The sequence below is a fragment of the Pantherophis guttatus genome, chromosome 6 (genome assembly GCF_059756535.1).
Source record: "Pantherophis guttatus breed Tessera chromosome 6, ASM5975653v1, whole genome shotgun sequence".
Classification (NCBI taxonomy): domain Eukaryota; kingdom Metazoa; phylum Chordata; class Lepidosauria; order Squamata; family Colubridae; genus Pantherophis; species Pantherophis guttatus.
The window spans coordinates 26,437,851-26,582,029 of record NC_142068.1 but is presented as its reverse complement, the minus strand read 5'-3'; the positions used below and the strand labels follow the sequence as shown (position 1 = coordinate 26,582,029).

Below are 144,179 nucleotides of genomic sequence, written 5' to 3'. Positions count from 1 at the left end.
GCCATTATAGACGCTGAAAATATTGGTTGTAAATTTGAATGGTGTGATAAAATCCTTCTGGAAGACATCAACTAGACAAGTCTCTAGCCTCATGATAACTTTGATGTTTAGATCAGTCACTACCAGTATCTCACTCACCCAACAGAATGGACTTCAATTCCTTTCAAGCAGAGTCAATATGGCCAGTGGAAAAGACTACATTAGGAAAGTAACATTTTGCATCAACTCATAATGTTAGGAAAATAGAGGGTGACATATTGAATGGGTTATTTAATTCAATTGTGCCTCCCTGTCGTCCTAATCCTAACTCCAGCTCACAATTTGGCAATTTCCCCAAAATTGTGGTTTCATTAAAATTCCCTCCAATTGCTACATACTTATTATTTTAATATGACATAAATACTTGGGAAAAAAACATTTTAATTATATCATTGTTACCCAAAAGGAAGACAATGCTGATTTTAAGATGGCTGAGAAAGGAAGTATAGATAGAAAAAGAATTGTAAACATCAATAAAAATTCTATGCAGTGCCCAGGTTTTTATCTTGTATCTTAGTTTTCCCAATTGGCTCCCATTGAAGTCAATCCCAGAAATTTTCCCCAATAAATGTATACATGTGATAAAAGTGGATATCTGTATATGGCAGAACAAATAAATAGATATTGTTTGCATTAGTACCTTTTGATTAATTACTAGCTATAAAATAAAACATTTATAAAATGCATTGATTGCCCTGTCTGCAGTTACCAAGTATTTCTTCCTTCACACAAAAACGCACCTTCGCCCAATACACAAGGACATATTACACACATATTTCCTTCCTTCTTTCCAGCAGAATTAGCTAAAATATATTAGGAAAGGAAAATCAGGTGAAGATTTTTTTGAGACTCTTCATGAAGGTAAAGAAAAAAGTAGCTGTTTTAGGGAGGGAAGAAAAAGGGAAGAAGCCAGAAGCTCTTCCAGTGATGATCAAAAAATCAAGAGCATGATTGCAACCACATGACTGAAATGCTGCCTTTTTATATGCGTCATATCCACAATGCAGGTAGAATTTAATCATATGGTTGTGACCATCACTTTGAGGGATTTTTTTGCACACCACTGCCAGTGCCCAAAGAGAAGGTCTCTTTTGGACGAGTCTGTGACAATTTGCCAGAGCATGGCAAATGCTAACTCATCACAGCCAACTTGCTGCAGAACAACTTGCCATGGCCATCTTGCCACAGGACAACTTGTTACAGGACATGAATTACACTAATTAAAAGAAATGGTTGAATAGAATCATTAAAGAAAGGATGCAAAAGGAGGAACAGAATAAAATGTGAATGGCAAAAATTAAAATACTTTTTATTTATTTTAAATAATTAAATAGAATTGTTACATTGTCCTGCAGCAAGTTGTCCCATGGTGAGTTGGCCATGGTGAGTTGTCCCGCAAAGAGTTGGTCATGATGAGTTGGCTATGGTGAGTTGGCCATGGTGAGTTGGCCATGGTGAGTTGGCCACAGCAAGTTGGCTGTGGCAAGTTGTCCCATTCCCCTCTTGGAGTTGCTAGAAGGATTAGAATTCATAAAACAAGCAAGGTCCAACAAAACAATCTTCAAGCTAATCTTCAGAGCAAGCCATACTTTTGGCAGCTCTAATTACTTGAACTTCCCATACTTCCTTCTCTTCCAGTAGAGAAATGACTGTACATTGAAAGGCAGGACATTTACAAACATCCCATGAATATATTGTAGTAATAGAATAAATAATCCCACCACCACCATTCAACCAAGACAATTTTATTGAAATTCTGCCCTTCTTTGAGAGATATTTTGAAAGCAAAAGATATTGATGTGAATGGGAAATACTAGGGGGAAATGCAGAACTTTCTTTTGGGGTGGCATAATAAGCAGCATAACTTAAAAAAAGGATATTTATCCCATCAATTAACAAGCTATTACTAAGCTACATTTGATGTTGCCATTCACACAGCTGGAATTCAATATCAGATACATTGTAATGAGTTAGATATGTTGGTCTTTGCATTCTTCTGTGGACAGAAGAATAATGTGAAGCCAAGAACTATATGAAAAGAGCCCGACAGACACTTTTCACTTATGGTACCATAAAGTAAGTTGCAGTGTGGGCAGTTCCTACTCAAATTATACAGTATATCTTGGTTGATATCCTATCTGGGTTGAAAATAAAACCTACACTGAGGAAGTTTTAGGTATCTACACTGAGTTTCTAAATCATTGAAAGTATCTTGAATATACTTCTGAACTGTACCAAGTAACCTTTAATAATATTGAAGAATCTCAGTTTGGTTTTAATAGTAGCAGTACACTTTTCCATTTCTAAAAAATAAATCATGCCATCTTTCTTAATGAATACACTTCTGAGCTACTTGTTTCATGCAACATCTACAAAATGGTGCTGTGTTAATTTTTCAGAACTAACATACAACCCTAATTTCTTCATATGTTGGTACCGATTTAAGACATCGTATCAATGTTGTGCTTTTATATAATTTATAGCAGGTTGTAAGAGATGTTATGCTGTTCTAATATCATTTTAATCATTGTTGAAAGCAGAATACGAAGATCCATATGGATTGGATCTCTTTTACTCTACCACAGGGCTGTCGAACTCCCAGCCCGCAGGCCAGATGCATCACGCGCTGGCCACACCCACACCCAGTTTAGTGAAGGGAGGAAAAGTCCCAATACGTCACGTGATGCCTACGTGATGATGTGAGTTTGACACTCATGCTCTAGCAGATTCAAATACAATAACTAGGTATGATGTTGCACATCTGATTTCTTTCAGTGGGATAGTGTGTAGTTACTTTATTAACTGATCTGGAACTGTGGTGGGCCAGTAATTAGAATGCAGTATTGCAGGCTAACTCTGCCCGCAGCCTGGAGTTCAATTCTGACTGGCTCATGATTGACTCAGCCTTCCATCTTTCCAAGGTTGGCAAAAAGACCCAGATTGTTGGGGACAATATGGTGACATTGTAAACTGCTCAGAGAGTACTGTAAAGCACTGTGGAGCAGTATAAGTCTAACTGCTATTGCTATTGCTATCTCTTACAATTCTTTCTTCATAGCAAAAACATTACATACTTTACAAAGACGCTACTGCTTCTTCACAGCAATTCATGGACTGCCTATATGGCAGTAGGATTGTATGTATTTTGTTAACACAAAATTTTATTCTGAGAACCAACAAATGTTAATTAGACCATTATTGATACTTAGCAAAACTATTTTATCTCCAAATGAAAAATAGTATTTGAGACTAAAATCATCTTGCAGTGGTTACTTAGAACTTAATTTTTAATACTGTAGCTATATAAAGGTATAAACAGAGTGAATGAACAAATCCAACTTGATTTAACTTCATTTGCCACCAATCGAGTTCATCATAGCCATGGAAATAATTTATGCAGGTTTTAGGATTCAGTGAGCAGAGCTCCGGAGATGCATGGATTTAATACAAAATTAAAATGGCTTCTATACCAGTTTATACAATATTTTCCTCATGGGTATATACTCTGTTCTTTCAGGATAATATTCCATGCATATGATGAAGTGGACTGTAATTCATGAAAGTTTATACCATAAAAATATCATTACTTTTTAATATGCCATAAGGATTCTTGGACTTCTGGAAGTATCGTTTCATCTTTTTATATTTTTTCTGACAGCAGCTTCCTATTTCTTTTTTCTTTTTTGTGAAACAGCAATGAGTTTTTGGAATATGTCTAGGCTTATAGAGTCATTAAATCTGGTGGAGAGTGGAACTGAGGGTCACATTTGGTCTTTGAGAGATCCACACTACAAAACATCACAGGTTTGACAGGGCAAGAAATTAAACATGATTTGAATTTAGTTTACATTTCTATGTAAATCAGTATCACTTGTCCAGCTAAGGGTGGCGATACATAATTGGGTATCATCAGCATATAGATCATACCAGATCCCATATTGTCTCACCCGGGCATTTCATGTAGATGTTAAAAAGGAAAAGTGAAAACTCAAACCCTGAGACACCCTCATGACTCTCTCCTCCCAACTTCAATTTCTCCTTCAATTTCAGCTGAAACTGACCATGGAGGAAGGAGGAGAACCACTGTAACACAGTGTCTCACATTCTCAATCCCCAAAGCTAGTCCAGAAGAACTGATGGTACCAAAGCCACTGAGAGATGCAGGAAGGTCAGAAGGACTGCAGCACTCCTATCTCAAATCCTCCAAAGGACAACAATGAGTGTGGCCAAGCATTCTGAAACTAGACTGAAAAGGCTCTAGATAATCCATTTTAACCAGGGCCTTTGGTATCTGTGTCCCAACCATCCTCCAAACAACCTTCCCTTAAAAAAGGAAGATTGAAAACTGAATTAAAACTTTCTAATACTCTGTCTAAGAATGGCCTTTTGAGAAAAGGATGTATTTCTACCTCCTTGAGAGCAGGTGGTATCACCAGCTCCTGAAAAAAGCCATTAGTCATCGCTTGGAACCAACCACATGCCACGTCCTAGAAGGATCAGGAGAGGCATGGTCCAGAAACAGGTGGTCCATCATCATCCCAAGGAACCTATCCACATTTTTGAGAGCAACTGGGTCAAACTCATCCCAGAAAACAAGGCTCTGAAGTATCTTCCTTCCAAAGGGTCTGCTCAGCCAGGAGTCCATCTCCAAGCAAAATCAACCAATTTCATCTGACGGATGCTAGGAATATTCTTCACAGTGATTCTGCAAGGTCTTCCTTGGCTCTTTCTTACCCAGGAGGGATCTAGTTACTGGCAATAAGGTCACTGCTCAGCTACCTGCAGATGCAATAAAGGCAGAAAAGTATTTATGCTCCCCCATCCTCACAACCACAAGGTAGATCCTGAAAAAGGTTCTTACCTGTGCTTGGCTAGCCACAGCTTTCCCCCAGAGGTGCTCTATTTATCTCTATAACTGAACTTACTTTTGAACACAGCCAAGAGTAACATTTCTGTTAAAATAGAGGTGTTGGAAAGTTGAATTGGGATAGGCAGACTGAGATGATAACTCAAATGGTGAAGGGAAGAGTTCTTTTTTTTTAATCTTGGGGGAACAAAAATCATATGGAAATATCAATAATGAGACCTTATGACATTCAGTCATAAAAATTGGCTTAATTGCTCGATCAATAGGGAGCCATGCATTAGCTCTATGAAAAAATCCATTTCTTTCTCAGCATTCCATGGAAGACAATCTTTCATTTAAAATAGTCGTTCAAGTGTTTTCATTTTTTTCTCCCTAATGTTAAAATATTTATAACCTCCAATTTCTCTTCTCAGCCTACTAAATTTCTGAGTGTTACCAGGGTGGTGTTTGCTGATTCTAGCCTTGCTGGAATGAATTATCTTCATATCTGGTTCTGAAGAACGTTCCTTCTATAGATCTTACAGTCCATATGATCACTAGCAGGACAGAGCTCTACATGTGTTTCTTTTAATAGTTTCTTCCAGTTCCCCTCTCCATCTACAGGACAATTAATTCAGGTGAAATATAAATTTGAATTACAAGCCTGAAGCTCAAGAAGATTAAAAATTGAAAAAAGGAAAGGGAGAAGCAGAACACCTCACAGATTGCTATAATTCTCATGGTAACATTCCATTCGATTAATATAGTCTTGTTGCTAGGCAAAAAATAAAAACAGATGCTGAAGTTATCTGGGGTCATAGTCAGATGTATAATTAATTTTTCCCCTTGTTCTTCCCTAAACTAAAAATAGAATCTCTTTAATTGTTTTAAAGGGGCTTATTATGAATTAATTATGGCATGTTTTTATCACAAGTAATTGGAAGACTTATACTGGGTTAATGCAATATACCTCACATGTTTGAAATCTAATATTCTCCCAAAAATATAAATCCTTTTTTAAAAAGTTCTGTTGGGAGAACTTTTCATAGTGACTATGCAGTTTAAAACTGAGAAAAGTGTGTTAGGCAAAATGTGCTGTACATGTTTGCAACCTAAACAGTACTTTTACACTTTCCTATCAAAATATTCAAAGCTTCTAGATGAGATTCTAAGTGAAGCTTTTGTCTCATCATTGTGGCCTTGCACAACTTTAAAGGGCCAAACTATGATCGTTGTGACTGCTCAAAGTCGCTTTCATTGAGATGGGTCACTGTACAAATTTGATTAATAAATAATGAATGATGTTTTTATTTTTAACTTTCCCGTGTCTATCATAGTTCTTTTTTCTCTTTTAAGCTATCACTCAATTTGATAAAAAATTATTGCAGGAGAAAAGAAGTGTACAATATATTGCCATGGTAGCACATTAAGTCAAGAGGAACTAACCAGAGAATATCAGCTACTACACAACCAACTCATTGTAATCAGTCTCCAGCTAACTATCGAGACTTCTGAAATTCACATACTCAACCTTCAAGCCATTTAAAATAGGTAAACAATTTCTAAAAGTAATGCTGAGTGAGTTTATGGACCCCATCGCCTATCTGGAGGAGTTGTAGAAATTCTGGTATTTATAAGCACTACATTACCAATCCACACACAAGGACACACAAGCCAAAAATAATCAAAGATTGGAAAATCTATGTATCTTTACCAGATGAATGATCTCATCAAAACTCCATTAACAGTTCTATCAAGACCCCCTGTTTGGCTGGTTTTATTTCTGCTCTAACCTAGAACTACATCTGGATGCTTCAAGAATTGGATTTCAAACTCAACAGAACCGATATACTATGTACAGAATTAGGTTGCAGGCAGTACAAATAGTCGCACTCCCAAAAGGTTATAGGAAGTTCACCAAGAAATTTGAGGGTATAAATAGATTGAGAGGCAGCCTTTGATTTCTCAAACTGTTATATTTGTGTAGATTTCAAAATAAGGCCTGTCATCACAAGGAAGTATGAAACTGTTGATAAGTGTTTTTTTCTGTCTTAACAAAGCAGATGACAAAGTCTTCATCTGTACAGTTATGTGGACAGACTGTTCATCCCTTTTCACATCATTGCATACAGATAGATTCTTCATTTCTTTTTATTCAAGTAGAGGATCAGAATGCTCATCTGCTGCTTCAGTTATGGTGGAAGGTCTAATATGTGTGAGCAGATGTGTGAGTATATAAAGACCAGGCAGAGCAGGAAAATATCTTTTCTCCAAAGAGTTGAAAAGCCTTCTCCAAACAATCCTGGGAGGAGGAAGAAATTGCTGCCTTTGAAAATAGCTTACTGTTTGCCCCAGATTTCATATAAGATTAATATATATCTGTAATTAAAATTGCCCGACATCACTAGCTTCTTCTTCAGGATCGGTAGGTAGCATAACTTAGTTACTGAAGCTGGGAAGTATGTTCTACAATGAATAAGCTTACTTTTTCAGCATGCTCTTACTCAGGATCATTTGATGCATTAGAACAGGGATGTCAAACTCATGTCATCACGGTGGCATCACGTGACATATCGAGACTTTTTTTCCCTTTGCTAAAGTGGGCCTGGGCATGGCCAGCGTGTGACACATCCGGCCCATGGGCCGGGACTTTGACAGCCTTGCATTAGAGTGTTCTCGCAATACAACTGACCAAGTGAAGTTTATGACTGACTATGCCATCAAACATTTTTGCTGAAATGTAGTGATGCTCTTTATAGTTTTATTTCTCTTGAACCATGAGAACTAACGATGGCATAAAGAAGCCTCTAGGTCTCACTAAGACAGTGTTTCTCAACCTTGGAAGCTTGAAGATGGGTGGAATTCAACTCCCAGAATCTGGGAGTTGAAGTCCACCCATTTTCAAGCTACCAAGGTTGAGAAACACTGCACTAAGAGCTACCCCTCTCAAAAGAATTCTATTTTAATTTGAAAATATATAAAAATGCATTAATCCTAGAAAATGCTTCATAGTAACAAAGTGATAATGATTTGTTTATATTCTCCTGTGAAGGATATGGGTGAGGGAAAGAAAATCTGATAGGCCAAAATATTTAAATGCCTATCACAAGTGATGGATTTTGTTTTAATTCAGCAAAGGAGTTTTAATTCTCCAAAGGTGTTAAAAGAAGCATCTATTTCAGTTCTCTCAGCATTAATAGCAAAGAAATGACAATAGTAAGCTAGTCTATATAGCGATGTTTCTCAACTTTATCAAGTTTAAGTTGTGTGGACTTCAACTCCCAGGAATTCCAAGTTAGCATTGCTGGCTAGAGAATCTGGGATTTGATCTTGCACACCTTAAAATTGCTGAGGTTAGGAAACGATGGTATACAGAGTCAAACTAGACAGATGGATACCAAGGAAGGTTGAACAAGAGAGAATTTTTTTTCTTCCCAATTTACATACTGTAAATGTCCAAAAAGCCTGTTCAGTTAGGATTTTTTTCTTTTAAATGGATAGTTTGTGCTTCATTGGATTTTACTTATTATTTTTACCAAAATGGTTACTGGAAGTGTTGCACACAAACAGCATGAGTTATATCTTTCAAGCAGAATCCAGCCTCCAAATTTTCCCGGTTTCTACCAGTTCACCCCGGTTTGGACGAACCGGGAGCGGCGGCAGCAGGAGGCTCCACCCATCCACTCAGACATCATCACAGATGCTCTGCGCATGCACAGAAGGTTCTGCACATGTGCAGAAGCACCACGCACAAGCAAAGCGAGCAAGCGCACACGCACTCTCACAGTTCCGAACTGATAGCAAAGGTAAATGAAACTCACTACTGTTTATTATGTATAATTTATTGGCAAGTTCTCAACATTGTATGACTATCTGGCCATCAGTACTGAAACAGTATTGAATCTGTGCAATTGGTACTGAGGCATAAAACTAACTAGGAATTTTATTTAACATTATGATTCATTTGTCCTCTCAACTCAGCACCAGATTCCACCACATCTACTATAGCTATCCTTAAACAAATGGATAGTGGAGCAGTTGAGTAGGACTTTGAGCACAGATTAAAACATTTTCTCCAAGAACACTCCAGTAATTTGAATTTGGTATTGCCAGAGCTCTGATTTGTATACAAGGCTGTGCTATACCATTGTTTGGGAGTTTCCCCTTTCATCTTTGTATATGGGATAGCTAATGGATTCATATATTTAATAGATTTTTAAAACTGGCACCTCATGAGAAAAGTCTGTTCTTCAGCCCACCAACTGTTGAATAGATTGGGCAACTAATTAATGGAGGTGGTAATGATGGTTTTAAAGGTTGGTTAAGTTTCTGCACTGTCCTTATGCCATTGAGCTTAAGGGTATTAAATCTCCTTTTTGAAATCCTCAGATCTGCCATGATGATGATTGACAGCAGAGTTTCCCATTATTTTGCAATAGAAAATAGATTAGACTTGTTCTGTAGACCCTAAAATAGACATGCTACAGTTTAAAAATATCCAAAGCTTACATATATAATGGGCTCCTAGGATTAGAGGTTGTCCTCCTCAATTTTAAGAAAGTGTTTTAAGAAACACTTTTTGTAAACCAAGGATTTTTCCCTCAGATCTGTTTAATATGTTTATATGGCATGCTGGTATACACAGACTAAAAGTCTTCACCAGACTTTGCACAACATATTATGGATCACACTCCAAAAGTGAGTGAATCTAGGACATGTTAGATGGCATTGTTAGGAGTTTTATATAAAATATGTAATATAAATAGATAATAACAAATAATAAAATAAGAACCTCAATGCACCTAATTTGCCCTTAGTTGCCCAAATATATAAAAAGATCAAAATACTTGACTTCATCAATTTTGGAATCAACAAAATAAATACAGTAATGCCCTAGATGAAAGGACTTATTATTTATTCCAATACATCGCATTAATCATTTGTCATAAAAGTCATGAGTATTGTATTTCCCCCATATTCTTACAATCTGGGCCACTGATGGAATTTAATTCTTTTTTTTTTATTTTAAAAAATGCTGTTTTTTTTAATTCAGCTCCATAACAGTAATGATTATGAATGTTATTATATCCTTGGGTAATAAAGCAGGAAATGCAAACCCCAGCTGACTGCAAAATTAGAAGCTGTTTTGCTTTTATGCTTATTAGACTGTGTGATTTAAAATACGATTTAAACCAAAATCCTTCTATACTTGGCAATAGTTTAAAGTGTGTAGGATGTACAGACTGATTTATCCTATAATAATTGTAAAGAGAATTATTCTTTAATAATTGTAAAGAGGAATGCTTGTAAAGTGCTTGTAATATCAGGTTTTGCTTTGTGTATGGAGTAGAATTATTTCCAGCTTCATTTATACAACTGAACTCAGTTTTTTACTTGTAGAAAAACTGCACTCAAATAGCAATACTTTTCCTGGAGTAATTAGATATGAAAGTGTTCACCAGGTTTGATCTAGGTTTGATCCAGTTTCTAGAAACTGAATGAAATAGTTCAGTAGCCTGGAGCCCTTTATAGAAGGAGAGATTGAAGGGAGATCCTCCCTAAAACTTTGCAGAAATTTTCTAATAATAATACAGTGTGTGCTTTAGTCTGGCAAGATTCCTATCTATAAGTGAGCAATATATAAACAAACCTCTCTGAACAGCCTATTGCCTTGCTTCTGGTTCCTTTCGCTTGACAGTAAAAGACTGCTGTTCCATGCCAATCGGAGGCAGGTTATTTAGCTGAGTGGGCCGTACAAATATACAGCATAGAGACTATTAGAGAATATTCCTCCAACAAGTGGTTTGGTTGGATAGGTAATGTCACTCTTTGGAATAAAGTTTCTATGACAGCCAAGGCCTATTCCCTACACTCTTGGAAATACTGCTAAATATATATAATTGTTATTGAGGCCTTTAAACTATGGTGCTGGAGAAGACTCCTGCGAGTCCCTTGTACTGCAAGGCGATCAAACTGGTCAGTCATATAGGAGATCAACCCTGACTGCTCTTTAGAAGGCCAGATCCTGAAGATGAAACTCAAATACTTTATCCATCTAATGAGAAGGAAGGACTCACTGGAGAAGAGCCTAATGCTGGGAAAGATTGAGGGCAAAAGAAGAAGGGGATGACAGAGAACAAGGTGGCTGGTTGAGTCACTGAAGCAGTCGGTGTGAGTTTAAATGGACTCCAGAGGATGGTAGAGGACAGGAAGGCCTGGAGGAACATTGTCTATGGACGATGGATCGGGCACAATTTTGCAACTAACAACAATGACAAAATATCACTACAAGATATTTCATAGATCATTGTCATCAAGGAACAAGTTAAATTTACTGTTTAATAGTAAGTTACTGTTTTTTAGTTTGTACCCTACCCCGAGTCACTTATTTTGTGAGATGGGTAGCTATGTAAATTTAATAAAAATAAATAAATGTGGCATCAAAGTTGCATAAAATGATCTTCCACCAATTTATACCCTTGATAAGTAATTTCGAAGTTGTGAAAGAAACGATCACCCTGTCTGTATTATGGAAAGGAGCAAATTCTTAAACATCATCTTTATAAGTGCTTGGATAGATATGCAACACTTACAAGAGCCACTATGGGTTTATCACAAAATAACCAATGCATCTTCTTCTTCTTTTCTGACAGTGATTAGTTTAGGTTACTTTCCTGTCATTGCACCTTGTACAATTAAATGCCATCTTCAGTGTACATCATACATAAGAAAACTATTAAAAAATAAAACAAAAACACACATCCTTCACGCTCTACACAATTGAATTGAAACCCCCTGATACTGCATTAATATTGCACTATACATAGAATTCAACATAGTTACTGTTCTGGGATAGAAGCTGTTTTTCAGCCTATTTGTCCTTGTTTTTATTGTCCTGTACCGTCTGCCAGATGGCAATAGTTCAAAAAAAGGGTGCCCAGGATGAGATGGATCTTTAAGAACGTTTTGAACTTTCTTAAGGCAGCGGGAGCTGTAAAGCTCTTCCAAGGAAGGGAGAGGGCAACCAATGATCCTCTGGAATGCTGTCCTATCTGCCACTATGCAATTAGCAAACCATACACAGGTGCAGTAAATTAAAATACTCTCTATGGTGCAGCAGTAGAAGGTCACCAGCAATTTTTCATTCAGTTGTTGTTTCCTGAGAAATCTCAGGTAGTATAATCTCTGATGGGCCCTTTTGACCAGTGCTACAATGTCAATGCCCCAGGTCAGGTCCTCTTTTAGTTTAATAGGTTGAGAAATGCTATGAACATAGAGTACCTGGGCTTGACAAGTAAAGTCTTGACAAATCTCTCATGATAGTGAAATATTAAATAATGATATAGTAAATGATTGAACTGTCAGGTGGATACATAACTGGCTGAATGACTGCACCTAAAGTACTAAAAATGATTCCACATCAACTGGGAGAGTAGTACTGAGTGGAACATTACAAGCTTTCACCTGCTCCCTGTGCTGTTCCACTTTATTTATTTATTTAATTACCTGCATCAAGGGGCTGAAGGGATGGTAGCCAAATCAGCAGAAAATATAAAGCTATGAAGATCAAAATGATAGTAGAAAAGTTCTCAATAGGCTGGAAAAATGAGTAAAATAACTCAGCTAAAATTTAACGAAGAAATATAAAGTCATACATCTGTGGGGGGGGAGAGAAAGGGAAAGTATAGGGTAAAGGAGACATGTGCTAGCATTAGTATATATGAAAAAACATCTAAACATCCTAGTAGGAATATAACTCACTGTTGGTTATGTTCCCTGTGAGTGAATTGAATGGCATACTGTGAGAAGGCATATACTATTTTGGGATGTATTAAGAGAACCTTAGACCCTAGATCCTCGGAAGCAACAATCCCACTCTATTGTTTCTGTTGTCAGGCCCCATTTAGACTAGGATGTCCAGTTTTGGACACTGCAAGTTCAGAGACGGCCTACCAAGATGGTGAGGGGGACTAGAAATCACACTCTATGAGGATCTGGATTTACTGAAATGACAGAATAGAAAATTAAAGGGAAATATGATAGAAGTCTTCAGATAGCTTTTAAGAAATAAGAGAAGTGGCAAATTTGGCTTTCCAAATAAGGCAATTGCTATCTGGGCATGTAGTCCAGATCCCCGGAAGGAAGGGCATGCTTTCCAAAGAAGCAAAGACAGCGAAGTTTAGATAGTTTGTTTGGAGAAAGAGAGTTAAGAGAGCTCCCCACTAAGAAGTTCCCAGAGTATATGTTAAAGTAGTATGTTTTAGTTTGGCAAGATTGATGTCAGGCTCCAAAAACCAAGAAAGACACGGGTTCTTTGAAAACAATCCCTTTATTGTTCCTCACCTACAGACAGAATCTTGCCAATTAAAGCAAGCTACTTGTATCATTAAAAAAAATACTCTGAGAACTCCAAGGGAGGAGTCGTCTTAACTCTTTTTCTCTGACACAAACTATCTAAACTTCATTGTCTTTTGCTCCTCTGGAAAGAACTGTCTCCCTCCTGAGAATCTGGACTATATTCCACCACAGTAGCATTACATATATAGTTTGATGTTATAATTTTTAGGTCTTTAACAGATTTTTAGAAAGTTAAAGATACAAATTGCATATGTAGTTTGATATTATTCATGGGAATGTTTCATGATATTGTTAATAGTAGTATGAAAAAACAATATGTAAATAACATCTAAATGGTTGTCAAGAGAGAAAGGAAGAGAGAAAACCTGGTTGTTCATTAGTACTCCTACAGAAATGATAGGTTGAAACTTCAAGGAAGTAGTTCAGATTAGATATTTTAAAATATTTTCCTGATGCTAAGAATTGTCAATTGAGAAACAGGCTTCATGAAGTATCAATTGAGAAACAATTGACTCATGAAGTGATATATTCCCAACCACAAATGAAAGGAACTGATAGAACAATCAATATGATTAAGCATAATGTTTTTCAACCTTGACAACTTTAAGATACCTGAACTTTAACTCCCAGAATCCCTCAGCTTAGCAAGTACCAGTAGTTCACACATCTTAAAGTCTTCAAGGTTGAGAAACATTCACTTAGCACATCAGGGAGTTGGAGTAGATAACCCTTGAGTTCCAATTCTATGATTCCATGTTCTTTCACCAATTAGTTGGCCTTCCTATACAGGAAAGCATTTGTTTCATTGGTAGTATAAGATATTCTTATAAATATGTTAAAATGGATAATTTTATAAATAAACAAATAAATAAATAATTTTTGCGATTACTAAATATGTGTTGCATTTTTTGCATTCTTTATTATATAGTTTTATCACACAATTTTTTAATTCTGGTTATCCACCTTGACTGGGAAAAATGCATTAAAGACGTGAGCTCTAATGTCAGATTCTGTCTGACATTAGACAGAATCTGTCTAATACATAAGCAAACAAACATAAGCAAACAAACATATTATTTATTTATTCTTTAAGTTGGTTTTGAAAGCCTTCTTTCTCACACTCTGCAACAATATTCTTGGTGGAATGATGGAATAGAATCAGACAGAATCTGACTTATATTGCTGGACTGATCCAGCAAGACTTTTCCAAATCCAAGATTAACACCTTTTTTTAAGGAACAATTCACACTGTCAGTTTATGCATTGCAGAGATGGACTTTTTCCAGCATTAGTAGGGCTCTTAAAAGCAATCAGAAAAAAAGCTATTTTTCCTCATTAAGTGATTTTACCCTAGCCTTGCAAATAAATTCCCACGTAAAATTTTTATTGCTTGTGTAAATGCAGTCACAAAATTTGATGATACTTGGCAGTTGTCAACTCAACTAAGCTTGCGGTATCCTTTGGAGCACCTGGCAAGAACATCATGTTCTAGTGAGGAGGTGTCAATAGCTGTCCAGGCAATATCATTACAAGCATTTAGAGATTATGAAGCTAATGGGCAAAGACTGCAATCTGCACATTTCTGAGCTATCAGAATGGCAGTCTATGTAGCTTAAGTAAGAAAATAATAAAATGCAATGCATCCAATTACAAAATCACCTGATGGGAATCAAATTTTCAATTAGATCTGACAGGCTCTCCCTGGTAAAAGGATGGATGCAATGTAACTTGAGATCTACTCTTTGTTTTTGCATAGGGAATAATAACTTGGGAACCCAGAAAACCATGCAATGAGAAGATAAAATAGGTTATATTTTACTTCACTAACTAACTAACTATGTTGTTAGATGTTGTCTCTACAGCTCTTGTTTCTGATATCTTGGGAGAAGATTTGAAGATAATGGATTAGTTTGCTTGTCTGTAGATGAAATGTATTAGCTGTGATTGAACCATCTTGTGGGTCGTTTGTAAATCCCACAGAGGTGAAAGCAGTAGTAGGATTTGCAGTTTCACTTACCTTTGCTACCGATTCGGAACTGTGAGCGTGCACATGTGTGTTTGCTTCGCTCATGTGCAGCGCTTCTGTGATTGCGCAGAGTGTCTGTGATGACGTCCGGGCAGGTAGGCAGAGCTTCATGCCACCACCGCCGCTACTAGTTTACCCAAACTGGGGTGAACTGGTAGAAACCCACCACTGGGTGAAAGGCTGCAGACTTAGTGTGCCAAACAAATGAGAGCTTAATGCTTGAAAGAAAAGCCGAATAATAAACAGTGCTCAAATGCTGATTAGATGTCACAGCTTGTCTTGATCTAAGTTTCAGCCACTTCATTGGGGAAATGGCCTCAGAATTGCTAATGTAGTTGGCCAAAAGTTCAAGTCAAATATTGCTTTGCTAATTTCATTTGGTGCTTGTTATTTATAGAAGACTTGTTAGCCATTGATTATTAATCAAACTATGGTTAGTCAATAGGAATTTCAGAACCTCTTTTGTGGAAAAATTGGATACTTCCCAACTCCAAGATGAGACACAGAATAATATTTGTGCCCAGCTAATGGGCTAAAGACAATAAAGTGACTGTTGATATATGGAGGCATATGGAAGAAAGATTGTAAGTTTTGTACATGATAACTACTCACCATAATAATGAGAATCACATCTTGGAACTTGGTTATTCACACTGCCTTCCTTTGAAAGAACCTGCAGGTAGACATAACACTCCTAAGCACAGCACAGTCTATACATGAACATTATTGAATACTCCTGTGCAAAAGCAAGTGGGGAATAGAATATATTAACAATTTCATGTATGTGGATTTGTGCTGCAAATATCCAGATTTATTAGATTTACTAATTTGTGCTGCAAATATCCAGATTATCACAAAATGACAACAATGGTCTAGAGTTTTCTTTAGCTTATAGTGCCATGTATACCAGCCCAGATCTTGTAGGTCTGCCTTTCTGAATTACAACAAAATTTGTTGATTCAAATGCTAGTCATAAAAATTCTAGAATGTGAGGACCAATTATCTACAAAGTGCACTTTTCTTTCTTGGAAAAAGCCTTGGAAATGAATTATTTTGAATAGTATTTTCCATTCAAAATAATTGCCTCTTACGCACTATTCTTCTCCCTTGCCCCACTGCCCAAGGAAATCCACATGTGCACATTGCAATTAATACTCAAGCTGGCCTTGCTGCTAGAATTAAAATTTACATAACAAATTACTGATGAAAATTTTATTGTGTCTGTTTTGTGAAGGAAACAATGTCCTTGTAGGAGACACATAACCTGGGTAAGCATTCATCTAATCAGAACAATATTACCTAGGATGTACAGGTTTCCCTTTCTTGTGTATTGCTATTTGTATTTTAGAAAAGTATTTCTTGTTATAATTTAAATGAATTTCTAGCTTTGTTTACATTTTGAGTTCTAGTCCCACTTTAGGCTGAAAGATAGCTTTGGCCAGTTCCTCTCTCTTAGCCCACAGAGTTGTTGTGAAGACAATACTGCAGATAGACAAAGGACTAATATGTTCAATATCTGGAGTTATTTATAAAAAAATAATAAAAAACTGTAGACAAGAATTCACAAAACTTAAGCATGATTTCAGTGTTTGCACTTCATTATACTTCATAAGAGGTCATCTGTTTTTATTTCTAGCAGGAGAAAATGTCATGCTGCATATTATATGCTATAGATATTTTTCTAATTAGCTGGTACTTTTAAAGAACTGAAGTGGAACCAGATTTCAGCAGCAAATTTCCAGAAGATCACTGTGGTTCAAAAAGGTTGAGCTATTCTATATGTGCATGCGTATGTGTCAGTGTATATGTGTGCTGCCATTTAATAATAATCATTTTCGCAGCCAGATCTAGTGGTGGCCAGAAAAAAAGGAAGAATATACAGACCTTTTGAAGTTAGGATTAACCCCAAAATTACGACGCAGATTCAAACTCCTGATTGTTCCACATTCACAACCCATAATTACATGATCGTATTTTGGATGGTCAGCAACTTTACTGCCATTTGCAGCATCCCACTGTCACGTGACCAAGATATTTTTTTGCTGGAAATCTTCTAATTTCCAACAAAAAATGCCCATTGCAGAATATAGATTCACTCAATAACCGTGGTGATTCTCTTAATCCCCGCCTCAGAAAAATGTCATAAAATCAGATTAATCATGTAATGATCTACTTAATGACTGGCACAATTTACAACTATAATTCCAGGCTCAATTATGGTTGTAAGTCGAGGACTATCCTGTTTCCCCCCAAAGAAGACATCCCCTGATAATAAACCCTATTAGGCTTTTGAGCTCATGGCAATAAGGCCAAGCGCTTATTTCAGGGTTCAAAAAAATATAAGACAGGGTCTTATTTTTGGAGAAACATGGTACTTATAATCAGGCTATGTGTTTCCTTTTTCAGTTATCAAATTCGGTGAACGAGGAGCTAGAAAAGCAGGGCTTAGTTTACCAGGCATTACTTGTATCTCTGTCCTAATTTTGCTACATGTTTTAATATATTACTACATTCCTAGAAAGGCCCAAACATATGCAGAACCCCACAACACAGTTTCACCAAAGTATAGCTTAATATTACCTGAGAATGACTCCACCAAGAGATATCACAGAATCCCTTTAATTCTTCTGCATCAAATCAACTATGACCCGGAAGAATTCAAGCTAGATCAGCTACCATTAGCTGAGGACTTTCTGCATAGAATCTGTTCTACGATGTGCTACTGGTGGCTTAATAGAATGTGTTTCATTTTATTTTGAATGTAAATTGTGTTGGTTAATGAACAAAATAAAGAATGTCTATCTGATTTGTAACTACAGTAGTGGCCAAAATTGTGGAAACCTTTTGGGAAAAGTGTATTTTTGAGGTTTGATAGCTAATAGCACCATTTTGTTTTTGGAGTTTCAAAATAATCATATTCCACTGCTGGAATGGCCTGGGAATAGCCCAGACCTTAACCCAATTGAAAATCTATGGAACCAACTAAAGAAACCTGTTATTCAGAAGCAACCCAGCAATAAAACCCAGTTAATAGAAGCAATCGTTCAATCTTGGTTTCACATTATAACAGCTGCAGAACTAAAAAACTTGGTTCACTCCATGGGAAGACATTGTAAGGCTGTAATTCATGCTAAAGGTTACCCAACTGACATGGTGATAATTTTTGTATATCTCATTTTTTTCTATGGTGTATATCTCTTTTTTAAGCCAGACCTTGCTACCAGACCTCTGGAAATTTTCTATGACTTGTACTGGAGATTTTAGAATTTGATCTTAGTATATATACTTATGTTCTTGGTATTCTTAGTCCTGAATTAGAAGAAGGAATTATTTTCAGGACCAAATTGGTAAGTACAATTTGAGTTTGGCTCAAGAAGGAATGCTCACAGTGCTGTCAAAACATATTCTTTTATGTTTTGTTGTAGTGCTAGAAATTGCTGTGTGATTCCATTGTGGTAGTAAGCAGTCCACCATATTTCCTTAAAAATGGATGAGACTGTACATTTCTATAATTTTAAAAATGCTTGCAGGAGTATCACATAAAGCTAATGCAGCAATAGCATGACAGAATATGTGGGATCCAAAGATTTAAGATTTATGGATTCACATTTAATTATCTGTCTGCATATATTTCTCTTATCATTTGAAATTAGTTGTCACTCATGTGAAAAATCTATTCTAAATATTGTTTATAAAGCCATGGTATTAGAATGCATTCCCCTATGTCTCAAATTATATGTTAAAATCCACCTCAGAGCATCAGTAATATAAGTTATAACACAAAGCTTCATTATCTGTGCAACACAGATTAATGTCACATTAACAGTTCTTGTTTAACATAAGAATGGTTATACTTAAAATGTTGGCTTTCCTGTGTTAAGTTTTATCTGGTACGAAAAATTCAAGAAGATTTATTGCATTAAATCGTTAAGGGGATTATCACCTTCTATATTATTCTTAAGTATAGCTCAGTTCCTTTAATAAGAAAAATTCTACAGTCCCAGCACAATTAATAGCCATGTTGAAATTCCTTTATAAGAAGGTCACTAAAGCTTGATTGTCACTTTGTGACTTTTTTTATTTACAAATAAATAAAATATATACCTAGATTTCATCAGTTCTCCAGAGAGAGCACCAAGGGCATAAAATAGCCATAATATGTTAAAACAAAAAAGTATGGAAGAGGCAGTAACTAAAGCACTTTCTGTTCTTCTCCCATATAAAGTTTATTCCTCCCCACATTTTAGAGGAAGAAACTCTCTTTTGAAAATGTCTTGGTTTTTATGAGATATTTGATTCCCATGGCAGCGGGAATCTGTGATAGCTGGGAGCTCTCTACCTTGGATGCAATGTCATTTAGCCAATGCATAAATGTATCAATTCTTGCTGGCAGAAAGCAGACCTTATTGGAAAGACAGAATAGTACAGTTGTGGGGGGCAGGAGGGGCTTATTTCAAGGAGTTACCTCCATTATCCCCCTGCACCGGGGAGAATCATGAGCTGAAGCTTTGGAAGGTTGGGGAGAAAGTCTGTCTTATTCTTTGCTAAAGGTAAAGGGTAAAGGTTCCCCTTGCACATATGTGCTAGTCGTTCCCGACTCTAGGGGTGGTGCTCATCTCAGTTTCAAAGCCGAAGAGCCAGCGTTATCTGAAGATGTCTCTGTGGTCATGAGCCTGGCATGACTAAATGCCAAAGGCACACGGAACGCTGTTACCTTCCTACCAAAGGAGGTCCCTATTTTTCTACTTGCATTTTTTTGCATGCTTTCGAACTGCTAGGTTAGCAGAAGCTGGGACAAGTAACAGAATCTCACCCCATTATGCGGCACTAGAGATTCGAATCGCTGAATTGCTGACCTTTCGATCGACAAGCTTGTTACTCAGAGTTTGTGTTATCTCTGCTGTGGCGAGAAAGGAGTCAATCCTTATCTGATGTTCCAGTATTTTAAAAGGGTTTACTTAGATGCCAACTATGCTGGGTTTTCTGAATAACTTTGCAGCTGGAAAGAAATTAATTAGGAGAAAGCACTGGGGCACTGGTTATAGGGTTTTATTGCTGGGTCGCTTCTGACCAACAAGTTTCTTTAGTTGGCTCCATAGATTTTCAATTGGGTTAAAGTCTGGGCTATTCCCAGGCCATTCCAGCAGTGGGATATGATTATCTTGAAACTCCAAAAAAAAAAAAAAGTGGTGTTATTAGCCATCAAACCTCAAAAATACACTTTTTCCAAAAGGTTTCCACAATTTTGGCCACTACTGTACATAGGACCCAAAGTGCAGATTATACAGAGAGGCTTCAGAGACAGTCCAACAGTTAGCGTCAGGATTTAAGATAAAGGCAGGAACAGCATACACTTAATGGCACAGCCAAGTAGCCTGCATTGTGTACAGAAACAGCTGTATAGAATATGGGCTACATCCCCTGAAGTCTAAATGGGAGATCCCATGGAAGGTTGTGGAAAGTAAGAGGGCTAAGATTCCGTGGGATTTCCAGATCCAGACAGGTACTGGTCAATCAACCAAATATTGTGGTAGTAGACAAAACCAGAAGATAGTGGCAGTGATAGATGTTGCATGACAGCAACATCAGGAAGAAAGGGGATGAGAAACCAGTACTGGTGCCTGAAGGAGGATCTGGAGAGAATGTGAACAGTAAAGGTAAAAGTGATTCCAATAGTGGTAGGAGCACTTGGGGCTGTGACTCCTAAACTGGGAGAGTGGTTCTAAATTGGCTCTAACAGATTCCTAGGAACAACAGCAGAATTCTTTTTTCTAGAAGATTATAGTGCTAGGAACAGCTAAGATACTGCACAGAACCCTCAAACTCCCAGGCCTCTGATAGAGGATTTGAGTTTAAAAAAGACTTATGATTTTTTTAAAAATCAAATTTACTTTATTAAATAAAGACTTCATTGCATTATTAAATTTTAAATTTTTCCATTGGGGAGAAGTGAAAAAAAACTATAGTGGAGCCATTAACTAAAATTAAGCCTTCCAAATCTCAGATATGCATGAGAAATATACGGACATTTTTATCATGCACAAAATAGAACTTGTTTACATTATATTTTAATAAGAAAGTCAAAGTAAAATCCCTTAAGAAACTGTAGAAAACATAAGGAGCCACTTAAGGAACAAGAGTGCATGCTTTGTCAAAATAACATCGCTTTCCAAATGAAAGATCGTAATTAACAGGGAATGTAGCCATCTATATTCCCTTTTTCTGAACATGCTAATCTTGAACCAGATTTTTGGGAGCTGAGATTCAGTAAATCTCTTCGTGAGACAAGTTTTCCTTCAGAACTGTGCAATGGATTAATGCTGAGAAATGTATTGGGGGTATTTTTAAGAATCAGAAGATTTTGGATCTTGCAAATCCAAAGGTTCCTTTGATTTACTCTGCTTATTGTTGTCCTGCCCCCAGTCTCGTTTTCTTTTCTCTTTTGCTGCTAGAACTCCAGAGTCAGAGAGGTGAAGACAACAATGCTGTTTGCAGGAACGGATGGCAGGGAAGGGGCATTGGAGTTTGGTTCTTTCTCTATGAGGGTGAACCTCTTTCTTGATGGACAGTCCTTGAAGAAGAACTGTGGAAAGAAGCAAGTAAAATGCATTTTTGCTAGAGAATGCAGTGAGGTATGACATAGTGGTGGGTTTCACTTATCTTTGCGCGAGCGAAGCAAGCACATGCGCAGCACATGCGCAGCACATGCACAGAGCGTATTTGATGATGTCCAGGCAGGTTGGCAGAGCCTCCCGCCACCACTGCTACCGGTTCACCGGTTAGTAACCCACCACTGGTATGACATGAGATGAAAAGAGAAAGATTCCCCTTGCTACATAGAGCAAAGAGAGACAGCTGTGATCTGAGAGTTAAATTTCTCAAAGAATATCTTTAAAAGAAATATTTCAGTTGTATATGAAGGGGCTACTTCTGTAACTGACAACAGGAACAATTTTCTTTGGGTTACAACTTTACATGAAAATGTAATCTAATTAGTTTGTGTTTGATCTAACTGTAATGGTCAGTGCTACATGAACTATACCTTATTCAAGAAATCCTAGTTTGGTTAATGTAATATGTAAATACAGCAGCCATCCTTTTATGTGTTGTTTTACATATACAGGTAGTCCTTGACTTACAATCATTAGTTTAGCAATCATTTGAAATTACAAGATGCCGACAAAAAAAGTGACTTACCATCATTCCTTTCACTTACAATCATCTCAGCATCCCCGTGTCATGTGATCAAAATTCAGGCCCTTGGCAACTGGTATGTATTTAAGATGGTTGCAGCAATGTGGAGTCATGTGACTACCATTTCCTGGTCAGCTTCAAGCAACAACATTGAGGGAAGACGGATTTGCTTAATGACTGCAGGATTCACTTAACAACTACAGCAGAGGTCTTCAAACTTGGCAGCTTTAAGACTTGTAGACTTCAGCTCCCAGAATTCTCCAGCCAGCTATGCTGTTTTAAAGCTGCCAAGTTTGAAGACCTCTGAACTACAGTGATTTATTTATCTACTGTGGGCAAAAAAAAATAATAATAATCATAAAATCAAACATAACTCATTTAACAACCAACCAGTTTGCTTAGCAATAGAAATTCTTGTTCCAATTATGTTCATAAGTCATTGTTGTACTTGTAGTCATTTTTAAAGAAGAATCAATATATTTTAATCTATCTTCAACAATCTAGAACAGAGGTATCAAACTCACGATGATACGGTGTCATCACATGACCAATCACAACTTTTTCTCCCTTTGCTAAACTAGGAGTGGGCCAGGCCAGCGCATGACACATCTGGCCCGCAGACCACGAGTTTGACACCCCGATCTAGAAGACTACCTAATAAAGTTTAAATGTAACTTTTTATTCATTAACATATTAATTTCTTCCAATGATTCTTCCATTGTATTATTTGATAAGTGAAAATTTCAAGCTTCTCTCCAAGCTGTGCTGAATTGCCTGCAGAGATTCATATATAAATAGGTTTTATTTTTCACAGGAGATGTAGATATCCTTTCTTAACCACAATGATGCCAAACAAACAAAAGAAAGAATACTTGTAGAATATTTGTAGCTCAGGGTTGAACTGTCACTGTCTACTTGGAGTGCAAACTTTGCTCTTTCATGCTTAGATTGCAATGTGACTTGCAATGTAAAAATTTAAGGGAGCGCATTTGTACTGAAGGTTCACAATGCCCATTTTGTTATTTCCCACAGTCTCTCGTTGCAGATACCAATGAAAGGAAAACACGTGATTTGTTAATAAGCATTCCGTTTAAATGATCAAGGACTCTTGTAAAGTTATAGAAACCTTGTTACATCTGAAGTATTGTGCTTTTTAAAGAACAATTCGATTCTGGCAACTATGTAAATAAACTCCGATTGCGCCTAGCTCTTGAATACTTTGCACATGTAATCAACACTCAAAAAACCTTGAATGATGAAATCTCAATTTTCCCTTAGTAACTGAATAAGACAGTAAACAATTAAAATGATACACTCTGAGCTTATAATATCTGAACTTGTATCTAAACATAGTAACAGATAGTTACAGAAAAGCATGATTGACGGCAAATATTAGACAGTGAAAGGAAAGAATTAAAAGTGAGAAATAAGGGAAGGAAATAAAATGATCATACAATAGATACTGTGAACCACTGTCTATTACTAGTTCACTTATTTTGTATTCTAAGATCTGTCCAAGAACTCAAAAGTTAAATGAGAGTTAAAACATAAAGGTGTTAACTTAAAGGTCAATACTGTACATTTCAGTTTATATGCTGATTTGAAATACAATGCCATGAATACCGAGACATGAATCCTATTGTTTTTTACAACTTAATAGACAGAAGCAATTATTATTCTGGAAAGCAGATTCTTTTATGTCAGAGACTTCTACTAGCCCATGTTCAGGAGAAAAACTAGATATTAGGGCTGTGCAGATCAGCTCAGATGGGTATTGTTGATTTGAATTGATTTGGATGTATCTGATTCAACAGTTAAATTTGTTTTCTGATTTGTTAAGTTGATTATGTCAGATCAATTTCCAGATGACTCCCTGAACTAGAGCTTTATGTAGCTATGCTAGGTATGCCACAATTGTCTGAATAATCCTACTAAATCATAAGGATATATAAACAGATGTGCTGTTTAAATATTTACTATAGCCATCCTTCTAATTACACTCTCTAAGAATGGTATTTCTGATAAGTTTTTCAATATTCAGAATTTCCCTTCCCCATCCCTTGTTGCTCTTTTAGCATGTTTCCAAATTTGAAATAACCAAATAAGGTAAAATTCAATGTAATCAATGAAAACTGTGTATTTCTCACATCACTGATCACAATAGTCAGAATACCACATGCTCCTTATGACTTTGTACACCCTAAATAAGCAGAAGCATGCTGCTGTTAATGACAGAAACACATTTTCTTAGCTAAGAGTTGCTTTCATGGGTAATATCAGGCACACTGAAAGTTCCCTTGGGAACATTATGTTCTCAGAGAAGCCATATTTTCAAGCAATAACTTTCAAGCATACTGAAATTTGAGATAGATAACAATGTACTGCTTACTGAGCATATTCAGAGGCCTTCTACCATGGGATTTATCCAAAACAATGCAGACAATCTTGTTATTCTTGAAAGTAGCATTATGGGTTCTTATCAGAGAGACAAATATCTTAAAATATCACCAAGCTTCATAACATAAAGCTGTGAACTTTACAGAAATTGTTCTTTAAAAACTCTTTGGAGTAATGAATTACTTCATGCCTTAAAATATTTACCCATTTTCTATATACCACAAAGATGCAGGTCATCCAGATCCATTCTAAATCAACACAGATATTTCAGGGCTCTAAGTGTATTTTGCTTATTTGGTTCAAATGCAGGACTAAATTATTAGCTATGTTCATTTTAAAGCAGGCTTGAATCTATGTGATTTATTTAATTTTTTTTTCTTCCACTGGATTGTTTCAACATTTCTTAGGATGTAAAGAACATTTATCACAGATTTCTATGGAATAGAATTCCAATAAATTAACCTCTTCTATGACTTGAAAGGTGTTAATTAGCTTTTTTTTTCTCCCCCTGGTAAAACATCCCACCAAATGTTTGTTCATAAAATTACAAAGTTGGAAAGAACCTTAGAGGCTATCTACTTTGTAGGTTACACTGATTTAATTTTTAAAAAATGTCATCCTGGATCTTCTTAGATTCCAGCAAGCATCTGGAGGTTTTTTTTTTTCCCCAGCAATCGATAGGCAACTTTTGAGAATCTGTTGATCCTTGGAAGCTGAACGCATTTGACATAATTGCTCTAGTGCTCGCTCACTCTCTCCAAAGTTCTCCTTGATTTACCAAGAAACTATAGGAAATAAAGGATCAGAAATGTTATCTGCAGTAACAATGGTGGAAAGCAAAATATAAATGTAGCTGGACACAGGTATAAGCCCATATTTAGACCCACTGATAAGGGTAGCACAATATCAGTATATCTTCTTATTTCATCAGAAGATTTTCATCTGGCAGCACAGGATAAAGTGGTTGCACCATGTTGGGACAGGAAGGGGTGATCAATCTTCCTTCAGGTTGTCCTATCAATTTTTTTTGTTGTTAGTTGCGAAGTCGTGTCCGACCCATTGTGACCCCATGGACAACATTCCTCCAGGTCTTCCTGTCCTCTACCATCCCCTAGAGTCCATTTAAGCTCATGCCGACTGCTTCAGTGACTCCATCCAGCCACCTCGTTCTCTGTCATCCCCTTCTTCTTTTGCCCTCAAACTTTCCCAGCATTAGGCTCTTCTTCAGTGAGTCCTTCCTTTTCATTAGGTGGGCAAAAGTATTTCACTTTCATCTTCAGGATCTGGTCTTCTAAAGAGCAGTCAGGGTTGATCTCCTCTAGGGGCTGTCTCTGAAGACTACTAAAAACCGCAGATGGTCCAGAATGTAGTAGCTCTTGTCAGCAGGCAAAAGTCTTAAAATGGTTTGGTGTGTAACTCCCATCCTTTGGAACAAGCTTTGTCCTGAGTTTTAGGTAGCCCACATCCTTGTCATTTTCATAAAAACAATGGAAACATGGTTTTCCCCACCCCCTCAGCAAGCTACTTGTTCAGAGGCCCCACTGGATTTTTAAGAAAATTAATTTTGCTGAATTTTGCTGAGTCCAATCATATTTTGATATTGAAATTATTGACGGTTTTATGCCATACATTATTTCCATGTCTAGTCTAGAATTGGACAAGTAGACAGTGTTGAAGTAAATTAATATAAAATAATATTAAATAGTGTTTCGGAAGCTAACTAGATCAGGAAAGTATGTGTACCAAAACACTGTATGTTGCAACAAATAGATGTCAACTAAAACAAGATCTGTTAAAAAAACAGAAGGTTCGTTGCTCTGCCCTAGTAAAGCATTTTGAATTTAGATTGACCAAACCTTGCTATTCTCAGCTCTCAATCTCAGTCTAAAGGACAGAATTTTTCAATTTCCTGGATTAAAATATGCTGAAAATAATTATACTTCAGGCATAATGAGTATAATAATTTTTGTACTTCAGAGATCTTCAAGCAGTAAAGCTAAATGGGGTAGGAAGGCATGTGAAAAGTATTGTATGTTTGTTCTATATATACAGCAAAGATTGCCTGTGGAGATTTGGATCTCCTGAAGTGCTAAGCACATTTGTTTTAATTAAGCTATATTTTCCTCACTAAACTAATTATCAACCTGGGCTTGAATTAAAGACTTGTTTCAATGTTGCCAAATATGCTTCCCTTGACTGTAACTGACTTTTCTTCAGTGTGAAGGAACAATAGCAATAGCACTTAGACTTATATACCGCTTCACAGTGTTTTTACAGCCCTCTCTAAGCGATTTACAGAGTCAGCATCTTGCCCCCAACAATCTGGGTCCTCATTTTACTGACCTCAGAAGGCTGGAAGGCTGAGTCAACCTTTGAGCCTGGTGAGATTCGAACTGCCAAATTGCAGGCAGCCGGCAGTCAGCAGAAATAACCTGCAGTACTGCCCTCTGCGCCACCGTGGCTCATGTGAATCAACAAGCACCAGATTCATGTGACTGTTTTAAAACCGAAGTGCCAGCACTGTCTGAAGACATCTCCGTGGTCATGTGGCCAGCATGACTAAATGCCAAAGGTGCATGGAACGCTGTTACCTTCCCACCAAAGGTGGTCCTTATTTTTCCACAACCCGTTATGCGGCACTAGGGATTCAAACCACTGAATTGCCGACCTTTCGATCAACAAGCTTAGCATCTTAGCCACTGAGCCAACGCGTCCTTAGAAGAAGATTGGTGATGTCATAAACAGAAGATAGGTGATGTCCTTTCCCTTGCCCTGTGTTGAGGGAGACCTGTTCAGCTGAATCCTCTTTCAAACCAGTTGTCCTCTCTGTCCAGAATATGAACCTAATGACCAACCCTCAAGAGTGCTAATGACTGGATACCTGAAAAAAAAAAATCCTTTCATTCTCTATAAATTAGTTGGAAATGAAGAAGCTTTTTGGGTGAGGAGCAAACCATTTCCAAAGGTAAAAAAACAAAGTCCAGTTGTCTTTTGAAAAAAAGTGCCTTTGGGACAACCAAAGGCACTTTGATTGATTGAGAATCTCCAGGGCTGGATTTTCCTATAGGCTAACTAGATCAAGAGGGGCCTACATTCAAATTGTTAGCAAAATTAAAATTACACTTTCACTATAGGTGAAAGGGCCTCATAAGTGGAATAGCCTAGGGCCTCTTTTCATCTAAATCCGGCCCTGAGAATCTCCATAGTAAAATAGCAGCCCTTCCAAGTCCTCTTTGAAGGGACACTTTATTTACCAATGGCCTCATCTTACATTCTTCATCTTGCAACAATAAAGGAGAAATTGATCTTATTTATTAGATTATCATAGCTAGAAATGGTTTGCCCATCTCCATTTTTTCTTCCACAGATATTGTTAGGATTGCTTTTTGGTTGAAAAGGTAACAGTAGATTCATCCAGGCTGCATTGGGAATTTGGAGGTAATTTGCAGTTTGTGTGTATTTATGAAGGATGAGGGAAAGGATTATGGCTATTTTACTGCTACTGTCTAACAGGATGGAAGCTTTTCTCTCACAGCTCTGTCCATCTGCTCCATATCCAACTCCATAAAATATGTAATCTGAGATAATCTTCGTATGTAACTGATGTAATACCCTGGTCCAAACAAAGATATAGTTTCCCTTTAATTTTGAATTTTCTCTGAATCAACATCCTATGTCTCTGTGATAGACACATCAAAAGGCACAAACTATGCCTGATAATTTTGGGGTGGAAATCTAGAATTCAGTTTGTCAGAATGTGTAAACCCTCCCCCCCCGGGGGGGTGAAATCCAGCAGGTTCTCACAGGTTCTGGAGAACTGGTAGCAGAAATTTTGAGCAGTTCGGAGAACCGGCAAATACCACCTCTGGCTGGTCACAGAGTGGGGAGGGAATGGGGATTTTGCAGTATCGTTCCCCTGCCACATCTACCAAGCCACACCCACCAAGCCATGCCCACCAAGCCACGCCCACAGAACCTGTAGTAAAAAAATTGGATTTCACCACTGCCCACCCCCCCCATGGAATAAGTGTGCCTTTGTATGGAGGTAAGTGAAATAATCTGCACAGTAGTATCATTTCTAGGTCTTTTTTTCTATCCTTTGTCATTTCTTAAGATATTTAAATCCAAAGTTTAAAATTACCTACCTGGTTTATTTTTCTAAAGGACAGTGGTTCATATTAAGAATGCAAGAAGCTGTGAATTTTCCATCAAAAAAAATGAAGCAGCAAAGCTCCAAATGCCTTTTTTCTTTTTCCTTCCTCTCTTTCGTTCCCACACACTGATGTGATTTCTTTGCAAGTCACAATGGTTTGTTCCCACTGAGTCACAACTAATGGCTAAGAGCAAAGAATTTCAGATGGTATTAGAAAGAAAAATTTCCACCCAAGACATCTGGTGCTTAATTTCTGTGTATTGCTTTGAAGAAGGCAAAATTCCAAGGTGGAGATCAATTGGAATCAAGAAATTCCTCTCTTTAACCTCTATGGTTGCATTTTTAAACCATAGCAACTTTAAGATGTGTGGACTTCAACTTGCAGAAGTCCCTGGCCAGCTTGCTGTTGGGATTTATGTTTATATTTTTCATCTCACAATTTTCATTTCAAGGCTGTTACAGGATGCGAAGAGCTTTATTGGAGCATAGAAGTCTGAAAAGTTACAAGATTGGTTCTGATACATACTTTAGAAATGCAGAATAGAGTCTCATAATAAAGTCAGGGACAATCAGGTTCCTTGATTTCAGAAATCCCTTAAGCAACTTTTCCCCCTTACCCCAAAGATGATTTTTAAAGAGGCAACTTTTGGGAGTTGGTAGTATATTTAATTCACTGGAAAGAAATAGCAGTTTCCTAAAGAATTGGATAAACTAAAATGTGCATGCTTCATTTTGAAAGTTCTCACTCTAAATTATTTTCAACCTAATGTAAAATTAGTTGACTAAAAACCTCATCAGAACTGAGATTAAAATAGTATCCCAGAACTGGGATACTATGTGCATTCCACAGGACAATCTCTACAGAATTTAAGAAGCATAGCTAGAATAATCTGTCAGTTATAAAACACAGGCAAAATTCAAAATCCATTTAATACATGATTTCTCTTTTAGAGTTTTGCTTTATTGTGGTTGTTTTGATGCAACCTGCTTCAGGGGTTTATTTTTCTTTAATATTGTCCATTTAACATGGATAATTAAACATAAATAAATGCCAGAATTCCAGAATTTTGCAGTTTGTTGGGTTGTTCTGTGCCATTGTCTCCCTTTTTCTATTTTATGAATTGAGAGATGGGAGTATTTATAGAAATCTTGATGGAGTGTGTGCGCACCTATGTAACTCAGTCATTTGGTAGAAACTAATCTTTGGTAGAAGATGCAGAGCTACAGAGAAAGAGCTGACACCAAATCATAGCCAAACTACTTCAGTTCTTTCAAAGAGCAAAAAGTTGATGTGTCTGAAAGTGTTAACCTGGGGTTCATTTATTGATGAAAACTTAAATATGAATATGAATAGTTCCTATTAACAGGAGCTTTCACCCAAGGTTATATTTTGATTTGATCAACCTGGAGCCCATTTTCTGATGGCTAACAATTAAATTGAACTCATCTGCATTAGTAGGGCCAGTACAGAAAAGTACCATTTCTTTAGTTTAGAAGACAGCAATGCTAGGGCTGATACCTATCCACATTAAAAAAAAAGAGAGAGAGAGATAAGAATTGATACAGTGAATGAAATTTTGCTACTCCAAAAGACCTGTAGTAGGCAAAGAGTTTAATTAAAAAACAGCTATAAACCAAGGGTGGATGGGCAGATAAAAGGAGGGAAGGAGAAATACTTTATTACAGTCACATACCAAAATAGAGGAACAACTGAAGACATAATTTACAAGAAAAGGCACTATGAACAAGCTACCTGGCATAAACACAACCATGATCTACTTAAACATATGTTTGCATTCTGAATTACAAATGAAAGAGGAAAGCTTTGGGTCTTGGTCATCCAGAAGGTATCTAACATTAAAGTTCATTAGGGTGCCAGAAATATTCCTAATCAGAAGCAATATTATACTATTGGTATTCTTATATAGGTGAAAGGGGACACGGTGGCTCAGTGACTAAGATGCTGAGCTTGTCGATCAAAAGGTCGGCAGTTCAGCGGTTCAAATCCCTAATGCCGCGTAACGGGGTGAACTCCCATTACTTGTCCCAGCTTCTGCCAACCTAGCAGTTTGAAAGCATGTAAAAAATGCAAGTAGAAAAATAGGGACCACCTTTGGTGGGAAGGTAATAGTGTTCCATGCGCCTTTGGCATTTAGTCATGCTGGCCACATGACCATGGAGATGTCTTTGGACAGTGCTGGCTCTTTGGCTTTGAAATGGAGATGAGCACCACACCTTAGAGTCAGGAACGACTAGCACATATGCGCGAAGGGAACTTTTACCTTTACCTTATACAGGTTATAGTAAATCAGATTGTGTGCCAATATTTTAATGGCACCCAAATTACTATCAATTTCACATATATTTATGAATTTTCCTTCTACTACCATTGCAAAAAGAATATTAAATTAGATGAGTGGTAAATATCCTGTAGTATTTTTAAAAAAGAGGCAACTGCTCAAAGTAATTGCGTATGACAATATATGTGGGGCACTGGTTATTAACATCTACCTTTTTCTGCTTTAGGGTACTGCAGTTTGGTTTGCTTGTGGTGTAATTTCCTCAACACTCAACAACCTATGCTAAAGCATTTTCTCTTCATTCTTGTGTTTCTAAATGGATGTAAAACTATCAGCAGGTATTAAGGGACTTAGAGAATCTGTGGAAAGAAAAATATCTTCAGTCATAAATTGAAGATATTAATCCACGCCTGGCTTTACCTTTAGCAAACCTATTTCTCTATGAACAGCCACACTGGGGATGTTTAATGAGGTGACAATTGGCCAACTACTCATATCAAAGTCAGAAGTACCAACGTAACATTCAACAATTCCTTCAGTATTCTCCTTATATGGAAGTATGATTGCAACATTGAATATTGCTTGTAAAGGCTACAAAGGAAGCAGGAAATCTACTGAATCTGTAAAGCACTTTTGAAGAACGTAAAGCACTTCAAAACCACCTGATCTTATGAGCTGCATCAAAACAAGTTGCCATTCCAGTGTGAGAATCTGAATTTGAGGTGTTACTCATTTTGAAGGCTCACTGAATGAAAACACTTCTAAGAAACTTTGCACAGTCTTTGCAAGTAACTTTGCAAAGGGAGAAAGTCAGAAAATGAAAAGATAATTGTAAAGTAGGACTGTTAGATATCTAAGTGGTTTGGTCTGGTTTACAAGAACCAGTTATTATTTTTCCCCTAGAAAACTCAGTGGTGCTGGATGATGTTCAGACTCACCCAGCAACTTTATCAAAGTATGGAAGTAACCTGCCACATCACTCGTCCCATGAATTCCAGGACAACTACGTTCAAAAGAAACAACTCTTCAGCAGCTCCATTTCCACTGGTTCCTATCACCTTTGGACACAATGAAAATCGTTATTAGCCCTGGTGTCAAGTCTGGGATCAAATGTGACACTGTTGGTCTTTAGTGTTAAAGTTTCTATCATAAGATTACATTAAGCTCTCATTCAGCCATATGTAAAAAATAATGGAGTTGAGATGTAAACTTGCACAATAACCAGAAAGTTAAATTTAGTACAATTATAATTCTGATAAGAGAAAAATATCAAAAAGGAATGTTTTGAATCTTGTAGCCAAGTGGCAAGAATTAAGTCCAATTTTTCAGCTTGTCAAAAATGTGGGAGAAATAATAGATTTCTGGTCCATGGGCACACCTTTTAATCAAATATGGATGGTGGTGTGCACGCATTGGTAAGTGTGCATGCTATGGTAGAAAGTAAATTTCATTCATCATTTTAAAATAGAGCATCGGAATCTGTTACCTTGGAAGATAACACAGCTTCAGAAGTGCAGCATTGTAAATTGGCAGATGGCACGGCTGAGATTTTGTCTAAAACTCAGGCTCAATGGAACAGCTGTGCTTATGTTTACATGGTAAACTCCAGCCTAACATTTTCATCTTTTTTTCTTTAAATCAATCAATAAATATAAAGCTATGAAAACCTACATTATGCTGATTCACCAGATGATTTTTGATTATCACATACTAGCAATTTCCCTAATTTTTCAGATCTCCAAAGCATTTTTTTACTTTTAACAGATGTTGAACAGATGTTTATTTCTTAGCTAAAGCCAGATGGGAAACGATTCTGTATATGGCTAATTATTCAGCATGCCGAAAGTGCCTCTTCCGTAACTGAAGCAGCATACGGAAAATTTTACTCATATTCAGGAGATACATCTTAATTGCAGCCATGATGCTGGGCCAATTAGGTTCCACAAAGTCCAACATATTATTTAATACCACATCTGTAGGATGGCTGGCTACTACAAACTTATAAAGAAATGTCAGCTTCTTCATTTCAAAGTTTGACTCTCTGCTCATCTTGCCTCTGACCTGGAATTCATGAGCAACAGCTGGAAACTAAACCTCTAAACATCTGTTCCTATTTGATCTCACAGCTGCTCTTGATACTTGTAGTCTTGGCAAAATTTTGGACCACCTCTTGGGCTTGTGAGTGTGGAGAACTCTGTTCCAGAGGTTTTCTTCTCTCCTCCAGAGTTAGTTACTGTTAACATAGTAGAAAGTTGGGTGCTGCTAGCCCCCCTTTTATTTAACAGGACATGAAGCTACTCAAAGAACTCACCTGCATCAAAATGTCAGGTATTATCAGAATCCTGATGATGATCAGTTGTAAATAGCAATCCTGCACTGGGGGCTATGAGGATCTGAATGGGGGAAAAAAAACTTGGGCTGAAACGGGTCAAGGTGGAATTAATTTGGAATTGAAATAAAAGTCAGCTAAGACATGTCATATTTTAACTTTAGTTTTATCTGGGGCAGGGGCGAAATCCAGCAGGTTCTGACAGGTTCTGGAGAACTGGTAGCGGAAATTTTGAGTAGTTCAGAGAACAGGCAAATACCACTTATGGCTGGCACCAGGAGATTTTGCAATATTCTTCCCCCAGGAGTGGGGAGGGAATGGAGATTTTGCAGTATCCTTCCCCTGCCATGCCCACCAAGCCATACCATGCCCACCAAACCATGCCCACAGAACCGGTAATAAAAAAAATTGGATTTCACCACTGAGCTGGGGTTATGATCTCCCAAACTTAACAGGTTCATTGTTTGGAGGTCTTCTTGGACTCACAAATCCACGTCAAGGACCAGTAAGCACTTATGGATAGAAGGGTCTTTATCTTACCTTTATTTTATTTTATTTTATTTTATTGCTTTATATAGCCATCTACTTGGCCCATGACTAAAGACAATGTACACATAACACAATTAAAAACAACACAATAAAACAAATTGTAAAAAAAAAAAAACCCACCCTAAGGCACATAAATGCATAAAATTCCAGGAAAATTCATCAAATAGGTCATACTGCTGCCAGTTCCAACAGGAAAAAAGGGGTATTTAATGACTTTCAGAGGCTCAAAAGAGATGTTACCCTAAAACAGAGGTCTTCAAACTTGGCAGCTTTAAGACTTGTGGACTTCAACTCCCAGAATTCTCCAGCCAGCATAGCTATGCTGTGAGTGGTAACCAAAGACAGTCCCATGTAAACCACATTGTGACAATCAAATTATGAGATGATCAAAGTATGAATGATCATGGGCAGAGCTTCCTGATCCAGAAGTTAGCACATAATAACTGTAGAAAGGCCTTCTAAACTATGGATGTGATTTGTTGTTTGAGCAAAAGCCTAGCCACACACTGCACATTGAGTTCTTTGATTTGGAATTAAAAAAGGGAAATCTCTGGATCCAATGTCTCAACAATCCACAGGTACTTGTTCTTATGAGAGTTAATTATGAGCCTATTCTCCTATTTCCAGATCTCTACAGCTTTCAGATATCAAGTCAGAACCTTGACATATCACCTGGAAAAACCAGGGTGAGATGTAAAATCATTAAACCACCCGTAATGACGATTTATGGATCAGGAGGTCTTGAATAATGTGGATCAACTCTTGTTTTGGTTATTGCCATTTGCTCTACCTAGGGTTCTATTTGAAGATCATCCAGAAGTTACAGTTGATGAAAAATATAGAAATTAAAATAGATAAGAGCATTTCTCAATTTGCCTTTTGAACAGCACTGCCATAAAGGTGTAAGAGACTGAATCTTACAGTTTGAAGCAGTTACTTTTCTTCATTATTAATGGCTTATTCTAGTATCTGCAATACAACCACCTTATAAAAATCTATATTGTTGTCTGCAGTCTTTCTAGTTCAAGTATTGGTCTGGGTGAAACTTGGCAAGAAATGGTATACTCAGAAAGTGAATATAGTAAAACAAGAAGAAATAAAGGTCAAGAATCACTGGAGGGTGGACAAATGTAGAATGAATACAAAGTAAGAGACTGGTACAAGAGATGTACTTTAAACTGATTATACATATGCAGACACTGAATGAAGATGGAACTGCAAATAAAATTAAATACTATGGAAGAATAGTGGATGGCCTAAGAGGAAAGGGAAGACCATGAAAGTCTTACTTGGATGGAGCAGATGAGATACTCTAAAAATGTGATGTGAAAATTACAAAAGAAAAAAGATAATACATGCAACAGTATCAGGAACAGATGTCATCAGAGATGGTTTCAAAGATTTAAAGGTATGAAGAGACATAGTGAAGAGCCTTAAATCAGATCTAGATATATTTCCCTTTTTCATGCTTTTAGCTTCTCTGGCTTACATTTCTTACTTCCAGTTCTTCAGTCATACATTTGGACTACAATAGTTGTGATGATCCCAAATCTGTTGTGGCCCCGCCCTCTGAGCCTATCTCATCAGAGGAAGAAGGCTCCGAACATGAGGGAGAGGAGTCAGCCAGGCCTCCCTCTCCAGGCCCCTCCCCTCTGGCACTGTCTCAGGTGCCGGCCGAGGGAGAGGAGATTAGCCAGGAGCCAGGTGTCTCGGATGAGAGCGAAGAAGGAGACCCGTCGTTCCTGGATGCACGCCAATGAAGGCGTGATAAACGGTTGCAGCAGTTAAGGAGGCGTGCTAGGGATTAGAACTGAGTCACTGGACCACACCCCAGAGACTATATAAGAGAGGGTGGTGGCTGGTAAAACTCCGTCACGAACAAAAACTAACGCTGGCTAGTCACTTGAACAACGTCTGAAGCTGCCGAAGGGATATTGTTTTTACTGGACTATTTACAATGCGTATGTAATTTTATGTTATCTGTTGCAGTAAAGCTCTTGGCAGATGGTGCTTATATTGTTGCCAAGTTTGAGATAACGACCTGTGTGCATGCCAAGTACTTTCTTACCCTTGGCTGGCTGTGTTTGTGTGTGTGTGTAGACGGGGACAGATCAAAATCACAAGTCTCCATGTTTCCTTATTTCCTTCCTTCCTTCCTCCCTTCCTTCCCTAATCATTGCAATTTACTTTGATTCTGCAGAGTGTAACTGAAATGAATAGAATGATTCCAGATTTCTGGTGCACATTTAGTATATGTGGAATCAACATAATAATCCTTTCTTTCCATTTCAACCTTGAATTCTTTGTGGACAAGATATGAACTAGGGCAGTGATGGTTAACCTTTTTTTCCTTGGGTGCCAAAAGCATGCATGCGTGCACTATTGCATGCATGTGTGTGCCCACACCCATAATGCAATGCCCCTCCCACATGCCCCACTCCTGCACATGTGTACGCGATCCCCCGCGCATGCACATGCAACCTCCCCTTTTGGCCTTGCCTCCCAAAACAGCTGGGGGAGGAAAAAAAGCCTGACCTCCCAAAATGGCTGGGAAGGGGGGAAAAGCCTCACCTCCCAAAACAGCGCTGGGAGGGGATTTCCGGAGATCTGGGAAAGATCTGGGAAAGCACGGGCAGCAGAAAGTGAGGAGAAAGGTAACCTCCCCCCCCATGCACAATTGTCTCCCACTTGCCAGGCAGAGACCGGAAAATCAGCTGTCCAGCGGGAAGCTCTGGAGCATGCGCAGTGGAGCTAAGCTGGGTGACGGCTCACGTGCCCGAGAGAGGGCTCTGCATTCCACCTGTGGGATGCGTGCCATAGATTCGCCATCACGGAACTAGAGTCACAGCTAAATTTAAACTCTGTTCAGATATTTTTCCCCAAATAATGTCTAAAGGGTATTTCTGTGGGGGTTGAATGGGTTGAGGACAGGGTTCTGAATCACTAGTGAAATAAAATAGTTTCCATTTTTAAAGCTGGAAATTATAGCTTCCCTATAGAGGCAGAAATAAAAGAAGGAAGGCTTGTATTTCATGAAATGGGTTTTTTTTTTCTCCTTCATTTGGATGACTTTATAAAGTTGGGCAGTATATTCCTCATTTTGGTTCATAAGACTTTAGAAATAATTCTTGTCTTGTAATAAGAAAGGACAAATAGTGATTGATGAAGCATTTCGCTTCATCTCCCAGTGAAAATTGTCTATAACTTTAGGTGAATCATGGCAAGCATTTGATCATTTGAATATACCTTTAAAAGAAAGAGTCAGCATGTTCTTTCTGTTGGGCTTGTTAATAAGGAATCATGTTAAAAATTGCCAGGGATAGCAGGATACTTTCCATTTTATCTTCGTATTTAAAACAAGTCTTAGAAGTTAACATGATGAAGAAAAGCAATATAAATCGTGATCTTAGACATCAGATTTCCAATTACTTCAAACTGCTATTGAAAACCTCTGTTGAACGAAAGAACAGAAAATAAAATTAGATGCTTTCATTGCTGTTCCAAAAGCAGTAAATAAAAAAGCATTAATCACTGGATGTAATATTTTAAAGTCTGGAGTGGGATGGGAGCAAGCAAACATAGAAACATCAAGGACATGAGTTTAATCCATATTAATTGGAATATCTTACTTTATGACCAGTAAAGTAAGACTTTCTGGCAGGACATGGAGTTTAAATAATGGAAAGATATTTGGTAAAAGCATCCAATAATAGCAAGATTTTCAGTGCTCTTCCTTGCACCTGCCTGTAGTTTCTCATTTTTCCCATTGAGCTAACATTTTGTATTCTGAAACCAACATGAATGGAGATTCCCACCCTTCAAGCCTTCCCCTTCTCTGGGCTAGGCTGCAGTATATCCATTTTTGTTGCCAAACAGATGGAGAACTAGCAGGCTTCCATCAGATATTAATCTGGTCCAATCTTATTTAATGTTTAGCATGGTAATAAGTATCCATAGAGATTAATATACTCATTTCCCCCCAAAGCACTTCCTAGTCTTCTCTATTGGGAAAAAATAGACAAAATAATGGTCTTGATTCTTCTAGTATTATTACTGGCAATGGTCTGTAATACCTTCCTAGACAAATAAAAAATAGAAATGCAGCCCAAGAAAGTGAAATGCCTTGTCTATGCCAAGGATAGAATTAGGTAAGGGGAAATCTTTCTTAGGTCATTAGTTTTAACTTAAGAACCACTGTGCAAGTTAAATAATACCATCTAGTGACACAGTGACTAATTTAAATAATAATAAGAAATATTTGAAACAAAGTAAATATACTCAACCATCTCTCCCAATTTCGACCTAAGTATTGCAAAGCAATTCTAATAAGTTCTGGTATTAAAAGCATGTGTGTGCATGCATTTTAAAATGTTTACAGATTTGGACATTTTCAATAGGTTTATATACCTTTAAAGACTGTGAAAATGATATATGTCATGATGACTTTGAAACTGTAGCTGGGATGGAGTATTTCAGCAGTGTGGAAGGGAGCATTGATGTATAAAAGTGTAATGACTTGCTTTTATGGGACACCATCAAATTGTTTATATCAGCTGGTTATGAGTTAGGTGGCCTTATAAATTTAAATTATAAAGAAATTCATGTAAGTAAATAAATCCTAACCTTAATTTCAGACCATAGCATAAAGTCTATCACTAACAATTAAAACTCACTCTAATGCTTACATTTAACGTTACATTTAGCACTACATTTTACAATGGATCTCAAGGAAATCTCACCATACCCCTAGTTTACCCTAACACTAATATAAATATTTACTCTAAAAGTTGTCCTGCCCATTATTATTATTATTATTATTATTATTATTATTATTATTATTATTATTATTATTATTATTATTATTATTATTTCAATTTTTATACCGCCCTTCTCCCGAAGGACTCAGGGCGGTGAACAGCCAAGGTTAAAATACATACAGTATGAAAATTAAGATAATTTAAAAATAATTAAATCAATTTGGCTTCCCAATTTTAAAACTCCTTACCCATAAAATTAATCAATTAAAATCTTAAGCCAGCCCGGCTCACTGAAACAAGAAAGTCTTCAGAGCCTGGCGGAAAGTACGGAGGTCCCGGATCAGTCGTATCCCTGGGGGTAGCTCGTTCCAGAGGGCAGGTGCCCCCTCAGAGAAAGCTTTTCCCTTGGGGGTCGCCAGTCGACATTGCTTGACCGATGGCACCCTGAGGAGACCCTCTCTGTGGGAGCGTATTGGCCGGTGGGAGGTTATTGGTGGCAGAAGGTGGTCTCATAGATATCCAGGCCCTAAGCCATGGAGCGCTTTAAAGGTGAGAACCAAAACCTTGAAGCGCACCCGGAAGACCACCGGAAGCTAGTGCAGCTCACACAGGAGAGGTGTTACATGGGAGCGCTATGTCGCCCCCATAATCACCCGCACCTGCATTCTGGACCAGCTGGAGCCTCTAGGTGCTCCTCAATGAGAGCCCCATGTAGAGAGCATTACAGTAGTCCAGGCGGGAAGTAACGAGGGCATGAGTGACCATGCATATGGAGTCCTGATCCAGAAAGGGGCGCAACTGGCGTATCAGGCAAACCTGATAAAAAGCCCCCCTGGCCACGACTGTCATATGCTCTTCTAAAGACAGCCTTGCATCCAGGAGGACGCCGAAGTTATGGGCCCTCTCCATGGGGGCCAATGACTCGCCCCCAATAGCCAGCGATGGCACCAGCTGGCTATATTGGGACACCGGCAACCACAGCCACTCGGTCTTGGAGGGGTTGAGTCAGAGCCTGTTCCTCCCCATCCAGACCCGCACAGCCTCCAGGCACTGGGACATCACTTCAAGGGCATCATTGGGGTGGTCTGGGGTGGAGATGTACAGCTGAGTGTTGTCAGCGTACAGACAGTACTGCACCCCAAAACCATGGATGATCTCACCCAGCGGCTTCACATAAATGTTGAACAGGAGAGGCGAGAGGACCGACCCTTGTGGCACCCCACAAACAAGGTGCCTTGAGGTCGACCTCTGCCCCCCTGCCAACATGGACTGTGACCGGTCAGAGATATAGGAGGAGAACCACCATAACACGGTGCCTCCCACTCCCAACCCCTCCAGCCGGCGCAGCATGATACCATGGTCGATGGTATCAAAAGCCGCTGAGAGATCTAATAGGACCAGGACAGAGGAGCACCCCCTGTCCCGAGCCCTCCAGAGATCATCGACCAATGCGACCAATGCCGTTTCCATGCTGTACCCAGGCCTGAAGCCGGACTGGAATGGATCTAGATAGTTTCAGTTCCTGAGACAGTTTCATCCAGGTATTGCAGGAGCTGTCGCGCAACCACACTCTCAACAACCTTCGCCACAAAGCGAAGGTTGGAGACTGGATGGTAGTTTGCCAAAACAGCCGGGTCCAGAGAGGGCTTCTTGAGGAGGGGCTTCACCACCGCCTCTTTCAAGGCAGGGGGCAGGAAACCCTCACTCAAAGAAGCATTAATAATCTCTGGAGCCAGCCTCCTGTAACCTCCTGGGTAGCCAGCACCAGCCAGGAGGGACACGGGTCCAATAAACATGTGGTCGCGTTCAACCTCCCCAGCAACCTGTCCACGTCCTCAGGAGTCACAGGGTCAAACTCATCCCAGATAACATTCTCAAGACCCACCTCAGACATCCCACCTGAACCCACCCACTCAGAGTTTAGTTTGAAGGTAAACTAAAACTAATTCTAATCACCAAACTTCATCTTTATGTTAATCCTCTAACTATAGACTTTAAGGAAGACTAACCATAATGCTCATTTCATCTAACTCCAGTATAAACATTGTTTTTTAACTGAGCACTCAGTTCTCAGTGTAATATAAAACTAAGACTATCACTCACAACAGAAACTTAACCTCTCACAAAATTTAAATGTCATTGAGTATAAACCCTATATTTACCATAATGCCAATATAAACATTTACCTTAATTTTCAGCCTGGCACAGAATGCCAATTATAACAAAACCTAAGGACTACAATTAACCATGAAATGTAGTTCAAATTATATTCCTAACTCTAAATTTAACTGTAAACCTCAAGGAAGATTTATGCTGGATCCTAATTTCACCTTGATGCCAATGCAAAGCATCTCCACATCAATGCTGCCACACATGCGTGTAGGAGAAGGGATGGTAGAACCTCTGGGTGGAATGAAAAGGGGGATCAGCCTAGAATCCCTATGTAGCCATAAAAGAACTAATCCCTCTTGAGTGCCATTGACCCTTATCTAACTCTAAGCAGGTGCCATATAGTTAGTTGAAAAGATTACTTGCATAGGCTTTGAGCAATAAATCAGTTTAATCTAACCTTCATGTGTGGAACTAATCTTTCATGCTGACAATGTGTCTGTACTCATACAGGAATGCATCTTTTTGAGAAAGGGGATAACAACTGTAATTCACTAATTCACTACTATCTCTCTGCTTTATATCTCAGTGGAGACATAACAAGTTCGGCTGAAATGGGAAGGCAGTTTTGCTTCAGTGGACAAATGTGAGGATCCAGGGATTTTTATTTTATAATAAAAAGGGCAAGTTCTAGCAGGCACGCAAAGATGCTATACTTAGAACCTGCTATAGTAATTACTACTCCGTCGTGAATAATTATCACAGCAAGGCCACAATTACATGTCACACAGGCATTCATAATGTATCTAAAATTACTAAAGTATAAAAATAACAGCAAGTATCTGAAGTTCACCAAAAGCAAGGAGTAAAGCATGCAAAACCATACTGGACCTGCTGCTATTATCTCCTCTTCATTTCGAAGGCAGGCAAAATGATGACAAAGGTGATGTCTTTAATATAATATTAATACTCTACTTTCTTTTACAGTTCTTCTGTGATGGAGTACTTACTCAACAATGAGCCTCAATGCCTGGCCAATTATATTGTGCAAAACTTCTTCCTTTAATGTCTGCCAGATAATCAGGGATTCTAAAGGTCAATTCTGGCTCCAGGTTTGATGGATTTAAGTGCTGTTTGCTAGATTCATCCCCTGTACTGGTAAATCCTGACAGGCTGATCTGTTTATGGCATAAAGCCAGCCAGAAGCACAGGAAATAATTGAAAAGCTGTTTACAGATCAAGTTCTTATAGACCTCAGATTGTTTATTGATTTATTTTCATTTATTGCAAGGGCTTTTATGCCACTTCAACGAAGTGAACAAGTGGTTTATCACAGCTGTATAACAATAATGTACGTATAATTTACGCATGCAACCCACTCCATATGTACGTAATTCATACATATATACATATATATCAGAGGTGGGTTTCAATAGGTTCTGACCAGTTCTGCAGAACCGGTAGCGGAAATTTTGAATAGTTTGGAGAACCGGTAAATACCACCTCTGACTGCTCCTGCCCCCATCTATTCTTTGCCTCCCAAGTCCCAGATGATCGGGAGGAAATGGGGATTTTGCAGTAACCTTCCCCTGGAGTGGGGAGGGAATTGGGATTTTACAGTATCCTTCCTCTGCCAAGTCCACCAAGCCATGCCCACCAAGCCATGCCACACCCACCAAGCCACACCCACAGAACCAGTAGTAAAAAAATTTGAAACCCGTAATATATAACAATACATCAATGATATAGAGGATGTGTATGTCTGCATGTGCGCTTGTGTGCTTGTATTTCAATTCAATAACAATAACACAAAAATAATAATAAAGCATAAAATAGCATCCCAAGTGTATAGATCATTGACTCCCCAATTCCTAAATGCCAACTGAATCAACTAGATTTTTTAAAGCATTCTTCTCTATGCTAATAAATATTAATAACAAGGACACTTATTTCTGGTGCCAACTGATCCTGCAAAATAGGAGTTCCTATCTCTAAAATCATTAAATAAAGTTTTGAAAAGCTGGGGCATAACAGATCCAATTCATCAAGGCAAGGGATTAGAGCAGAGATATTCAGAAGCATTTTAGCATTTTGGTAAGCAGCCCATAAAATACCATTGGTGTTGATAATGAGGGCCACTAAGAAGTCTAATAGAACCAAGAAGAGCTCAATTCCATCATTCAATTCCAATGTGGTTTGTCTTCCAGAGCAGCAATGTATTTTTCTTTCTCATGATCAAGTTGGAATTCCAACTGAAAAGTACCTGAATTATCTGTCGAATGATGACTCATCACCAAAAAAGTTAAGTTAGAGGCAGGGCTAATGTCTATGGAGATTCTCAATCATGGTTGCCCCACAGGTGCTTTTCAAAACGCAACTGGACATTCTTAGTTTTTCCTTGAAAACATTTCACTTCTCTTCCAAGATATTTCTTCAGTTCTCAAGAAGCTTCTTGAGTGAGAAGCAAAACTCAGAAGATTTTTCAGTTGCCTTTTGAAAAGCACTTTTGGGTTAGGACAATAATTTTCAAGTAAAGCCGGATGAGATATGGCCTCTTTAAGAGAGAGAACACTATTATCTCAGAATAACAGAATAACAGAGTTGGAGGAGACCTAGTTGAACCCCCTGCTCAGGCAGGAAACCCTATACCATTTCAAATAACTGGTTATCCAATTTCTTCTTTAAAACTTCCAGTGTTGGAGCATCCACAATTTCTGGAGGCAAGTCATTCCACTGATAAATTGTTCAGTCTACTGAGCAATCAGTCCACTGATCTCTTTCCAGATTGATGGCACTCTGATCTCTCTTAAAGACACATCTGAAATTCAGCTGCTAAAAGAAATCAGACCTGGGTCCAAAACAAAAATGGCATGTGCATATTGCAAAGAATCATATTTCCTTGGTTTCCACAAGCTGAAATTAATTCTAGGTAACATTGTGAGGCAATCATTACCCTAAGTTCACTCCAAATGATTACATTCAGACGATGCTTTTCCACTGATTATGTGTAACAGTGATTTGCTAGAATTGGAAAAAAATGTTCAAGAAGCAAGAAGTCCAGCATTCAAATGCTTACTTTATGTCACCAGACTATTAATTTAAGAAAATGAAACACAACTGATTGGAATGGGTTTTTTTTAAAAAAATAGACAGCGGCTGCAGGCTACTTAGAACAATAATTGACAATATTCCTATGGCAGCTGAATTGCTTGAGGGGATGTTATCTATAGCCATCAGCAATCAAAAAGAAGAGTGAGGAAAGTAAAGGCCAATTGTCCAAAAATAAATCCAGTGATTTATTACAATTCAGCACTTTTTTTTTCTTATAAAGTTGATGAAGCAGCATGCAGGAAATGAGATGGAACAGAACATCTTGTCTTTTTGTATTGAAGCAGAGTTTTCAGAGTTTTCCAAGACAATGAACGTGTTTGAAGTACCACAGCCACTATCTATAGATTTGTCAAACTACACAATCGTATCCTGAAATTTGGAAGCACCTCTGCAGAGCTGTCTGAATGGGTGACTAACAGATCACCATGGTTTCGATAGTCTTGCTCTTCAGGCAAAAATGCAACAAGCAACTAGGTGGGATTCATTACAAGGACAAGTTTGCATTCCACTGATATCACTCACTGTTTCACTGACTGAACAGTAGACCAAACAATCATTATGTTAAGTGCATGTTTCAGAAACATTATCTCCAGTCTCTTAAATGCAGAGAACTGTCCAGAGTATGTTATTGCAAAGCTATCTAATGTAGGAAACCCTGAACTTAGAATGATCCTGATCTAATCAGTATTATAACAAAAACTGTGTTTGACTACATGATAGTGAAAGATACTGAGTGAATGAGTTGAGTCAAGCAAGGTTCCGCCAATAATTTCCTAGGAAAATTGTCATTGTCACTATCCATATTATCACCAGAAAAATTTCATTTAGGCACAGGGGTGGGGGGGAGACACATCATTCTTATTGTGGAACCTATTTGCTTATTATGGAAACTTTATTGGCATTTTGACCTTAGTGAAACTCTGGAAATAATATTAATATTTACTTCTCAGTCAATGATTGTTCCAACTGAATTGCTGACTTTTTCCTGGACAAATAACCTGTGAAGAATTTAAGAATCATTCCAGACCGGACTCAACTATTGCATTAATTCATTCATTGAGAGTTTTATCCCCGTGAATCCGTGTAACTATTATTTTTAAAGCCACCTAAATTATGTTCCTTGCTTCACCAATATTTTTAAAAAGTATTGAAGAATAAAAGTATTAATGAATGTTCAAAGTTATGATTGACCTCCCCAAAACTACTGACTATTTTCGAACTTATGACAGCGCATGCATCCTTGTGGTCACTTGACTTCATTTTGGGTGTTTGGCAACCAAATCACCCTTTATGGCCATTTGTAGCATCCCACAGCCATATGACTGTGGTTTGTGATGTATTTGTCAGTTTCCAGCATGTTCTGGTTTCTGAGAAAAAATGCCAACTGGGGAAAATGGATTCAATTAAAGACCACCACATTCATTTAACAACTGTCATAAAATTTTTTGTAATTTTGAGTCCAGTCACATAATGCCTTGACTTATATCCATAACCATTTACAATGTAATTCCAAGCTCAATTACAATCATAAGTCAAGGACTACCTGTATTGTATTTATGTCTCACCCTTTCTTCAAGAGAATCAAGGCAGAATGTATAATTTGCCCATTCCCCTTTATTTACCCTCCCAGCAACTCTATAAAGTAAGATGGGATGAGAAATAAGAATTAGCCTACCATAATTCAACCAAGTTCTACATTGGGAGGAAAAACTGATCCCGAATGTTCTCAGATATCAGCATACATCCCACTCACTGATTCTCAAAAAATATATGTGATGAAAAAATTCTGTAAAGTAATTAGGTAGAACAAATATGGTCCTTAAAATAGTTATGATAATTTATAATGTTATAATGTCAACCCTGGTAGTGCTGTGCTTAGAATGCAGTATTGCAGGATAACTCTGCCCACAGCTAGGAGTTCAATCCTGATGGGCTCAAGGTTGACTCAGCCTTCCATCCTTCTGAAATTGGGTAAAATGAGGACCCAGATTGTTGGGAGCAATATGCTGATGTTGTAAATTGCCCAGAGAGTGCTATATAAAGCGCTATAGGATGGTATATAACTCTAACTGCTATTGCTATTGAACACGATTAAAAAAAAACGGTAATATGTAGCCCAGGACAATTTGCCATTCTTGGCCAAATTTCAGGTAGCCCTTAGCCTGATTTCAAAAGCTTCTGGAAGTCACCGGTTCAAATTTCTTCCAATAGTCCACTATCTCTTCCCTGGTAGCCAATTGTGCAGAGAAAAGGAGTAGAGACAAGGACTGATATTAGAAAAGGGAAAATAAAACGGAAAAAAATAAAAAAAGGGAGGAAAATATTTGGAATTGGAGCCTTCACCTACTTCTAGTTCAGACAATGCCTCTTTGCCCAGAGTTCCCTAATCACAGGTTAACTCAGGGAAACATGTTTTTGCCCAGAAACAAGTTGTTTATTCTTAATTTAATTGTCTGCCTGTTAATTATGTGGCACATGTAACTTTAAATACATATAAATCCAATCAACAACCTGAATTAATCAATGAATATTTAGATGGACATTGCAATATGAAAAGCTAAAAGAAACAAGCCATATAATAAAATATATCTGACATTTTATATTTACGCCAAGGAATAAATTTAAAAATCCTTGAAAGCAAGGTGAGCTTCATAACATTGGACACACTGAAATGAAATTGAGAACTTAAAGGTATTAGAACTTTTTTTTAAAACTTTGGGACAAGGATATATTGTGTCTCATTCTAAGGCAATAGGAGAGCTGGCTAGACATCTTGTAAGGCTTTTAATCAAAGTATTCCTCAAGAAATTATCATCTTCCCTTGAAGAATAACATCCTGTCACTACTCAATGAAACTTTGGGGGTTATCTGATATAATACAAGAGAAAAAAAACCACCACCAAACAATTGCTTCTTAGATGTGTGCTTTCTTTATAATTCTATTTGAGCTTTGTGAATTATTCATCATCTCAGGATTTGGAGCATAAACAAAGTTTATCTCCAGCAGAAAAATATCATGCCTTTGCACTGCTAAAATATTCCGCATTGGCTGAGTCATATTTCCCAGTTTCTTTACTATAGTTAGCAGATCAGAAGTGCATTCCAGATTGCTTATACTCCTCTTTCTATTTTACTTTTGGGTGCAAACATCTGCTGCCACTGATGCAAATTATCCCTTCTTAGGGCCAAAGTTGGTAGGATTATAAAGCTGTAAGGGGACATTTAATTAATGGAGTCTAATGCTCTACTTAGAGCAGGAATCAAAATTAAAGCATGTCTGATAGGTCACTATACACCTCAAATTTAATATTCCCAGGTAAGGAGAGCTTATCACCCTGGAATCCTAGGGTGTCAAACTGCCAGGCCTTGGAATGGATGTGTCACCAGCAGGCCATGCCCACCCCAGCTCTGCGAATGGGGAAAACGTTGTGAAATGACATGTGACAGCAACATGACGCAGCGAGTTTGATACCCGTGCTGGAATTCATCAGAAAAGTGGGAGGTCAATGGTAGAATGGCCTGGTTGATGGTAGACCAGGGGGAAAAAACAAGGGGTATTTGCATGAGGGACATCCCCTCATGCAAATCATTTTAACATCATTGCTCTTTGCCCATCACTTCTTGAAGTAGAATATCTGCATTCACCCTTATCGTGAGCAAATTGTTCAAATCCAAACAAATTATTTTGCAAGGTCAGGCAGAAAATCCTGCCATTCCCAATCACTGATAGTAACCATGCAGTAAATAACATCTTACCTCATTCCTCAATTTGTTGTCTTTGCATTTTATCCAAAACAAGAGCAGTCTGATATGGTGACCTTACCTTACCCCATGTCAGGTATGGTCCAGAACAGTGGTGGGTTCCTCCCAGTTCAGCCCGGTTTGGCCGAGCCAGTTGTGGTGACGATATGACATCACCAAACCGGTTCTCTTTGTTCAGGAGCTGGGCCCTCCCCCCCATGTATTCTTACCTTTTATTTGGCCCCGCCCCCAATCTATTCGCTGGCTCCCGAGTCCGAGCTGATCGGCTAGAAGGAAAAAAACTGTTTAAACTCTTGCCGCGGCACTTCAAAGGGCCGCCCTACAGCTGATCAGTGTTAAAAGGCAGTGTGGTGGTAGACCAGTGCACTCGAAAAATAAATGGGTAGACTGGTGCCCAAAAACAAATGGGTAGACCAGTGCCTCCAAAAACAAATGAGTAGACCGGTGCCTCCAAAAACAAATGAGTAGATCGTTGCCTCCAAAAACAAATGAGTAGACTGGTGCCTCCAAAAACAAATGGGTAGACCGGTGCCTCCAAAAACAAATGAATAGATCGATGCCTCCAAAAACAAATGGGTAGACCGGTGCCTCCAAAAACAAATGAGTAGATCGATGCCTCCAAAAACAAATGGGTAGACTGGTGCCTCCAAAAACAAATGGGTAGACCGGAACGCTCCAAGAACAAATGGGTAGACCGGTACAGCTCTGCAAGCAGTTAAAAGCCTGGTAGACCAGTACCTCTGCTAAATCCTAAAGAATTGTCACATGACCATCAAACCATGCCCACAAAGTAAGCCACACCCACAGAACCGGTAGTAAAAAATTTTAGAACCCACCCCTGGTCCAGAACCCTGAGTATGTAAATGAACTGTAGCAACAGGAACACCAGCCACATTTCACTTAAAATAGAATCTGAAAGCCTGTTCACAATTAGGATCCATTTAAATTAGAGAAGTAGAATCGTGCCTATACTTAGTGTTCAGTTCACAAGAACAGAGAGTATTAAAGCTGGAGGAAGTGGGAGAAATAACATCATGAACGCATTCCTTCTTTGTGTAATTTCTCAATGATAATCAATTTAATCCCTTAAAAATAAAGCAGACTTCTGTGAACTTTGTTCTTGTCAGCTACAAGCCCAAATTCCTTAAATTGCTTTTCATTCATCACTCCCACATCAGATGGTTGATACGTTATATGTTCTCTACTTACAAGCACTCTGTGGTATGTATATCCGCAAAATCTCTTTTTTAATTTCTTACACCACAATCTACTTTAAAAGTACTTAGAATAATCCCTCTCCCCGCAAACAAATTCCTATTAAATTTAGCAAGGTTCCCCCTCCACTCATACCAACCTACATAAATTATATTGTTTTCATGCAGGTGCCTTCCCAAATACAGATAAATTCATTTGTATGGTGATAAGAAATAAATTCATTTTGGAAAATAAACCCAAACAACAAAGTTTACTCCTACATAAAAACCTTCCACCTATCTTTCTGAAAACTGTCAAAATTCCATTCTGCAGAAAAGGTAAATATTTTTGCAGTTATATTAACAGGGAAGGTAAACAAAGCTTGTCAATTCCTTGATCTAACCTTAAACTGCTGGAAATTTGGCACCTACTGTGCCTACAAATCTGACAATACTTCTGTCAAAAACAGGCCCTTGTTAATTTTCAGCAATACCCAGTAGGGAGATGGAAACAACTGAATATCTAAAGCACTGTTTCTCAACCTTGGTCACTCTAAGAGCAGGCTGGTTGGGGAATTCTGGGAGTTGAAATCCACACATCTTAGAGTTGCTGAAGTTGAAAAACATTGATTTAAAATGAGGTTTTGATTGGATTCTGAACACAGTTAAGTGTCTTCCATAGCAGTGTTTCTCAACCCCAGCAGCTTTAAGATGTGTGGATTTCAATTCCCACACTGGCTGGGGAATTCTGAAAAGCCAAGCTGAACTAGCTTGTTTTCTACATCTCTAAATCACAAAATTGGCATGGAAGAGTTTAAAAATAGCAATAGCACTTAGACTTATATACCGCTTCACAGTGCTTTTACAGCCCTCTCTAAGCGGTTTACAGAATCAGCTTATTTTTCCCAACAATCTGGGTCCTCATTTTACTGACCTCAGAAGGATGGAAGGCTGAGTCAAACTTGAACCTGGTGAGATTCGAACTGCCAAATTGCAGGCAGCCGGCAGTCAGCAGAAGTAGCCTGCAGTACTGCATTCTAACCACTGCGCCACCACAACAAAACTTCCAATAATTAATGTACTGTTGTCAGTTTGACTTGCATAATTCCAGACCATGAAGTAAGGTTTTCCTGAGTTTCTATAGCTCACCTTTTTACCCCAAAAAGTAGAAGCAACAACAAAAAAATCCTAGGATTTTTAACACTCTGCTAGGAGTCTCTCATTTAATGGGACTCACCCTTCCTAAATGCACTCTAAAGCCCCTGTCAACAGTATGATTCCAATCCAAAGGTGTGATTAATCATGCAGATATTCATGTGAATCTGCTTGGGTCACCTTGGTAGAATTAATAAATTTTACCATTATGCTGATATGTATATGATATCAATGTTTCAGTGTGATCATATCTCTCTGTTTGCGTGCTGCTCACCCACATGTGAAAGTAATAAAAAGTTCTATGTGTATGTAGGAACTTGTGCAAGTTTCTTTGCTGGAGTCACAATGCAGGATATTAAATATGTCACGGAAAAGAAATTGGATTCAGAATTATCAGTCTACTGAAAAAAAATTATCTCAGATTGAACAAATGGGACTTTGTCTCACCCTCGTGATAATTGATTCCAGTTGGTTTTGAATGAGAAATCCTTCAGTGGCATTGATTAAAATATTGTGGCTGCAAGTATTTTATGCTGTGCTTCAGCATTCATTCGAAAACAATGAAGATAGCTTTAGCTGGGTTTATAGAAGATTGCACCATTAAATATGTATGTAAAAAGGTATAGTTTCATATCTTCTGTATAAAAATTAATTTGGCACACAGACTTGTGCAAACAAAGGCATTTAAGTGCCAGTCTGGATTGGATATAATAAAAAATATTGCTAGACGCCATCTGTAGTTCTCTGAAAATATTCTAATACAGCTGTTCTAGGAAAAATCATTTTAAAACCTCACCCTTTTGCTTGCTTGCTTCCTTGCTTTATTAAATGGTTGTTGATTAGCTTTCAGGAGTTTTTTTCCACTGTTCAACCCTTAGGCTTGTGAGCAAATTGTATATTATAAAACACTAAATACAAGGGTCAGGCCATTGGTCTACAGCATAGAAATGGGTCACTGATACCTCATTAAGGTCATTAAGTCAATAATTAGCAACTCAGATTTTGCAAAGAAGTCAATAGCTTGTTGCAATATTCTCTTTAAAATTATACACGTGAAAAAAATTGCTTTAGTGCCACATAGTGGTAAAATGAAGATCTACATAATCTTAGACAAAGGCAAGAATGCTTTTATGATCATCTCTTTTTTTTTTTCCTGGATGACCTACAGGCAGCTATTAATGTAATTTCTGAAATTAAAAAAATGGTAAGAAGTCAACCGGTAAAGAAGTCAGACTTTTAAAAGGAAATCTCTTTCAAATCCCAGATTGTGGAGGTTGGTTGCAGGGAAAGTTTTATTATTAATATTGGTAGTCCTTGACTTACAACAGTTCACTTAGTGACCATTCAAAGTTACAAAGGCACTGAGAACAATAACTTATTATCGTTTTTCACACAACCATTGTAGCATCCCCATGATCACAGAATCACACTTCAGATGCTTGGCAGGCAGCTGACTTAGCATATTTATGATGGTTCCAAGCTCATGTGTCATTGACAAGCAAAGTCAATGGGGAAGCCAGATTCACTTAACAACTGTGTTACTAACTTAACCACTGCAGTGATTTACTTAATTATTAGTGTAAGTTGAAGACTACCTGTAATACAATTGCCAGGTTGTTGGTTAAAATCTAGAAGCTGATTGCAAAAATATGGTGATCCATGAAGATAACCATAGCAGCAACAGTGTTCAAAATGTGTACAGAATGGGGAAATGCTTATCTTCTAATTTATAAAAGGAGAAATGTATAATTTTTGAGAACAACATCTAACTTTGGGAGGAGCAGGGAATCAACAAAATATAAATATATACTGTAAATGCTCATGATGTTCTTTGGCCTTTTCTAAAGCCAGACTGAACATTTCTTTTTTTTTTTTTTAATGGCTCCAACCTTTGTTGAGTGATTTTAAGCATTATTTAGCTTTATAATTAAGGATATTGTACAATATTTTGTACGCCCTGGTGTTTGTGTGTTTTGGGGGGATCTCATTGGAATGTAGATAAACCTCTCCCAATCTGATGGTCGCTATATCATTCTCCAGATTTACTGGTATATCTTGGTAAGAACCATTACTGCTGCTTCTTCTTTTGCTTGCCATATTTCAGGAAATTTTCTATCAGTTGTGTTGCTTTCCTATTTGGTAATATCTAACTATTTAACTATTTGCGATGTATGGCTGTGAAAGTTGGACCATAAGAAAGGCTGAGCACCAAAGAATTGAGGCCTTTGAACTATTGTGCTGGAGAAGACTCCTGAAAGTCCCTTGGACTGCAAGACGATCAAACTGGTCAGTCCTAGAGGAGATCGACCCTGACTGCTCCTTAGAAGGCCAGATCCTAAAGATGAAACTTAAATACTTTGACCACCTAATAAGAAGGAAGGACTCACTGGAGAAAAGCCTAATGCTGGGAAAGATTGAGGGCAAAAGAAGGGGACGACAGAGAACGAGGTGGCTGGATCAGTGGTGGGTTGACCCCAGTTTGGACTGGTTCACAAGAACCGATAGTAAAACTGGTGGGAGGCTCCGCCCACTGACCCGAACGTCATCAAAGTTGATCTGTGCATGAGCAGAAGCAGGTGCTATGCGAACCAGTAGTAAAGGTAAGTAGAACCCACCCCTGGGCTGGATGGAGTCACTGAAGCAGTCAGCATGAGTTTAAATGGTTTCCGGGGGATGGTAGAGGACAGGAAAGCCTGCAGGAACGTTGTCCATGGGCCCACAATGGGTCGGACACAACTTCACAACTAACAACAACAACAACTATTTAACTCAAGTACTCAATTATCTAACTCTAGTACTTGAATTAGTAAATATGGAATATCTTCTAAGGTACTGTGGATATTGACATTTCTATTGTACAATATACTGTATATAAACTACAGTATAGTTTTTTAAATATATTTCTTCCTCTTTCTTTGATCTCCTTTGAATCAGTTACTGTCCATTGGCATCCTTTACCATATCAATCTCATGGTTGGAAACTCTTTCTGAATTCAGAAATCTTTTGAAAGACTGTCCATATTTTTCATTTGTTTTGTTTGTTTGTTGGTAGGAGAAGATGTTGAGGAGCTACACCAACTCCAGTGACATCATAGAAGAACTTACCAAATTTGCTGTGTAGGGCACAAAGAGGAAATGACTCCCAGAGCCTAAAAAATTTGTTCATGTACTTTTTAGAGATTATTTTTTTGAAAGCTGAAAGAGAGAAGTTATTAAACAGCAACATTTCTTGGTTTGTAGATTTGGCATACTGTCCACATTTTACTTTTCTTAGGATGAAACTAGTTTTCAGACCTATTCAGACATCTATTTCAGCTTTCTATTGGGAGCTGCTTATTCCATTCATCTTTTTAACATTGTCTTTTCAGTTACATGCCAACATGTTTCAAAGGAAACAGCTTTAGGATGTGAGTGCTATTTGATCCTGAGGGGTTTTTTTTCAACCATCTGTTCACAAAGCTATTGATAGGGAGACAGAAGGCAAGTGAACTCTACATAGTTTACAAGTTTATGGCTGCATAATTTTGGTTCTTCAGAAGATACAAATTGTATAATACCTGGCAATAAACCTAGTCCATTTTCAAAGACCGATGCAGTGTATAAGCAAACAATATGCATCTTCTTTGAATTTTTAAGGTTCAAAACTTTGTACAACTACAAAGCACACCATGTGTTTTGTGTAACAATTCACTAATCCCTGATGCACCAGAATTATATAATATTTGAGCCGTGGTGGCGCAGTAGTTAGAATACAGTACTGCAGGCTACTTCTGCTGACTGCCAGCTGCCAGCAATTTGGCAGTTCGAATGTCACCGGCTCAAGGTTGACTCAGCTTTCCATCCTTCTGAGGTCTGTAAAATGAGGATTGTTGGGGGCAATAGGCTGACTCTGTAAACCACTCAGAGAGGGCTGCTATGAAGCAGTATATAAGTCTAAATGTTATTGCTATTTGAATGTCTCAGGAAGTCTGAGATTCTGTTAACCTTCTCCTCCTCCTCCTCATCATCATCCTCATCCTCATCCTCATCATCCTTTTTTCCACTTGTTGTCATTAAAATCATAATCAGCATTCTCAGGGATAGACAAGTTTCTGCCTATGGGCCAAATGTGGCCTTCCACCTAAATTGATCCAATCTGTGGTCCACAAAAGAAATATATTTACTTGGCCTGCACAAGAGTAGAAGAAAGTGCTTGCTGACTCCTAAAATGGGGGATGGTTTCACTGGCTGTCCCTTGAAAATGATGTCGCTGGTGGTGTAGTCTCTAGTTTCTACGATCCTTGTTCTGTATTATGTCTTGCTGAACAATAATGCAAGCTATAGAAGTTCTGCCTGCAAAACTTCCTGGCATTACATAAACTTTAGTTTCTTCTAATACTGCTTCTGTCTTCCATTGACAATAGAAAATTAGCAGTCTTTAGCATGACAGTTGGGAGGAGAAAATGAAGGTTATCCTACTATTTTGTTTGAGAAGACTAGTTCATGTAAATTTTGCATCAGTGGTGAAATCTGAACTGGTTTACTACTGGTTCGCTGGCTGTGCATGTGCAGTGTGCACCACACACCAAATGCGAGGTGCACGCATGCAGTGCATGCCAAAAGGAGGCATGCGGTAAGTAGAACAGCGTGCAAGGGGGGTTAATCAGCTGTGGCGTGCAATGTTTTTTTTTACTTTTAAAAGCATTGCTTTTAAAAGTAAAAAAAAGTCTCTGACGATCGTGCTGCTCAGCTGGGATTGTCAGAGGCTTTTTTTCTTTTAAAAGCGTTTTTTTCTGTAGAAAAAAATGCTTTTAAAAGTAAAAAAAAGCCTCTGACGATCGCGCGGCTCAGCTGGGCATTGGGGGGGGGACGCAGGGATTTTTGCTACCGGTTCTCCAAACCACCCGCCGCCATCGCTACTGGATCGGGCAATCCGGTCTGAACCGGGAGCATTTCACCCCTGCTTTGCATACAGTAGGGATAGGAAATTTATCATCTGAGGACCTAATCCAGTGTGCCAGATTCCCATCACATCTTTCCTTGCACCTTGGAAAGCTACATGTTTCTCCATATTTATTCTTTCTCTAGAAAAGAGCCAGGCTAGATGTCCAAGGAAAGGAGAAATCAAGCAGAACTTACCATCTTTTCTCCTCTGATGATAAGAAGACTCGTACATCTTATCAGTTTGGAGCCAGGTGGTTCCGCTCTGACTACATTTGCCTTTTCCTTTTTAGGATATCGCACTTACGGAATTCAGGGTGCACCTTTTCTTTCCTCTTTGAAGGAAAATGACTGGCACAACTAGAAGATTCACATTGTGCGTGTGTTGAATTTGATTTTCAAGCTGGCTTCAATTTCTTGAAAATTTTCTTTTAATGGAAACTCTTTTTTTTTTAAACTGTATTTTAAGTCATTTGAATTTGTTTTAATCTTTAAACGATCACCTTGCAGCTATCCACTTTACATAGTGTTTTTGTTTCACATTTACTGCTTATGTTCTTATTCAGCCTGTATTTTTCAGTGTGTTTTATTGTAAACTGACCAAAACGCTTTGTCTATTGGGTGGGGTTTTTTTTCAAAATAATTAAAAACTAAATAATCACCGGCATATCCAGTTAAGACAGTGAGAAGGTCTTCTACATAAAACTGGAAAGTTACTGAAATAAACAATATTGGGGGGGGGGAGGGAAGTACTGGGTAAGGCAGTCTCTTACATTCCTATGACTTTTGCTTCTTGCAAGCTAGGAAATTTGATAGCGTTCCTCCTTCTGTGATTGTTTTATTTTGTTTCTGTTTCCAACCACTGGACCATTGAGTATGAAGAATCATCTGCCATGTTTGATTTTATAGTTCCTCTTCAACTCGTGCCATTTTGATGGCCTGTGCAGACAGTTAGTTTCCACATGATTAAGAGACCTGCGCTTTAAAAAAAAACCTTAAAAAAGCAATCAGCACCAGACTTATAATACTTCTTTGTCTGCTGATAGAGCTGATGGAATATGAGTGAGAAAAATAAATGAAATGCAGTCAATAACATCCTCACTTATTCCACAGAGTATTTGCTTACTATGGCTTACCCACAAATGTTTGAAATAAGATACAGCATCATTTACTATGGAATGTCCTAATTGTCCTTTGTAGATTTCTTGTTGATGACAAATAAATGCAAGATGTATACCTACCCTAATCCTCCTGATATTTAATGTTTTCTTTTACTAGAGCCCCTCAACACTGGTGTGGCTATTTATTGATGATTTAATTTCAAAAAAAATGTTCAGGAAATCAACTTGTTCTATAAGGACAGAAGGTTTGCAGCATTGGTGGGCTTCAAATTTTTTTTACTATTAGTTCTGTGGGTGTGGCTTGGTGTGTGTGGCTTGGTGGGCATGACAGGGGAAGGCTACTTCTAAATCCCCATTCCCTCCCCACCCTACTAACCTGTTCTGGGAAGGATTCAAACTCTCCCCTCTTCATTTCTCCAAATAAAATATTACTCATAAGAAAAGGCTCCCAGAAAAGCAAGGAAAAAATCAAGCTGCTAACAAAGGAACCTGCCTGAGGCTCATTCCACATTCCTGCCAGCTGCATAACGGAAACTTTGTAAGAAGAAAACAGCTACCGGTGCTTAGAGATAATAGAAAGTGGAAGCTGGAAGTTAGGTTCCATTTACAAGCAGGCAGAAAACTCATTCAAGACAGGATATTTCACAATGGAAATCACCCAAACCTTTTTAAAAACACAAAGCCCATGTTGCACAAACCCCAAAACATCAAAAACATAGAATTGTATAAGAATCCTTCCTCTTATCCAGTTTGTTGTTCAGCTGACCCAGAAACAAACTGCTGAATGTCACTTCGCTTCTGCAAGTAAAAACCTCCTTCCAGCAGCTGCTTCTTGGCTTGTCAATTTAAAGTGACGGCATCTTGTTTTTGTTTTTTGTTTTTCTTCTTCTTCTTTGCCAAGTAATCTCCCGGCTGAAAAGCGAGCCCTGATTTTTTCCTTCTGGCCAATCAGTTGGGAGGCTTCTTGGCTTGTCAATTTAAAGCAATGATGTCTTGTTTTTTTTTCTCTTGTCAAACCGAGCCCTAATTTTTTCCTTCTAGCCAATCAGCTGGGAGACTGGGAGGCAGAGAATAGATTGCGGATGGAGCCAAGCAGAGGTGGTATTTACCGGTTCTTCAAACTACTCAAAATTTCCATCTCCACTGGCAAGAACCAGTCAGAACCAGCTGAAACCCACCTCTGGTTTATACTTAATCTCCAACGCTTCTCTCTAAACCCAGATCATGCTTACTTATTTTATTTAAATTGCCTATTAGACAATAAATACTATTCTGTGTTACAGTATACACTGAGGTGTACAGCATGCCTATTTTCCTATCAATTGTTACTGTTAATACTAGACAATGTTTCACTATAGTAGTCTTTTCCTTTTTGGTCTATAATAGTAATAGAGTCCTCCCCTTCCCTCTGCTCCCCTCTCCAAGCTGTCCTCTCTCTTGCTGCATAATCGCAAGCTGCTTGGACAGCATCACTGTTAAGCTCTTTTTAGCAGGCAGCTCAGTTCGAGCATCAATATCTAGCTGACTTTGGCTGACTTAAAAAAAAATAAAAAATGAAAAACCCACCTTCCAAAACTTAATCAGTTTTGAATCTCTGTGAGAGTTTAGCAAACTGTAGGTGAGACCCTGGGGAAGAAAGCTATGGCAAAGTTAGACAGCATACTAAAAAGCAAAGACATCACCCTGCCAACAAAAGTGCATATAGTCAATGCTATGGTTTTCCCAGTTGCAATGTATAGCTGTGGAAGTTGGACCATAAGGAAGGCTGAGCGCCAAAGAATTGAGGCATTTGAACTATGGTGCTGGAGAAGACTCCTGCAAGTCCCTTGGACTGCAAGGTGATCAAACCGGTCAGTCCTAGAGGAAATCAACCCTGACTGCTCTTTAGAAGGCCAGATCCTGAAGATGAAACTCAAATACTTTGGCCACCTAATGAGAAGGAAGAACTCACTGGAGAAGAGCCTAATGATAGGAACAATTGAGGGAAAAAGAAGAAGAGGATGACAGAGAACAAGATGGTTGGATCAAAGGTGGGTTGCCCCCGGTTCGGACCAGTTCATAAGAACAAGTAGTAAAACCAGTGGGAGGCTCCGCCCACTGACCCGGACGTCATCAAAGTTGATCTGTGCATGCGCAGAAGCAGGTGCAATGCGAACCACTAGTAAAGGTAAGTAGAATCCACCCCTGGGCTGGATGGAGTCACTGAAGCAGTCAGCGTGAGCTTAAATGGTTTCCGGGGGATGGTACAGGACAGGAAGTCTTGGAAGAAAGTTGTCCATGGGGTCGCGATGGGTCAGACATGACTTCGCAACTAACAATAACAAGGTGAGACCTGAAGGTTCAGGGGAAAAGAAATGAAAAGAAAACAATTACAAACACTTCCATTTGCATGTTTTCCCAACTACCCCACTCACAAACAATCCTTGAAGACATCTACATGGATCTCAAGAATCAACTCAAATTGAAGCTTTGAGCAAGCTGCAGATTAAATGTATTGCCAGTAGGTGGAGACAAAACAGTAAAATTTCAGCTCAGGGTTGGAAAACAATCTTACTCAATACAGCTTTCTAGGAATCTTGAATTTGTTCTTTGAATCTAACATGTTTACACACATTTCTTAGTGCAAAATAATTAATTGTTGGACACTATTTCCAACAGCAAGCTTAACTTCAGGGTTTTGAGGAATGAAAGAGATGAACTATATCATAATTCTTAGTTGTTGTTTTTTCTGTACGCTACAAATCGATAGAGTATCTCTGCACATTGATTGTAGATGCTTACTGTTTTATTTTATTTTGCCTTTGGTGGTTTTCCATTTATTTTTATTTCACATGATTTAGAAAGCTTGGAGCTTTCCTAATTATTTTCTCTCTTTACCCTTGCTCTGGCTTTTCTTCTTTTTTTCTCTTTCGTCAGCCCTAACTCATTTTAGTCGCTTTGTGTGTTCTGTGTTGGCATCTCCTTGTGCAAGTGCCTGCCAACTCCTTGAAAATCCTCATGTCTGTTTTTCTACTTGGTATGTTTTTTGGCTGCTGGTCAATATCTAGCCTTTAACGTTTTCCAGTCTCTGTTCTCAATAAGCATTTCTTTCTTCCACATACTCTGATTCTTCAGACATGACGTGGAAGTGGCCTCACTGATTTCACTGGAACCTCTTTTCATAGAAATATGTTTTGGATCCCAACTTAGCCTCCATTCATCAACTTCCTAATTATTACCAATTTTCCCCTTTGTTTTTCTACAGAGCATCTCCTGGGGAAACCGTTTCAGATGTAAGTTGGAGGAAAGAGTGTGTTTTTTTAAGGGTGGGGGAAGGAAACTGGGAAGCTGATGTTAGATAGCCTGCAAAAATAAAACCGTGCATTTTATGATCATGTATTTTTTTGAATTATTTAAATACTGCAGAACAATTGCAGCTTAAAGATCCATTCTTGGTTTAAACAGACAGATTGTGCTTTGCATAAATGCCATACTTTGGTCATGCATAAATCGATGGATAGTACACAGACACAACTTAATCGTTCTTAACAATCATGTCTAAAAATTAAAGAGCAAAAACTAAGGAGGGTTAAATCAATTGCAAACTGATAGTCATCTATTGATTTTAGAGTCATCTATTGAGTTCTTTACATTCCAGTTTACTTTATGTCAATATTTTTCCCCCTCTTTTCTCCTTCCCTGCAATGCAATCCCTCCTACACCTCCAGTCCTGTTCCAGATAATTGATCCTATTGGGAACAGCATGTAGTGTGGTTACAACATGCTCAACTTAGGAGGGGGTATATTTATAAGTACCACAGTGCCAATATGTATGAGAGGAATGAATGTTAAGAATGTTAGCTGAAAAACAGACAATTTTAATAATGATATTTTATATTCTCTAATTAGACATATGCACTTGTATAATATACATCTTGATTAAACTGCATCATACATTGTATGTTGTACTGCATTGTTGAAACTGACAAGAATTACTCCATACAGAATCTGTGAATTGTACTAGAATATACACACACTTGAGAAATAACTACACATATGTCAAAAATGGACTATCACCTCCTTTTTCCAACAGTATCCGTCTATTCCTGCTTAACAATAGACTTTGTTTTTCTTTTAATTTGACTACAAGCAGAATAATTTGTAAAAAGATACGCTTGCACTCCCAAAGTCTTCTAAGGGACTATAGGTTGACGCTGTGTTTTATCTGGATCTGTAGCCTTTGACAAACCACCGAGAGATGAAAGAGCATTGCTTTTGGCGAAGTTATTGGTATTGGCTGGAAGTGTACATTATTTGAGAATATGAAAAATTCTACTTGCTTTGAATGTTCTATGATGGAGATTAGCATTTCTATCAGTTTAATTTACTGCACCAAGGAAAGTTAAATATAAAACAAACACATTAAGGAGAGGGAGGGAGGGGCAGAGAGAGGGGGGAGAGAGGAGAGAGGGAGAGAGAGGGAGAACGATTTTGATTTTTCTGACACATTAGTGGAAATGGAAATATATAATGGAAAACTGTACCAATTACAATTATTTTTCCAGCTATTCATGGTCTGGTAAGTTCCTATTTAGATTACGGCACTCATGTTTTCTAAGATGATCTGGTGATAGACATCAACACAGACAATTTAAAAAAGGGATTGAACAGATTTATGGATGGTCAGATTATGAACAGTTAACTATGTTAAGTATCTTCAGTATCTAAAACAGTTTCAACGTCAGCTGCTGGAGAATGTAAACCAAGCTTTTCATAGGCATGGATTGACCACCATGAAAACTGAATCCTGACCAGATAGGATTAAGAGGAGAGCTTGAGTCTATCCTCAACCAGTGGTGGGTTGCCCCCGGTTCTATAGAACCGGTAGTAAAACCTGCAGGAGACTCCACCCACTTACCCTGACATCATGAAAACACTTCTACACATGTGCAGAAGAGCGTGCGCGGCTCCGTTGCGAACCAGTAGTAAAGTTAAGTAGAATCCACCGCTGTCCTCAACCCGATTCAATGACTTTAGGACAATTACTAATATGCAACCCAGATACCTCAGCAAATTTTGGTGTTATTTTTATATAACTATAAAAACATACCCATATCCTAAAGAAAGGAGATGAAATAATACTAATAGTAATAATTTAAAACGCTGCTGATCTAAGAGACTATTTCTGGTGAGAAAAAGACATCGCTTCTTATTTACAGTTAAAGTCTACAGTGAATCTATAATTGATATGGTTTATATCAGTGATGGCTAACCTTTCTGCCATCGCGTGCCAGGAGGGGGGGAGGTTTGCGCGCAGGTGTGCCCACACCCATAATTCTATGCGGCCTGCCCTACACATGCCTCTCTAGGAGTCTCTGGAGGCTGGGGATAGCAAAAAACGTCATTTCCTGTCCAACTGGGAGTTGGGAAATGAGCTGTTTCAGGCCTCCGGAGGGCCTCCGAGGGGGTGGGGAAGGCTGTTTTTGCCCTCCCCAGATGTATAGAAAGGATCTGGAGCCAGGTGAGAAAGAAAAACAGGCCTTCCCAGCCCCACAGGCCCTCTGGAGGCAGGAAACACCCTGTTTTCTTACTTCTGGTGGGCCCAAAGGCCCAAAAATCAGCTGGCCAGAGCGCACATGCACGCCAGAGCTGAGCTGATGTGCCCACTGATATGGCTATATAGGTTCGCCATCACGGGTTTATATAATGCTTATGGAAGAGAGATTAGACAACTCTTATCATGCATTCATAGCACCTTACAGCTACATGATCTGCATATCAAAGTCAGTTTAAGGTGAAGTTTATAATTTGAATATATTTGTTAGCAAGAAATGGGATAGGGAATCCACTTCCCCCCTCCATCACTTTCTGGCCCTACTGATATAAAAATTATATATAAACCATGATATAATATCTGTGTATTCCATGCATAGTAAGAAAAATATAGGACATAGAAGGTAATTGATTTTCAAGCCAAAAGAAGCAATAATTTTGTTAGTAACTGAATGCAACATGTAAATTGATACAATCTTTCATTTTTGTAGTATTGTATATGAAGAACAATTATGTGAAATTTAAAACCTTGTATACCTTATTAAACTGCATGTGGGATGCCGTGGCTCAGTGGCTAAGACGCTGAGCTTGTCGATCAAAAGGTCGGCAGTTCAGCGGTTTGAATCCCTAGTGCCGCATAATGGGGTGAGCTCCCATTACTTCTCCCAGCTTCTGCCAACCTAGCAGTTTGAAAGCACATAAAAATGCAAGTAGAAAAATAGGGACCATCTTTGGTGGGAAGGTAACAGCGTTCCGTGCGCCTTCAGTGTTTAGTCACATTACCATGGACGTCTTTGGACAGTGCTGGCTCTTCAGCTTTGAAACGGAGATGAGCACCGCCCCCTAGAGTCGGGAACAACTAGCACATATGTGCGAGGGGAACTTTTACCTTTACCTTATTTATTTACTATGGTTAGTTCCAATAAAATTATTATCTACTATGACTTATTTTAATGTAATATAAAATTTATGAATTTACTGACTGCATTATGTCTCTCCTTTCTATTTATAGAAATATTCAAGGTGGCTTACTATGGTTAAAACAAAAATACAAAGCTTAAAACCAAATCAATTAAATTAAACAACATATTTGATCCTCATTCGCTGTAACTACTACAGAGCTATTTTCAAGTGATACCAATGATACATTCAGCATTCTCCCCTTTAAAGATTAGTTTCATGCACCTTACCTGAGCAACCCCAGCCCTCCCCCAATTTAACTTTAATAGTATTACTTTTATAGTATTACTTTGTTCAGTAAAGAACTTTTATTGCTTGATTCTCGGTTATTTTCATTGCTGTTGAGCATCAATCTGAGAGCATCAATTAGCCAAGAATGTTTTCTTTAAACATCTGTTCTAGAATAAAGATGCAAATGTATCACATGCAGATTTATTATGCAAATTATCAATTCCTATAATAAATGTTCAGGAAGACATCATGTCAAGAAGAAACCTTGAAGAGATAATTATCCTTTAGTTGCAGCACTGAATTTCAAGTGGCTTGTGGGGGCATTTCAGGCATATGGAAGTATCTACTGCAGCAGTAGAAAACTTATTTCAGCCCATGATCCAATCTGATTCTAGGCAATTTTCCGGATGGCAGGAACCAGTAGCAATTCCAGGAAGTTGTTGGAAGAAATATCCTTTTGGGTTCAGTTCCAAATGGGGAAAAAGACACTGGAAACATGGTGGCTGCTTGGAAAGATGGTTTTAATGGTGAACAGGATCACCACCCAAGAAGATCTTGGGTGAAGAGAGAAAAAAAGGAAAAAGATGCTGAGAGTGCCTGAGTTTTATATCCTCTTTGGGCTTTTGAATTTGAGCTTGTATTCTGATTGGTTCAGTGGTGGGATTCAAAAAATGTTTACTATCGGTTCTGTAGGCGTGGCTTGGCAGGCGTGGCATGGCATGGCATGGCATGACTTGGTGGGCGTGACAGAGGAAAGATACTGTAAAATCTCCATTCCCACCCCATTCCAGGGGAAGGATATTATAAAATCTCCATTCCCTCCCCACTCTAGGGGAAGGTTACTGAAAAATCCCCATTTCCTCCCAATCAGCTGGGACTCGGGAGGCAGAGCATAAATGCGGGCGGGGACAGTCAGAGGTGGTATTTACTGGTTCTCCAAACTACTCAAAATTTCCGCTACCAGTTCTCCAGAACTGGTCAGAACCTGCTGAATACCACCTCTGGATTGGTTGTCAGACTCCCATGGGGCCATGCAGGGGCAACTCTGTAGGCTGTCCTGAGTCCCAAGCTTGGTTGACTCTTGCTGGGTGATGATGTAATGAAAGGGCTTTGGGATTCCTATTATGGCTCTGCCTGAAGGAGGAAGATCTTTGTTATGAAGAATAGTCTGGCCCAGGCCTTGATGGCCCATTGACAAAGGTGGGGGGGGGGGCTGAGTTTCTGCCTCCCTTTCAGGGGAAATATTCTGCCCTTTTAATATTTCCTAAAATATCCCATTTTCTCAGGAGGGGTGGGTGCTAACTTCCTATAGAGTGAAGGCTTGACTCTTTCCCTTACCATTGTGCAAAGATGGGGTTGAGATTTGGTGGGTTGTTGGGGAAGAAAAGGGTGATTTCATGTTTACCATGTTTTCATTGCTTCTTGTGCACCTAGAACATTGCATGAGATGGATGACCATCTATGTAGGTTCTGAGAATATTTGGAATTATATAAAATCTGTGCAGGAGACAGAACATTATTGTTAATGACATATCATTACAATGCATACATTTCATATATTTTAATTGCATTTGATCTACAACAATATTTAAACATTTTTACTGGTTTACATTTTTATAAACGTGTAAGAAGTTGGAATTAAACTTTATGAATGTGGGTTTTTAGCCCCAGTCTTTTATAAGAGAAAGAAGTATATTTCTTATCTATACAGACCACCAACAAAAAAACAAACAAACAAAAAAACAAAGAAATAACACAAGCCACAGGGAGGCTTTTATTATTTGTAACCCTTATCACTGAGCCAATTCCCTGTGACAATGTATGGAAGCAAAAACTGGACTTTAAAGCGGCAGTATAGGAAGAGTATTGATTCGTTTGAATTTTGGTGCTGGAGAAGACTCCTGAAAATACTCTGGACAGCCAAGAAAACAAACCAACCCAGCATTCTTACTCAAGCCACAAATGACCATACTCAAATAATCTCACTTTGGACACATTATGTGAAGTTGTAGCTCTCTGAAGAAGGCGCTAATGCTGGGAAAAGTAAAGGAAAGAGAAGAAGAGGATTTTCAACAGCAAGGTAGACAGACTCCATTATAGTAGGGATGAGTGTATTTTTGGAAGGCTTGTAACAACAGGTTAAAGATAGACCATCATGGAGAAAATCTCTATGAGAATTTACATGGTCAATAGTTGAAAATGATGCTTGATGGCACATAATCTTATTTTTACACTAATGTATATGCCCATGCATAGGTTTTTATCTAATACCTAAACAGTCCTAAGAACAACTCTGTTCTCCTCAGTTGCAGAGAAGAGCAACAAAGATGATTAGGGGACTGAAGGCTAAAACATATGAAGAACGGTTGTTGGGACTGGGTATGTCTAGTTTAATGAAAAGGAGGACTAGGAGAGACATGATAGCAGTGTTCCAATATCTCAGGGACTGCCACAAAGAAGAGGGAATCAAGCTATTCTCCAGAGCACCTGAGGGCAAGACAAGCAATGGGTGGGAACTAATCAAAGAGAGAAGCAACCTAGAACTAAGGAGAAATTTCCTGGCAGTTAGAACAATTAATCAGTGGAACAACTTGCCTCCAGAAGTTGTGAACGCTCCAACACTGGAAGTTTTTAAGAAGATAATTGGATAACCATTTGTCTAAAGTGGTGTAGGGTTTCCTGCCTAAACAGGGGGTTGGACTAGAAGATCTCCAAAGTCCTTTCCAACTCTGTTATTCTGTTTTCTGTTGCTGTTGCCTGAATTTATAACATGGGGTTTAACCAGCCCTTAGCCACCTTCAAGTTACTTGGCTTCTATTGCACTTAGCTGCTGTTCTGAATTGCTTCTGAAATGTTGGTTTTGCAGTTTCTCAGTCTGTGCTGAAGTGGGAAAAGGAAGAAGCTTTACCAGCTACTATTTGGTTGTAGCCTCTCTATTGAGGTAGTGAAACTGCTAGATTCCTTTTCAGCTTGTCTGAATCTGCTGTAGCCTTGTAGAAGTCCCAGCTGGCTCCTCCTTCACCATCAATTGCCTGCTGAGCTGATGGCTGGTCCACTCCCTCAACTGTGAATTCTTCCTCTCTGCGCTCCCACACAACACAAAAGCTTTCTCCAAAACACACCTATGTACCCATGCTCTTGTGTTAACAGTGTTTCCCTTTTGTAATTGGAAACCAAGTGTGGAAACCAGGGCTCTTGACGCTTCCTTAAAGTCCCAGGGGACAAATCAAAGGGAAGGAAGAGTTCATGCAAATCACTTTAATGCATTTCCTTCCATAGTATATTTGTCTTCCATATTCAGAAAAAAGCTTGAAAGTGAAGAAAAGGACTTTGGAATTACTTTCCAGAAAGGATCCTGCTATACAAAGTGTCTCTTTGTCTAATCTTTGTTTTTCATATAGCCCTGAGGCTATATTTGCCATTCAAAGGAAGAAAAAAAAAAGTTTGGAAGTTTGTCTGATAACCTGGTTGACTCTAAAGAGGATTTTAACCCTGGCCAGAAATCTTTTCGGTTATTGCAAATCCACTATCTGAATCTATCATCTTTTAATATGATATTCCATTATAATCAGATGCCTTTTTCGTTCTTTTTCTCCCACCCAATATTATAGATTACAGATTAACAGAGTTGGAAGGGACCTCATCGGTCATCTAGTCCAATCCTCTGCTAAAGCAGGAGACCCTACACCATTTCTGACAAATGGCAGTCCAGTCTCTTTTTGAAAGCTTCCAGTGATGAAGCTCCCACAACTTCTGAAGGCAACTTCTGTTCCACTGGTTGATTGTTCTCACTGTCAAAAAGTTCCTCGTCATTTCTAGGTTGAATCTCCACTTGGTCAGTTTCCATCCATTATTCTTGTCTGGCCTTCAGGTGCCTTGGAAAATAGCTTGAACCCATCCTCTCTGTGGCAGCCCCTCAAATATTGGAACACTGTTATCATGTCTCCCCTGGTCCTTCTCTTCACTAGACTAGCCATGCCCAGTTCCTGCAACCGTTCTTCATATGTTTTAGTCTCCAATCCCCTAATCATCCTGGTTGCACAAACCACATTTAATTTTCACATTAAACTTGGTTTTTCTTGAATATTTTCACTGAAAAATAAAAAGCATTAAAAAAAACCCAGAGTTTTCTTTCGTTTGAGGGTAGATTATTATACATGTTCAGTTGATCTTTTCTACCAGTTGCTATTAATCTTCAAATATATTTTTAAGCTTACTTTTTCCACATGTATTTTCTCCATCAAAGATTTGAATACTATTAATACTGACAATTGAGTTGCAGTAAATGATTGGTTCAGTGCAATTTTTAAGTAAGTTTTTTGTTGGCTATTAAAACAATTAGAAGTATAGTTAAAAAAATAAACAATGATTGCCTTTTGCTCAACTAATATCAATCAGATAATACTAGAGGGATTTATAGAACCAATGGTTATAGTTTTATTCTTATGTTACAACTAACCATGTCTGACTGACCACTGTTGAAAATGAAACATTGGCATATGCCTAGTTTTCACAGGTTAATAGAATCACATAACTGACATGATCGAGGAAGATCTATGGAAATCCTTTAATGCCAAATTTCCAATTTGTGTGTGGTTGTGTGTGCCCTCTATGGAAAACTGGGTACACAGCATCGAAAAAGTTCAGTGTCATTATGAAAAATAATTCTGAACTGCTTTTAAACATATGAAACTAAGTATAGTAGTTTTCTTTATTTCTTCAAACAATCTTTAAGACTCCAACCATACCCAATAATTCCATTTTTAATGAAAGATAAAGCATGATTTTTGTAAAATAATCTGCAACTTCATCTGAACTATTCTGAGTCACGTTATTTCTCATCTATCTATGATTAGATTGCTATCACTCTGCCTCTACTGAATAATTTCTTTTTTTCTTTATAAACTTAACATGATTTTTCTCTAATCCTGCCTCAAAATGGTGCTTGAGAGTTGTCTACAAAACCTTTCGTTTAATGCTTGAAGGGTGGGTTATATTTTAGCACTTCTGCTTTATCTAAGTGGCAAAGCATGTTACTTTTAGAGATTATCTGACATTTGACAATATTAATTTTAGGTCAATTATTAAAATTCCTCCATTTCTCTACAGAAAGACCCAATTGATAGTTACTCAAACATGCAATGAATAAATGTTGGACTGTGTGGCTCATTCTTAGTATTTTAGGAAAAGAAGTGTATATACAATCCTTCAAATTTCACAGCCTGCTATTAAGCAGATATAAGAGGTTGTTAATATTGTTTATCTTTGAAGATCCAACTTTACTATCTTGAGATTACTCCATTTTTAAATCAGTTGGATTTGGTAATCAAGCTAAGGGGTACAGAAATGAATTATCACAATTATCACAATTTTCTCAATTATCACACTTATCTATGTGCATGTAGGATCACATAAACCCTAAGCTAGAAAAAGGATTTACATTTTCTTCACACCTCAGGAATCAAAACTATCTTAAAAGTTACACTTCTTCCTTTCTAGTGATGCTTGCTAGCTAAATGTCCACAAAAGTTACATTTTGATGCCTTTTGAATAATATTTTGAATGATTCTCTTTTTTAAAATCCAAAATTAGAACTGTTTTTTGTCAGAAAGGTAGGCTGCATCCAGACATCAATCTTCTTTGACATTATTCTGTCCAATTCTATTTTATTTTTCTTGTGGAATTGTCAGGTGGCAACCACACATTTCATTCTTCATTTTATCGCATCATTCACAACTGCCAGGGTCCATCCTCATCAGGAGCAGATTGTGATGGAATGTGTTTGGCACTCTCCATCTCTGCACTAGCTGTCCCAGCCATCCTTTCTCCACGTTCCCCTAATCACTCTCCAGAATGTAATTGAAACCTTGATCCAAGAATACAGGTGTGCAGGACACCTGCACAAGCATTTTATCTAAAGAGAGATTCAACCTGAATACCAGTTATTCACAATAGTTAAACTATTCATCTTTGCTGAGTTCCCCTATGATAATAAGAGACTTACAGTCTTGATTTTGATACTTATATTGTCAGTTATAACAATATGCTGTTATTTGGAGCAAAACGTTTAGCAACAGGATTCGTTTTACTTTTTATGTGATAGTGTAACAGATTTTTGGGAAAGCTCTGAAGACTTCCCTTTTCAGCAGGGCTTGAGACACGGTGATGTGTGATACCATTTAATTTAAAAAAAAAACCTTAAAGTTTGTATTTGCAGCTATAATTATCATCTGCCATGACACGGACTGTTAAAATTGTTGAAATTGTTGTTGCTCTTCATCAATGCCTTTGCTGAAGGAGAATGAGACCCAGGGGTGAAATCTACTTATCTTCCCTACTGGTTCAGAAGTTGCGTGCCATCATCAAATTTGATTTTTGACCCTCTGCGCATGCGCAAAGCTTTCTGCGTGTGCACAGAGGGTCAAAAACAGGTTACTTCCTGGTTAAAACCAGGAAGTGATGACATCCGGGCAGGTGGGCAGAACCTCGCATTGCCACCACCGATTCACCATACCATGCGCCACTGGCACTACCAGCTCTCGTGAGACAGACAGAACCGGCAGGATTTCACGACTGGTGACACCCCTCACTTCCTCATACTTGCCATCTTTTCCCCTTAAAGATTAAGGGGAAGTAAATTAATCTTTAATTGTTTTTATTGTAATTTCTTGGTTTGATTGTTAAAACTAACTTTCCAGAGTTGTTAACAGTCAGGCGGCATACAAGTTTAGTAGATCATTAGTAGTAATACAGGTACTTCTTGACTTACAACTGTAATGGAGCTGTATAATGCCTAGAGTTGCCATGGCAATTTAGGCAGTTTCTAAATAGATTAGATCAATACATAAAATTAATGTATATTCTTTCCTCTTCCTGTCAGCTATGGTTATTTTCACATCTTTTGTGTGTTGTGTGCATATACAGAATCGATGGTGAAGCTGGTGCTTGGAGAAATAGATTTCTACTAAGTGGGAGAATTCTGAAGTTCACATACTGTTTTATTCCTCCTCCAAGCTTGTTTCAGTTTCCAATAGCAACCACAAACTCTGTGTGAGAGTATTGCACATGCCCTTCCTCTTTTCCCTGTGTTTGTTCTGTAGAAAGTTTTTAAAATTTAACAATAGACCATGACAAGTGGCAAAACTGGGTACAGTTCATGAGATGTGAAAATATTGGTGGCACTTACATCTGAGTATTCTCAGATCAGATATTATTCAAAAACAGACCCATCAGGGTCTCTGTATAAGAAGGAGTTACTGCCTGAGGATATGCATATTTACTCAGAAGCAGTGCCAAGGGAACATTTGTCTGGGCCCCTTTCCCACAAAAGGCCATGTCTATTTTGAAAAATTAGGGGATTGATTGGCATCCTTTTGCTTCTTAAGCTCTTTTGTTTAAGCTAATTGCATTTCTGGCTGTCTGGTTTGTATTTGTAGCCAGGCTTAGCAGGATAACATACATGTACATATACATGGGAGACAAATGCTGCTGTTGAATCCCTAGGCAATATTATCATGTCTTATATCAACATCACATTTTATTCAGCCTTCCAGTATTATATTTATATTAAGTTCTGCTTTTGATGGAGACCTAAGATTGACAGTTGTCTATTGGACCCTTTTTTAATGCTGTGGAAAAGTAGGCAGACCATGAGGGAGAAACTGAGACTCCATTAAAGAGACCATGGTTGAAAATATCGTGCAAGTAGACATGTTGGTTCCAGTTTTAAGATATCTAATCCAAAATAAAACCTGATTGTCTAAGGCAGGGCTGTCAAACTTGCAGCCTGTGGGCCAGATATTGTTTGGTCTGCCAGCAGCCTGCGGAGCTGGCAGCAGTCGGACAGTGAAGGGGCTGGGGAGGAACATGGGCCAGTCCTGGAGTCTGGGGAAGGCTCGGATGAGGGCTCTGCATCGAAGACAGAGATGGGGACAGGGCCATCTGGGAGTTATGTGCGGACTCTGGAGCCTCCAGAGTCAGACATCAGAGAGGCGGAGGAACAGGGGGAGCCTGTTCTTAGTGTGCGCATGTGCAGAGCTGCCAGAAGACAAGAACAGTTAAAACAAAAGGGACGACTCGGGAATAAGGCTTGGAGATGATTGGCCCCTCCCATAAGACAAAAAGGAAGAGGAAGCAACGTTGTGGATGGTGTCAGTTTGTACTTTGAAGCTCCGTTTTTGACTCTGTGTTTTCTGTGGCCTTGCCAAGATAATTGCCATTAGGTCTTTGGCAGCATGTCAAAGAAGATAAAGTTGGGTGTTTACCAGCCTTATCCGAAGGACTGTAACAGACTTCTATTGGACTATTTATAAACTCTTGGTGATTCAGCACGTGCTGTGAATAAAAGGAATTCACAGCCGATAAAATAAAAAAAGGGGGTTTGGGGACTAATGGTGTGCTTTTTGCTATATCAGGAAGCCTAGGTCAGAACAGATATGCGCTGGCCATGCCTATGCCCGGTTTAGTGAAGGGGGGAAAGTCGCAATATATAATGTGACGATGCTGTGATGATGCGTGTTTGATACCCCTGGTCTAAGGGATCTGTTTGGGACACCCCGAGTGCTTTTTTTTCTGATTTACTGCCACCCCTGTGATAGCACCAAGAAAGTAGCAAATATTACCCATGGACTTTTTACCACATGTGGCCATGTTCTTATTACTGAGTGAATTCTGGGAGTCTCTTTGTAAACCTCAGAATATATTAGTCAGTTTATTCTAAAGACCCCTAACTTTTATTTATTTCATTAATTTATTTTACAATACTTATAAATATTCCATCTCTGTCAGAAATACAATCTTAATCTTTAATCCAAAGCAGTATTAACATAAAAGCAAGGATAAAAACTCAAATGTGGCATCAAATAAATGCCCACAGTCAGACAGCTAGGATTAAAAACACATTAAAAAAGAACAATGTTAATGTTTTTCTGGACCTGCAACAGATATTCCTGAAAAATATTCCATAAGGTCAGAGTTATTTCAAAGAAAGCATGCTAACTTGTCCGCTGAAGAGGTTCATGGAGAGCACCTTGAAGAACAAATGCAAGATTAATTAAATAAACATCTGGTCAGCACTGATGAGAAAGGGGTGAGAAAGAAGCTCAATTCTCTTTGGTATAAACTGGAGAGAAACTGTTAAACTTGAAGTTTTCACTATTATTATACTCTATAATCATGATGGAAAACCTATGGCACACGTGGCATGCAGAGCTTTCTCTGCAGGCACGCCAGCCGTCACTCCAGCACAGCTCCATCGTGCATGCGCGTGTGTCTCCTGCTGGCCAGCTAGACGCATGCGTGTATGCATGAGGGGGCCAGGTGTTTGCCCAGGGGTGGGGCACATGTGTGGGGGTGGGGCACATGCGCGGGGATGCATTTTGGGGTTCGTGTGTGTGCCCCCCCATCCCAGGCCTCCTGCACCAACCTAGAAGACAAAATGGGATTGGGGGCCCGGGCGCATGCACGGGGATGTGCGCACATGCATGGGGGCAGGGCACATGTAGAGGGGGTGCTCTTGTTGCATTTTGAGGGTTCGGGCACATGTGCATGCATTCACACGCATGCCCACTTTGGGCACTCAGCACCAAAAAGGTTAACCATCACTGCTCTATAACAGCAAACTAAGTTCCTGTAATCTTTTTTTAAAGTTTTTTTATTTTTATTTTTATTTTTTTATTTTTAATAAAAAAAAATAGTTCTTGTAATCTTTGTGGTGTCTGATCATGTCCCACCAACCTCACATTGGGACCCAATTTTCTGCAGCTCCTCTTCTGATGATTTGTCATGGCAATCTCAAATGAGAGACCAACAGTGAAGAGCTAGTTCCAGATCTGACTAGCCACAGGTGGAGACGGTGGAGCTCAGTGTTAGGGTGCAATAGGATACAAGCATACAGGTCACCCATGTCATTTCTTTCTATGAGAAATATTCTACAGGGAGTTCTCTACTAACAACAGTTCAGTTAGTGACCATTCAAAGTTACAATGGCATTGAAAAAAATGACTTAGGACCGTTTTTTGCAGTTATGACATTTGCAGCATCTCCATGATCATGTGATCAAAATTCAGCTGCTTGGTAACTGGTTCATACTTACGACCATTGCTGGGTCCCAAGGTCATGTGATCACCTTTTGCAACCTTCTGACAATCAAAGTCAGTGGGGAAGCCAGATTCACTTAACAACCAGGTTACTAACTTATCAACTGCAGTGATTCACTTAACACCTTTGGCAAGAAAGGTCATAAAATGGGGTAAAACTTATTTAACAAATGTCTCAGTTAACAACAGAAATTTTGGGCTCAAAATTTGGGGTTGTAAGTCAAGGACTACCTGTATTTCTCTTTGAAGTGCAGCATTTGTTAAAGTTTGCACTTCTAGTTAAAAATTAATTAGTATACACAAACATGCCATTTTTGTCTTCTTTTCCTCTTCTTTTCTTTTTGGTAGGATGACACGGAGCTTCAGGTTTGATTCCCAAAAAGTGCTAAGAGTGTAAAGGGTCACAAATTTAGCATCTGTTTATAACTTTTTAAAGTATCTGTGTTTCTTCATGAGAAAAGATGTGGCTGATTTAATGAGTTGCAGTAAGGTAGTAGGTTTTTGCCCTTGTGCGCTTCTGAAATCAAATCTGAACTGTTGTCTAGTCCTATTCTGCAGTAATACATATGTAGTCATGTTTATCTAGGTAAGTGGAAAGATGTATTAAGGATAAAAATCAATCCCCAACTTCAAATTTAACTCTAGAGTTAATTGACTATTCATTTGTATGTTGTTTTTGAAGATAATGTAGCAATTACAGGAATACTGCTTTGAAGTTAGAACATATCATTTTAAAGCTTAGATGGCAGGGAACATTATAAAAGCAAAAATGTTTCTTGCTTGAAAAAGCTTTTAAAAGCCTTGGGTTAGGAACAAGGAAATGGCTAAGCACTCCCTGTTATGTAAAGATTCCAAAAACAATACTCGTGCTCATTAATTTTAAATTGAGCATGATATATTAACTAATTTTATTCAAAAAGACTCCCTGTAATGGAATATCTTGATAGAAAAGCTGGTCGTAATGAAAAAAGGACTCTAAGATGTTCATAGGCTGGCGTGGGCTGGAAGAAATGCATAATCTGCTGAGCATTTGAAAGAGAAGAACTAACTATGAGAAATGAATACTGGATAGCAAAATGTATACAGAGTGCCAGACAGCTGAAAGAGATATGACACCTGGGGCTAACCTGATGTTAAGAATTTTTACAGTGCCAGTGTTGTTCCTCATCAATTTCATGAAACAGTTTGATGATCATCTGCAAATCTTTTCATTTACTGACTTTTAAATGCTATAAACATAAAGCAAAGAATATCATTTGCTTACTGTCCAAATCGTCTGAGCAATTCTGTTGAAGAGGAGCTGCAAAGACAACATTTTCTCGTGATTCTATGACTGCAAAGGCCCAGGAGTTGGAAGCAAGATGGAGCCAGAATTACTATCAATGGAGAAATGAACTAACTAACATCTTGAATCAATTTAAATGAAAAGAAGGACTAGAGTTTAATGAAAAGTAGGACTAGGAGAGACATGATAGCAGTGTTCCAATATCTCAGGGGCTGCCACAAAGAAGAGGGAGTCAAGCTATTCTCCAAAGCACCTGAGGGTAGGACAAGAAGCAATGGGTGGAAACTAATCAAAGGGAGAAGCAACATAGAAACAAGGAGAAACTTCCTGACAGTTAGGACAATTAATCAGTGGAACAACTTGCCTCCAGAAGTTGTAAATGCTCTAACACTGGAAGTTTTTAAGAAGATGTTGGATAACCATTTGTCTGAAGTGGTGTAGGGTTTCCTGCCTAAACAGGGGGTTGGATTAGAAGACCTCCAAGGTCCCTTCCAATTCTGTTATTCTATATCTATTTCTAAAGAGCCTCTTTAGGCATGGTGGACCTCTTTCCTTTCAAAAAGAAAGTCAAAAGCCTTTGTTGAAGAGAAGTGACACAGATCAGGCCTATGTTTCAGGAAGGTAGAGAGAGAGATTCACTGCTACAATAAGGCACTTTGCCTCTATATGGTAAAGTGCTTCACTGAAATAGGTCATGGTCAATTTATACATTATTGTTGAATTAAGTTCCTCAATTAGCAGGAGACACATAGAATTGTATGTATTAGGACAAATTCCTTGTAATAACAAATATAATTCTTCTATTTTTTAATTTAGAGAAAATGTAGAGAATATTTCATAAATGAATACAAATAAGGCAATAGAGTAAAAATGCAACTATGTAGTCTGAATTTACATACACTCACACATTCCTATTTCAAAGACCTCCATAATGATATTTGCAGCAAATAAGAAACTTTCTGGGAAAAAAAAAGAGTTTTGCTAATTTCTGCTGCTGAACATCTCCAGTTCCAATTTTTTGCTAACTTGCATGGGTGTTTGTGTACAGGTAGATCTTTCCATATCGCTGTGTTACATACACACAGCACATGTACCGATATTCCATTATATTCTGTCTAAACTGAGAACAGTTTGCTCAGATTCTTACTCTGATTTACAACCAACATGGAGTCATTAGACAAATAAGTCATTGCAGCTGAACAAGCACTTTCAACTCTAAACAGTGGGAAATGTTTATCAGAGACAAACATTTCATTTCTAAAAGGTTCACAGCTTTCTTTTACATACTATGCAAACATAAAGTTGTGGGGGGGAACAGTCATATTATAGGAGAGAAAAGGATTGTTAAATAGGGACGGGAAAGCTTATAACTATTTGTAGCCCCGATATGTAAAGTGGAGGAGAATTCATCTATTTTTCCCCCATCCATCCAGCCAGGATGGATTCTATATGTTTAATGTTAAATTTGCTTGATACTTGGGTCATTTGTTTTCCTTTTTTGTACACCAACATTTTTTCTTTATTTTTGTTGTTGTTAATGCTGGATGTATGGAGGGGGTTTTTGTACTTTATTTTTGTTGACAAAACAAATATGTTTTTAAAGAACAGAAAAAGATTTCAGTTAGTATTCACAAGGAGCATATTAATTCCAACCACCCCCAACTTAAAAAGAGAAATGGCAACCTGAGGAGAACCAGCATTCAGACCGAAAGGCAGTGCAAGGGAAATAACAGGGTTGGACAGCAACAAAGTAAAAGGAAGTTCAATTGCTAATTTAAAAGAGAAGCTGGGGGGAGTGGGTGGGAAGCTAAAATAGTTATTAGAAGAAAGAAAAACTGAAAAAGTACAAAAGAAGCAGTTTCTGTTTCAGGTAAGAGAAACACAAAAGCATTAAATTTCAGCTGTTCATATCTAGATAACAAATATATGTTGCATAAAAGTTGAATCCTAGAAAAGTTTATATTTGGATCCAAATTAAAATAGGGTCAAATATATCAAGCTTTGGAAATAAAGAAGTTCCCAACTGTCTACTCCACCACCCACCCCAAGCCAGTTCTGACATTGATGCTCCCAGAGTTAGGGAGGGAAGTCTCAATTTTGAATCCTGAATATATTGGTTGTAAAAATAACTTTAAAGGGGGTAATAATCACCATCCACATGACAACTTTGATGGTGGTCTTTCAGATGGCAGGTTCCTTGTTTAAACAAAACAACCATTTGCTTTAGGATTAGAAGCTCAAACAGAGGCCTGATTTTCTGTCAGGAGGAAAATAGGGCGCTAAAGCTTCATCAATAAAGAAGTACACATTGGATTCAATGGATGAATTGTGTGGAAGGTGCCAATAAGACATACATATCTCTCCAACTCTCACTTGGAGATTGAAGTCTGGTACATGACTCTTGAGTCAGTCCAATGTAGTGGTTAAAACACTAGGAGACTATGATTTCTAGTCCTGTCTTGGGCACAAAGCCAGATAGGTATCTTCAGACCTAAAAAGAAAGCAATGGCAAACCACTTCTGAAATCTTGTCAGGAAAACTACTTGTCCAGGTAGTCACTAGGAATCAAGAGAGAAGAGGGGAGGGGACAGGAGTGGAGTGGAGTGGAGGGAAGGGGAGGAGAGTCAATTCGAGGGGAGGGAAGGGGAGGGGAGCCCCTGACTATGGTAGAGATGGAGTTTGTTTAACTGATTATGTGCCATCAAATCATTTTTCATCCTAACAACACATAGCTATTTTTAAAGATAGAAATAGTTTTTAGGTAACAATAAAAGGAAAGGGTGAAAAATAAAATTTAAAAAAAAATCCAGGTCAATTTCTTGAACCAAATCATTATGCAGGAATTACAGTAAATATATATATATCACCATAACAAGCAATGAACAAGAAAAGACAATTGATGCTCAATCTTAAAGACAATTACGGGCTTTAGACAAAGCAGCAAGGGACTCGGTGATCATGGGACTATGCTTAAGATGGGCTGACTCAAAGAAAGCAGTGTGTTCCTTTTCAAGCAATGAAAAGAAACAGAAGCTTCATTTCGCTTCATTGCCTTTAAAACTGTTAAACAAAGAGAGACTACCATGGACAAAGTTGCTATATGCAGTTAATTTATTCAGGTTGTACACTGAACCTCTTGATCTGTGAAAGAGTTGGTTTCCTTACTGGTTATATTGGCAAAGTAAATTGGCATTCTTCTGTGAATTTTCCTTCAAGATCCATGCATACATTTCTTCTTAACTCAATTGGTAGCAGCATGAATAATAGCAGCACAGGAACAATTCATGTACTTTTGTCTGTATCAGTTCCACAAGATTCTTAAGCTTGGCAGCCTTTTTGGAACAAAATTTAAAGGAAGCTGTGAAAACTGAGTAATGTTTAAAGAAAATGTATGGCACTAAATTCATATGAAAATATCCTATATTACTGACTTCCTCTGCAACTCTAACCTCAAATCCAATTTTTTAGCTCCCCTGCCCCACATAAATATAATCTATATATCCGATCAGAAATTCCCTGTATCAGAAATGATATGTAGCCTTTACATGTTAAATCCTGTTGCAATTCACTAAATAGTTATTGCAACTACTTTATACAGCTCACATTTTCCTTTTCCAGATAATGTTTGGAACAGAATCACTGCTGTTCTCTGCATGGCAAGTTGGATGTAGGCCCAAGTTTTTGTTCTAAAGAAGGTATGTGTAGGTAAATATTCAGGTTCAAATTCACTGACGGAAGGAAGCCTTATCTTTTCCCAGGCACAATGAAAGCAGAATGCCTTTGTCAAGTACAAGGAAATTGGCAGTACGTTTACCAAATGACTAGTGTTGGAAGAAATGTCCATCTGGGTTCAGTTCCAAGTGGGGAAAAAGACACTGGAAACATGGAGACTGCTTGGAAAGATGGTTTTTAATGGTGGACAGGATCACATGCCTTGATGATGTTGGGGGAAGAAAAAAAGGGAAGAGATGCTGAGAGTGCCTGAGTTTTATACCCTCTCTGGGCTTTTGAATTTGAGCTTGTATTCTGGTTGGTTTTCAGACTCCCATGGGGCCATGCAGAGGCAATTCCAGGGCTGAAATGCTACCGGTTCACTCCGGTTCAGGCAAACCAGTAGTTAGCTACCCATTCAGTTGAACCGGCAATTGAAAAAAAGCTACTCGTTCCTCCGAACCGGTATTTCCGATGATCAGTTGTGCAGCGGGTTTAACTTTGCTAGAAAGTAGGATTTCCTGTTTTCTAACAAAGCTAAACTGCGCTGAACAGCTGATCTCCCCCCCCGCTGTTCTACTTACCTTCCCAAGCCTTTTTGCACATTCTGTGCATGCGCGGCCACAGCATGCACCAAAAGGAGGCTTGAGAAGGTAAGTAGAACAGCAGGGGGAATGAGGAAATCCTGCTTTCTAGTGAAGCTAAATCACGCATGACATCTGATCTCCCCGTCGCTTCTACTTACCTTTCCAAGCCTCCTTTTGGTGTGTACTGCACATGTGCGTACGCACACACAGCGTGCATTTGGCGCGCAATGCACAGCCAGTGAACCGGTGGCAAACTGGTTCGGATTTCACCATTGGGCAACTCTGTGGGCTGTCCTGAGTCCCAGGCTTGGTTAAGCCTTACTGGGTGATGTAATCTTCCCAGGTGCCATGTGATGAGATGGGTAGAGGGCTAATCCTATCATGTCCTAAGGGCCGTGTCTTAATCCCATCACCCTGGAGCTGAAGAGGGGGCAGAGGGCTACTGGAAGCTGTTTTCTCTTTAAAAACATGTTTCTCCTTTTCTCATCCAGGGAAATATAATATTCTGTTTTTTTAATATTTCCTAAAGTATTTCATTCTTCTAGGAAAGGGGTGGGTGCTAACGTCCTACATTAGGTAGTTTGCACTCCTCTATCTGTTTCTTTTCAAGCTCAATTTCAGAAACAATGACCAAAATATTTCAACATGAATTTAAGTGGCATGAAACTTGAAGGTGCAAGCCAAGACTAACAGGAGTTATAGAAGGTATGCAGAAGACTTTCCAAAAGAATGTGTCTGCTTGAAAACTGAGGACATAAACCAAGATCTAAACATAAAAGGGCAATATATATTCTGGAAAAATATACAGTAATCCAAAAAGTTCTGAGCCTGAAAAATAATTAATAACTATTCTAGTTCAATGACACCTGGGTTTTATTCCTAATTACAATGGAATGTTTTTCTTTCTACATTTTTGGAATTTAAAATAACAAAACTCTGACTCTATTTGGCAATGTTCAGGCTGTTTTACTGGGGAATTAAAACAAATACTTATGCCAAATATGTCTTCAGTGACATCACTTATCAGTTTACTTAAAATGTATTCTTGAAACCACTTTAATAAAATAAAAAAAAAGTGCTGAGCAGGGCCAGATATGTTAATATGGATGGGAGAATATCAGGAAATCCCTGGGGAATAGACTCAAACAAACAAATCCTGGTGAAAGTTAATGGCAAACCACTTATATATTGTTGCCAAACTACACAATTTGTTTCCACATAATCATTTTGCTTGTCCATGCAGATTGTTTGTTGTCCATGTAATCAGTAGATATTGTGCTTGATTTGGGGGGAGGGTATTTACTGTTAATATTTTATATTAAAGTATCTTACATTAAGTTGCAGCCTTCAACTAAAGATGGCAGGATAAAGACAATGGCCCATGGTGAATTGGGCTATGGACTAATTCAAAAAACATTCTTTTTGTTAAAATTAGCACTATGTTGCTTCTATAGCTATGATAGGAATGTTTGCTATTGTACAATCTATTGTTGTACTGGTTGCATGCCCATTACATAAAAAGATTAAAATATAGCACCCTGTTTTTATAAGATACATTTGATAATTTATCATCCCTTATTTTTTGTTCATAAAGACACCTTCGCTGGTTAATCACTAGACTCTGAATATTTTTTTCATCCATTGTGTTTTTTAAAAAATGATGAAAATTTGAACATACTACTTGAATCATAAATTAGCTGCAAAATTGGTAAGAAAAACTTTTGTCTGACAGAGATTCCTCTTTTTAAATACGTATTAGTTCTAAAACAACTTTCACTAATACTAAGTAGTTGGTAAAGTCTGCTTTCCCTTCCCACTTTTATTTATTGATTCAATGATTATAGTTTATTTTAGAACTCTCTCAAGAAGGATTATTTTAGGAAGTTCTCCAACTATGGTTTCTACATATTACTACAGAAACCTCTTGTTGACAGTGAAGGCAGTGTGTCCAATTCCAGTCACACACCTACCTATCTCTCTCTCCCTCCCTCCCTCCCTCCCTCTTTTATCCCAAGATTATGTCAACAAAAAAACCTGCATAATGTAACTAGGCAGAAGATATGGTAATGGACTTTGTCTTGCCCGATTCTAAAATTCAAAGAAATTGTGACTGCAATCATGAAAAAAAAAAAGGAAATATCCTATGTGGAAGAACAATTATTACAGATTTAGACAAATTATTAAAGGGTGGACACATGCAAGGATCCTACTGCAAGGGTATGGTTTCCCATTTGTAGCATATGGCTGTGAAAGCTGGAACATTGGACTGAATGAAAAAAAAAAAACCTTACTGTTGAATTGCAGTTTTGAGAAAATTTATTGCGAATACCTTAGTCCCCAGGAAGAACAAATGATTCATTACTAGATGAACTACAACCAGATTACTGTTTGAAACATTAATAATGAAGCTAATCTTAAATGTTTCTGATACTTATTGAAATGGCAAGAGTCATTATAAAAGAACATGGCACTTGGAAAAATCGAAGGCAATTCAAAACAGAGGCAAAATAAGGTGACTTGAAGCAACCCCAATGACAAGAACCTAGTGAAGTAATTGTTGATCATCAGCGTGACTAAATGATGCCCATCAGGTCAAGAAAAATAAAAAAAATATTAAAAAATTAAGAAGTCACTGTGCCGTCCCCCCACTTTGGAACAGTGTTCCTGCAGAAGTTACATTGGTCCTGACTGTCAGAAATCCATGAAAGCCTAACTTTTGCAGAGATCCTTGGGAATAGACTGGTAATAAGGAAGACCTTCCTGTCATAATGTTGTTGTCAAATATTATGTCTGTTCCTTGGGATGTTATTTGATTTCTCTTACGTTTTCTGTCAGTCTTATCTATGTTGTATTTTTTTGTTTGTAAACTGCATGAGCTTCTTTTTTTAGATTTTTTAAATCCTGCTTTTATTATTTTTATAAATAAGTCCTCCTATTTTCCACACAGCAACAACCCTGTGAGATAAGTTGTACTGAGACATAGTGACTGGCCCAAAGTCACCCATCTTGCTTTCATGTTTAAGGCAGGACTAGAACTCATAATCGCCTGGTTTCTAGCCTGCTGCTTTAATCACTAGACCAAACTGGCTCTCTTTATTGGACTGAGAAATATATAAATTGCAATGAATGAACAAATTACTTAATTATTGTATTTGTAAAGGGCATCTTCCATCTGCTACATGGGCGATCCTACCCAAATCAAACTAAAATAAAATTATGGGAGAGTCATAAAGAAATTAAGTTATTCAGTGCAATCAGAAATTATCAGTAAAAAGAACTTAAAAACCATTAAAATCCCAATAGGACACATAAGAGATGAGAAATAAAGGGACGGAAACATGCAGAAAATCTAATCCTGCTAAAAGGAGTACACTATAATATAATGTTATTATATTAAAAAGTTTCTTTCAGATAACTATCAACCAAACATATCCATAATACTATAGACAGTGATGGCTAACCTTTTTGCCATTGTGTACCAGGAGGGGGGGCGGGGGAGGTTCATGCATGCGCATGCCCACACCCATAATTCTATGCGCCCCACCCTGCACATGCGCATGCAACTCCCCTTCCCCCCGGCAGCGATGGCCTGGTAGGCCCGACTTTTTCTTTCTCACCTGGCTCTCTAGGAGTCTCTGGAGGCTGGGGACAGCAAAAAACGTTACTTCCTGTCCCACTGGGAGTTGGGAAATGGGCTGTTTCTGGCCTCCGGAGGGCCTCCAAGGGACTGGAGAAGGCTGTTTTCGCCCTCCCCAGATGTATAGAGAGGATATGGAGCCAGGTGAGAAAGAAAAATGGGCCTTCCCCACCCCCCCAGGCCCTCCGGAGGCAGGAAACAGCCTGTTTCCCTACTTCTGGTGGGCCCAGAAGGCCCTAAAATCAGCTGGCCGGTGCGCGCATGCGCACCAGAGCTGAGCTGGCGAGCCCACTGATATGGCTTTGTGTGCCACCTGTGGCACGCATGCCATAGGTTCACCGTCACTGCTATAGGAAATATCAGGGCCTCCAATGAAACTTGTAAATTGCAGACCAATAAGAAAAGGCACTGCTTCAGATAATCTAGATCCATACTGTTTAGATGACAGCAGAAAAATGCAGCCCACCAGTATACCTTTCATGGACAGAAATTTAGGACAGGTCATAAATTTTGAGCCTTTTCCCAAACAGAACAAAATGATTACCTTAAGGCTTGCAAATACAGATAGTCCTTGACTTAACAACAATTCACTAAGTGACCGTCCAAAGTTACAATAGCACTGAAAAAAGTGACTTATTACCATTTTTCACATGCAGGATTCCCATGGTCACATGATTTACATTTGGATACTTGACAACTGATTCACATTTACAACAGTTGCAATGTCCCGGGGTCATGTGATCACCTTTTGCGACCTTCTGACAAGCAAAGTCAAGGGGGAAACCAGATTCACTTAACAACAGTGTTACTAATTTAACAACTGCAGTGATTCACTTAACAAACGTGACAAGGAAAGTTGTAAAATGGGACAAATTTACTTAACAAATGTTTCACTTAGCAACGTAAATTTTGGCCTCAGTGGTGGTCATAATTCAAGAACTACCTATATTTGAGATACAACTTCAGTTGTTCAAATATCCGCCCTTTAAAAATTAGCTCATGAAGATCGCCCAAGATTTTATGGCTTCGTAGACCAAAACTGCATGTTTAGTTATGTCTTAAAATTAATTGAAAATCAGTGAAGTTGTAATATTTGTTATGAAGGGTATCCAAACAAAAATAAAAATAAAATAATGGATGGAATGTTTTCATATAGTGGTGGCCTACAAATCATGTCGAGCATGTTACAGTGATCCAAATAAAATATATGGAGGCACTCAAACTAGGCCTTCTTTCTCTAAAGTTGGCAATTCCTATCCAAGCAATTTTATTATCAGACTCACCTATGTGTGAGTTGGGTGGCTATATAAAACTATTTAATAAATAAATAACCTTGATCCCCAAGAAACAAAAAATGATAGAAACTTCACATTACATCTGGAATCATCCAGACAACATGTTGAACTACTGTATGCTTGATTTTTCCATTATCCCAATTTGAAAGCAACAGATAAATTTAGAATACAGAATAATATAATATAATATAATGGTATATATATATATATATATATATATTAGAAATATATGTATAAAAGATACATTAAGATAATGTATTGTAAGCTTAACACATTGTAAGCCGCCCTAAGTCTCTGGAGAAGGGCGGCATATAAATCAAATTAAAAAAAAGAGAAAGAGAGAGAGAGAGAAAATGTATAAATATGGATTACCGATGCAAAACTGTTGAAAAGAAGATGTAAATATGTGTTTTTGTTTTTTTAAAAAAACTGTTTAATAAAATATATTTTTTAAAAAAGAATACAGAATAATCTTGGGACCAGATGAGTTTTTGCCTGTGGTGAAATACAATTTTTTTTACTACCGGTTCTGTGGGCGTGGCTTGGTAGGCGTAGTGTGGTTTGGTGGGCATGGCAGAGGATGGATACTGCAAAATATCCATTCCCACCCCACTCCAGGGGAAGGATACTGCAAAATCCCCATTCCCACCCCACTCTGGGGGAAGGATATTTCAAAATCTCCATTCCCACCCCACTTTGGGGCCAGCCAGAGGTAGTATTTGCTGATTCTCCGAACTGCTCAAAATTTCTGCTAACGGTTCTCAAGAACCTGTCAGAACGTGCTGGATTTCACCCCTGGTTTTTGCCAACTCACTTTATTCAGAATTAAATCTGACCTCCCAGAACAGAATTGTGTTCTGTATGTGTGCCAAGTAGGCAGAGCACAGAATAGATAAAATCGCCAGAATATTGCTGGTGATCTACAGATAGTTTTCTGTTTCCTAGCTTTAGTTGCCATTCTTGACCAGTGAAAGAGGAACAGGAAACATGAAAGGAAATGCCATTCCTATTCATCCTTCGGGAAAGCTCAGATTTTAAATCTAAATTGCTAGTACGAGTGTTTCCTTTTTCCTGTACTTAGAAATAGATGGTATAATTATATGGCCTTTGACACTACTTCTTATTTACCAGCAATGAGAGATGACATTTGGGCTTTATTTCCTGCTGAATATTATTATGGTTTAACAACTGCTTTTTATTCTTCTTTTTAAAGGTGGTTGTTCAGATTATTAATGTATTTTAATTACTACACTGTAAATTGCTCCAGAGGCATTAATTAAGGATGGCATGCATATAAACACATTAACTTTTTTTTTAAAAAAAAAGTGGTCACAGAGAAATAGCTTTGCTACAAATAGAAAGAGTCACCCCTTAAAGCCTGTTCTCATTAGTAGTCCTTAGCAGGGCTCAATTTTTATGGTGGCAGTAGAAAATGTTGCTGGCATAATAATGCATTGTCTTGACAATCTCTATCCTTCTTTGTGTTTGTTGGCCTTGCTGGGGTTTTGTGATTTAGAAAACAGTGGGATAAAGCTGTGTAAATCATAGTCTGACAAAGGTCACACTCATAGGGATAGGGACAAAACTCTGGTTGCTAGGCTGTTTCACTGATGCTGAAAATAACTAATAAAGGAAGGTTCTGAGGTGTAATGTATGCATGTGCTACTGACAGTATAAATTTAAATACGGACCTGTTTGCATTACATTTTGGCCTGAATAATTATTTTGGTTTGAAAATTTATGGATTGCATAATTGCTGTGTTGCCATGATGAAAAAAGGCCAGTGAAATTACCGCTAGGTTCCTACTTTGCAGTAAACCATAATTTTGTTACCAAAGCTTTATTGAACAATAAAAGGTCTACACAATCTTTCAATGCTTTTTATAAATCACCAAAACTGATTGCATGGTGATATGGTGTGATGTGCGAACACAGTGCTGTGTGTAAAGGCTCATAACATGTTCTGGTAATCTATTATCTAGGAAATAGTAAACATGTATGAAGTCACCTTAGTTCTCCTTGGGTGAGGGAAGCACTTTACATTAAAAAAGAGAAAATGCGATAATAGAAGTTTCATTTCATTCTGAATGCTTCCTCTAGTTGCTGGGAGAGATTTTTGCACATATGTGCAGCTGATATATTGATTGCTGCTATTGGTTGTATCAGTACATATTACTTTACCGTACAGGCTACATTAATTCAAGAAATTGGTTCGAAAAGTGTTTCTCTTAGAGAAGAATTAATCCATACTTTTCCAGTTTTGCTAAGCCTTAGGAAACATAGTACATCTTTTTATATTTTATATTCATGGTTTTAAAGTAGAGTTACTTTATGGCTTGATCCCTGAGCATATCAGTAGTTTGATATAAGCATACAAAATTATCAGCAGACATAAGGGAAAAGCCTATCAACTCAAACCACACAGTAGTTGTAATCTTTGTCAATTCTGAAAAGTTGTGATTTCTTTTTTCATCATGGAAATACAATAATAAAGAAAACCTCACTTATTTGATTGCTAGCTTGCTTGATTTCTAGCTGGCATACAAATAGAGGTAGAATGTTTCTCTGAAAAGGAAGTTGGCAAATCTACATATTTTAAAGTTGCCAAGTTTGAAAAGGATTGATCTACAGGAATTCTAATGAATGCATTTTACATACAGGCGGCTTTGAAATTCTTGAAGCTATCTAAAAACCTCTTGGCAAATTTGCATGACACAGAAATGATGTTTACTACTTTAAATGTTTTTGTTCTGATCCTTAAAATTACAGTATGTACCAAAGCCTTCAAAAGGTTGCAACATCTTTGAAGCTGCAGGCTTTGGTGCTTAGTAATTGACAAAGATGGCCAACATTACTTCTGCTTATTTACAATCCAAAATCATGACCTTTCTCTAGATGTCATCATAAAACTTCATTTGGAATGCTGTGAGATGATAGCAGAAGGTAGCAATGACGGAAGGATAACAGACCAGAAAAATCACTGCAGCTGGGGATACAGAAGAACAAGAAAGTCTCATTGTACTCATTGTACTTCATTATACCAGACATTTTTAATAATAATAGTAAAAAAGGACAATGGCAATTCTACAATGAATTGTATGGACACTTTCCTCTTCAATCCTTTAGGTTCACAACTCTTCCATAAGAATTAAGGATTAAATATTGGAACATCTGCACATGAGTAGAAAGGTTAGAGTAATAATGGACAATTATTTGACTAACTTCACCACAAGCATGCAGGATCTTTTTAACACAGAGAGATTTCTCTCGCTTGACAAAGTACTTTTCTTCTGTCCTATTTGTCCACTGAAATCATGGCTCAAAAATGGCAACACAGGAAGAATTTCTCAGCTCCTAGGATTTTTTTTCTTTTTTTTGTTTTAGTAATTGAATCGCTGAAATGGTTGAATCTAATTTTGAATAGGCCCATTTTATATGGGGAGTCCAGTTTGGTACTTTAGATCAGACTGGAAAATTTGGGTAGATGCAAAAAGCTCCAAATTGATGCATGCTCAAGATTATACTTTACTGAGGCTACAGAACACAGCCACATGTTTGAGTGAGGTAGTGTAGCTCAAGTCCTTAATGAGTTGTAACAGCCAAGGCCTCCATTTAGGTTCCAACACCTTTAACATGTCAGCAGAACATAATTAAAAATCCTATGACATAATATGGCTTATTTGATTTAATGCTGTGAAAGCTTATTACATTTTAGCATTACATGAATCAGTCAACTTATAGTAGGGCTACAAAATCCATGTGGTTTGACTCAATTTAATTGGTATGGTCATTTGACTAATTACTAACAATAAACTAACATATCCAGGTGGCAAACCTCCAAACCTCAACCAGATAACAGCAAAAATGACATGAGTTTTCCGTATTTTTTTGCCATCTGGATATCTGCCACTTAGACCTGGCAGCCCAAACTATGGCCAGCTTAACACAGTTTAACATACTTTTGTTTAAAGAAAAACCAGCTCAGTTTGCGCAAGAACCAGGATAAGGTGCAAGTCTTCATGTTCATTGGAATGATCAATAAGTTGATAAAGGAGGAAGCAAAGTTCTAAATTGCTTCTCCCCATCTAAATACGCTCCTGGCGGCAAGCTTTATTTCATTTAATTCTATGACAACCCCAACCGCGTGATTTGGTTTTACGTCTCATCCAGGTGATCCCTTTTTAAAAGGATCCTGCAGGATCCTCGCATCTTTTGCTCTAATAATATGTCGTATATTTTTGTCTATTGCGGTCTTGACACTTCCGTTCGTCCCACTGACTGAAATAACTCAAATGAGTCCCCGCTCCCTATTTTCTCCTCCGCCCCTTTTTAGAAACCATCCCCTTCAGTCTGTAGAACCGGGGAGTCCGATTCCCAAACGCTGCGTGATTGATGGGACAATTTCACGCGCCCTTATAAAGCCCTTCCCCGGCTTCGTCAATCGCGCAGCCAGACGGGAGGGTTGCGTTTTGGCATGCAAAGCAGACCCAAGTTCTTTGGGGACGGGCTGAGAAACCTCAGGGGGGACTCACGGGTCTAAACCGCCCGAGTTCCCGCGAGGAGGCGGCAGCAGCGACAGGCTTTCATTACGCCCTCCTGTCGAGTTGAGAAGGTGGGGTTTTGCCTTGGCGAGGGCGGGGCTCCGACGAAGGCCGAGCACGGTGCGGGGACAGGACAGGAGGGCAAAAGGAGCAGGTCGAGCTCGGAGCGAGCGCCTGGAGCGCGCGGGTGAGCAACCGGTGGGAAGTTTTTTTTGTTTTTGTTTTTTTTTTGGCTGCGCCGAAGCTCGGAAGCTTCGCAAAAGTCCTTTGCCGCCGCCTTTGGTGCGGTTCCGATGAGGGGTGGTGAGTTAGTTGGGTTTAATTGGGGAAGGATTAGACTTGACCTGGATGGGTGGGGTGGCTTCTGTCGGTTGATATTTTGGCGGGAAAGACGCCTGGGCTTCCCTAGTTGGGAGATAAGCTGTCGGGACCCCCTCCCCTTCCCCGCAGAAAGTTTCCCTAGCAGCCGCTGTAGTTAAAGGGCTGAGTTGGTGATTGTAAACACGGTGCTGCTTCCATCGCTGAGCCGCAGGAGTTTCTCATGTTGATGGAGGGGGAGGGGGGTCTTTCACACACGCACACTCACTCCTCCAGAAGACTACTGGAGGGAATAATGTCAGTGCTATAAAGACTGCTAACGGGGAACGGTAAGCTGGTATGCGAGCAGTTACAGAGGAATGCACAATATAGGAATTACTCCAGTGCTCATGCCAGGAGTGCGAGTTCAGAATTTTCTTCTTAAAGGTGCAGTCTGCTTAATTCAAAGGCTTCAGAAGGATTACGCCGCCGTCCTGGAAGGATAAAAGGGGGGAAAAAACCCCATAATCCTCCTTTTCAGATACTGTTCAATTCGAGGGATCCTGCACAGAAGGCTTCTCGCCCTCCTCCTCTTGTGCTTCATTATGTGCCATAAACACTATCAAAGAGTGCTGGGAGTACTGGCACGGTTGCAACTGTATTATGGCCTACAGTTGGATTAATGGGGATGCTGGAATTCTTATTTATTGACCTCCTTAGTGCTAACTCTGTAATGTTATACATGTTTTTCCGCAAGTCCCCATGGCGCTGAAGGGGTCTTATCCTCAAAACAGGCCTGGGTTTTCTCAGCCTTAGGCTAAGCAGTTGAGTAAACAGGCATACTTGAGCATGGAGCTGTTGGAGCAAAATGCAGTTCTAAAACCCTGTTTTTTAAGTATTGTAGAACAAATGTCTAAAAGCAAAATCTTAGTTGCCGCTATCTTTTGCTTTTAAAATGTTGTGTAATAAATATACAAGTTTGTAAAATATTCCTAGACTTTGTACAGTTCTGCTTATCAGATTGGGATTCTGCTGGAGGGAGGCACAATTTAATAAACTTTGTTGCTGAACTGCAATCTTACACATGTCAGCTCAAAAGTGAATACCCTGGAGTTCATTGGTGCTTTCTTCAATGTAAATTTATGAAGGATTTATTTTCTGGGAAAGGAGGTGGAATTTGTGCTGCTCTGCAGCATGTAATGCCATTATTCTTTGTTGAAACAGTTTGGGAACAGGTTTGTCATACAGTAGCTACTTCCTTAGGATTCCTTGTGTACATTTTGGGGTATATTTTAAGGTATCTCCACCCATTCTCAAAGACACTGTTAGGCTTTGTACAAATTGTACCTATTTTCTTAATAACCCTGAAATATTTACATAATTGTATTTGAAATCTGGATTAGTTGGTGCTGTTGAGCGGAATTAGGTTTGATGAAAAAAATTGCTCCAGTCTGCATAACTATTACATACCCTACAAGGTTTCAAACTTAAAAAAAATATTTTTCTACAGAATTTATGTGTGATAGGAAATATAAAGAGTTCTTAATTTGCCTATCAGCTGGAGAGCAGAATATGATTTACTTGTAGATCAACAGACGTTGATCCAATACAAATGATTACTTTTTGTTCACTTTGCCTTCTGGAACCACCATGGTTTATGTTAAATTATTCTTGGCTAGTTTTCTTGTGCTGTAATTCAGTAGACCCTTTATTTAAAAACCAGCCTCGCTGTTTAACTGCATGTAGAATAAGAAACTGCCTACTTTAAATGTCTCAGAAAAACTTCAATTAAAAGTTTCTATTGTTTTTCTGGCACAATATAACCAGTCAACCTTTTCATGTTATCATGCTTGGAATAACTGTAAGAATACAGTTGAGACTGCCCACTTATTTAAATGTTAAATTCTGCTTCCATAGGTCCACTATTAGTATAGTGTACTAACCAGCTGTAGGCCTAAAATCTTAGAGTGTTCATCAAGCATTTATTTCATTTTATGGAACACAATTTTTCTCCTTTATTCTTTATCGGAATCTGTGGGAAGATGGAAAACACTGAAACAATTTTTTGATATTTTAATTTGAATGAGAAATAATTATCCTCCATAAATGGGGCCTGGGAAATTACTATTTAAAAGAAGGATCTAGAACTTAATCCATTCCTCCTCTGTACTTTTGAGAAGCATTTGAATGGTATCCATTAGCTATGTCAGCTGCTACTGGTCAAATTGTCTTCCAACAGTAGTAGATATGCTTTGGAAATGATAGACAGTTTCTTTTCTTTTTTTATTAAGAAATGATAGGCACTTTCTCCTATACCTTTTCTCCCCATCAAGGGTGATTTATTAGATTGTAGCTACTGAATGATTTTAAGTTTTTGTTTTTCCTTTTTTGTTGTGCAATAGGATATATTGCATTCCTGTGTTGATGTTGAATTGACCTCAGTTCTGGGTTATGGATGGACAAAATGAAGTAGACTTTTCCAATAACAACATTACACCATTGTGGAAGAGAAGATCAGCGCATCGTGGGCATTTGCACACCAAGAACAAATCTAGACCACAGTCCTATCAGAGTTCCACTGGGATCCTCTTCACAGATTTTCCTGTGGAAGACAAAGATACATTCACTTTAATGCAACCTGATGAAACAATTAATTCTCCGGACAGCAACTCTATTCAAAGAGGTCCCTTGCTTTTGACCTGTAAAAGTGCACCAAATGGAAAGGTTCAGTTTCCAGAACACAGAATCTTATCTTCTTCACTTTCTGATCAGCCCCTACAGATCTTGAAAATGGTTTCAAATAATTCTATAAACTTTACCTCTAGCGGTTCTATAGATTCAGCAAGCAATAAATCAACTTGCACGAGGAAGGCTTCTAATCAAGCATCACTTAGTCCTGAGAAGGAACATCTTGTTTTCACATCAAGCCTTGGAGTGTCGCCACCAGAAATTGTGCATTTGCCAAACAATAACACAACCATTGCCTTAGCATTACAACCCAGTCAATTTCCTAAAAGCTTAGAAAATGAACCTGTTTGCCTGCATGCTCCCTCAGACATTCCACATTTGCCTCTGCAAAGAATACCATCAAATCGGAACGACCAATCGGATAGGTCATCTGTGACTCTGAGCACAAATAGTCTTGCCGCATTAAAAGTGGGGAAACAGCAGATCATCCCTAAGAGCTTAGCTTCTGAAACGAGAGTAATTGGCAAAGCTAATGGTCAGAATTCAGAGCCAAACAGCAGGGTACTTAAGGTACGCAGCATGGTGGAGACTCTTGATGTACCTTTGGTAGCCAGTGAAGATGATGAAGCAGAAGGGGATGTGGAAAGCCCAGGGATGCTAAAGCGTAGCTTGAGGTCTACTTCATACCGACGAGCTGTTGTGAGTGGTATTGACTTTGATGGCATTGCCAATATTAAAATGAAAAGCAAACTGTCTCAGCTAGGGCTGAAGGCAGTCATAGAAGATAAAGAGAAATTCTCTAGTTTAGGAAGAATAAAGGTAAGTAAATAAGTGAAATTGTTAATAGTTTACAGTCATTGGTAGTACAGATTGGCTTATTTTGAACATTTGCTGTTTTAGTTTTTATGCTGAAAGATCAGGATAGTATTTTAACCATAGATTAATAGGGGGAAATGTGGGAAATCTTACAGGTTTAAGGATAAGAAAGGAAATATTCGTTGCAATTGAGTGATAACAGTCTTATCCAGTGGTGAAATTCAATTTTTTTTAATAGCATTTCTGTGGGCATGGCTTGGTGGCACGGTGGATTTGATTTAAATCGAGTTGATTTAAATCACAATTTAAATCATGATTTAAATCACTAGTAAAAAGGCTTGATTTAAATCAACTCGATTTAAATCATAATTTTTAAAGAGCAACTGTCATCTCTGCTACTCCTTTGACCCACTGTTGACTCACCAATAGTCCCAGTGTTGCAGAATATACAGCCTCATGCTACATAACTAAGCTCCATTTCATGCTGAATAAAATAAATTATTTATGTATCTTAAATAGAAAACTATCTTACAATAGATTTTTACCCAAAAGTTTTTTATTAAAATAAATTCGATAAAAATCAAAAAAATCCAATTTAAATTAAAAAAATCCAATTTAAATTAAAAAAAATCTGATTTTTTTTTATTTATTTTTTTTAAAAATCATTGATTTTTATCCACCCTGCTTGGTGGGTATGGCTTGGGCATGGCAGGGGAAGGATACTGCAACATCTCCATTCCCACCCCACTCCAGGGGAAGGATACTGAAAAATCCCCATTCCCTCCCCACTCCTGGGGGAACCATATTGCAAAATCTCCATTCCCACCCCACTCTGGGACCAGCCAGAGGTGGTATTTGCCAGTTCTCCGAACTACTCAAAGTTTCCGCTACCAGTTCTCCAGAACCTGCTGGATTTCACCCCTGGTCCTATCACCAAATGAATCTTTGAAATCTTCCTGAACAGACCCTTTGTTATTATATGTAATCTTATCCATTTAGGAAAAAAAACTTAATAATTCAGTGTGTTACTTTTCTTAAAATGTACATATTTTTAAGTCTTTATACAATTCATCCCCCACTTTTCATTATCTGTGATAATCCTTTATTTACTCTGTTAAGTGGGAAATTAATTCAAACTGCATGGTTGGAACATCACAGTGAGTTCTTTATTCATCGAGTGCTCTTATTGCTATCCAAAAATTTATCCCTATGACATTCATATAGGATGAGGTATTTTGTCTGAGAGATTTTTTCCTCTTTGTGTTCAGAACTTGGTTAGTGTGGAGCATTGTTCAGTGCAGAAATAAACTGACTTGTTGAGAGCAGTGACTTTCTGTGACCCTTTAGGTACTCTAGCTCTTATTAGGATCAGAGGCAAGCCATGTGCCTCACTCTTATCTCAGAAAAAAGCAGACTCATACATTGATTTGCTCCAGACTGGCAACCTAAAATGTTTATATGTATGAGAATGAGATTACTTTTGATAAATTTCTATTCAGATGCTCAGATTTATGACATTGAGATGGTAAACACGATTGTTCCAGATTATGTCAATATGTCTTGATAAAAGATTTGGGATTATGAGCCACAGTGGAGCAGTGGTTAGAGTGCAGTACTGCAGGCTATTTCTGCTGCCTGCCGGCTGCCTGAAATTTGGCAGTTCAAATCTCACCAGGCTCAAGGTTGACTCAGCCTTCCATCCTTCTGAGGCTGAGGACCCAGATTGTTCGGGCAATATGCTGACTCTGTAAACCCCTTAAAGAGGGCTGTAAAAGCACTGTGAAGGGGTATATAAATCTAAGTGCTATTGCTATATTTTTTTGGTTATTATATTTATGGTGCTAATTATTCCCTAGTTGTAAATATCTCTATAGCTTTGGTGGAAATATTGCTTATGTAACAATGCGCTTCAGTTATACTTCAAGATTAACCCACTTTATAGAGATTATATTAATTTTATTTAGGACAATCATGGAACTGACAAACTGGAAGAGCAGGATGCAAAGATGCAAGCTAATGAATTCATTCTTCACAAACTTTTTGTGCAGATTACATGTGTATTTGAAAGCATTATTTGGAGTTGAGTTTTCCTTTCAGATAATTGTATTAAGGGGATAGATACCTTACAAATCAGTTTTTTTGGAATCTTAACTCATATTAGTCAAAAGAAACTGACAGGGTTTCTTGCTATCTATTCATGTAGAACCTTTTGCATAAAGAAAAGTTAAATTTCCCAGAAATTCAAAGTCAAATAATTTGTGCAAAGGAAACATTTGTATAAATCAATTACAGAGTTCAACACATATACAATGTATAAGGTTGACTTAGCCTTCCATCCTTCTGAGGTCGGTAAAAGGAGGACCCAGATTGCTCGAGGCAATATACTAACTATAAACCACTTAGAGAAAGCTGTAAAGCACTGTAAAGCGGTATATAAGTTTAAGTGCTATTGTTGTTTGGCACAGGTTTTTTTTACTGGATTTGTTGTGTATAAATTCGCTAATCTTGACTTTACTAAAAGCAACATGTTTTTTTTTATTTACAGTCCGGGCTTTTTCTAGGCCCCAAGGTATATTTTTTTTAAATGTCAAATGTAACCACCACCTGGGACTTTAGAGATTTTATGCAGGAATGTATGCATTAAACTATTAAAAAAACCAAAGAATTTGAAGATTTCTTTTTTAAAATTCCATTTTGGAATGTAGATATCATCTGAGGAATGTTAGGATTTTCTTTTAGTATCTCTGAGCCACTGTGTGGTTTGTTTAGTTTTAGCTTAATGTGTTGTGCAGGCCAGCCATTGTGTTTTGCAAGTTATGATTATCTCTTAGCAAGATGCATAAACTTAGCTAGTCATTTAACTAACAGATCATGGCTATTATATCCTGTTCTTTTCATTTCAATTCTTCTATCATGTTGAAGCTGAATGAGGTAAATTGTGATGCAAGAGGTGTTTCTGTCAATCCAGCCTTCATCTGACCTGTTATTTTTGATCTTTTATGTAACTCTGGGAGCATCTGCTAGGTGGGGGTGGAATAAGAAAGTCTGTTTATGTCAGTCCTGTTACATGTATACAAATTTTAATCCAACTCCCTAGACTCATTACCAAATGTGAAGACATTATCTGTGGTGGAATATATACAAAGTCTAAAAGAAAATGCTTTAAAAATCTTGAAAAAAATAGAAATTTAGATAAAATCTGGTGTGGAATTCTTAGTAATTTTCTATAGAACTAGAGGGTTTTTTTTTAGGATAAATAGGGGGAAAAAAGTCTGGCTTTTCTTTTTTTAGCCAAATGCTGCTATGCATTTTATTACATTTAACCACAGTGAACCATTTCATACTTTAACGAAGAATTTAAAACTTCTTCAGCGAAAACATCACTGATATTATACATGTTAAAAGTCTGTTATTTTTAAACATTCCTCTAATTTCAGGAGAGACAGTGATTCTAAGAGTGGTTTTATTTTGTAAATGGGTTTGGAAAGTTCTGGTTCAGAATCAGAACTGTACCAAAGTTGTAGATCTCCTGGAAGATGGCTACTATCCTAACTTACTAATGATTTAAATATGTTATGGAAAACATTCGAAATTCATTCATTCTTATGCAATGCACCAGGCATTCCTATTTTCACCAGTTTCTCCTTTCCCTTCTCTATTTTCTTTTTGAAATATTATAGAAGAAAATGCTAAAAGGACAAGGGACATTTGATGGACAAGGTAAGAGCTGCTTGAGTATACTGTACTTATTTTTAATGATATATTGTGGAAAGAAGTGGAACCAGGTTACACTGCAAAGCAAAGTTTGGGTCAAAGGTATAGATTATTCTGTTTATATTAACAGGGTAAGGGAAAACAAAACCAAAGTCATTGCAGCAAATATAAAGTAGCATTATTATTGCAATATCCAGTAGGTTCTTCCGCTGATATCATGGATAGGAGAATGTCAGGACCAACTTTATAATGTATTCAAGTAGAGTAAAACAGGAGAAGGAAACTTCCTATTGCAAAGAATAGTTACAATTTGTCATATTGTGTAGTTAATGATAGTGAGGAAATGCAAGGTATTAATCTTGTTATAATGGCTATAAAAGCTTCAGTTATGTCTTATTTACAAGAGTTTACCATCTGGCCTCATAGGTATTGTGATTTTTTTTTGTTATTGTTGTTATCATAGTTACTTCTTGGCTATAATTTACTGGCAGGGGTGGGCTACTGGGGGTTCGCAGGGGTTCGGGAGAACCTCTAGCTAAGATTCTGTGCAGTTCGGAGAACCCCCAAATCCCACTCCTGGCTGGCCCCACCCACCCCCACCCCCTCCCAGGAGTCCCCACACGGCCTGTTTTGGAAGCAGGTAAGTGCAGGGCATGCGCGGAGGCTCGGGGAGGGCGAAAAACGGGCCTACCGGAAGTTCAGGAAGGCTGGAAACAGGCCCCGTCCATCCTCCAGAGCCTGGAGAGACTGTTTTCGCCGTCCCGGAGGCTCAAGGAAAACCTCTGGAGCCTGGGGAGGGCAAAAACGTGCCCCACCATGGTGCAGGAGGCCGACTAGGCCATGCCCACCATGGCCACGCCCACCCAGCAACTGGGCAGAGAACCCCTTGCTAAAATTTTTGAAGTCCACCCCTGTTTACCAGTACAAATTTTTATCACTTGTAGGCAACACTTTGGTTTGTTTGTTGGTTATTTGCATTTCAGATGTCTGCGAATTTTTTAATTCATAATTTTCTCTTTTTTACATTATTCAAGTTCTCTCATCAAGCAGTTGCCTTTGTTCATTCAATGCCTCATATTTCTTAATTTGAGACTGCTTCATTTTTTAGCCACAATCTACATATACTGCTTTATGCTGGTCTATGACCATAATAAAGACTTGATTTGATCTACATATGCTGCTGGTTTAACATATTGCAATTTTTAATATTTTTCATACTTTCGGTGGCATCCTCACATTTTGTTATTACCAGTGTAGTTTATTTATTTATACTATATTTTAAAAATCTTAGGCTTTCAGTCCAAGTTGTAATTTGAAGAACAGTTGAAAAGTAACATGATAAATTGAAAGCAGGGGTCAAGTCCAGTTACTCTTCCCGTACTCCAAGAGTATTAACAACAGGAAAGCAGACTTGATAGGTTTGATCCAATGCATGTATATATATAGAACTAACTCTATAGAATTCAATAAATAATCATAAGATTCACATCTAGGAAGAATTGAAACATAGTTCAGCCTACTTTCACAAAGTCATCTTATTGTTGACTTCTTAGGTCTCTTAACTGATTATGTGTCTATTTTAAAACTGCATTAATTATTTGTCATTTCTCTGGAATGTAAAGACTGAAATAGGGCTATCTGGGGTTTCTGATTGAAACTTCAGATACTTAGGTCAAGTCTTTTACATATAATAATGTACGGTACTACTGTGGCTTTACTGTGGCCCCGGAAATTCGTAAGATTTCTGACCTCCGGGTATTTTGCTGCACACTCAAGACCCTATTGTTCCGCCAGGCTGGGTTAGCAACATAATTTTAAATTGGATGTTTTAAATTTTTGGGGTTTTAAATTAAGCCAAATTTATTTAATACTTTTAAATTATTTAAATTGATGTTTATTCTGTTTTTAAATAGGCTGTACACCGCCCTGAGTCCTTCGGGAGAAGGGCGGTATAGAAATAAAATTATTATTATTATTATTATTGTTGTTGTTGTTGTTGTTGTTGTTGTTGTTGTTGTTGTTATTATTATTATTATAACATGTTGCTCATATATTATCAATTTCCTGAATCTTATTAGGGTAATTTGTATTTAGTATTTAAAAGGTAAAAGAAATATAAACATCAGATCAGGTATAATTTATGCAACATGATAAAGTATGGAGTGATTTGATTGACATTTTAATAGGCATGAGAAAAAAAAACCCAATATTTAGTACTAAACTCTAAGATGTTGCTAAATAGACTTTAGCTTGGCATTTGCAATTATACGTGTTTCCCCGAAAATAAGACCCTGTCTTATATTTTTTTGAACCCCAAAATAAGCGCTTGGCCTTATTTTTGAGGAAGTCTTATTATTTTGGGGCATGTGGAGCAAGATGGGCTCCTCTTGCGGTCTTACCTGATTCCAGCTCTGCATTTATATATTTTTGGGGAGGGCTTATTTTCAGGGGGAGGCTTATTTTAGTGCATGTGCTCAAAAGCCCGATTGGGCTTCTTATCAGGGGATGTCTTATTTTCAGGGAAACAGGGTAATTACAAGCTAATTGATTTTGTTTAAAGTTTCAAATGATTTTATACCTTGCTTGCATACTTTGCTAAGAAGATAAATCATCCAACTTTCATAAGAACCCTTTGTATTCAATCATCCACAGGATGGGGAAGAATAAAATAGGTTCTGTCTTGTTTTTCCTTTCTGAATTTGGCTGACCTGATGTTCCTGTAATTTATAATATGCTTGCCCAGTGTCTGTTCTGAACAAAACTAGCTGTCTAAGAGAAAATTATTATAATTAAATAGTCTAAAAGCATCTCAAATCATTTTCCTTTTTTGTTATTGCAGAAAATGCAGTGTTGTATCAAAATTATAAAGAAAAAGCTTTGGATATAGATTCCGATGAAGACGTAGAATCAAAAGAACACAAGTCAGATGAAAAAATAGTTATTCAATACAAACCTCTAAGATCGACATGGAGTCAACTGTCTGCAGTAAGTGTCGTAATATTAATAAGTACCTCAAAGTTCAAATTGGAAACCAATGGTGTTTATAAGCAAGTTTTTTTACCAGCCAATGTGAATATTTACAGCCTGCCTTTACGCTCAATTACCTCCCAAAGCAAAATGTTTATGAACATGCAGATACTATTCAATAGTTGTAATTGGCAAAGAGATGTAGAGCAGTGTTTCTCAACCTTGGTAGCTTGAAGATTCTGGGAGTTGAAGTCCACCCATCTTCAAGCTTCCAAGGTTGAGAAACACTGATGTAGAGGCTGCTACATCTGCATTCCTCTCTTTGATTCATTCAGATTTTTAAAGCAAACTAACTGGGTGAAGTCCTCAAGAAACAATTAGAAACAAACTATTATTTTATGGAAAGGAGAGCCTTTGATTCATTCTTAATAAAATAAGCATATGGAGCGTGGTCAGGATGATTCGTTCCTTCTACAACTTAGGAAACCAGTAAAATCTGGATCTTTCCACAGAGCTTTTGGAAGATCTTCACATGTGGTTGATAAAACAATATGGGTTAGCTATTTAATTGTCCAATTTATTAATTGGATAGGTTTTATTTGTATTGTCTATAAGCTACACAGAATTTATGGAGCGAACAGTACACCAATACATAAAAAATAAAAATACAAAACATGAAGAAAGAGCAACTGAGCAATGTTCTTCTACTATAAATGATGAGGCAAGCAAGGTGGGTTTCAGCAGGTTCTGACCAGTTCTGGAGAACCAGTAGCGGAAATTTTGAATAGTTCGGAGAACCGGTAAATACCAGCTCTGGCCCCGCCCCCATCTATTCTCTGCCTCCCGAGTCCCAGCTGATCAGAAGGAAATAGGGATTTTGCAGTAACTTTCCCCTGGAGTGGAGAGGGAATGGAGATTTTACAGTATCCTTCCCCTGTCCCACACACCAAGCCATGCCACGCCCACAGAATCAGTAGTAAAAATAATTTGAATCCCACCACTGGACTGCCTCCCTACAAAGCTTTGCTTGTAATATATCTTTAAAGAGTAGTCTCTTTTAAAGCTGTCCTCTTTCCCTGTCCCCTCAGTTCCATTTCACTGTTGTATTATCAAGGAACCATTGGGACTTCTTTCAAACTGGTCAAACTACAATCCTAACTTTTTTGGTAGAGATTTGGATATTGCTTTCTCTGAGGACTCTTTCCTTATTGTCCTTCATTCTATGGAGAGATGTACAGGTGGTTACTGTTTAAGGACTATTTGTTCAGTAACTCTTTGAATTTTTAACGGCGCTGAATGAATGGACTTAATAACTCAAAGGTGCTTTTTTCAAAAGGCAACTGGATTATGTTCTTTTCTTTGAGGGAGAAGACGTTTCACTTCTCATCTGAGAAGCTTCATCAATTCTGTTTGAATGGTGGGGGTGGAGGTGGGAAATGGAAGGATTATATTTTCTTGCAGTCATCTGGTTGTTAATTTAGCACTCTCTCAGAGCTGTTGAGGCCACTTGGAAGTTTATTTATGCCCTCCTGATCACCTGAATCATAGTGCAAATGGTTGTGGAACTTTCTTTGAACTGCTGAAAGGACTGCATTGCTATAGACAGAGGTGGTGTCATATTCCTCCCCCTCTTGATAGTCGCCTCTATCCAGAATGTGGACTTAATGGCTGTTACCAGAAATTGCAACTATTGCAGCACCTCTGTGGCCATGTGATGAAAATTTGGATACTTGGCAGTCTGTCTACCCTTACAACCACAGGTGTGCTGCAACTTCTGCCACCTGCCAATCTCCTTCTCACAAGTAGTCGTTCTAAAGTACTGTGAGAGCAGCCATTATTATCACAATTGTTTGAATGGTGGGCTGGTGGGGAGCAGGCCTGGACTTCCCAGGAAGTGGCAACCTTGTGTTGCACTTCAGCACCCTGCCAACTCACACATAGCCTGTGCCAAGCTTCCTGTGCCTCCCGTGGTGTTTTCTTTCCTGGCACTCCTTCCACTTAATTACCTGCACAATTGCTTAGCAACAACAACTAGCAGAGCCAGTATTGTAGTCATTGAGCAAAGAGATCATGTGACATCTTTGCTTGGTGACTGATTTTGTCACAATTGTGATTATTAAGCGAGAACTACATATATTTGTTTCGGATCAAACCAATGTAAGTAACAATTTTTTAAAGAGATGTAGAGAAGTGCACGAAGAGCAGGAAAAGCCCAAGGGCAGGGCATATTTTTCTGTGTATTTCTATATGCCCAGCTTTTTATACATTCAGCTGACACCTGGACAGATGTTGTATTCTTCCAAATTCTAAACTATTAAAAATTTTCAGAGAGTTCAAATATAACAACCAAAAGATTCACTGTGAATGAATATTTCTTAAATCTTTCTGAAACAGTATGATTGAATTGGATTTCAACTAAATCAGGTATAGAACGTAATTTGCATAGTTTAAAAGCAAGCAAAAAACCCTCTCTTTATTATTTTATCAACTGCTCTAAAAGGTTGTTTTCATTAACTACTCAAAGTTTGACCTATTGCAGTCAGAACAACCAACTGTGCTGTGCTGTTAATTTCCCACTGTGTTCTCTGCTGGATTAGAAGAGAAGATGGACTGAATCAGCTAAATGGTTCATTGCAGGGAACTTAAATTATAGTATGAACATCCAAATTTGGCCATTATCTTAGCAGTCCGATTATTGCTTCCATGTGGTTGCTTCTCATAACCATTCTATAGGGGGTCATGTAGAGCTGTTGCAAAAAAATAATCATGTCACTAGTCCCTTGCCCACTTGAGATCAGCAGCTTCAGAATTATCAGAGCAATATGAATGGATAATGCATAATGAAAATCACCTCTGTGATATAACTATCTTCCTGCAGTTTCATAGATAAGGAAATAATTTTAAAAAATCTTAAATCTGTAAGACATCAAAATTATATATTTTTTGTGTTCTGAAGTTAGCTGCACTTACAAGTACAATTTGATTAATTGCTTAAGTGATGTTGTTAGCTGCTTACCATATTTTTCGGAGTATAAGACACACCTTTTTACCCCCAAAAAGAGGGTGAAAATCTGGGTGCATCTTATAGTCTGAATGTAGTACTGCCCAGCCTCTGAAATGGAGGTTTCAGAGGCTGAAAAAAGTTTCTGAAACCTCCATTTGAGAGGCTGAAAAAAAGCAAGGCACAGAGCTCACAACCAATGAATCTGTTGCTAAAGTTCACCTCTGAGAATAGCTGATTGTGGGTATTCCGGGAGGCTGATCCACCCCAATCAGCTTTTTTCTTATTTTCCTCCGCAATAACTAAGGTGCGTCTTATACTCAGGTGGATCTTATAGTCTGAAAAATACGGTATATGTCATTTTAATGCTTGGCAGTAACTTTGCAAACTACTGTTATTCCCAAAAGTGAGTAGAAGAGAACTTAACATTTTAATGACTCAAGAACCATTCCAATCCTCTATAGTAAACCCTATCATAAGCTATTATTGATGCAGTAATACCTTTCTAAAAAGGTCTCTATTGGCTATAACATAACCTTGTATATAAGAATGACTGGATTAATCGACAGGTATTAGAGATAAAAATTCAGCAAGCCAAATATAGTTCAGTAATCACACTTTATGACCTCTTCTTGATCTCACAAATATGAAACAAAATTGGGTAATTGCTTGGTTGGGTTTATTGTTGACTGTATTTATGCAATACAGTTGCATAAACAAGTTGCATTATGATTTAATGCAGTTGTGAACCCATGTCCTGGTTGTAAGCCAAGATTTATAAGTTAGCAGAATCTAATCTGTTAACAAGCTAAAGGTCATGATTTTCAAAGATGGTTTTAAAGTTGCTATGTGTAAATAGGTGATGAATTACAAATTGTGCTGTAGTCAGATTCTGTAGTCAGGTGACTGCATCATTAAACAGTTACGTTGATAAATAGCTAATATAAACAAGATACATATGTGTAACTATTTTAAAAAATCTTCATTATAAAACTGTAAATTACAAGGAGGAATATAGTACTATTTGGACAATAGCAAATTGAACAAACATAGATCACTTAATTCCAGTTTTTTGCACTAGGAAAAGACTCCTATATTTTGGCAGTTAGTTTGAGGAGTTAGTATCTTTTGAAGCAGAGTTATGTATACAATTTAGAACGTACCTGTTTTCTGTAAACCTTGTGAGTAGAACTGGAAATGGGATTCTTACTATGCATTGGAGCTTTAGAATTATCTTCTGCTACAATTTGCTACAGTTCTCATGAAAACATTATGTTGGCAAATGTAAAGGAGTCCTTGTGGGTTTTACGCCACTCATAGCCGATAAGCATTGGTACACATATCGCAACTAAAGCATAATGCAGTTTGCTTGGTTTTGGTTTAATGGCCATTGGAGGTTGTAAATCATGATTTATGATTTAAAGTAATAATGTATAAATCCAGCCATTATAGCCGAGTTAAACAATATCTGATTAACTATTGAGAGAAGACGACTGAGATATTGAATAGGAGTTGCAGCTGAGAATCTCTTTCTTGTGGACCAGAAATGTCTTCCATTTAAGCAAGTGAGCGAGCAAGCATGTAACACACCCAATTTACATAGGAAATATATGTATTTATTGGTGATGTTGGTCCTATGTGTGTGTAGGTTATTATTTATTTTTTTTTGTTCTTTCCAATGCTCTGGTATTAGGTAAGGTCTTTTTTTTTTTAGCTTATCTCTTCTTAATTGACTGCATGAAAAAAGCTGGATAGAACAGAAAGTCTTTTGAAAATAGTTCCTAACTATTAGAAATCAGATATATTCAGCTCTTTTTAAAGCTGCCTTTGTCTAAAGAAGTAAAAGCTACGCTGTCTCATTCACAATATGCAACAACAGGGCAATAATATGCATGTGAAAGTAGCTTGAATTGTGAGCATACCAGGAAGTAAAGTGAAAATGCATTTGGCAATAGTATATCTTAAGTCATGTAAGTACATTTTTCAAGTTATCTGCAACTCAAGTTATCGTAAAATAGCTGCATCTTTTGTCAGGTTACATAAAAACAGCAAAGTCATTATAAAAGTAGAGTATTAACAGGGAGTATCAAGTATACCCTTTGAAGTTACACAGAGACGTGTGGTAGTTTCAATGAATTCTTGCCTTTCAGGTAATTTTGATTCATTGAGATTTAGGCAGCTGATGATAGAAGCATAGAGAGACCAAGAAAGGTGTTTAGAGATACCATATCAATATTCCTTTCTCAGTGACAGCTCTTTGGCTTTCATGAACAGTGAGAATTGCGGCTAAAGAAGTGTTAATAGGGAACAATTAAACTTTTCTCTCATAAATCATCAGAAGAATGGCCTTTCTCAGTAGCTAAGTACATATAAACGACCAATTTGCCGGATCAGTCCCAAATTTGGCTCTTAGGAAAGAAAAAATATGTATTGGGGGATGGGAACCTGAGCTGCTTTTTTTACATGGAAGTTTGACATTCTTGGGCTATAGGAATGTGAAGAGCTTGATCAGCCTGATTGAATCTGTCTAACAGGGACAAACATGATTAATTTTAATTCTAATCTTTTAAAGAAGTAATAGAGAGTATTAAAACTAGTAGAGGCATGCTTTAGTTAATCTCTATAAAGATAAAATAAAGATAAAATAATGCCTATTTCCATGTTAAGCATTAGACCATATAGAATAGAATAGAATAGAATAGAATAGAATAGAATAGAATAGAATAGAATAGAATAGAATAGTATAACAGAGTTGGAAGGGACCGTGGAGGTCTTCTAGTCCAACCCCCTGCTTAGGCAGGAAACCCTACAACACTTCAGACAAATGGTTATCCAACATCTTCTTAAAAATTTCCAGTGTTGAGGCATTCACAACTTCTTCAGGCAAGTTGTTCCACTGATTAATTGTTCTAACTGTCAGGAAATTTCTCCTTAGTTCTAAATTGCTTCTCTCCTTGATTAGTTTCCACCATTGCTTCTTGTTCTACCCTCATATAAATAAAGTAGGTTTTAAATAAAATAGGCTTCCTAAGTGTATATGAAACAAAGTTAGTAAACTTAAAGCTTAAATTTGTCCATTTCCTATTAGCTTTATACCTTTCATCTATCACTGTTCTGAAATTATTTGGCCAGGTGGGATCCATTGTTCTTTTGCCATTTTGCTAAGTGCTTAAAAAGACACATTTACACCATCAATATATATGTCCCTGAGCCATATGCTCCTTTTCTGGTCTCTCTCCACTGAATTCCAGTTGACTTGACTATCTCATCTTCTCAGCAAATTCATTGGTAGAGTGTGTGCTACTTTTTCTCTCCAGCCATATTTGCAGTATGCAAATATGTCCTTCCAGGGTGTGTGTGTGTGTGTGTGTGTTCCACCTTTCCTTGAGATCTGAAACTACTTTTTTCTGGAATTTTAATTTTTAACTGTTTTATTTAAAAAGTTCTAGAGACACACGTATAATACATATATGTAAGTTATATTTTATTTGAATTTGACCTCTGCCTTCACAAACAATTCAATACATAAATAAATTAAAACTAATTAAATAAAATGCAAACACATGCTATACATTTTAAAATTTGTGAGTAAAAATAAGTACACATGGTTTTTCATGTAACAAAAAGCTAATGAAAACTATATAAAGTGACAGAGATAACATATGCTTGTCTTCTGTTCCTCCTCCTTACAGCCTGCCCAGGCCCTAATCTTACCACACATTCGTGAATATTTGCAAGGTTTTTTTTCTCTCTTCTTATCACATGCCCACTACCGATCTGCCAGTCTTCACACACTGATCCATCAGTCTACATACCTCCCTCAGTAATCCCAAGCTTTTAGAATTTTAATATAAGAATTACCCTTTTTAAGCATGGATTTTGCCCCACCCCTCAACTTTCCCATCCGTAGTCCATCCTTAAAATTCCTGGGGTGTCATATAATTTGAGAACTCTTGCTCTAGTACAGGGGTGTCAAACTTGTGTCATCATGTGACATATTGGGGCTTTTTTACTCCCTTTGCTAAACCGGGCGGGGTTGGCATGTGATCCATCCAGCCTGCAGGCTGCGAGTTTCACACCCCTGCTCTAGTAGAATTAAATCAACACCTTAATGTACGAGGGAATCAACAACATACTTTTGGCAGTAATTCCCAGGACAATTTTATAAATCTGGGAGCCATAATAAAATCTTTCAAGAATACTTTTGTTTGGCCAGAGCGCCAGTAGTCTGAAACATCTGTAAAAGGAACTGACAGCACAGAAGTTACCTATGGCTGAGATTTTGACAGATCATTTAGGTATCATATATTGTCAGTTGCTGTTTGTATAATGAAGTAGCTTTACATTATAGAAACTATGAGTTAGGGTAAGTAAATGGACGATCTCTATATATTTTTTAACAAATATATTAATTAAGCATTCATTTCAGGTGAAGAGGAATGGCTTATCTCAGACCATCAGCCAAGAAGAAAGAAAAAGACAAGAGGTAAGTGTTATAATAATTCAATTATTAATAAATGCTTTTCTAGTACTTTTGTTTTATAAAGACAGTAAGTTCTGGTTCTCGTTTTCTTTGAACTAAATTGCAAGAGCATTCTTTTTAACCAGGCTTTCTGAAATTGTATTGCCCCCTATTGAGTGGGGGCATATTTGCTGGTAGAAAAGGATTATATAAAATATAAATTCATATATAATATAAATAATATGAGGTTTTGGAGGTATATTAATAATGGAAAGAAAATCCTTAGCCGGTGCAAAGTATTAAAGTATGTAGAAAAAACCAGTGTATATTGGTGACTTTTCTCACAACCAACTCTGTTTCTGCAAGTTTTGATGTATTTTTCATAATTTGGGGATTGCAGAGATAAAAGGAGTTAATAGTAAAGTTTATTTATGTCATTGACTCAAACAACAACAGAAGTAGAAAAGCTAAAGATGAGAGCAAAATAAAAATTTAAAAAATGCTGAATCATTTAAAGGGGAGAGAAAAAATACTTTGCTAATATGGTATAAAGTGATTAATTTGGGCTGTACAACTTTTCACCTTTCAGCTCTAGACCTCAAATCTAGTCAATTATTATTAATGTAGACCTCCAGCAGCAGTAGAGTTTAGTAACCTGGATAGCATTAAATATTTGGTGAATATACTGCTGGAATATTCTTGTGGCTGCAATGCAAAACTATAACATAGATCTGACAGGAGGAATAATCTTCTCTGTCTGGTAAATCTTTCATGAGAGACACAATCAGATATATCTATATAAAAATGACAGTATAGCTAGTTGTGGTCCAAAAATGTGCTAAGATATCTCTTTATACCCCCTTTATCGTATCTATGTGTGTTGAACATTTTAGTAATATTTATCTAATATTCAGTAAAATGTATTTAAAACATGTTTCATCAGTAATAGCAGAAGGTAGTACATCAAGAGAAAGTTCTGTGATGTTTGCCATTTGTTATAGATTTTTGTTTTGTTTTTTAATTTAATTTAATTTATATGATGCCCTTCTCCGGAGACTCAGGGCGGCTTACAATGCGTTAAGCAATAGCCTTCATACTTTTGTATATTTATACAAAGTCAGCTTATTGCCTCCACAAACTGGGTCTTCAATTTACCTACCTTAGAAAGGATGGAAGGCTGAGTCAATCTTGAGCCTGGTGAGATTCGAACTTACAGTAATTGCAGACAGCTGGTGTTAATCACAATGCTATCAGTCTGCTGAGCCACCAGGCTCAGATTGGCATGTAGCCAGTTGGACTAGAGGTTCGTGGAAATGTGGAAATAATTTCCTCCCTGATTTGTGACTTTGCTCGTGAGCTTGCATTGGATCTCTAATCTTTCTATCGTATTAGTATGAGGAGTGATCCTAAAATTTTTTGTTTTCTCCTCCTCAGCCCTCTAGAGGCTTCTGCTGCCCTCTTGATGAGTTTGGAAAACTCTCCTCCAGCTCCTTTTGGTCTGGACTGCACTCAAGAGAACTGTTCCTCAGAATAGTCCTGACAATTCAATGAAAGATCATAAGGAAGGACCTAAAGAACATTCTGAGTGTAAGTCAAGTCAGATTTTTAAGCTGCATAAAGTCAGGATAGGAAATGTCCAAAGGAGAGGGAACATCAACCTTTTAAATTAAACTCTGCTGTGAATGAAGTGAGAAAGAAGCAACTTATTCTTAAAATGATAGGAACTTGCCAGCTGTCAGGGAAAAAGTTGTAGTTGGTGCAGTTCTCTTTAGCTGCGGTCCAAATCAGAGGAGCTCAAGGCTGGGTAATGACTCAGACTAAAGAGGAAAAAGGGGGAAAGTCTCTTGGATTGGCTTGAGTACAATTTTATAGATGGTAAAGTAGGGTTAAAATGATAAGGGAGATAACCTTGAAAGACTTTTTACTAGGTGATTGTGGTTACAATACATTTTGTGGTTTAACCTAGGTGTGAACCCCATCACAGTTTGTGAGGTCTGTGGCTTAGGTGTTAGATCACTTGCCTTTTTTAATAAGCTGATTAAAACAAATCTTAGGCTTAATATTAAATGGTAAAGCGGATATACATGTTGGTAAGAAAGGTTCCCCAAATGCACAATTGTGGACAGGAATATTGAGGAGTCTCTCACTAATATAAACTGTACCTAGACTGCTTTAATAAATGAAGTATACACATACACACACACACACACACACACACACACACACGTAAATACAGTATACACTTTGATGCCGTTTCACTTGTTTTACTGATTAGTTTAAGGTTCATACATTTTGTTCATAATGATTTATCTTGGATGTTATTGTTGCAATTTATAAATTTAACCTGTGTGATAATGCAAGCCAAGGAGAAATAATCTGGCCTAAAATAGCTCTTAAAAATGTATGTGCTATATACAAGCCTTTTTAATCTTAAATGTAATTACTACAGTGGACCTAAGCACGAGCTTTTAAAAACGTGCCTTCTGTTTTAAAGCTCTTTTAATTTTAAATGTAAGTACTTCTTCAGTGCCATATACAAAGCTTCAGTGCACATTTCATCTCTAAATAGTTCTGACAACTGCTCATCAGCTATCAGGCTTTAAACATCTGTGTGCATTGCTGTTATGCAGATGAACTGAAACTACATTTTGGAGTGTCAGTCATGAAGATTGTCATTTGTTTTGAGTAAGAAATAAGAATTGGAAAATATGTTATCATTCTTCATCTCCAATTAGCATCACTAGGTTATACATGAGCTCAAACACTGCCTGTTCTGTTTTTGTTTTTTTTTAACTAATTGTTTTAGAAGTTTTCTGAAATCCTTTGAAAAGCTGTTTATCTGCTTGGCTGACAAGCAGATATAACTATCTCATTTTCACTTTCAAAACTGGGATGCCTAGTCTTGTATTTCTCAGCTTTGAAGGAATCAATTAAGGCTGTCATCAGGACGGAGAACAAAGAATCTTTAAATAGTCTTGAAGATGAGTTCTCTGATGTCCTTTCTTTAAGAAAAAATCAGATCAGAACAAATTAGTCATGGAACACTGCTGCTCTCTTTAGGCAAATCCTTCCTTTATGACTGCAGTTAAGGCAACAAGATGCAGTAGAAACATAGTTTTCAGGGCAAGATGATAGCAGGAATGTAAGTCATAGTGCTTCTGTTGCCTCTAGTCATACTATACAGATCTTCTTTATGTTCACTCAGTTGTTGATTAAGGACTTGAAAACAATTAACCAGCCTGCCCCAGAAGGTTGGACATTTTCCAGATATTTGGATTTTAATTCTCAGGGTTTCCAAGCCAGAATTATCACTGCGAGAACTTTGGGAGTCAAAGCCCACCCAGCTGAAGAATGCACAGATTGAGAAGAACGGAAATACATACATGCATGCTTGAAATGCTTACGGACTTTATAGTTACAGTGCAGCTCACTGTGGACTTTCAACTCTCTGTTGAAAAACAGTGACAGTAGGGAACACCAAGATCTCAATCAGTATGCTAAATATTCATTGTAGAAACAGCAAACAACAAAAGAATGGGCTGCATAAAAACTACATTAAAAGATATATTTTTGGGGAAACCAGAGACTCATAATGAAAGTGGTACAGCCATCATGTAAAAAAATGACTAAAGCCCACTGAGGTAATAAAAACGTTCTGGTAGAGAGAAGAGCTGTTTCTTAAGATTCATATTCATTCATAAATGGGAATTTTTGATTAACTACCCTGGACTTGCATGTAGGTCTGCTTTTTGTGTGTGTCTGTGTACCCTTTTGGGTCAGTGTTGATTTCTGGCGACTGTCTGGACTAGTCCATGCAGTTTCTTGGAAAGATTTTTGGAAATGGTTTACCATTGACTGCTTCATATGACTGAAAGAGAATAAATCACCCAGTTGCTTCATGCCTGTGGTAGAATTAGAACTCCAGTCTTCTATTTTTTAGCCTCGTGCAATGATGGCTAACCTTTTTGCTGTCACGTGCCAAAAGCGGGGGAGTGCAGAGGGTTGCACACACACGTGCCCACACCTATAATTCAATGCCCCCATGCATGTGCGTGCAACCCCCCTGTCCTCCCCCCGCTTCTGGCATGCAACAGCAAAAAGGTTACCAGTGGGCCCGGTAGGCCTATTTTTTGTCCTCCCCAGGCTCTAGAGGCTTTCTTGGAGCCTGGGGAGGGCGAAAACGGCCTCCCCCAGCCCCCAGAGGCCCTCCGGAGACCGGAAACCACCTGTTTCCTGACTGGGTGGACCTGGAAGGTCTATTTTTCACCCTCCCCAGGTTCCAGAGGCTTTCTTGGAACCTGGAGAGGGCGAAAACAGCCTTCCCCACCCCCCGGGGGGCCCTCCGGAGTCCAAAAACACCCTCCCAGAGCCTCCGCGCGAGCCCTGTACTTACCTGGCATCCAAAATGGGCCGTGTGGAGACTTAGGGGAGGGGAGGGGCGGCTGAGCAGGACCAGCTGAAAATCAGTTGGCCAGCGAGCGCATGCGCACTGGAGCTTAGCTAGGGCAATGGTTTGCGTGCCCACAGATACGGCTCTGCGTGCCACCTGTGGCATGCGTGCCATAGGTTGGCCATTACAGGCCTAGTGCCTTAACTATTAAACCAACCCAATTCTTGTAAGTCCTTTGCACCCTCACTCCCACCTTCACTGAAATTTGGACACTGCTGTTGTAACCAAATTTAAGAATAATTAAATCAATCTCATATTCTTCTGTCTCTGCTGTTTTCTCCTTTATCATTTTCCTTGTGTCAAACTGGATGTACGTTGACTTGTATCATGAATAATAAGAAGTTGCAAAAAAGTTTGAGAGACACTATATATATTCTGGATCCCCATCCTTTTCATATTCAGCCAACCTTCAATAAAAAACAGATGATGGCAGATGATTCTGTGCAATGTTGCTGCTGATTTTACTATGAACTATTTTAATTTTGTAATAAATTAATAAAGCTTATTTTTGTTTTATGTATGTTAGACAATTCAATATTCAATAAGGAACACATAAGGTCTGGGCTTGTCTTATTTTTATTATTTTTGAGGTGAATTAACAGGACTTTTTAACAGTGTGTTACAATAATATAGATTTGTTAAAATTGTATCCTGGATTATTAGAATATATTATAGTATCAAGAATTTATGATGTCTTGTTAGCTAAATAAAAAATATAGCCAACAGTGGATTGTTGATATTTGTGATTTGTCAATGCTTGATTTTTTTTTTTATGTTTTAGGATTTTTCAAGTAATTTGACATTTTTATTTTTTTTAATGAGGTTCTTTTTCTTTCTTTTTCCTTTATATCCAGGCTACTGCATGGGTACAAATCTGTTATGAAATTGATATATTAAAATATATGAGAAGAGAAAATCTAAAAATAAAGAATACTGGTCTGAAAATATGATATAATTCACATATTTATCTGAAGCGGGGGTTGGAAGTAATATTTTAAGATCTGAAAGCAACAGCTCAGCCATCGAGCCTTCTGGCTCTCATGCTATAGTGTTGCCACTAGAATGGTGTAGATTGATTGATTTTGTTTTTGAATTTTCCCTTCTTTTAAAGGATGAGATTGAGATCCAGACCACAAGAGTCAAATTGCTGACATTTCCTCCTTAAAATATCCCTAAAATCTGAAAAATGGTTGAAGTATGCCACATTTTGATACTCAATCTACCCTAACTAACTCTTTTGCATACTTTCTTCTTTTTATGTTATTTAGTGTGTCTTCATTAGTCAAGTGGGGGGAGATATTTTTATTCACCCTTTTTCATTTAGTTTGCAGGTTTTATTTACAGGGTTTTTTATTTTAAACAAAGTACATGCTAAACTAGTCCTAAAATGGTCCTAAAATTTGTATTTGTATTTTTGCTTACTGTTGAAATATATACTCAAATACTAAATTTTAATTTATAGTTCAGAATAATTCTTTCAAGATAATTGTCCTGGATATTCAAAAATACCCTTGTGAAAAAGGATTACTGTGAAATGATTTGTTGTATAAAATCAAAAGAAATAACTTTAGTTTTCTCTTTTACTCCTCCCGCCCCCCCGATCATGCAGGCTATATTTGAAGTCATCTCTTCAGAACATTCATATCTGCTCAGTCTAGAAATTCTGATTCGGATGTTTAAGAATTCCAAAGAACTGAGTTCTACAATGACGAAGACAGAAAGCCACCATCTTTTCTCCAATATTGCAGATGTCTGTGAAGCAAGCAAGAAGTAAGTTTTAATCAGTCTTTTATCACCAGAGTTAGCGATATGCATCTGGTTGTTGCTTGCTTCCAGGAATTTTTAAATTCTCTCATGTTTATATTGTTGGCAAGTACATTGTTGCTGTATTTCTTTAGACAATTCAGTCGAAGGACAAATTTATAAAAAGTGTGATCAAGTGGGTCAAATTTTGCAGTGTCAACTTGTAAAGAAGTCAAGAACTAAATCAAAGGAGCTTTTATCTATTTTCCATTTGTTATTAAGATGTATCAAAATCAATGGAGCTTAACCAAGCATGCCTGCTAGATACAAGAATGTTCATGGGAATGATTTTTTTAAAAAAAAAAAAATTATTAAAATTTTTACTGCTTGAAATGTTGTCTATCTTTGCTATAAGATATACAATGACATTCATGGAGCATGCTGATATTTGTTACGCAGATCCATTATAATAGATTTATATATGTGCTGTGTTAATCTTTTGGCAGACAGTGTAGTGCATTATACAAATACTGTTGAAAGCTTTGACATGTTTTTTCAATTAAGGCATTTCTGGTTTCAGATCACATTTTTTCTGGTCTTACACCAAACAGCTTTTACCAAACCCTTAAGAGATGTGTGGGAATCATATGCATAAAAGATTAACTCATTAGTAGATACTATTGTAAGGTGGTGAATTTGATAAAAACTATTGATTTTAATGTTGCCCGATATTTTGATGATTCTTTAATTTGTGATCTAAATTATGTTTGTAAATTCCTACAGATTTCTAATCATGTTTGGACTAGTTTATACTAGAACATAATATTCTGAAATAGAGTCAAAGTTACTATTTATCTGTTATTGTTAGATTGGCTGTACTATGCCAGAGCCAAGGTAAGGAAATCAGAAGTTAAGAAAGAAATGCTCTTATATAAGAAAATGATCCTAGAGTAACAGTATAACCTTGGGCATTGCCTAATCCAAAAACTCTGAGTCACTTGTACCATTGTTTGCTTTATCTTGGCTGAAAACTCATACATTTGATGTCTTTGTCACCTTGAACAGTTGCATCATTGTGATTTATTAACCTGTTGTTTTATATTAAACTAGTATATAAATATAGAAGTTACTTTCTTTTTTGCTATAACAGGGAAATGTTCAAGTCTTTAATAAATAGCTGATTTGTTGTTAAACAAATCAGTAGGTATTGCGACCAGCCCATATACATTTTTTCATATATCTGGTAAGGATATTGCACTTTATCTCTGTATAAGATACATATTGTGGGATGTCCCAGGAATGTAATCACAAAACTTTTAGGCTATTGAATAGGGATGTACAGTGTTGTGTCCATCGACATATTTTCACACACACAGGAAGACCATTTATGTATTTATAGCTATTTAATACTTTAATGATGTATTCTTTCCCTGAAACAGATTTTCACAGTAAAATAGTATGGGCTTCACAATTTTGTATTTCTGGTGCTCTATTTCTGAAATGCATTCAGTTTCTTGTCAGTCATAACTTGTTTCCCAATTCCAAATACATCAAGCACTATGAGAAACCAAAACCAAATTGTCTCCTGCAGAGAACTGTACAGATCTCCTTACTATGGCATGCATAGTTCTTCAGGTTAACAATAAGCGTAAATTTACAACAGCTATTATATTAATAGATAGAACATTTTCCTTGCTTACATGAAACAACTAGAAATAATTTATTAAGTTAATGTAGTTGTGTCAGTTGGGGCATCGTTTCAGAGATACTTATCAGTTTCCTCAATGCGTTTAACAATGACAGAGCTTCTAATATACTGCCTTCTCTGGAAAAATTCTTAAAAATTCAATGAGGTACCCTGTTTTCCCCAAAATAAGACATCCCCTGATAATAAGCCCAATCGGGCTTTTGAGCACATGGCAATAAGGCCAAGCGCTTATTTCAGGGTTCAAAAAAATATAAGACAGGGTCTTATTTTCGGGAAACACAGTACTCAGAGATGTCTGTCTTGAATATAACCCCTGTAGATCTGGATAGCAGTCACATTTCTAAAACCTGGCAGTGTGTGTAGACTTTTTATATCCACTGTATGCACAAAAAAAAAGGCATTTGTCTTGCTGGTCAGCGAAAGTAATTGCCATCCATCTGGCATTATTGAGAATGAAACATTTAGGAGCTGCTACTTTATGTAACATTTCTGGTCACCAGAAGTAAGTAAACTCCCATTTCAGCCTCATATGTTTTAAATGAGGAATAAAAGAACCTAATTTAATTCAAACATTCATTTTTCTGAAACAAATGTGTTTCCATTCAGTTTCTTCCAGTTGTTTGTTGAGTAGCCTGTAAAATATGTTCATTTATCTTTTGAATGCAGTCTCCACTGTGGTCAATTTACTGTTCACCTTCCATCCAGAGAGGTGTTAATGGTTTTTAGACAATTAGGTTAAGGTTCAACCTAGAGCATGTAAGGACAGGCTGTCTAGCAACTTCCAGTTGTTTGGATGGAAAGACAGTTAAGGATCTCTTTGCTTTTAGATAACAAATTGTGATTAAATGTATTCTTCAAAAATCTTCTGTTCATTTCAGGTTCTTCACAGAGCTTGAAGAAAGGCATCGGAGTAACATCTTCATAGATGATATCAGTGATATTGTAGAAAAGCATACTACATCAACTTTTGACCCTTATATAAAATATTGCACAAATGAAGTCTATCAACAGCGGACGCTTCAGAAACTGTTGTAAGTAGTGGAAACTACTATCAATGGAATTGCTTTGGGAAAATAATAAATAATTTGGTTTTGGAAAAATAAATATTTCAGCCATACTAATTGAAGGAGACAATAAACTGAGTTTTTAATTTTGCTCAAGTGATTCCCCCCAGGGTTAACTTATTTCAATATATTTCTAAATTGTCCTTTATCTACAGGCATCATAGGTAAACTATGAATATAATTGTAGGTAAAACTAAAAAAATGTTTCAGTCATCATTGTTATTAAAATGTTTTGGTTAATTTTCTATAAAAAAATCTTACTGAAAAGTTTGTCATATTAGCTCTGGACTTATTCTTGAAAAAAAAGTAGATTCAGAATAGTAGGTTATGAGGTAACCTATTATAGATAACGTATAGCTGTAGCTTCACAATAATTGTGTTTTTGCAATGTCTCTTGACTTAAAAGAACCCTAATTTATGAGGTGTGATTGTTGGTATTAGTTTTTATGTTTTCAAGAAAGCTATTGGCAAACAATTTTTTTCAGACAAAAACTTAGTTTTAAATGCATCACCTTTCTATTTAAGGTTGTTTATAAAATTGTTGCTATTTTGGACAGAGCTACCAATCCATCCTTCAAGGAAGTATTATCGCGGATTGAAACTCAAGAAGAGTGTAGGAATTTACCAATGATATCCTTCCTCATTCTCCCAATGCAAAGGGTTACCCGGCTTCCACTGCTGATGGATGTAAGAGCAGCTTATTTTTAATTGTCTGTTCTATTTATGATTGTGTTTATATGTAATTCTGCTGTCATAATTTATAATTATGTAATCACTGATTTGCTTATCCATCATATAAACTGCTGAATTGTCATAATTTCAGTAATTTAGAATTGGTCTAGAAATACTTTCCCAGAAATACTGGGAAATACTTTTGCTGGGGCAAGTAAACATTCTGCTAGTGTATTTAATTTTCAGTGCCTTCTGTGGGATTATAAATTTCTACATAGTATAAAGCCTTATAATCCTTTTTTTTTTTTTTTTGGTCCTGCTGGTTGACTTTAATAGGACTATTTAGTGCTATTTTCTTTTCAGAAGATTATATTTTGCACAAGAAGTGCTGCAACAATTCTTACAAAAGTTTTAGAAGAATTTTAGGCTTAAGAATGTGGAAAATTATTTCTTAAAGCGTTATGGGCTAAAACACAAAGTAGTCATGCTTAAACCTATTGTCACAATGCCATAGTACCTTATAATATTTATTTAGTTTATATGCTTGACCTTCTCACTTGCAATGGTGGCATGCACAATTAAAGCAGAAACTAACTATAATAAAATCCAATCATTAAAACCAATTGAAACAGTTAGAAACTACAATTAGAAAAAGACAAGAGGGAGTGTTGTCTAAACTAGCCAGTTTGTATAGTGGTTAAGGCACCAGATTACAAACCAGGAGACCATGAGTTCTAATCCAGCCTTAGCTATGAAAGCCAGATGGGTCATTCTTTTTCAGCCCAACCAGTTGTTGTGGGGAAAATAGGAAGAAGGTATCTTGGATATGTTGCCATCTTGAGCTACTTGTAAAAACAAAAGTGGGATATAAATTAAATAAATGAAAGTTATGTTTGGATCTTGTACTGTACAGATAAGTTCTTATAGTTTCATTTAACAATTAAAAATCTATTAATAAAAAGCTATATTCATAAATAAAACACAAGACAGAATTTCAGTGGTGAGAATGAGTGGTCAGGACCACCCAATGAATTTTGTCAGCAAGAGTTTTGAATCTTCCACCAACATAACTTGGTATGCTAAATTATGTATTAATACATAATTGCTATCAGTTGGCCTGCAAAACCAACAGTAATGGTTCTTTTTATTCCATTAAGTCTCTAAAAACAACATATTACCAGGAACAGTTTTATAGCATTTTGGCTTCTCACAAAAAAACTCTTAACTCCCTTGTCATTAGATATATATCAGTGTGAGATGTTTGCTTTGGTGCTCTTTTATTTTCATAGCTTGCTTATAAAAGCAAGTTAATAAAATGTTGATTTAATGGTCAGACTGTTTTTATTATGTTACTTTAAAAGAGAAGATGTTAATTTGCATCTTGTTCTAGAGCTAACCATCTAAATGTTCTCAAAGACTTCAGTAGGCAGATCTTTAATACCTTGTTAAACTTGAACTGGAGAGGTAGGCAGATAAAGACATTTGTACTTGAAACTAAAAAAAAAAAAGAATGAAAGATGGTGTTACCAACTCATTACATTAAATATTAAAAGTGAAATTTAAGTATTTCCTGGGAGAAAGTATTTCAGAGCAAGATGTCTTGGTGAGCTAGAAGATAGTATATTTTGATTAATCAGAAAGTAAACATTTGGATAAAATTCATAATACAGAATTGCAGATACAAGTATCATGTACATTTCCGTCTCACTAATTAAAACAACAACAACACATCTCTAAATTGATGAATTTTTTATTTCAGACAATTTGCCAGAAAACACAGAAAGATTTGCCAAAACATGAAGTTTGCAAAAGGGCTTTAAAAGCAGTAAGCAAGGTATGTTTAGATTCTCTGTACAGAATACAATGTGTTTATTATTGAACTTCTTTTGTGCATGTTTAGAAGTCAGAATTCTGTATATAATTTCCTCAAAACCTTCTAAGTAGTCTTACAACCACAGTTGAGCCCAAAATTTCCATTGCTGAGCAAGACCGTTGCTAAGTAAGTTTTGCCCCAATTTATGACCTTTCTTGCCACAGTTAAGTGAATTACTGCAGTTGTCAAGTTAGTTATATGGTTGTTAATAAGTGAATCTTGGCTTCCCCATTGAGTTGCTTGTCGGAAGGTCACAAAAGGTGATCAGATGACTCTGGGGCACTGCAACCCTCCAAAATATATGCCAGTTGCCAAGTGTCCAAATGTTGATCATGTTACTATGGGGATGCTGCAACCCTTGTAAGTGTTATAACCAGTCATAAATCATTTTTTTTTAGTGCCGCAGTAATTTCAAACAGTCTCTAAATGAAAGGTTGTAAGTTGAGGACCACCTATATCAGAATTTCACTGGGCAAATCTACTTTTTTGGGGGTAAAGTTTGATTCAGAAAAATTATTCATTGCCTCTAGGAAAATGATGATAGCAAGAAGAATGAAGAGCTCCCCAGGCAGTCCCAAGACCTACTGGCTTAGCAAAATGAATTACGTTGTTCAGTTACAGTACAGTCAGATTTATTTCCATAAGGTATAAGTGGTTCCCATCCTAGTGTTCTATTACCTTATGACCTTCTATGTTAAATTGGGTTTGAGACATAGAGACGAAGAGAAGTTATCATGGGACCTTCATTATTGAATATCATCTAAACATGGATCTCCTTGTCCTTATTCAACATGCTCCTATTGTAACTACATTGATTCTCATTATCAGAGATACTGATTCTACTTAATGCAATGGCATAGTATTTTCTGTACACTTATACTAGCATCAAATATGTTGTCTCTTTTGCAGTTACAGCAGCTTTAAACATTTTTTAAAATTTTCTGCACCTTGAATTTAATTTTCTCTTTAGGGTGAGCTAAAATATATGCAGCTGCTTGGTGTCTGAATTTGGCTCAATAGCCCATGAGTCATCCAAGATTGGTCAGCTGCAAACTGTTGAATACAGTATACCATTTTCTATCATTTATTTAGCACTCGGTTTTATGTTTGTCAAATCTTTATACATAGATGTTGGCTGATGTATATCATCAGAGTAATCTGATACAGATATAGTAGTGTCAGAATGTATTAATGTTTACTACACTAAGTTCACATTTAGAACACATTCAACCATTAATCTCACATACATATCTTCTGAATTCATTTCCTTTAAGGAATATCCTAAAATTATGTACTGATCATATAAATTAGAATTTAGGATTAACTATCTACCACATTAACGTTTGCAGCAGAATTTTGTTGCAAGCTAAATATGGGGCCAATTCTTCGTTTAGCTTAGCATTCTCTGAGCCTTCTGTATTTCTAGATGTACATAGAATGTTGAAAGAAGGAAGAGAAAAATGGCAGCGTTGATAAGTTCATTGCCATTGTGGATAGTGGGCTTTATATTTTTGGCTGCTAATTTTTGCAGCCTAATATGGAAAAGAAAGAATCCCCCTTTTTTGTCAAAGGACAATTGAAATGTCATAGCTTGGACTTCTGTAAGAAGCACAAGTAATTCTTCTCCATTGCAATTAGCGATCATTGAGAATCTGAAAAAAAGTGGGGGGGGAATGGTTTCTGGCTAAAAATGGAAAATTAATCTGGTTGTCTCACCCCAAATCTTCAAGACAATGAGATAAGCTTTTCAAACCTGGCAATTTGCCAGGGACATGTTTATCACTGGCAAGAAAATTAATTAGAATTTTAGTGATACTGATCTTTCAATGAAAACTTGTAAAATATTATAGATGATCAGTGGTGTAAATTATATAGGAATGTAGTGCTAACTTTTTCCCATGCTGGGTAGAGAGAATAATATACATATAGATCACAGGACCCTAGTTGCATTAAGAATTCTTAATAGAACACTATTTATTAGAAGTAAAAATTATCGTCTCCTTAAGACCCAGTAATTTTTGTTGCAAATTATTATTGGTGTTAACTTTTTTCATAAAATATATAGAAATAGAAAGGGGAGCAATATAAAAACTGCTTCATTCAAGAATGATTATTGATGATTTATATGCCCATGCTGACACTGCATGTTTATAATGTAATCAGTATTGTAAGAGTTCTAAAAAAAAGTGGTGCATTTTACATACTGTTCAGATCAAAAAAGAAGACAAAATAGCATTCTCTTGATACTGTTACTCTATATGGAAGTCACTAAATTATCAATTGATAAATCTGATTTTATCTTTGGCTCATAAAAATTGCTTCCAATGGCTTGCTAACAAATACTTTCCAGAAAATGTATGCCTCATGGGTCTTTTAAAAATGCCTTTATCTTCATTTTTCCAAATTACTCATTATTTTCACTGAAATTCATTGCTACTGAAAAAAGAAAATACTTTAATATGCCTCCTACACATAAAATAGCTAGAAATAGAAATTGAAATGTAACTGCTTTGTATCTAAGTAACTTCAGATGAATTTTTTCTCAGAAAGGATATGGTTCCCCCCCCCCCCGTTTTTCTTTCTTTTCTCTCTTTTTTTGGGGGGAGGAGGAGAGTCCAAAGTTTTTGGGAAAGAGAACAGACTTTCCCAAAGGTATCCTCCAGAAAGTTGGGTAAGGAAAATAACAAGCCTTATATTAATTTTTAAAAGTAGGTCAGTAGTAATATAAAAATGTCATTGGCATTTTACAGTTGAGAGTCTATAGACTACAGCCATGATGGTGAATCTCTGGCACACATGCTGGAAATGGCATCTCTCCAGGCACACCAACTGTTGCCCGTTGCTCCTCTGGGTTCTGGCGCGCATGCGGGAGCGCCAGAAAACGGAAGAGCAGCTCCCTGGCGTGCATGCTGGTCTTCACGCGCGTATGCGCATGCCGGAAACCGGAAGCTCAGCTTCCTGGCATGCACATGCACGCCAGGGAACTGCTCTTCCATTTTGTGGTGCTCCCACGTGTGCACACTGGGGAGCTGCTTTTCTGGTTTGCGGTGCTCCCCCACATGCACGCACGTTCCCGTTTCAACACTTGGTGCTGAAAAAGTTCACCAACACTGGACTAGAGTGTCTCAGGGTTCAGTCACTTAGTCAAGAGGAGATCAGAAGGACTTAAATGGTGAGGATGCAATCTGGTCAGATTAAATATTGATGTATGGACAAATGTCAAGATGTTTGATTTGGGGCCCTCGCTGTTTCAATGCTGGTGTTGTTGTCTATTTATGTTTTTATTGTTGTTTTTATGAATCACTCAGAAACATATGGGCTATCATATATGTCTTGTAAATAAATATTCATTTGGGGGAGAGCTAACCATAAATTAGCAGTCTAATAATAGAGAAAAGAAAGTACAGTGCAAGCATACATCAAAGAAACAATCAAAATGAAAATGAAATCAGCAAAATAACCATCTTGTGCTTACAACTCACTATCATTCAGAGCACTCCCTCCTCTTATGCTAGATGGAAAAAATGGTCTTTAACAGCTAAGGCCCAGGAGATCAGGGCCAGAAAACCCTCTGTGAGAGTGGAATTGGATTGGATGGCAATCATGAAGGGACAGGAACTATAAGGAGTTGATCGTATTCAGTTTGATTGAATGGGTAGGTGAATATAGGAGAAGGCAGATGTAGAGCAACATAGGGCTGTGAAAGTGATAACCAGCAATATTCCTTGATTCATACCTGGAAACTGACAGGCAACCAGTGCAGATCCCAGACCAGAGAAGTCAATCTGGTACACCAGTTACATCCATAACTGCCTGGGCAATTGCAGTTTGTACCAACTGTAGTTTCTGGATGTCTAAATGCATCACAGTTGTTCAAAGGGGAAAATAAGATATGAGTAGCCTTAAGAAGGTATAGACAGCCAGTGTCCTCGGATATGTATGTGCCTGTATGTTAGAAGGGGCCTATCAAGAAAAAAACAAAAAACAAAAACAAAACAAAAACAAAAACAAAAAATCCAGGAATCTTGTTTTTATGAGTTCCTTTACTAAGGAAATTGTAAGCAGTGCCCTTTTTAAAAAAACGGAAGTAGCATTCTTATATTGTTTGTAGAAAAAGCTAGTTCATTCAAAGATAGCTGCACATTAAAAATCTTTTTCTGATTCCCTTATTGTTACAAACCTCTAAAAGATGGGACTTTGTAAAAAGTAAATCTTTAATACTGAATGCAAATGTGTTAGGTGACATAGATGTCTTTTTTTCCAGTTGGTTCGTCTGTGCAATGAAGGTGCTCGAAAAATGGAAAGGACAGAAATGATGTATACCATCAACTCCCAATTGGAATTTAAAATCAAGGTAGGATATTTCTTCCATGCATTTTTATATAGACTTTTAACTTCTGCTTTGTTTTAGTGCTGAATTTTTTTGAGTGAGAATAAGCTGTGTTTATTTTTCTTATGATGAAATAGGGATTATTCAGTTTATGTTTTGGAAAATAACAAGTGCTTCCTGAAAGCAATAAAGATTAAAGCACAGTTCATATTTTTGGTTAGTAAATGCCAAGTTTTTTTTCTTTTTCTTTTCTTTTTCTTTGCATTCAGAACTGTAGAAAGAACATTTTTACAACATTATTGTAAAAATGTCTGCTTAGAAAATCTGGAGAAAAGATTAAATTGCAGTTTTCTTACTTTGTAGCCCTTTCCACTGGTTTCTTCTTCACGGTGGTTAGTGAAACGGGGTGAATTGGCGGCATTTGTTGAAGACACTGGACTTTTTTCTAAAAGGACTTCTAAGCAACAAGTATACTTCTTCCTCTTTAATGATGTCCTCATTATCACAAAAAAGAAAAGGTAGGAACTATGCTGAACACATTTTTTACAATGAAATGATAGAATTATTCCTGTATTTCTTTTATAAAAAAAGAAATTATTACTTTTTAGTTCTCTTATTTAAATTTTTGACAGCTCTGTTGTCCATTGCCTTTTTCCTCCCTCGCTGCTCAGATATTCCACCGATTGGGATAATATCCACTGCCACTGTACTGACTGGGTGCCATTCAAACTTCCTCTACAGCCTGGTCACGCCCCTTTCTTCTGCGCATGTCCAGTCTTTCACTCAGTCACAGGTGATTAGACTGGTGTGCCTTTCGTTCTAGGATACAATTTGTCAATTTGTTGCAAACGTTAGGGTTTTTTAGCTAAATTTCTGTTCGGAGAGTTGTGGATTTAAAGAGAAACAATGTATCAGCGCTGAGCAGCTTCGGCGTTTCCCGGCTGGGGCGCCAGCTGCCTTGGATTTTAGTAAAAGGAAATCAGCGCTATACGGCTTGGCGGTTTCCTGGTTAGGGCGCCAGCTGTTTTCAGCGTTATTTGACAGCGCGTGGACAAAGGACCTTGCAACGGTCCTAAAGCAGCCGTTTGAGCCGCGAGCGAGGAGAGGGGCTTCTGGCGTGCCGGCAAAGCCGCCCTCGCTCTCCCAACTCTCCGCATCGTTTATTTTAATTTGTATGCGGCTTCGGAGTCCCTGCATTGCAGCAAACTCCATATAACAGGAGGAAACTTCCTTTTTAAGATTGGCAGAAGGGACAGAGGCTGCATTTAAGCCGAGTCGGCTGAGGTTCCGATCTCGAGCTTGTATTGATCTGCCTGCTCAGCGCCCATCCTCCCATTGATCAGAGCGGTTTGAGGCAGCTTATCAGATAAGCCGTTGGAGGATCGTTAACGGCTATTGTAAGGTGTTATCTACAGACGCTGTTTGTTTGAATAACCTCCTGTATACTGACATCAAAGGAAAGTAAAATTTTTTGATTATTTTAATTTCTATTTGAGAGATTGATTAATTATTTTCAACAATGGCAGAGGCAGAAAATTCATCAGATTTAGAACAGGTGGATTCACCACCTAGAGCACCATCCCCTAAGCCTAATAAATCCAAAAAGGGCAGAGCCAGGACCAGGGATATGTCTGAACAACCCATGTCCAGGCAAGGGGACAGGCCTTCCAGAGAGGATTTACGTAGACATAATGCTCTTGAAAAACAGTTCAATAGAGCCAGACTGGCAGCTCAAGTTATACCTCAAAGAGAGGTTCAGGAGGTGATTTTACCTCAGACTACTGAAAAAATAATATATCCTGAGATAGATGAGGAAGCAATGATTTGGCAGCAGGAGGATTTACCTTCAGACAATCAAGGCTTGTCTATGACAGCTAAGCCTTTGAATACAGAAACCCAAAGCAGGGTCACTGTGGGGACAAATCAACAACCTTTTGTTAAGGCTGCTCCAGAGGCCACATTCACTCCTATGGCCGCTGGCCTACGTGTTGGTGAAGGTCTATTACAGAGTCAGAATGTGGATTTCCAGGCTTTACTCTCACAAACATTTTCCCGCATTTTTCAAGCGGGATTGCAACAATCAGGTCTATTATCAGAACCTATACCACCAACTTCTTACAATATGTCTCACAATACTATGCAACAGTCTGTAGTTAATTGTAGTCAATTTGAGGAGGAAAATCCAGATTCAGACTATTTGAATGAATTTGAGTTATCAGATGATGAGGAGGTGGATACAGATAAGCCTACCTTTCAAGGACTTTTTAATCCTAAGCTTTTTAAGTCTCTTTTACGTAAGGCGAGAATAGCTACCAATATGGAACAGAGTAGTGACAAGAATTTGGATCCAAATTCCCAATCTCAAAAGACTAATAGTTTATTTCCAGTTCCCCCAATTGATTTTGACTATGTGCCGTTTCCAGATTTGTTTTCTCAAGTCATTAAGAAACCGTGGAATCGGCCTGGTTCAATTTCTGGACCCAATACATTTGATAGAAAGCTGTATTGTAGCTCCCCTGAATTGGATGCTCTTCTACAGTTACCTGCGGTAGATGAGCCCGTGGCCAGCCTCACTTCACCATCGGTGTTGGTTAGTGATGCTGGAGATGGTCTAAAATTGGAAGACAAACGGGCAGAGATGAATTTCAAAAAAATGCATCAGGCTGCCGCTTGGGCAATCAGGGCGGCAACATCCGCCTCATTTTTCAACAGAGCCTCATTAACTTGGCTCCGTCAATTAAAAGAGGGGATACCTCCACAAGATGTTAAATTTATGCAAAATGTGACTAAGTTAATAGCTGCAGCAGAATATTCAGCTGATGCATCTCTGGACGCAGCAAAATTTGCATCAAGAGCATTGGCTTCAGCAGTTTCATCAAGGCGTCTTCTTTGGCTACGCCAGTGGAGAGCTGATATGAAGTCAAAATGGCGCCTTACTGCGGCACCATATCAAGGACAGTCTTTATTTGGGGCATCATTAGAATCTATTTTAGTGGAAGGTCGAGATAAAAAGAAAGTACTACCATCTTCATATAGGCGTTATGATAGACGTTTTTCACCATATTCAAGACAGTCCTTTCGGCCAGAGCAGGGACCCAGTGGTTCCAATTTTCAAAGAGCTTCTACTCAACAGTATTCTTCCTTTTCGGATAGAGCGTCCTTTCGAGACAGGGGAAGAAGTCAGGCAGGTCTCAAACGTCCTTTTAGGGGAACGGGTTCTCGCTCGTTCCGCAGAGGAAAATGACTCGACAACCCATGTACCCGTTGGAGGGAAAATCCAATTGTTTTGCAAAGAGTGGAAACTTTCAACAACAGACAATTGGATTCTTCGTACAGTGACGGACGGACTACAACTGGAATTCACGTCACCACCTCCAATGTTTTTCCTTCAATGTCCATTTTCAAACATCCCTTTAAAAAGACAACTAATGGAGTTGGAAATTCAACACTTACTTCAAATAAAAGCAATAGAACCAGTACCTCAACATCAAATACACAAAGGATTTTATTCAATTCTTTTTCTTGTGCCCAAAAATTCGGGAGGATGGAGGGGCATCCTCAATCTAAAGCGATTAAATCTCCATGTGAGGTATCGCCGTTTCAAGATGCACTCCCTCAGGTCACTGCTAGGATGTATCCGGTCCAACGATCTCATGCAATCCATCGACCTGAGGGAGGCATATCTACATGTACCGATTTATCCAACGCACAGGCAATTTCTCAGATTTGCATATGCAAATCGCCATTTTCAATACCGATCTATGCCTTTTGGCCTTTCGTCGGCTCCAAGAATATTTACGAAGTTAATGGCAGCAGTAGCGGCAACACTAAGGGAGAAATCAGTAAGAATTGTCTGTTATCTGGACGATATTTTAATCCTGTCGTCATCGGTACATCAAGCAGAACTGGACAGACAGACAGTTCTTCAAACACTGCAAAATCATGGATTGACTATCAATTGGGACAAAAGTCAGCTGGAACCAACAACCCGAATATTACATCTAGGGGCAGTAATAGATTCCAGACAGGGAATAGTGTATCTTTCCCCAGAGCGCCAATCCAGCATTCGAAAAATGATATCTCAAGTGTTGTCTCTGAGAACTGTACCTTTGATTCTGTTGTCGCAACTATTGGGAAAACTAATTTCATGCATAAACATTGTGCCTTGGGCTCGACGACACTCTCGTCAGTTACAATGGCTAATGTTGCCCTACCAAAAGCAGGGCACGGCAGACTCACAGTTCAAGATAAAGTTATCTCCGATAGTGAAACTATCACTAAAATGGTGGATATCACCAGCCCTGAGAGCAGGAACGCTATTTATAGAGCCACCAAGGATCAAGCTGACCACGGATGCCAGTCTGATGGGATGGGGAGCCCATCTCGGGTCTCAACTAGCACAGGGAAAATGGTCTCCTGTAGAGAAACAGTACAACATAAATTTCCTAGAATTAAGAGCAGTCAGATTAGCACTAAGACATTTCCATCAGGAAGTAGCGAAGAAACATGTATTAGTTCTAACAGACAATATGGCCACAAAGGCTCATCTGAACAGACAGGGAGGTACGAGATCAAAATCGCTCATGAGCGAGACAGAAAAACTGATGGCATGGGCAGAGAGATATATACTGTCGATAAAAGCGGAACACATTTCGGGTTCCTTAAATCAACAAGCAGACTGGTTAAGCAGGGGGACCATAGATCAGTCAGAATGGAGATTGAATCCAAAACTATTTCTACAAATTGTAAACAGGTTCGGGAAGCCGATGGTGGATTTGTTCGCCACGGAAAAGAATACACAACTTCCGAGATTTTTCTCAAGATTCCCGACTCCAGGAGCGGAGGCTCTAGATGCTCTGCGAAGTCCTTGGCCTCAGGGACTTTTATATGCATTTCCCCCCATTCCCATCATTCCAATTGTCATAAGGAAAATGATGATGGAAAAAGCAGAGCTCATTCTAGTGGCACCATACTGGCCTCGCCGAGAGTGGTTTGCAGACCTGAAAGATCGTTCGATCGATCAACCATGGAAGTTACCAGTGGGCAGACAGGATCTGAGTCAAGGAGCAATCTATCATCCAAATCCAGACTGGCTACAGTTGACCGTCTGGCGTTTGAACGGATCCGTCTCTTGAAAGATCAGTTACCACATGATGTAATAGACACTATTCAAGCGGCTAGAAGACCAGCAACAGTCCGCATTTATAATGCATCCTGGAAAAGGTTCGCTAAGTGGGCAGTTGAACAACATACAGATCCTACAACGGCATCAGTACAAGACGTTCTTAAATTTTTACAATCTGGATTCAAGAAAGGACTTGCACCAGCTACTCTCAGACGTCAGGTAGCGGCGTTAGCTACAGTGCTTCATACTGACAAGGGACATTCGTTGTCTCAAGATCCCAGAATTAGATCATTTTTACATGGTGCTGTAAATTTAAGACCACCAACAGTACATAGATACCCAACTTGGGATCTCAATTTAGTATTACAGTCATTGACACTAGAACCTTATGAACCTATAAAGGAAATAACATTAAGACATCTTACAATGAAACTAGCATTTCTATTAGCGATTACGTCGGCTAGACGAGTATCTGAATTGGCGGCATTATCTATTCGTCAAGATCTGTGTATTTTCTTTCCGGACAGAGTGGTTATGAGACTGGATCCGGTATTTATTCCAAAAATTAATTCATTATTTCACAGATCGCAAGACATTGTCCTACCTAATTTCTGCCCAAATCCTAGACATCCATTAGAAAAAAGGTGGCATACATTAGATGTTAGGAGGATATTAAAATGTTACATTAAGAGAACGGCATCTTTCCGTAAGTCTGAGGCTTTGCTGGTATCCTTTTTACCATCTACTATGGGACAGAAAGTATCGTCTACAACAGTGGGTAGATGGATTAAAGCATGCATTGCTGCTGCTTACAAGTTGCAAGGTTCACAAGTTCCTGAAGGTATAGTTCCACATTCTACACGCAGTGCGGCTACATCAGCTGCTTGGGCCACTCAGGCTTCAATTGATGATATCTGTAGAGCGGCCACATGGTCGTCTATTTCTTCTTTTATCAGACATTACCGAGTGGATTCATTTGCGGCTGCGGATGCATCATTCGGTAGAAGAGTTTTACAAGCTGTAATTTCCAACCAGAGCCAGGGGATGGAGTCTAAACCCTCCCATTGAATGAAGGCTTGGGTATGTCCCAATCGGTGGAATATCTGAGCAGCGAGGGAGGAAAAAGGACGTTGTACTTACCTGAACGTCCATTTTATCCTCGCTGCGAAGATATTCCAGCCCTCCCAGTGAACTTCCATCACCTGGCCTGGGTTGGGGTTTCTGTTTTTTCTTCCTCTACAGCAAAGAATGGAGTATATTAAGAGATAAATGGTGAGATACGGTACGAAGTCCATAGGATGGAAGTGAACATTATGAGAGTCGACTTCGTGAAAAGACTGGACATGCGCAGAAGAAAGGGGCGTGACCAGGCTGTAGAGGAAGTTTGAATGGCACCCAGTCAGTACAGTGGCAGTGGATATTATCCCAATCGGTGGAATATCTTCGCAGCGAGGATAAAATGGACGTTCAGGTAAGTACAACGTCCTTTTTCTCTAGGTATGATGAACAAATCTTTATTTGTCATGTTAATAGGGTTTTTTTCTTTAAAAAATCTGCTTAGATTACTCTAATTCACACTTTAAAAAATCAGTTCTGTTCAAGGAATATTATCTTTTCTGCCATTTTTTAAAAACCATGGTAACTATTTTTTTGAAAAAGAAAACTAATAGAGGGAAAAGAATTTTCATCTGAGTATAGTATATGCTGATATTCATGTTTATTAGACTGGTCATTTTTTCTCAGAGTTCTTCCTCTTCATTTGAGATTCTATTAAGGATCGATATGAGATACTGAACCTGGAATCTTATGGATTGGTGATGACATTCAGAATTTAGAAAAAGAAAAATATGTTGCAAAATGATCTTGTAGTTAAGGACGACATTGTACATTGGCTTAAAATTGCTTGTACAGTATTTTAGAAGACAACTTTCCAAATGCTTTACATACCAGCTAAGTCATGAAACGAATTACCTGGAACTTTGCTAATCATCAAGCATGTTGAAAGGCATCCAAGTAATGAGACTTTTTCCAAGTCCAAACACCTATAAGTAGCTAATTTTATATACTTAAGTTTTCTTCGTATTAGGCAAAATCTGATGGGTTGTTATGCTTTAGTTGAGTGCTTCCTCAGAATAAGTCGTGACCCAAAGGTGGATCCTGTTTGGTTGAGAAGTAGAATTGTAAAATAGTTCAGAGGATTGAGTAATTTGTAATTTTATAAAAACTCATTACTTCATGGTAATAATCACTTAAATATGGCTTCCCCCAGACTTCTAGGGTAGTCCAAAATTCATGCTTTCTGGAACACATTATTCCAGAGAATTTTGGAATAGTTTGTTCCCTCTGATGCATGTTATTCCAGGGACAGTTTTGACAGATTTCAGCTTTAAATTCTCTGAGCTGAAATTGGTTTGAATTATTTCATCATGGTCCAGCCCTGAAACAGGTCTATGTTGTCCAGAACTCCGTATCTTGGACACCTTAACCTGCTTTTAGTTCTGAAAAAATATATTCCAGAAAACCATGCTGGGATAGCATGACCCAAAGAGAAATTTTCTAAAATGTTCTTTGGCCAAATTACCAAGTTTTGTACATCTCTACCAGTTTTGAAACACATGGAGGCCAATTTGGATCCCTGTGTCTTTCTAAAACTAGATGGAATATGTTGCTTCCCCCCCCCTCCCACCATCTTCTGTATTAAGACCTTCAGTGCTTTACAAAATAGCTTTGAAAGGGTATTTTGTCTTGTTCTTCAGTGAATACTGCACTGTTGTTAATCTGTACTGTTTTAAAATACAGCATGTGTGATTTGATTAATTCCGATGTATTTTCCTCTCTTATACACAATTAAATGTTTCTCTTTTTGAACTGTTGAATTAATTATTTTTAGAACAATTCAGATTACTGTGAAGCTTCATTAACAGAAACACAGATAACTGTCAGAGTAGTATGCTCACATTTAAGAAGGCTTCCCACCCACCCACCCTTTGTTTAATTCTGTGGTTATTAGATATTCTTACATGGTATACAGTCCCCTTAGGACATCACTGAAATTCTTTCTCCATCTAATGGTTTGTCAGCTCTTGAGATAATCCTGGTAGTGGAATGCATCTGGACTTCTTAAATATGAAGCCAGCCAAAGGTCACAAACTCTTTGGAATGTTACCTGTGCACACTTTCTGGATAAAATGGAACTTGGGCTTCACATAGCAAAAAAAATATATTCAAAGCAATAATACTGGTTTGTAATTAAATTACTGTTTGAGTTTCTTAAATGTTTTGCAGAGTTTTACAGAGAATTAAAACTAACAACAACAGTGAAGCTAAAATGTATTGAAACCTTTGCAATTGTTTGTAATTTAATTGAGAAAAAAACTTTCTAACAGAAAAGGAAAGAAAAAAAATATTTTTTTTTGTATGTATGAGAAGTGACACAGGCTGTATTTCTTGGCATGCAGGCAAATTTTATGTGGAAACTACAGCAATAATTACTAGCAAGCAGATCCTTAATTTTTCTACTTTTACACTTTTCTGTATAAAGCCAGCCTGATTGTATATCCATTTTTATACATCTGCTAACCATCTTCTCCAGCAATACATTGTTTATTGAGATGGGGAGGATTTGGCATTTTTCATAAGGACTCATTATGCACTGTAAATAAATTAAGCTCTCTCATTCTAGTGGAATAGAAAAATAATTGCTTTACAAACTTCAGAATATCAATTGTTTATATATAAAAAAATTATCTGTATGAATTTTTAGTTGGATCCCATAGACAGTGATGAAACTAATGCAATAATGAAGGTTGGGGAGAATTATATGTTTAACGATTCAAAATCAGCTAAACATTACACATACTCTTTTATACCCTTCTTTTTTTTCAGTGAGGAATGAGATTGAATCCAAATTGAGTGATTTGAGTTTTAGGTCCCACTAAATCATTTTAGGGACTCAGTGGCTAAGATGGTGAGCTTGTCGATCAAAAGGTTGGCAGTTCAGCGGTTCGAATCCCTAGTCCCAGCTTCTGCCAACCTAGCAGTTCAAAAGGACATAAAAATACAAGTTGAAAAATAGGGATCACCTTTGATGGGAAGGTAACAGCGTTCCGTGCACTTTTGGCATTTAGTCATGCTAGCCACATGACCACGGAGATGTCTTCAGACAACACTGGCTCTTCGGCTTTGAAATCGAGATGAGCACTGCCCCTTAGATTAAGGAACGACTAGCACATATGTGCAAGGGGAACCTTTACCTTTTAAATTATTTTATTTACCCAAGTGCATTCATTCAGTCAGGAACAAGCATTGTGGAAGGTTATGCATATTCCTCATCAATTTTTTATTCCCATGTGATTGGTAATTTATCATTAATAATATTTTCTGCAGTAAAAAGCCTATTTATTTGTTTATTTGCTGAATAGAAAAGGTTCTCTTTCTGGGTTCCACCAAACAAATATGGCTTCTTGAGGGGGCAGACCAATACCTCTTTAAGAGTTAGAGGAACAAACCCCTCCCTCAAGGATGAATTCACCACTGCCAGAATCCATCCACACATCACCCCCAAGATGGGCTTGGCCAGCCAGGAAGGGGATGGATCTAAAGGGCAGAAGGGGAAGATCACAGTCATAATGACCCCATCATTTCCTTGGGTCCATCAGGTTTAAACCATTCTAAGACAACTGTGCAAGGCTGCACCCCAGGCATCTCCTCAGGACCTGTATAAATGCCATTATCCAACTAAGAATAAATCCAAATGATTTTATCCAGCGTAAATTTTCATATTCAAAGAAACAAGAAATGTGACTTTGACTGATCTATTTTTTTAAATGAATTTATTATAAGCAAAAATGAATTTAAACTATATGTAGTCATTATGTGATTAAAGGACAATCGTTAAACTTGCAAATTTCACATGGCATAGACAGTTCTAGAAGAAGCACAGATAAAATGCAGCCAGCAGAAATATTTGTTTGCATTAATTATCTGCCCCATAATCTGTCTCAAAGTTTTTTCAAATCCCAACTTGAATGTATTTTATCATCTGCTTTATATTTGAAAAGGAGCAAGTTTTTCTCTGGTTATTGCAAGTTAATTTTTAAAGATTGGTAGTGAGTGATACAAATTCTATATAAATCCAACTAAGAATGCTGAGTCTTAACTATCTGGTTAAAATATATACATTCTACATCATGAGTTTCCATAGTTGTATGCACATTGCACATCCTAATGCTGAATGTACTAAGGTGGAAAACCTACCATATTTTTCGGAGTATAAGACACACCTACCTTTTTTGGTGAAGAAAAAGAAATCTCCCTCTGCCTCTGAGCAATTTTGCCTCGTTGCAGCAAACAGCTTGCTTTACTTTCATTTTCGTTTTCAGCATAGCTTGATTAGCACAAGGAAAAAAAAAATTGCTCCAACAATTTACCTCTTTGCAGCAAGCAGCAGAGCCCTGTGTAAAACAGCTGAGAGCAAATCAGCTGAGAGTCGAGAGGCCGATCCAATCAATTTATGATAATTAGGCTGTGCTGAAGCTGAAACGAGCTGTTTTTTTCTTCCTGTTTGCTTGCAAGGAAGTAACTGCTGCGAGGCAGAAGCCAAAGGGTGGGCGCCAGGGGGTGGGCGGGGCTACATTCAGTGCATAAAACGCACGTAAATTTTTACCCCTTTTAGGAGGGGAAAAGGTAAGTCTTATACTCCGAAAAATATGGTATGTAACCAATTGGAAGGCTTGATAATGGCATAGCTAACCTGCTGGTAGAGAGCATCTTAACCTTTTTTTTTTTAGCAAGCACTCAATTGAAGCATTTGTATGGATGACTTTTCTCTGAGATTCTGGCATCAGATAATCATTTGTTGAAAAACGAATTATGTGCATATGGTCTCTGCCTTGAAGAGGTCCATTTCAGCTGGAACAATCGGGCTGAAGGGACTTGCAGCATGCCTCCTCTGCCGGTACGAGTGGTACAGGCCAATCCCAGTGAGGAGAGACAGTCCTTCAAGTAACCTGCACCCATGCCATGAAGGGCTTTAAAGATGATCACTCACACCTTGAATTGCACCTGGAAGTGGACTGGCAACCACTGCAGCTCACAGAGCAGTAGTGTTACAGGGGCCACTCTGCACCAGTTGTAGCTTCCCAATGCTCTTCAAGGGTAGCCCCATGTAGAGCACATTACAATAGTCCAGCCATGAGATGACTATTGACTGAATGACTGAGCACAGGGAACCCTAGTCCAGGAAAGGCCGCAATTGGCACACAACACAAAGTTGGGAATGTTTAAATTAAATACAAAGATGCATACATTTAAATATGGAATAGACTTCTTCTAAAGGACCCAATATTATTTTGTTATAGCACTAGTACTTAGACTTATATACCAGTTCACAGTGCTTTACAGCCCTCTCTAAACAGTTTACAGAGTCAGCATATTGCCCCCAACAATCTGGGTCTCATTTTACCAATCTCAGAAGGATGGAAGGCTGAGTCAACTGGTGAGCCTGGTGAGAATTGAAGTGCTGGCAGCCGGCAGTCATCAGAAGTAGCTTGCAGTACTGCATTCTGACCACTGTGCCACCATGGCTCTATCTTGATAATTGGATCCTTCGTGAATGTTTTGTTTCTTGTTTTTTCTCCTTTGCTGAACAGCTAAACCTGTCTGAAAATTAAGTATTGTGGACTGTTCTCTAGACGTTTGTTGCATACCTGACATGTTTAGCATTGATTTGAATCTAAGCTCCCTTTGACTCGTGTCTTTTTTGGTTCCTTTTATTGACAGTGATGAGAGCTACAATGTTACAGATTACTCCTTAAGGGATCAGTTACTAGTTGAGCAGTGTGACAACGAAGAACAGAATTCCTCTCCAGTAAAAAGCAGCACACCAATGCTTTACTCTCGGCAGAGTTCTGCCAATCACCTCTTCAGATTAACTGTCCTGAGTAACCATGCAGGAGAGAAGATTGAACTGCTTTTGGGAACCGAAACTCAGTAAGTAAATGTCACTCAGTAAGTAAATTTCTTCTATTTGTTTTTTAAATCTGGGATTCTGGAACAAGATTTTTCCATTCATTGTATTGAAATATGTTTTTCTGTTTCTGTTCACCTTTGTTCTGCAAATACATAATAACCACATACTCTTAAATTATTATCAATTTGCTTATTTTCTTGTTAGTAACTATCATAAGATTGCAGATTTTTGAGACAACATATAATCATCAAGTTAATTAGAATTAACAGAATAACAGAATTGGAAGGAACATGGAGGTATTCTAGTCTAACCCCCTGCTCAGGCAGGAAACCCTATAACAAATCAGACAAATGGTTGTCAAATCTCTTCTTAAAAGCTTCCGATGTTGGAGCATCCTACAATTTCTGGAGGTTGTTCCACTGATTAATTGTTTTAACTGTCAGGAAATTTCTCCTTAGTTCTAGATTGGTTCTCTCCTTGCTTAGTTTCCATTCATTGCTGCTTCTTCTGCCTTCAGGTGCTTTGGAGAATAAGATTGACCCTCCCTCTTCTTTGTGGCAGCCCCTTAGATATTGGAACTCTTCTATCATGTCACGCCTAGTCCTTCTTTTCATTAAACTATACATTGCCAATTCCTGCAACCATTCTTCATATGCTTTAGCCTCTAGCCCCCTGATCATCTTTGTTGCTTTTCTCTGCACTTTCTAGAATTGCCATATCTTTTTTATATCATGGTGATTGATGTAAACACATATATTGTGTCCAGTACCATAATTATCTCTGTTGCTCTTGTCTGCACTCTTTCTAGAGTCCCCATGTCTTTTTTTATATCGTCGTGATTAAAACATATTTTGTTTGAATAGCAGCTTCATACCTTCTTTGATTTGAGACTTTGGGATGCCAAGAGAGTCTTTGCTAATTTTGTCTAAGGGAAGTGTTCTATTTCAAGCAGCAGACTGCTTGGCACAGGCAGATAAACTCCACGGAAAGTAGATTACTTTTATTCATCAGGCATTATCTAAACAATAACTCACAGTCACTGAAGAGATTCTTCTGAGGTACACATAATCTGTTCCCAATTCACATAGGTGAAATGAGGTAGTTTGTCCCCGTGTTGAGGGAGCAAACAGCTCCCGGTAGGGATAAAATTTAAAACCCCCGCTAATCTAAACATAGCAAGTTAGCCCCGCAACCAATCAGAAGTCTGACCCAGTGGCCAATCAGAAACACAGATATGACCACGTGACATAAAACTACATTTCCTAAAAGCAATCCCTTAAGGGGATGGTTCTTAATTCCTAAACTAACTTCTTACTTTAACCAGCACAGAAAGAGTATATATTGTATATATATTGTAAAGGCATCTTTACAGTACTATTTGTTCCTTTACTCTGTTTCTTACAAACATTATTTATTTAAAAAAGTATAAAATCTCTCTAAATTTATTTTTTCAAATTTCGTTGTGTCTCTTAAAAGGTTCAGTTTAAACATCGCATTCATTTCATGCACATTCATTTCCTAGGAAATAAACATTATAATTCAGATATTAACTCCAGACTGCAGTGAAGCCATGGAAACTATCTTGTTGAATTCTGTGTAGTCTGGAAAAAGGAGATGATAAAAGAAGCTGCCCTGCCTTGTTTGGCTAGGCTACATTGAAAGGCTATTCATCCTGAGACAGCAACAACAAGAAGCATCTTGTTTTCAATGGTTCAGATTCCATTAAAAAAAAAAAAAGTTCCATTTTGTGGAATGGCCTTGGCATCTGAGTAGCTTGCTGAAAACTAAAAGTCTAAATCTGTTTATCGAATCTGGAATGCAAAAGAGCGTGTATGTGCATAAAAGTCTGTACATTTTTGCCCAATAACGTTAGGACATTTCTTCCATCTCAAAAATGAAAACGAACCATGAAGTATCGCATTGTGAGATACACAGAGAGATGCAGATTCCTATAGGATGGCTATAGAGCTACTGATTAAATATTGCAATGTCAATATTAGATTAAAATGCCAGAATGCCTCTGGTGAATTCAGCCAATTTGAAAATTGACATAACTAAACCTTTTCAGTCTTTTAAAGTCTAATTATCATGACTTCTTCATTGGAAGAAATGAAATTTCTTCTAATATTGCTTAGATCTCTGTGCTGTATTTCAAATGACAACCATTAGCATAAGTATAATTACCTATTTTCTTACATCTTAAAACTTAATAAATAGTGATGCATACATATATCTTCAGTGTATTTTTTTTCAAACAGGCTTAATTCAGTTTCCTTTATTAAAATCATTGTTTAATATACCATAGATTTTTCTTCATATACTGAAACTCAAGTGATTTTATTTTTTTGAGCTGATCCATGGAGGCCCTTCTGTTTCAGGAAATGTCCTGCATGTATTACAAGCCAACCACCTTCAAGATATAATTATCTTTTGTTGTTGTTGTTGTTAGCAAGCAACTATATCTCCCTGGGATATATTTTATTACTGCATTAGCAGTGTTGTGAATAAATAACAATGTCTTTTACGCAGAAAAATTTGCTTTGTTTTAATACCAAAGCATAATTTTAAAAAATGTCGCAGTGAAGATATTTGAGGAAGAGGAACTTAGATCTTCAATAGCTCCTGGAACATCATCAGGGTGGGAATTATCTGTGTCTCTGAAGAGATGTTATTCCAGAGATCAGACATTGTAACAGGGAAGAAGACATGGTTCCTGAAATGTGCTGTTATTTAGATGAGCTGTGAACACTTGGCCCCCATAAAGGCCTTTGGTGATGAAAAATGAGACTCCCACTTGATTGACTTTGACATCGTTGGGGGTGTTACTTGGAACTCTGGCATTATCTTTTATTGATTTCATTGGAATTCCTTTGTTGATTGTTGTGTGCTGCCCAGTCATCAAGAGTCAGGTGGAATAGGATAGGATAGGATAGGATAGGATAGGATAGGATAGGATAGGATAGGATAGGATAGGACAGGACAGGACAGGACAGGACAGGACAGGACAGGACAGGACAGGACAGGATTCTTTGTTGGCTAAGTGTGATTGGACACACAAAGAATTTGTCTTTTGTGCATATGCTCTCAGTGTACATAAAAGGAAAAAAAGAAAAAAAATACATTCATCAAGAATCATAAGATACAACACTATAGGTTACTAATAATCAAATCATACTAGGAAACAAACAGAACAATATAAATTGTAAAAATACAAGCAACATGGTTATAGTCATAAGTGGTAGGAGATAGGTAATAGGAAGGATGGGAAGAATAGTAGTAACACAGTCTTAGTAAATAGTTTGACAGTGTTGTGGGAATTAGTTGTTTAGCAGAGTGATGGCATTCGGGAGTGATGGCATTCGGAGGGGTGAACTGTTAATCATTAAATAAACTAAATCAAATTTAGTTAATCATTGTCTCCAGATTTAAAAGACTTTCACATCTGCAGCCATTCTGTCTTGCTAGGGAGCAGCCTACACCTTTGTCCCAATGCAGATCTTAATTATTTCTATTGAGTCACTTCTTTGGCCTGGGGCAGAGTTGAATGCAGGTAACATCAACATAGATATAGTAACTTTATTCCATGCTAATGAATTATCTCCTAGAGCCTCTGAGAGTTTAACCTGCCCCACCCCTGCCAACTAATATTGGCCACTTAAGGAACAGAAGAAGTAGCACAATGTGGTGCTGCCCACTCCAAAGTCGTCTCCTGTACAGTTCATAAAGATATTTATGGTATCGAAAGTCAAAGAGAGAGATCCATAAAGATTAGGAGGATCATTCTCTTCTGTTCTAGTCTTATCAGTGCAACCTTTTTAAATTCCAATTAATACAGGTCTAAATGATCTGTTTTCTCCAGGAGTTTCTATATACTGCTTTCTCCCATGTCATTTTTAAAAGGGAAGCTTGGACACTTGAGAATCTTTTAACATATGTGTAATATAAATATATACATGCCATGAAAAAGAGGGAGATACTCATAATGTTTTCCCCTTTCTTTATTTAGGAATGAGAGAGCTCGCTGGATTACTGCACTTGGACAAAGCAATGATAGAAGAACCAAGGACAGGACAAGTAAGGAAGGAATGAGAAAATTATTTGGAGTTGTAATGTGAGCTTCAATGACCATTGATAAAAAATTAAATCTAACTAGGTTTCTGGTGTTTCCCCCCACCCCCCAGCCTATATTTAGCTGTCTACTTTGAATAATAAATAGACAGTAGAGACTCTATTATAAGTATCTAATTTCCTTTGATAATTTTTCCTTTTAGTTTTCATGTGAGATTGAATATGATTTAAGGACATTTCAAGGATGCCCCCTACTGGTCTATAGCTTTGGATGTAATTGATAGTTAAAAATGATTTACCTGAACGTTTTTGATCTTGCTTTTTTCTGTATGCTGTCTGATTCTCCTGGATTTGCAGAAAAAAAATCAAGAATTTTCCATTTGAAGAGAGTTTGGAAACTCTGCATGCAGAGAAACTTAAGTCATACTGAATATGTTTATAATTGCTTCATCTTTAAAGTGAATTCCTGAGCTTTTGAAATTCACCATATGACTCAATAAATACTATTTTTTCCCCTCAGCGTTGACTCAGGTAGAAGTTATCAGGTCATACACTGCCAAGCAACCTGATGAATTATCCCTCCAGGCTGCTGATGTTGTTCTTGTTGATCAAAAAGTCCAAGATGGTAAGTAAAGGGCTTTTCCAGTTGTTTAGTGGTTGTAAAACCTTTTTAAATACAAAGCATCTGTGCTATACATTACTAGCTATCATTTATTCTTACAGAGTTAGGATATCTTCTTTGAGATTTAATATGTAAGAACCAGTTTTACTTGTTTAAGCTATTATGCTATGATGATTGAGGTTCATGTTTCATTCTGTTTTTGTCTACATAAGTAAAATGTGGATTATCCCTACCTTCTTTGGGCATTTTTTCCAAGTATGTGGGAAAATCATAGATGGAATAAAAGTTCATATAAAATTATTTATTTTATTTTATTTACTTATTTATTGAATTTATATAGCTGCCTATTCATCCATGGCGACTCAAGGTGGCTTACAGAATATAAAACAACATTTAAAACAATAAAATTAATAAAAAGAATCAAATAAATTAATACAGTATAATATAATAAAATCACCCCCCACCCCAGCGACAGCAGATCACACAAGCCATTTAATGGGCTCCATCCCACTCTGGGTTCCCCAGGCCCCAATTTGCTCAAATAGAAACATTTAATTTGAAAATATCTTTCTGAAGGGCTTTCTGAAAGTCATTTTTGTAAGCAAAATAGGTATTAACAAAATACCGCATTTTATCTTAAACTTATGCTCTCAATAAAATCTGCAATACTTTCTATAAAAATGTCATGAAAGTACCTGACCCTGTAATTTTACCTAACCAGGTTTGGTGGGATGTTCAGAAAAGTCACTAGACTGAAAGCGGCAGAAATATATTGGATGTTTCTAAGTAACCACAAAAAAGGAATGCAAAGTATACTGAAGGCTTAATGATTAATCTTAACGAACGTTAAGCTTTGCAAATTCAAATTAATGCTTACTTTAATTGATGGTACATGAAAGAAAATAAATGTTCTTTCCTCCCCAATTCCTTTGGGACCCAGAGTATTTGGAATGTGTGCTTTTGGTAACGTTATATGTATTGCTGTTCAGAAAGTTAATTACATAGCACTTTTCTGTATTTCACAACTGTGTTAGTTAATGGTTATCCCTTAGAAAGCAGCCAAAATAATACAGATGGTCCTTGCTTAATGTCTGTTTGTTCAGTGAGAATTCTAAGTTATGATAGAGCTGATCAAAGAGATTTACAATTAGTCCTCAAAGTTCTGGCCATTGCAATATTTCTGTGCTCACATGATCAAAATGAATGCCCCTGGGGTTCATCCAGTGGTGGGATTCAAAAATTTTTTACTACTGGTTCTGTGGGCGTGGCTTGGTGGGCGTGGCATGGCTTGGTGGATGTGACGGGAAGGATATTGTAAAATCTCCATTCTCATCCCACTCCAGGGGAAGGTTACTGCAAAATCCCCATTTCCTCCCGATCACCTGGGACTCAGAAGGCAGAGAATAAATGGGGGCAGGGCCAGTCAGAGGTGATGTTTATCAGTTCTCCAAACTACTCAAAATTTCTACTATCGGTTCTCCAGAACTGGTCAGAACCTGCTGAATACCACCTCTGGGTTCACCCATATTAAATTTTTTAAATTAAATGTATATGTAGCCCATCTCACTGTTAAGTAACTCTAGGTGGCTTACAACAGCATGAAACAACCATATTAAATAATTAAAATATTAACGACATTGAACATGTTTACAACCACTTTTTCGCCACCCGCCTACCCACAACTGCCAGCTGCCCCCAATGCCCTGCTCTGGCCATCGCTGCTGCACTTACCACTATTCTGTTGCCTAGAGCTGCCTTTTATGTCACATTCTTTTGTACTTGTTCAAGAATTGTCTTGAAGGTAATTGTCCTACTTAAAAAACACTGATACGGCATTTATCAATGCTTACCTAGTTTCATTCTGTACAAGCTGATGGTTCCTAACCAGTTTGATGTGATATATAAATATAGTCTTCGGGTACTTTAACTTTATGAAATTATGTCCAGAGGCCAAATAAGTTTAAGTCTTTGATAAAGGAGTCCAAGGGGGATCAGGGTTTAACGTAATGATATCAGCATGTCCACTAAACTTTACCCTTTGAAATAATTCAGTTCTCTCTGCTTGGGAATGCAAAACCACTGCTTCCCTTATCTGCTGATACCAAAAAAAAGAAAAGAAAAAAGAGTTCTGTCTCTTCTCTCCAAAGGAAGATATTAACTAGACAGTTGGTGGAGAGGTAAAGGCATCATTACAGCTCCTGGTGATTATGCTACATTTACTTTTCTATTGTCCTTCCCTTGAAGGAAAAAAAAATGGTGCAGGTAAAGTAGAACTGATGCAGTCCTGGATGTGCTTGTTCAGCAAAGCTTGTAAATTCATAGTGGCTAGTTTTGGGGCTCAAGGGGTGTAAGCTCCCTATCCTATTTTAGTAAATCATTTGAGTATCGCTAATTACCGAGGGTGTAGTAATACACAAAGATTTATTAAATTAATGGTCTTTGAGAACCCAGCTGCATATATTAAATACAATATTAAACTCAGTAGAGCTCCATTGGATCTGACAGGTTTCTTTATCATTATGGTGACTTTTAATGTGTTTAATCCCTTTTGCACTTCATCGCAGGCTGGTATGAAGGAGAACGATTGCGTGATGGAGAAAGAGGCTGGTTTCCAATGGAATGTGCCAAGGAGATCACATGTCAAGCCACAATTGACAAAAACATGGAAAGAATGGGACGTTTGCTAGGCCTAGAAACTAATGTATAAAGTTGTCTCTAATACACGTACTCTAGAATTTGCACTAAAGTCAATGGCATTTTCGTCCCGTCCCCTCCATGTTACGTTGGTAGCAGATCAGAGATATGAAGATAGGTTTTTAAAAATGGAAGAAATTAACCCAATTCAAGGTAAATAAGGGTTCTTCTGAATCAATTTCTACACAATAAACTTTGTTTTTAAAATTTTCTAAAAATAAATGTTGATTTATTGATAGCGTATGTTGATAGCATTCCTATTTACAGTATTTACAAAATATTCCTGTATTTTATATCTAATATACCTTTGTTCTAAAAACTAATTCTGTAGTCCATTCATTTTATCTTATATTTTAATTTAATAAATAGTTTCCATTGCTTTCACTCCCACAACCAACATTTTGAATTGGATCAGGCTTCTGTTACATGTGCAGTTGCTGTAGTGCACATGACTGAACTAGCTGTTTGTATATTTTGAGGTAGAAAAAGGCTGTTGAGACTCATGAACATTGACTATCACTCTTCCAACTGATTTCAGTTGAACTGAAACACAATTGATTTCATAGCATATACTGTGATACATGGACTAAGTGGAGACATATGGGGAATAAAGACACAGAGACTACAACCATGGCAAAAACCAAGGAACAGTGCGTAGACCGGTTCCACTTATCCAGACTTCAGATAAGGAGAAGATGGAAAATTGCCCACACGTCCTCGGGGTGGTTGCTCCTCACGAGACTTCAAGACAGCATTCTTTGCGGGTGTCTGTGCCAGGAGACAATGTGATCACCCATCTTGTTCAGAACTATGATGGAACTTTTTAAAGGACGCTTAAGTTCACAAACCTCACTTTCTAATTACTTTTGCAGATTACCTATTAGCCATCTTAAATCTATTAGAGACCTTTGGAACAACAAGACTGAAAAGTCTACCCTGGGCCAATTTATACTCAACTGTGAACAAATTACAATTCTTAATTACAAGTTTAAGGACTTAAAAGAATTTTAAATAAATAGCAAAAAGCTACGTAAGATTTTAACCTAAGAAAGTTATAAATGGATTAAGGACAGATCAATTTGGAGTATTTTTACTATGAAATTTGGAAATAATTATTTTTTAAAAAAACAACTTATGGGAAATGAACTTTCCTATCATAGAAATTTCATGTGATAGTAAATTTTAGAAATTGGACAGTATAGAGAACTAAAGATTTTAAGCAAAAATAAAAAAATACAAGCCTGATGTCAGTACCAAGACTTACACAATGATATAAAACATAACATTGGAAATATTAAAGATCTTTGAAGAATGGAATCAGATGTTAGTAACTACAATATCAATAGTGTCAATATTGACGTCTGTTTCTATGGACAGGCAAATGTCTAAAAGATGTTCATGAAGGAATGATAGATATGTGAATCTATATGACAGGTTAAGAGAATGATTTGGAGATAGAAAAGGAACCTGCTGAAGTTTTAAAAATGAAAAAGTTAATACAAATGATAAACCAAAAGAATGATTGGACAATGTTTTTTAATTCGAGCTACAAAAGGAGGTTAACGTCTTGAAGAAATCCTGACATGGAAAAAGAAATCAAATCCTACAACCATAATCAATCGATTGAATGAAAGATAGACTGGTAGAATTAAAAGGAAGGAATATGAAGTGGGTTTATTTGATCAAGGTTAAAACAAAACTTTTTTTAAAAAAAAAATGCAATCAACTGGCATTTTGATTTCTGGTCCATATACCAGAAAAAAATGCTACAGTGCAGTCACAAGTGGGAGAAGATGGGCGATAGGAACGATGAGAAGACCAATAGCAATGGTAATGCAGCCTAATGTGAATAGTTTGACAGTGTTGAGGGAATTATTTGTTTAGCAGGGTGATGGCGTTCGGGAAAAAACTGTTCTTGTATCTAATTGTCTTGGTGTGCAGAGCTCTATAGCGTCGTTTTGAGGGTAGGAGCTGAAACAATTTATGTTAACAATGTTGAATCAGGACCAGTCCCTTGAATTGGACAAAAAATGCCCTTATTTTTGAAACTTCATTAATTTCCTTCTGCTTGCCTTTGTTATTTTGTCAAAGATTTAGCAATTCTCCCCTCTTGACCTACCACCAAGGGATGAAGAAGCCATTCCATCAGTAACTTGGTAGTAGCGGAAAAAACAACTGTTTGCTAAAAAAAAAACTTGCCCATGGTATTCAGACTGAACAGTTGTAAGCTTGGAGTGAGGTATTAGACCACCCAAAAGTCCTCTGAAAAAGCTACAAGCAAAAGAAACACTGTATTATTCTGGTCCTGGCAAATGCTACTTACAAATCATGTTTAATACGAAGTTCATCAGACATCATTCTGCTTAAAGCTGCATTAAGCATCCTTCTGCAGAAGTTTCCTTTGCTGCTTTGTGATAGAATGAATACATAATTCATACAAAAAAGGCAGGAAGTTTGTGGCCTATAAGAGTACAATGCACATCTACGAGGACTCCAAAAAATATGTAAACATGGTTGCTAAATTTACTCCCAAGTTATTTAGACAACTGATTTTGTGCCAACCACCAATACCCTGAAAACTGGTGCTTTACTTAAGAGGCACCCCAAATTCTTCGGCTGTGGCATGAAATGAAAACTGCATTGAGAAGTTATCTTAGTTGTGGTGGTACAAGTAGTATTGCAAGAGACACCCCTGGTGCCTACATTATGCATATTAAGTG

The 144,179-nt window shown here is 37.8% G+C and overlaps 1 protein-coding gene and 1 long non-coding RNA gene across 8 annotated transcripts; both read left to right on the top strand.

Annotated features, from left to right (window-relative positions):
- The first annotated feature begins 27,634 nt into the window (after positions 1 to 27,634).
- LOC148113062 (uncharacterized) lies at positions 27,635 to 32,983 on the top strand. The gene is made up of 2 exons (XR_015728497.1): positions 27,635 to 27,825; positions 31,540 to 32,983. It is a non-coding gene; the product is annotated as an uncharacterized LOC148113062 (long non-coding RNA).
- Positions 32,984 to 88,001: 55,018 nt separating this feature from the next.
- Positions 88,002 to 141,854, top strand: ARHGEF26 (Rho guanine nucleotide exchange factor 26). 7 transcript variants are annotated; one of them, XM_034439175.3, is made up of 15 exons: positions 88,002 to 88,382; positions 90,895 to 91,999; positions 95,677 to 95,716; positions 98,550 to 98,695; positions 106,108 to 106,164; positions 112,200 to 112,360; positions 114,920 to 115,072; positions 115,663 to 115,792; positions 117,537 to 117,611; positions 121,915 to 122,004; positions 122,344 to 122,498; positions 133,886 to 134,095; positions 138,082 to 138,149; positions 138,664 to 138,768; positions 141,330 to 141,854. In XM_034439175.3, exons 2-15 carry the CDS (start codon positions 90,944 to 90,946, stop codon positions 141,470 to 141,472), a joined length of 2,589 nt encoding a protein of 862 aa, XP_034295066.1. In that variant the 5' UTR covers positions 88,002 to 88,382; positions 90,895 to 90,943; the 3' UTR covers positions 141,473 to 141,854. The 7 variants fall into 7 exon arrangements, with proteins under 7 accessions (XP_034295066.1, XP_034295073.1, XP_034295070.1 ...); XM_034439182.3 differs by having other exon boundaries at positions 88,007 to 88,382; positions 90,895 to 91,750; XM_034439179.3 differs by having other exon boundaries at positions 88,277 to 88,393.
- The last annotated feature ends 2,325 nt before the right edge of the window (positions 141,855 to 144,179 follow it).

Coding starts and splice junctions, on each gene's coding strand:
- ARHGEF26 (XM_034439175.3), top strand. CDS start 90,944: ATGGATGGACAAAATGAAGTAGACTTTTCCAATAACAACATTACACCA. Junction 92,000..95,676: donor CTAGTTTAGGAAGAATAAAG/GTAAGTAAATAA, acceptor GAAATATTATAG/AAGAAAATGCTAAAAGGACA. Junction 134,096..138,081: donor CTTTTGGGAACCGAAACTCA/GTAAGTAAATGT, acceptor TTCTTTATTTAG/GAATGAGAGAGCTCGCTGGA.